This window comes from Melospiza melodia, chromosome 16 (genome assembly GCF_035770615.1).
Source record: "Melospiza melodia melodia isolate bMelMel2 chromosome 16, bMelMel2.pri, whole genome shotgun sequence".
NCBI classification, from domain to species: Eukaryota; Metazoa; Chordata; class Aves; order Passeriformes; family Passerellidae; genus Melospiza; species Melospiza melodia.
In genome coordinates, this window is record NC_086209.1 from 12,691,885 (window position 1) to 12,827,768 (window position 135,884).

General features: G+C 41.9%; 1 protein-coding gene across 8 annotated transcripts; it reads left to right on the plus strand.

The window, feature by feature from the left end:
• The first annotated feature begins 18,583 nt into the window (after positions 1-18,583).
• On the plus strand, positions 18,584-97,380 carry KLHL13 (kelch like family member 13). 8 transcript variants are annotated; one of them, XM_063170677.1, is made up of 9 exons: positions 18,584-18,621; positions 28,713-28,777; positions 36,051-36,109; positions 74,781-74,922; positions 75,788-75,920; positions 76,197-76,393; positions 81,470-82,265; positions 89,320-89,433; positions 91,021-97,380. In XM_063170677.1, the coding sequence occupies exons 3-9, from the start codon at positions 36,090-36,092 to the stop codon at positions 91,506-91,508; spliced, it is 1,890 nt and encodes a 629-aa protein (XP_063026747.1). In that variant the 5' UTR covers positions 18,584-18,621; positions 28,713-28,777; positions 36,051-36,089; the 3' UTR covers positions 91,509-97,380. The 8 variants fall into 8 exon arrangements, with proteins under 8 accessions (XP_063026747.1, XP_063026748.1, XP_063026744.1 ...); XM_063170678.1 differs by lacking the exon at positions 28,713-28,777 and having other exon boundaries at positions 18,603-18,621; XM_063170674.1 differs by lacking the exon at positions 18,584-18,621 and having other exon boundaries at positions 28,745-28,800.
• Positions 97,381-135,884: the final 38,504 nt, after the last annotated feature.

The following is a 135,884-nucleotide window of genomic DNA, read 5'->3' on the forward strand; positions in this document are numbered from 1 at the left end:
GACTGAAAAACTCCATGCATGCAGCACAAACAAATATGTTAAGGAACAGAAGAAAACATTTTAAGAGATATCTGTGTATAAAAAGCCCAATGATTAACTGCTAGTATAAACTTTGAAAAAAAGCAGCCAGATCCTTACAGGAGGAGCCACAGCTGGATGTGCAGGGGGCAGCTGCCCAGGACATCAGCCTCCAGAAAGACTCTCTGAGGCTCAGAAACACTGTCTGGACACTGAGTACCTGCAGTTTGCAGTGCTGTCCAGCAGGAAGTGTGATGCACCTTACTAGCTTGCAGGAAAGTAAATATTGTCATTTTTGAGAAACTTGTAAATATCATCTTGGGTAAAACTTTATTTAAGCAGACAGGACCTTTATGCTCACCTGCAATGTGAAATCCAGTAAAGACCAAATGTCAGACCATAGCCTTAAAAGAACAAGACAAATTACCACAATAAAGGACACATTACAGTAAGCAAATCTGAAATCAGCAGCAGCCCTCAGAGCACTTGGAGGAAATAGAAGCTCATCCCCTCCTCGCCATGGTGCAAGGTGCAGGACATGCAGCAGAAGCCACTTTAGATGTTTGTGCTACTATTGGCAGCCCTGAACCAAAGGTAGAAGATTCCTCCCCCTTCTCCAGCCCGTGGCAGTGCTGTCCCAGTGTTTTCTCACAGCTGCACCTGGGCATTTCCCACTGAGCTGCTCCTGGCAGAGAAGCAGGGTTCCCTCAGGAGCAGAACCATGGCAGCCCCCCATGTTGGACACAGCAATGCATCCCCTGGCACTGCCTGAGGAAGGCAGGCACTCACCCTCGCCTACCCAGGGGGGTCTGAGCTGGAAGGAGCCTCTCCTTGTGACACAGGAATTGCAGAGCACACTCTGAATCTAAGGGGGCAAGGTGGAGCATGGCATCAAGGCTCCTGGCATGCTTTGCGCCTGGGTGGTGCAGTCCTGGCTGGATGCACTGGCAGGGCAGGGAAGTGCACTCCATGCTTTGCCAGCCATTCACTTGTGCCTCCAGCTAGCACTAAAAATAGGTCACTTTCATCAGCCTCGAGTTCATCACCAAAAGAGAGCAAGCAGATTTAATTAGTTTGAACACAGCTTTGTCTAGTCTGCAAGGGGAAGATGTGAGGCTGGCTTTTGCATTTAGTATTTATCTCTAATGGAAACCTTTGGGGTGCAGGGGCAAGGCCAGGTGGGGACTTCTGATGGCAATTGTGACAATGTGTCCCTTTTTCCTGCTAATGAGGGTCAGGCCAGATCCAGCCCTGTCTGTGTCAGCAGTTCTGCTGAATCCAGGGGTTACACCCGTGTTCAAATTACTTCCCATTAGTTAAAACTGAATAAAGGAAGCTCAGTGAGGCTGAAAGCCCATGCAAAACCTTGCACAGCATGGAAAACTGTCCACATTACAGAAATGATTGCTCATCTCTGTATAGGTGATGGCCAAGTCAGAGATTTCCACAGGGGGTAGCTGTACCAGAGCTGTGGTCTCAACAGAAAGGGTAGGTCAGTCAGTGTTTTAAAGCATTTATTTCAGGTGCTGGGAAAAGGAGGAAACACAGAATTCATACTCTTGTTGGATGCATCTGGCCCTCAGCAGATTGAAATTCAGGCTCCACTGTTATCTCAGCCACTTGCATTTGATTTACTCCTCGGCCAGGAATGATTTATGTATTTCTGACTATTGCAGTTCATTAGATCTAAATAACAACCACCTTGCTTCAACCTGAGGGCTCATCCACTTCTTTATGCTGATGTGCTCTGACACAAAGTCAGTCAGGAATGTGAAATGATGGCAATGTTTGCTTTGAGCCCTAATGTGAGGTGCTCTGGATGGAGCTGTGAGCGGCTCAGCCCAGGTGAGCAGTGCTGGGCAGAACCATGGTACAGCACCATGGCCCTGACAAGGGGAGCACCAGGGCTCTGGCTCAGGGACTGTGGTATTATCTGCTGCCCCAATACAGATAACACCACAGTCCTGGCTCCAAGGAGGCTCTTGTGGGAAAATGCCAATGGAGCTTTTGGTGCTTGTTTGCTGTGGGACAATGCTAGCAACAAGAACCCACAAATTATACCTGGCTGTAGAAAGACAAAGGCAGCTCTGCAGGGTGACTACAGGAATCATGGAATATGACATTACATTTTCTGTAATGTGGCAAAGGCACCCGTGCCCTCTTCCAAATGTCCTTCCAAATATCCAGGTGTGCTGACACCCATCCATCCCCAATGCCACCATACTCTGGGCCTCACTGTCCACCAGCAAAGCTCAAACCTCAGTTTGTAGTTTCAGCCTAAACAGCCTCATGGGAGCGGTGAGCTCTCTCAGGGCATGAAGCTTGGGCAGCTCTTTGCTCAGCAGTGATGGGCACAGGTCATTGGGCATGTGTTGTGCCTTAGTTAAATGTCAAATTAAAGAGAAAGAAAGAGTAAACTGGGAAATGGCAAAGATTTTCAGCACTGCTCTGGGACAGAAATAGTGACTTCCCAGGGCATGCTGAAAACGAAGTTGCACCATCTTCTCACATACGTGTAGATTTGTTTTGTACTCTTGCAATTGCACCTTTTAAAAGCAAGTAAAAAACTCAACATGCTAAAACAAAATTAAACTTGTCCGGTAGCTTGGAAGCTGCTGCTCTGGAGGGAAATGATTCGTCTTTATTTGCTTCCCCTGGCTGTTGGCGTGGATCACGGGGTGATGCTCAGGTGGAATTGATCTGCCCTTCTGGGTGGGAGGTGGGGTGTGTGTGTGTGTGTGGGTGTGTGCGTGTGTGTGTGTGTGCCCCAAAGTGCACCTGCAGGAGCAGGTCAGCTCTGCTGGCTGGAGCTTTCCTCTCAGTTTGGTTCCTTGTACATCCCCGTGTCACTCTCTGCAAGGTACCACCAGCTCTGGCATCATTTTTTCCCCACCCACAGCGAGGAGCAGAGCTGGCCTTAGAGCACAGCCATGTCAGGGGACTTTGGTGTCCACCCATGGGGCTTGGGACATGGAAAAACCCCAAACACCAGCAGCATCCAGGAGCAGCAGACGGAATTGCTGCGGGAGCACACTGCTGCCTGACCCCTCCCATTCCCAGGGGTAGCACCAGAGCTGATAAAAGACAATTTCCCACACATTCTGCAGTTTACATAGTGATGAGCTTCTATACTAATTCCCAGGGGGAGGCAGCTGAATTATAATTGGATATATGACGTAGCAAGGGCGTAACAACTCTCAGATGCCTTTTCTGAAGCAGATGAGTATCTTGATTACTCTGTCTGCATTTCTCGCCAAATGTTTGTTGAACGAGGCGTATTCATTATCTAGAACCAGTGTGCTCCCTCCTGCTGTGGGTGCTGAGGCAGCAGCTCCGGGCCAGGGAGAAGCCAGGGGGGTTCAGGTGTGTCCAGGAGGGCCAGGGAGGTGCAGGTGTGTCCAGGAGAGCCAAGGAGGTGCAGGTGTGTCCAGGAGGGCCAGGGAGGGGCAGGTATGTCCAGGAGGGCCAGTGGGGTTCAGGTGTGTCCAGGAGGGCCAGGGAGGGGCAGGTGTGTGCAGGAGGGCCAGGGAGGGGCAGGTGTGTCCAGGAGGGCCAGGGGGGTTCAGGTGTGTCCAGGAGGGCCAGGGAGGTGCAGGTGTGTCCAGGAGGGCCAGGGGGGTTCAGGTGTGTCCAGGAGGGCTGGAGAGGTGCAGGTGTGTCCAGGAGCGGCTCGCCAGCCCCGGGGCACTGCTTGTGGCCACCAGGACACACAGACACAGCCCTGCTCCCTGATCCTGGTCGCAGGCACTGGGGATTGAAATATGGACAGCTGGTTTGGGTTCTTTTAAATGTGTTTTTCTAAAAATCCTACACAGTAATGTGGGAGTTTAAATTCACGTTTTTCTGATAAATTTATCAGGTAATGTAATTATTTTTTTAAACCATGTACAATTTCAATCAACCTTTGGGTATATTCTGAAGGGAGAAAGGTAGGAAAAAGAGGAAGGGGCAGATTTGAGGTTCACTCTCCCAGCATCTGCAGAGCTCTTTGGCCAGTAAGTGAAGTTGGGGCACAACTGGCAAGGGCAGGCTGGGAACATCCCCCTGTGTCTCCTGGCCTGAACTGTCTTTCTTCGGGCCCAGACAGACCCTGAAGACCACCCCAGACAGCACACTCCTATCCAGAGGAGACACGTCTCAAAACAAAGTGTCTGGAGCAGCATCTCCCTGCAATCAGGGAGAGATTACCGTGGGATGGAGCGCTGAGCTGCGGTGTGGAACAGCAGAAGCCCTTTCAAAGTGCTGGGTTACATCATAAAAACTTTAGTCACTGATGAAAACAGGGAGGGATAAAAATAGCACAGTACGTGTGTAACATACTGTGGCACATCTGGTTACGAGTCACTTTTAGGACAGACTTTGTTTTGAAGGAGTGGGACCTTTAATGTTGTTTGTGAATCCTTTGCAGACAGGCTGATAGCAAAGAAAACAATTAGAAAATCATCTGAATACAAGTGGGTACAAGAAGCTCTATATATGTTACAAATGCATGTATTTTGGCAGTGGAGATTTAAGGGAATTGCATCTACATCTGATTTCCAAAGAATTACTAAGTACTTATTTTTGTCAGCCAATTCTCCCTAGGGAATCGTTAAGGAAAAAACATGCAAGGGGCAGCAAAACAGTATCTCAACAAACTCCTGAAAAGACAAGCTGCGATTTCAGAGTTAGAGGGAACATTTCAAAAGGCACAGTGAGTACCTGCCAAGCACTCAGATGTGTCTGGATTTCCACCAGCCTCCTCTCCCTTTGCTCCCTTGGGGCTCCCTCCGCAGGGAAGGGGTTCACACCCACCAGGAGGCTGGGAAATGTCCAACCCACAGTGGCCACACACAGGGAGAGCTGCAAAAAAGGCAGAGCGGGGTGAGACCTGACCACTGCTGGCTCTGCTTCCCCCACGTTTAAAGGCTCTTAAAGGGTTTTGTTATCACTGGGCTCTCAGAGGTGTCAGCACGTCTAGTGCTGAAAGTGGGACGGGTGTCCCCAAAGACATGGACTCCTTTTGCTTTGAATTAAGCTCAAATAAACAGAATTAAAGACCATCTGGCTGAGGGATTGCAGGGGAGCAATCCAGCAGAGAAAACAAAGGTGAAGTGATAATGTTAGTGACAGCTTTTGAGCAGAAAGGCCCCAAACGTTGTGTCTTTGTCCTAATTTTACACTGTTGGTTTCTTGTATCCTGAGGAGTGTTATTACAGGATATAAATAGCTGTGGCTGAGAACAGAGCAACACCTTTGTCTCTTCAGTGGCAGAGACCATAGTTATGGAGCATTAAGTAAGCAAAAACCAAACCACTTGAAATAATAATCAAAACTGATGAGTTTCGTTCATGCCTGTAAACGCAATTACATTCTGTGATGGTTCCTGTACTTTCAAATGGATCTCAGTCTAAAGCTGATGAGGATGAGGATGAGAAGGGACCACTCTTCCCTGAAGTCCCTGTGAGCCCTGTGCAGATGCCCAAAGCAGCAGAGCCCATCCCCTGGAATGCTCCATTCTCATCAAAGTGAGGCAAATGCTGGGAACAGAGATGTGGAAATATGAGAGCAACTCGAAACATTTCAAATTATTACAACCCTCCAGTGTGGATGGAGGTCAGTGCTGGTGGATGGCTGCAGGGCAGGAGCATGTTGGCGCCTGTGGCCATTGACTTGGCCATGCCTGACATTAACAGGACAGAGAGAGCAGAGATCACAGCATATTCCATGTCAGAATCTCAAGGCTGACCCACAACATCCTGTTTCTGACATCCTGCATTTTCCTCCAAGCCCTCTCCCTACTTCTGCTGGTTACATCTGTCCTAAATGTTGGACTGTGCACTTTTAACTCCATTTTCTTTTAAAAACTGCAAGGAATTCCTATTTGAGAGCATAGCCCCAAAAGCTGAAGCTGTGGCATAGAAACTAAAAGTTTTGTAGAAACAATTTTTTAAATGTCATATTACAGGCCAAGGCTTTGAAGAAGCAGTAGCAAGAATTAGCAATGTCCCTGGTGAAGGCCTCAGCATAGTCTGTGAACTTTCTTGATGATTAGCCAGCACCTGGAAAAATGGTTCCTGTTCCAACAGTGAAGCAAGACATACTGATCAAGTTTTGCTCTTTATTATAAAGTTTATTTTTATACTGTTCTGATCTTCTTTAAACCAGGAAAATGGAAAACAGGAAAATCCAGGAAAAACAGAAAAATGGCTAGAAAATGTTTAGCAGTGGCACTGCTGGACCTGTGGTGTTTTGAGAATGAAAGTGGGACAAGTTTCAGGAAGACACAGCTTCTTCTGTGACATTGATAGAGCTGGAAGAACCAACACACTTTGCACAGATAACCCACACTTCAAGTCTAAAATAGCAGATATAGTTTTCAAATGCAAATGGAGGAGAACTGTGCTGGGCCAGCTGATGGTGCTGGGCAGTGGAACTGTCTGGAAAAAGAGAGGTCAGACCCCACAGAGCAGCACCCTGTGTGGCAGGGGATGTGACAGGGCAGCTGTGTTGCACCTACACTCACAATTTCACATGGACAAGGAATGCAAACAAAGCCTGGTCAGAGGGTCACATCCTTGCTCTGCAGATGGTCTCAAAGCTTTGGGAAAACCCTTTACTTTTTCCACAGGGAAATGTGACTGTTCCTCATGGCACAGCTACCAGAGCCCTTCCTCCTCCTCCTCCTCCTCACCTGCTGTCACACTTGGCTGGGGGTGCAGGAGAGGGACCCTCTCCTCCTGCTGCAGGTTGAGGGGACAGGGATGGAGCAGGGACAGATGTGGAGACTGAAATTACACTTTGTGGAAGCAGCTTCTGCAAAGCCCAAATATCCCCTGTTGCCCCTGGTGAGCAGCAGGTTCACATCAGCTGGTAGGTGTGACAGTGACCTCTCCTCTCAAATACCACAGGAATCTTCTGGCAGTGGGATACTCTCCTTTGTGAAAAACAAAAGCAAGAGACTATTTTTAACATTTTTATTTCAGGGGTCAGTATATTCAAATATTTATTGAATCTCCACTCTTGCAAGGATGTGCCCATTTATTTATAGCTGCTTCATGTTTCTGATTGTGTTTTCTTCCATTCTTATGTTGTTCCAGCTAAAACAGCAACTTTTACAACCCTCCTCTGCACATTTTCCATGTTTGTGTTACACAGAAGAACTGAGAACAACAGTGCTCATGGTGAGAGCTAAATCACTGCTGGAGCAGTGGATGCAGTTACTATAGAAGTTTGCACTAAATTGCTGTTTGGGGGGACCAGGTCCTCCACTGGCTCCCACAGTCACCAGAACCTCTCACTTATCAGCAAGATGTCAGGAGGCACCACAAGGCATCCTCGCTGCTCCTTTCTCTGGGGTGTGCATGCCCCAAAACCCCATGGCAAAAGGATGGATGAATCAATTACCCATTTGTTTCTGACATTTATGTTGTATTTAGCAGCACCAGCATGGAGTGGCATTGCCAAACTCAGACTTTGTTGTAGATTCGGGTTACACTGCCAGAATCCTTTGTTAGACTCAGGGCTTACCTGGAAAACCTGTCCTTAGGTTATCCTCATAAAAATGTAGGAAATGGACATGGCCAGCACTGCCAGCAGCAGGTAATGCTTTGAACACTGTCCTGGGACAAGGTCCACATCTGTGTGATGTGCCTGGGAAGCTGTAGCAGATCCTGGCAGGGTCTCCCAGAGCCATGGGTGAGGACAGAGACAGGGAGAGAGTTGATCAGTTATTGCAGAGATATGGTAGATCATCAACTTTAGAGTGAAACACTGAAATTTCATTTTCATGTCTTTCCACTTTGCTGTAGGCTACAATTCAATTAAAATTCAGATGCACTGTATTGAAGTGCAATTCCTCACTACCCCTCAGGACATGCACAGTGAAAAGCAGGCAGCATCCAGCATACCTGCTGCATTCCCAGGCATCAGCAGCACCACAAGCAGCTAGGAAAGATGTGGTGAGGCAGAAGCAGTAATTTTTTATTTCAGACATCCTGGGCAATAATGTGATAGTACAAATTGCTGCTGTCCGAAATGTGCATTTTTAATGCTAAGTCTGCTGATGAAAAAAATAGCCATGGGAAGTACCTCAATGTCTTTTTTCTCCTGAAGAGCCCATGGTATTTGGGAATTCCTTCTAGGATATCACACACAAAGAGTTCATGCAAGGAGATTAAAGAAAGGGTTAAGCAGCTCTGCTTTGAGACAGAGAGGCTCTGAGGGTGGATATGATTTTTCTCATTTAATGAGAATCCTCATTCCATTTTTTAATAAACTGGCTCTCTGCCAGGAGGAGTCACAGAGAAGGCACAAACCCCCACAGGGACACATGGACTGGCCAGGAAATGAAGTTGAATATTAAAAATATTACATGTATACTAAAAATAATTTTGAGATATGCACTAAATTCCTGCCTGAATTAAAAAAAAGAAACCAGCAAAACCAAACCAACCCCCAAATTTATTGGGCATCCCTGCATGCCCAGGACAGCTCTGAGCATCCCAGCAGGATGGAAGCTGCACTGCAGTGGCTGTTTCCCCCAGCTTCACATCTGCCCACATGAGGAAAATTGACTGTAGCTGGTGTGTCCAGGACATGTGAGTGGAAAGAAACAGCAAGAGCCCCTGTGCCAGACAGTGGCAAATGTGCCAAGGCAGGGAAGGGAGGCAGAGTGTGTTAAATGGGTGTGATTCCACACACCCAGACACAACAGTGTCCAGCATCCTCAGGAAGGACCTTCCTGAGGGATCAAGTGATCCTGCTTAGCTGTGGAAAAGACCATAAACTGCATCCTTAACCATGGACTAGACAGGCCAGCCTGCAAGGCACAGCCTGTGGATTTGTGCACTGCAACCTCTGCTCCTGAAGGGAAATGAAGAATGAAGAACCAGTTTTCTTTCCCCTTTCTGCCCGACCATCTGGATTAGAGCTTCCCTAAGGATTTCTCTCCCTGGCACTGAAGGGATTGCTAGAGAGCCAATATCTGGGGCACTTGAAAAAAATGGAGTACCAGCCTCATAAAGCTCCACAAATTCCTAGCTGTGCAAGCTCCAGTCATCACATAAAACCACTGTCACAGAGCCCAGACAACAAAACCCCGGAGAAAAACACTCAGGACTCGCTCCTGTGCCTCTGGTTTTACTGGCACAAAGAGGAGGACTGACTGTGCTTGCTTGTCAGACATTCACAACTATTTCCAGGAGCCTTTCAAGGATATTTTGAAAACACTTTCTATATAGTTTCATGGAAATAGTTTTCAATGATGTGTTGAGCCAATGAAGCACAACTTCACTGGCACAGACACCCCACTTTATTATATTGGTCTTGATATTGTGTTTCCATATGTTATTGTTTGATGTAAGGGTTTGCTACTACACCCTATAGACAGATGCTCTGTGGGATCTCCATCCCATTCTTCAAGAGCAATGTTTACAGCCTCCAGAGCCAGCAGCTGGGACCAGCAGTAAATAAGGAGTTCCAAAAGCAATTGGCTGGGCTCACCTCCACTGTTTATCCTGCTGCCAAACACCTATAATTTCCCTGCCAATACTGCTGACCTGTTATTTACAGCCCCCACTTTATGCTAATTCATTTGGTCTCCCTGAAGGGAGACACACGGCTGAGAACTTCTGCCATAGCACGGAGAGTCAAGTTTGATATTAAAATAGTATGTCCCTACTGCCCCCACAACAACCAGCAGAGTTTTATTAGTGTTGAGGCACAGCCAGGAGAGCTGATGGTGATCCAGGTTTCTGTCAGTACTGATACTCTTTGCTGTGCCCTCTCTCATACACAAAATTTAGAGTAACCTTTCGAGTGATACAGAACACACATATGCAGGCAGATTCATGAGCTTCTTCCTGGCATTATGCTGTAAAGAGTATGGACTAGAAGTACTGAAGCCATGATCCTACACTCAGATTGTTGTTGTTTCTGATTAAATATCCCTCTCTAAACAAAGTTCACCTTAGAAAGCTCCTGCAGAGAGTAAATCTCTGTGGTCAGTGCGGACATTCCTGGGCAGACCTTGCACAGCCTGTTCAGGAGCTAGGCTGTCAAGGAGCTCAGCCTGTTTCTTTTCCAATACATGTTGTGTTGCATTTTTGTTTCTGAATTTTACTTTCCTTATGCCATAAGGAAAGGCATAGGAATTCAGGACCAGTTTCCTTTAGGCATAGGAATTCAGGATCAGTTGTCTCTGCCCTCCCTGCTGTAACAGATCTTGGTGTTTCCTATTCAGGATGCAGTAGCTGAAATGCTCCCCTGTAGATAAAGTATTGGACTGAACATCTTTGTTTTCTCTCTGCAGTGATTATCCTTGTTCTGCACAGAAAAATAAAGACACAGACTTGCACTGCAGTCATGGCTCAAAACTTAGGATTTATATCTATGCAGCTACTGCATAAAATACCCTGTAATGAGCTAGCTGGTGTCACTGGGTTCTGCTGATGCTGTGCACGCTGCAGCATCTCAGTGGTGCAAGCACAATTTGTTTATCTCTGTAGAAATAAACCCTTCACTGCTGTTGCTGCAGTGCTGATCAGCCTTCCTAGAGGTGCCTGAATCTGCCTCAGGGCAGGTTCCCTTGCCTTTGGGAGTATCATGATGAGGCACTATGTTTTATCCTGTGGCAACGTGAAACTTTTTTTTAAGCATTGTTTTGGGAAATGGCCACTGGGTAGTCCTGTGTTGTTTGTTGTTCTCCTGTCCATATTTTGGGTTTACTGAGATGCTTTAGTATCAGCTGATGAATGGAGTCATTCCACACCACTGCCAGTCACTAAATTTGCTCCACTTAGAACCATTGAGCTGCTCTTGCTTGGAGATGGATTTGTTAATATATTTCCTGACAGCAATCAATAATTTAATTTATATTCATTATGATCTCTAATTGGGAGCAAACCCTAAAGACAGATTGCTTTGATATAAGAACTATTGACTGCTGCAGAAAGCCCATTTAGCAGCTCACTTTGTGGAGAATGAGAGCACACACTTGTTTTCATTGCTTTTGTGATGTTAAGGGGTGATCACAGGCAGCTCTTCTGCCAGCACATGGTCAGGTTGTGTCACACCCAACTTTGATCAGATCCTACAACTTTCAAATGAGCAAGGCTCTAGAGATCAGCACGAGTGTTTGCAAGAGGCAAGCAAAATACAGCCTTTATTACCTTTCTTTTTGTGACAGGAAAAATAACACACAACAGAAGTTCATATCTTGTTTTGATATTGCAGCGATAAATGATAACTTATACAGGGGTTTCTAGAATTCCACATTTTCTATCCTTACTGCTAATTATAAAGAAAATAAGGTGCATTGCTTTCTTCACATGGGAAGAAATTCCCAGGTATCAAACAATCAGTGCATGGATTACGGCATGTGCAGAGAGCAGAGGAGTGCAGTGCTGCACTGCAAGGCTCCACTGCTTCATCAGGAGCCACTGCTCTCCCTGTTGCTCCAGGGGAAATTATAAATATGATCCCTCCATCTGGCACAGGCCACTTCTCCTGCATCCTGGCTGAACTGTGTTGGCTGAAGCAGTTTCCTCTGCTGGCACTTGTTCCTGTTCATCCCCACCTGTGGGAAAGGAAAGGAAGATGAAAGTGATGTTATTTATCTGCATTCCTGGCAGTGTTGAACTCCCATTTCCTCTTGGTGATAAGAAAGACCTGTAACACCAGTTTTATGAGTTAAAAGTAAGCTGATTTTACTCAAATTGAGAATTATTATTAGTGTTTTAAAATTCCTGTCATGTTCTGAAAGCTGCCCTGCAGTCATATGAAAGGAGTTAGAAACATTTGCCAGCAGGGAACAAAAGCATAAGCGTGCAATGACAAATTGTTTAGCCTGGAGAATACACAGTCTGCAGGGCTGGAAGTAGCTGTCTGTGGTGATTTGTAATTCTATGCAAAAAGTGTTGTTCCAGTTGCTGCCTAAGCCAGAAGAGCAGTGAGAATTTGCAGAAGACATTGATTAACCCAGCACTTCTGTTGGCTGTTGGAACTTGTAGAAGCTGAATGCAAACATAATTATTTCATGAATCATAAAATATCCCCATGCTGGCACTTCAAAGCTCAATGCTGCTGCACAGACATTAAAAAAAAAAAAAGAGAGAGATTGATGGGAATGATAACAAACACCTTATTGTAGTGCATTTTGGAAATGTATAGGGTTGAAAGAAGGTATTGTATTTTGCTTTTTTTCCTCAGACATTTGTTGGAAGCACTTCCTGACTTGCACTACTTCACTTTTTGCCTTACAGTGAGAAAGAATTACATCTGGCTATTTTTTCCCCATGACTTTAAAAGCTATAAAACAAGCTAAACTTTAGAAAAGACACAACGAAGACACAAATCTGACATTACAAAAACCCAGACAATTGAGACTTTGGACTTTCTGATAATCTATAACTCAAACTTCAGATTTCTACCCCTCTCTGGGCTGCCTCAAAATGTGTACAGGAAATCAAGATAAAAGCAATATAGAGAAATAATACAACTAAAATATCAAGTTGCTTCACTCTTCTTTATAAATTTGAATCTCAAAGACAGCAAGCAAGGAAAGATTTTACAGGAAAATTCCTGTATTAAAAATGAAAGCTGTTGTGGAGGAATACCTGAATTACCAAAGAAATGTCTTGACTGAGTTCTGCACCAAGTTCAGGCACAACCTGCAGCCTGCCCTGGCTCCCAAATGGCTCTCTACCTCAGCTAAGGAAAAGCACTCCCTGATCTTTTGATAGTGATATTTTACTATAATACATTATAGCATGAAGAAATCTATTTCAAAAATAGCTATTCCTCTAAATCTGAAATTCTGCTTTGCTGATTTTTGCTGGAGGAAGAACATGATAAACTCCAAAATTACTCTGGAGAAAATGACATGACAACTTCCACTGCTCTTTATTTTTGGAGTGAAATCCTTGGAGGTAAGGGAAGACTTGGGGTTGGGACTGGCAGACTGCAGCTGGTAAAGGTTGTTATTTGTCAGTGCTTATGTTCCCAAGGAAGGCTTCCAAAACAATTTAGTCAACTGAAGATGAGGCAGTCCTTGCTACAAATGGAAATGTTGCAATCACACCCTGCACGACAAAGTGGGTAAAACATTTTGTGTGTCTGCCACAAGAAGCCATACCCTGGGCAATGGATCTCTGACTGTCTGATGCCCACTTCACCCTTTTATGCAAAGCTGGTGTGATATGGAATGTAAAATCTACTGGTATGTCTTGAAAAGAATAAGTCAATCAGCAATCTTAGCATGCTTTAAAAATAGCATTAAAATGTCAGTATTGCTTTTATATCAGTCCTTCATGGCCTCAAACTACAGAGGTTATTGCTGCAGTGGACAATGTAAGGATGTCAGTGGTGTATTTAGGTCAGATTCTCTCTTTGTAGTGGTTGGGTTAAATTTTAGAGCTGCTCTGAATCCTTGAGGCATTGAAATCCCTGCCTGCCCAGGATGGCCTCCTTTCTGCCTGAATGCCAGTCACAGACTGTTCTCCCTGCAGTCATCTTCTCTGATTTCCCCATCCTGCCTTCCACTCCCTCCACATTTCCTTTGCCTTCCCAAACTCCTCAGATTTGGATCAATTTTAACCTAAATGTTTTCTGTCTTCTTTTTCTTCCACATGATGAATTTTAATGCTCGGTGGCCAAAGTAACTCCCCCTTCCTACATATTTTAATATTTTAAATATGCCTCTCCAGTGAGATGCTCCATTTACATTGGAAATGTTTCTCTGAGAGTAGCAATACTGTTTATGCTGATTTCTTCCCTGTTGCCTGGCAGAGAAGGGCAGGCTGTCCAAGCTGCCTCTGATTCTCTGCTGCCCCAGTAATTGCCATTTCAGTGGTGGCTGACTGTGTGGAGGGCAAAGAGAGACAAAACAGTGAGGGCAAAGAGAGATGAGGCATTCAAAGTGATACCAAGAAAAATTAATCTTTAGGTTGTTGTTTAGCCCCCATTTTTAGATTTGTGAAAATTGCTGTGGATGGTAAAAAAAGCTTGAAAATCAGGCTTGAGTATGCAGGATTTATCGGTATTATAATTTAATTTAGAATGCTTTTGTGTGCCAGCACATACCAGGCAGCTATTTCCTCTTCCAAGCAGTGGGAACTACTCTAATATCTGGTACTTTTGTAATGTAAAGGCACTGACTGTGCAAGGAGAGACATTTCAAATATCTTTTTGATAAAGCTTTAATATATATTTTAATGTTATTAGCTTTTGAGGGCTGCCTGCAGCTGTCTGGGGAGGCATGGCTGTGTCTCTGTGCACCTCAGCTGGCTCTGATCTGACCAGTGCTTGGGTGGTGAGGAAGCTGATACCCATTTCTGTGCCCTAAAGCATGAGGCTGGAAGGTGAAATTTCCATTTCTCATGTTGGGCACCAAAAGTATCTCATGTTTGCATCTCAGGACAGGGAGAGAGGCTGCCAGGCTGTCTTTCTTACAGGAAATATCTGAGAAATAGTTAGAAAAGAAAGGAGGCTTTCCTTGCTGATGTTCCTGGAAAGTGGCTGGTGTCTCCTGGGTGCTGTTGGAAGTGGGGATGGAGTAGGACAAAGTTGTAGAGCACTGCTCTGCCCTCCAGGGTTTTCATTTTTATAACCTTCTGGGAGAAATTCCCAGCTCACACCGTGGGGGAACACCAAGGACAGGGTGTAGCTACACTCCAGTCTGAATGAAGACTTTTTATGAGGCTTCACCAGCCTCAGCAAAGGTGGGGGGATTGCTGCTGAGATCTCTCTCTCTGATGGAGGCTGTGCTCACAGAACCCTTTCCATTGGTCTGTGCATCCCTTTGGGATGGGATGGGATGGCAGCCTGCAGGAACAGCTGGAATCTCAGCACTGCCTGCACTCAGCAGATGTTCCTTTCTGCTCCAGCTCTGCAGGATTTCTTGTGCATTAGCAGGAGCCAGAGCTGTCAGTGAACTTTGGAAATGCAGCGTGCGTGGCTGGAATCAAGCTGTCTTGGGGGGAAAGCCAGCTTTAAAAACACTTAAAATGAATGATTTTTTACCACAAAACATTTCCAGTGTTTACTGCTTGACAAATATGCACCTCGCCTCTCGTTTTAGAATGATTTTAATTTTGTGAGGCTGTTATTGTGGCATGAATATGCAGATCTGTCCTACACAGAACATTTTCATTATAGGAAAGGTATAAATCCTGAAAGTAACTTTTCTAAATAGCAGAATAAAGAAAGTAAGAGGAACTAAAAAGCATTCCTGCAGCACAGGAGCTCACTTCACAGCTGGAAGCACATAGATGCATCTCCACTGCAGCCCTGCCCTTGGAGAAGGGGTCAGGGGTGCTACAATTCAATTTGGCAGGCAGTGCTGCCTGAAAGACCTGCAGAAATGCTGCCTTAAACACGTGTGGGTACTCACTACACGTGAGCTGCAGCTCCTCACATGCCCAGATCCAGTCTGACAGTAACTACCTGCAGAACTGCAAACAGTGAATCAATGTTGCCACAAGCAATTGAAACTTAATAGAGCATATTTCTCCTCTCCCCAAGTTCCGTGTTCTGCTTTGTAACAGACTCTGTTACAATTTATGGCAAAAGCTCAGAATGGTTTCGAGCTCAGGTGGTGCTGGGTACGTGTTTCTTTTGAGATAAAATCGAGTTGTATAATTTCTGAACAGGAAATGCTCTTGCTTAATGGATAGTGCTCTCTCTAATCTGTAATATCAATGCAAAGTGATTGTGAGGTAGATATAACCTGCTCTGCCTGAACTGGTAGCTGTTCATTTTTATACTGTTCTTAGATGCTGAAAGCATGTATTATCACACCAAATTAAGATCAGTATAATTATCAAATTGTATCAGATTTGTCAGCATAAATACTGAGAATGCTGTATTGAAAAGAACTATTCTGTAAAGCAGACTTAACACAGGAAATGTTTGTGAATACAGTTTTGCTGTAATATAATATGTAATATATATTATAATCACGTATAAAACTTATTATGTAAATTGCTTTGTATTAGTAATTTTGTGTATTTGTCTTGTGTTTATACTTTGAGATACCTGACAGAGAGTCTACAGCAAATTTCAGGTGGATGTCTTGCAGAGAAATACATTACAGGCATCAAAACTTTGTAGAAAAGGACACTTAGAACAAGATTTTTAATGACAATATAATATCTAAGCAACCCTAGTACATGTATTTTCAAGAAGAACTCCTTAGTGACAAAGCCTAGGTCTGCTGAACAGAGCTTTGCAGCCCTCCCCTGCACAGCTGGGCTCCTGGGGGCTTCCAGAGGCATGCTGGAATTTGGTGCTGAGAGGTCCCAGGTAAAGACCAGGAAAACTCACTTGGTTTTCAAGGTGGAACTGTTGGAAGAGCACTGGAGCAGTATGAACACTCGATTCATTTGCCAAGTCCTTAGTTAAAAAAAAAAAAAAAAAAAAAAAAAAAAAAAAAAAAAAAAAAAGAAAGGAAAAAAAGGAATATTCAATTGTGAAATGAATTGGAGAATTGGAACCTGGAACCTGGGGTGTAAAAAAACCACCTTTTGCCAGGTAAATGATCAAAGAGGATCAGAAAATCAGAAAGTTTCTGTGCTGTTGGAAGTGTGGGCTTGAACTTGGGCAAGAGCCTGTGTTTCATGTGCATTGGAGACATTACCTTACCTTGGGATAAAAAAGAGCAGTAGGGGAAAAAAGCAATATCTGGAGTGGGATGTGTTTTATAGCTAGTGCCCATCAGAATGGCAAATTTCCCTTTCTTCTCTAATGGACAGAACGAAGCAAAAAGGTGAAGAACTCACTGTTGCAACCTCCTTTTGTAAAATATCATGACTGAGCACATTCCTATACCAGAGTTATTCCATTTGGGAACATTTGTGTGATATCCAGTGTGTCACTCTGTCCATGCCTCTTCTCAGCAGAGGTGAATTCTTCCTAAAGGTTTGTAAAGATAAGTTGAGACTTATCTTTACAAAGAGAGTGCTGGCTCATGCAAGAGGTCATTTTCAAGGACAGGAGTTAGAAAAATATACACAAAATATATACACAAAAAATGCTTTTTTCTGCAACTGAGATACTGATTTTCTTGTCAGCTTCAGAGCAGAGGTGAATTGGTTCCTTGTGCCTGAATTTGCTTCAGTTGCTCTCACTGATGTGAGGAGAACAGAAGGGAACCCAAAACTGCCCACAGCAAAATCTGTTAAGAGAGTTACTCAACCAGGATAGCTTTTACTCTGAGATTGATGCTGCGCTGGCTTTGATTAGCCAATGCAAAAAATGTTTGGATAAAAAACAGCTTCAAAAGCAAGTGCTGTCAGACATACACAACTCTGAAATGGTGTGTTGTGGTCTCATGGGCTGTTCAGCTTTTCCTCCAGGGTTAAAAGAATGAGGAGTTGGTTGTAGTCTTGGCTGGAAGGTTACCTATGGCTTCATAATTAGTTTTGCTTCAAGTTCTGCCCTCAATTGCATTGCTAAAATTCCTATAACTTCATTAGGGTTGGCTGGGTTTAACGAAGGCATTATTTGCCCTAATATTACCTGCAGTCAAAAATTTGCTGAATGTTGGGGGTTCAGTAATTAAAGGTGTGTTTACAGGAAAAAATATAGGCAGAACAGCAGAAGAACAGCAGCTCCCAAATCAAAGATGTGGCCACATGAAAAAGAGAAGAGGACTGTGAGGAAAATTCAGGGTTAGCATCCTCCAGCGTTATGGGAGCAGGTGAAGCAATTCTGAGCTTTCCAGGAGCCAACACTCTGGTTGGGAGAGCAGCTTGTGGCTTGCCTTTCACCTGGTAATGTTGCTGACCCCCAATGGATCCCCTGGAGAACACAAGGAGATGTTTTTGTGTATCTGTCACTCGCATTCCCTGGGCCACCAAGGACTTGGTGAGTGCCTGAGAGGAGACTACAAGGAAAATGGAGAGGGGGCGACAAGGAAAATGGAGAGGGGCACTTCATAGGGAAGTGTAGTGACAGGACAGGGAGAAATGGCTTCAAATTGCAAGAGAGTAGGTTTACATTAGATATTCGAAAGAAATTATCTACTTTGAGGTTTGTTTGAGGCACTGCCACAGAGAAGCTGTGGATGCCCTATTCCCGGAAATTTCCAAGGCCAGGCTGGATGGGGCTTGGAGCAACCTGGTCTAGTGGAAGGTGTCCCTGCCCATGGCAAGGGGGTTAGAACAGGATGGTCTTTGAGGTCCCTTCCAACCCAAACCATTCTGTGACTTTACGAGTGCTGCTGCCTCTTGCTGTCCTCCCTGCTGTTCCCGCAGCTCTCCGGATGCACCAAGCTGTTGGAGACAAGCCGTGCTGGCAGACCTGCGACCGCTGTGCACCGTGGCCTCTACCCTCTTTTCCTCCCTTCTTCTCTCCATCCCTCCCTCTCTCTTTCTTTCAGTCCTTCCCTCTGTCTGTCTCGCTGTCCGTCCGTCCATCCCTCCCCTCACGGAGGCCCCGCCCCTTCCCTATGTCCCCGCCCCCTCCCCTGTTGCCCCGCCCCGCGCAGGCGCAGTGCGCGCGGCCCGGCGGTGACGCGAGGCCGGGCGGGGCGGGCCGGGCGCGCGCGGGGAGCGGGGCCGCGCTCGGCACTTCGGGGCCGCTCCGGAGCGGGACCGCGGCCGGGCCGGGCGGCCGCAGCCGCAGGTGAGGGCGAGGCGCGGGCACCCGGCTCGGTCCTGCCCCGCTCGGGGGCCCGGCGGGCCCGGGGGGCGCCGCGTCCTGCGGGGCCTCTGCGGCCGCGGGGGGAGCGGGGCCGCGCTCGGTGAGCGGCGCGGGGGGGCTGTCCCGCTCCGGAGGGGCTGCCCCGCACCGGAGGGGCTGCCCGGGGGTCTCCGCTCGCCGGGGCCGCTCGGAGGCCGCGGGGCAGCGCTGCCGGCGGCGGGGGCTCCCTGCGGGCGGGACGGCACCGGGCTGTCCCGGCTGCGCTCTGGGGGGCGGCGGGCGGTCAGCCCCGTGCCGGGGGCGGTGCGGGGCAGTGCGGTACCCCCGGGTCCCCCCCGTTCCAGCGGGACCCAGCGAGGGCTGCTCGGTGCGGGGCACAGCCGGGGCGCGCCGTGCCCGGCGGGGCAGGGACGGGGTCCGGCAGCACGGGGGTCACTGCTGGGGACACAGCGGCAGCGTCCCGGCCGGGGTCGCGGCTGGCGGCGTGTGCGGAGCGGGCTGCGGAGCGGGTGCCGCTCGCAGAAAGTGTCTTTAACTCTCCTTTTGCGGGCTTTGTTGTGCTGCCATTGTAATCGCTCTCTTCCTTCCCCCGGCCCGTTCTGCTCGTCAGTGTTTATTGTTCCCTGGTCCTTAAATGGGCTGGAGCAGGTCTGGGTGCAGGAAGGAGTTTTGGGGATTAGTTCTGGCCATTAAAAGGGGACGTAGCTGTAGGTTGTAATTAACTTGTCAGTTTCCTCTTTTCCCTGTTCTCATAAAATTTAGGCCAAGCTCTGTTTTTAGTAGGTTCTGTTCAGGACTTTTCGCCTCCGTATGAAAAGTGCGATGTTAACTTAAGAACTCTAGGAGTCTTGGCTCGGCTCCTTTGTGTGATTCAGGAGACGCAAGGTGCACATCTTTGTCAGTTTTGTATGGCAAAGGGCGCTTCGGCTTGGATGTTCTGAGTGTTAATGAAACTGATGCTGTCTTAGACCTGCTGTGAAATCTGCATCAGAAATACTTCCCTCGCTCATTTAAATATGCCTCATACATTTGAATAGAATGCCACAGAGGAGTTTTCCTTATTCTTTCCCCAGTGAGCTACACATAGAGATAATGCTAATGAATAACCTTCAGGGCACTCTTCCCACTTCTCTGATTTCATGGTAGAGCTTGTTCTGCAGTCCTGTTTAATACTAGAATGTGATGCAGAGTGTTGATAGTAAAAAAAAAATCGGTGTAGTAACTTGGATTAAATGCTATCCTGAATGCACTGCTTGTGATCTCTTTGATTCTGTGATTTTCAAAATTGTGCTTCTAAACATTTTCCTTCACTTCTAAAGTTCAAAAAATTGTAGTGAGGTGCCAGCACAAATTAGCATGCTGCTCTGCTTCAAAGAAGCAAGACTGCTTCTAGTGAGCCAGTGACTCTAGGTGTCAAAAATGAATTAAAGTGACTTTGCCCCAGCCAGCTTTTTTTATTATTATTCCTTTAAATAATTTCTTCTGCTCTTCTGTAAAAGATTCACAGAGCTGAATGCCATCTGAGGCTGTAGTTTAGCCATACCTGATCTGTAGCAGTAATTGTGGCTTGGAGATTTCTGCAATTCGTGCTATCATTGGCACAACTTCTGGTGATGTGTGAAGCAGATCAGCAAATGTACCCAGCCAGAAGAGAAGGGCCCAGATTGCCTGGTCTGGTTTGCAGTGGAGACCCCCAGATTCCAGCAGGGCATTTCCATGGAGCAGTGCTGAGCACTGGGATGTCTCAGGCAGCTGGGGGGACCAGCAGGGAAGGGAGCACTTTCACAAGTAAGGGAGGCTCAGAGGGGAAGTGAGATGTAGCTCTGCAGGAAGGGTTCTGCTGGCACATGACCTGTCTAGAGGCACAGTGGGGTTGGGCATACAAAGGAAGGCCTTGCCTTTTCCCCCTGAATTCCAGGCCGGGTTGGATGGGGCATTGAGAAACCTGGTGCAGTGGGAGATGTCCCTGCCCATGGCAGGGGTGTTTGAACTGCCAACCCCTCAAGGTGATCCTTGAGGTCTCTGCCAACCCAAATTGTTCTATGAATTCTAGTCACAAGTGTGATTTCCCCCTTTGTTTTGTTTTCCAGCAGGCTGAGAAAAATGCTGGAGTACTTGAATAAAAAAAATCAACAAGCTGTCTCATGTTGAATATATCTCAGTGTAATTCAGTACTTCTGTGGTTTCTTTGACAATGGTGATCGAGCCCAGGTTGTCTGGATCTAAAGGCATCATTGAAGTTACCTCCAGGACTCTGTTCTTGGTGGGTCTAGCTGTTAGAAAGGGATCATTAATCAACACTACAAAGAAAGTGTTGGTAGCAATTCCAAAGGAATCTGCAGTGTGTTCTGCTGGGAGTGTTTCTGCTAGCACTACTCCATCACCTCCACAAACACCACGAGCAAAGCTGTCAGAAATGCTCGTGTTTTTCATGGTTAGGTTGCTGAAATAGTTGTGATTCCTAGTAAAGGGCTTTTCTTTTTTTTTCCCTTTGCTATTTTAGATGATATATCTGTGCTGGCAAAACTTTCTGTAAAACAGCACTATGGCACAAATTGAACAATTATGGAGTGTTTTAAGCAAAGCAGTCTCAGAACATTTCAGTGTTTGGCTGTTTCACTGTACCAATAGTGGAAAACTTTTCTAATGACTCTTAATAGCTTATCAGAGTTGATTTTGACAGCCTGGGGCTGGGTTCTCAGGGATGGGTGCTTTTATCACAGATCTGGCATAGTGTTTATGGGTGTCAGTGTGAGTGGGAGGTAAAGGCTTAAATAGATGGGGCAACATATGTTCTGCTTTCCTTTCAAGGTTCTCTGCTTTCAGGTCTTTTTCATTCTCACAGCTGTATTGCATTGTCAGAGTACTGACTGGAAGCATTTTTATGGTTTTCTTTTTAACTATTTGTGATGCAACAGGTTTATTAAAATTCTGAGATTAGAGCTTTGTGGATAAATTAGAAACACTGCTGTGGAAGAAACTTTTGTCAGCGTATTGGCTCTCCTTAAGCTAAGTGTCTTTGAAAAGCTACAAAGTAATTAACCAATGTTAAATTGTAGCCTGTGATGCACAGGCACGCTGTCCGTGGGCCCTCAGCAGAAATGAAAAATTTTCCAGCTTTATCTGAATTATGATTATGAAATTATTCATGATTATGAAATATTATGAATTATTTTCATAAAGCTTTGTCTCCCAGGACTTGACAGAGTAGGAGGTGTTTTGGGGTGGAGGTGTGCCTGTGCCATGCAGTGCAGGCAGCCAATACCCCAATATCCTGTGCAGGAGGTTCTGACCAGGCCGTGAGTGCATTGGGGTGGAGATACAGGGAGCTGGAGTGTGTGACTTGGTACTGCTGACAGAAGTGGATTTCCTGAAGATATCTCTTGGATTTTGAGGTAGAAAGGGACCTGTTTGAACCCAGGACGAGCTTGCAACCTGCGACAAAATTAAATCTGACTCCTTTAATTGACTTGTGTATTTCAGAAGATTAAGAAAATTTGGGTGATTTTCCATGTTCAGTGTCCTGTAATGAATTTGAGGTCTTCGATGTCCTTTCTGAGAAGCTGGTTTCAAGTGAGTTGGCTGTACTACTTTTTGAAGAATGCCTCAGCTACTGATTTGTATTATTGAGGTTTTTGCTTTAAACTTGCTGTAGGAAATACGTAATTCAATTTCTTTTTATGGAAACAGTGCTTTGTTAATACTAATGACAATGGTCATATGATTCCTTGGGGCTTTTGTTTTACCTCTTTGTGACTGATGCAGCTGCTTGGTGGTGTGTTCTGTAGTTGTGAGATTTGTTTGGCAATGCCAGCTATTCTGCTTGGTTTCTTTAATGTGAAATATTTCAAATATGAACAAACTTACATACAGGAGAAAGTACAAATGAAAATGGTTTGTGAACAGAAGTTTTGCTTTTAAATAAGTTCTTAGAGCTTTTGCCCTGACTTATAGCTGCTTAAATTTTGGGGAAATCTTCAGACCTTTCTGTATTTCCCTGTTAAAGGGCATCTATCTTACCAGGTGCCCCATGCCTGCTTGAATTGTCACATTGCACATTTTGCTTTCCCTTTTCAAGACCTCCTCCTCTGGAGGGTGCCCAGACAGTGATGCCCATGGAAGGCAACCGAAGAGCAAAACTGCTGCTGCTCTCTGTGCTGGTGTGGATGGCACCAGAGCAGAGCTGCTTGTCAGTAGGCAAAGCAGCCGGGCTATTTACCTGTGATGTCAGACACTTGCTTTGGCTCCTGCCTCCTGGCACATGGACTAGTTTGTCCTGCCTCTCAGAAGTCTCTTTATTTGCCTGAAGTGGGAGGTGTAAGCTGCTTTAGGGCAGAGGTCCTGTCTAAGCTGTTCCACCTTGCAAGAAGAGAAACAGTTGGCACAAAGCTTATGGGAATGGGGTGCATGGATCTCATGGTTAAAACTAGGGATGGCGTGGTTTGAGTGCCTGTCCTTGTTCAGAGGACTTAAAATATGAGTTCTAACAAATACTGCAGTGCTCAGCTACTCATCATGTGAGTCCTGTTATGAATGTTAATTTCCATCTTTGCAGGACAGCGGGGGAAGAACTTTGTTCCTTTTTTCTTGGTGGTGAAAATAAGCTCATTTTATCAGTCTGTTATTCAGAAATCACAGACCAGGATTTAGCATCATGACAAGTGAAAACCATGGTGCATGGGAAATGAGCTTAATTCACACCATAACCATCTGGTCAAGTGCAAATTGTTATGAGGAAGGTGAGGTATCATGTGATGAAAAAATTCAGCAGAATGACTGTGAGTGATTGTGATTAAATATTAGAGAGAATCTTATAGGCTGAAAAAAGCAAGGATAAATGTGAATTTCAACCCAGTTCCTTTTTCCTGGAGGTTTCTTGGGATCTCCATGTGAGTGGTGTGTTCTAGTTGAAGTTGAAGAAGGTGTTCCACATGCATTTAATTCAATATTGTGAGAACTTTGATTCCTTTGAATAAGTGACTTTATCAGATAATGCTAATGGAGGTATCCAGCAGAATGTCAAGATGATGATCTGAAATACCCAGCACATTTTTACTGCATTGGATTTCTGAAGTTGAAGCTCTGCTTCTGTCTTAGATGATTACAGTATGTTTTTTACATTTTAAAACAATTCTGTAAGAAAACAATGCAAAATATTTCAGATTTCAAACTTCTTCATAGACTTGTTAGGATTGAAAATTAAGGAGAAGATTCATACTCAGACAGCAAAATCTGATGCTGGAGACAGTTTGGTGCTGCAGGTAATTCATCAAATGTGCCTCTGGGTGGTCCTGCCTTGTGCCCTGATCTCCTGGGGCAGCTCCATTGGCAGAGCTCATGCTTCAGTGGTTGCAGGATGATTTCTTTCATGCTGCTTAGCTCATGGGAAACTTCCCCACTCGGTAATGTTTTATCAGTTTGCAAACTCACCCTGTGGCTACCCCTTGCAGGTGGAGGCAGGAATCGTGTCAGGAGGTGAGTGGAGGGAAGGCAGCACAGCTTCTCCCAGCAGCTGCTGGGGATGGAGCATCAAACTCAGCTCAGCAGGACCAGGGCACTGCTCCCACTTCAAACTTGTCATGTTTCCAGATGCCATTAAAGAACCCTCCTGGGATTGCTGTTCTCCAATTAGCTTTCCATCTGTGAGGAAGCTGAATGATCCATGTAACACTTAAATTCATGGTTTCAGGTAAATATTTATATCAAAGCAGGAATTCTACACTACATTAAGGAAGGGGAAAAATTTTTCTTAGTTCTGGAGGATTCAAGCACTGGCCTGCATTCTGCTAACAGATACCTGGCTCGTGAAGGGAGCCAAGAGGAAGAAATGGGTTGCTCTTCTGCCTTGTCAACTTTTGGCTTCTCAGTGCCTGACACTCAACCAGTTTCAGTGTTACAAAACACGTGGTTCTGGGCAAGTTTATGGCTGCCCACAGTTTTTGAATAGAATTGAGGAAGTGAGTAGCACATCTGTTATTTAAAGAAAGCTGCAAGCAGCACTGGAATCCTACAGTCGTGGGCATGTGTTCTGTATATATATATTTTTTTTTTTTAGAAGCTGATTATCCACCATGGTGCCAGAATTGTAGAAGACTTATGTTAATATTTTATGCCTACCACCCCCCCAACATCTTTAATCTCACTGTTAGTAACTTTTTAAATAGTAGCAACTACAAGTTACAAAATACACGAGGTTGTATTGCTGACACTTATTAATTATTATATTTTATTGCTTTTTTATGTTGGAAGATTTTAGCAGGAATAGTGTTATGAGTTTTGCTCTCTTCAATGTTAAACTTATAATATAGCAATGATTTTATGGTCAGAAATTTATTCTGGGCTCTTGTGTTTGCTGTTCTAAGGAAAGCTTGTTTTTATACAGTGGAATTGAGATATTTCCACCAGGGTGTATGTCCTATGAGACATACAAACAAAAGATTGCAAGCTTACACATTGAAACTGGAAATTAGGAATTAAACACTTGAACTACAAAGGAATTGGAGGATAAATCTAGATAAGTCAGCCATGTTGAATTTACCAGGTTGCTTGAGCTGCCTTATGCTGCTCCCTTGGTGGCTCTGCAAATCTGACCAGTCTCTTGTGGTTGCTCACCTTTGTCATGGGGAAGTAAATGTGCCAACATTCACTGTCTCTGTTCCTTATTAGTACTAAACACTGACTTCTTTAATGATAAAAGGACTGTTTGGGGGAATTTTGTGATCCAAGTGAGGCTTGGTACCATATTTTACCTGAGTCTGAGAATTTTGTCCTTAATGTTCAAACAGAGTTCTGTTATTTAAAGGATAAGAGTAATGAGATGATCATGTTATCCCCTGTCTTGGGGTTGGTAGAAGTGTTGTTAACTCATCTTTTATCTCAGTGATGTTGGTGATATCACTTGCTACAAGATAGCCTGGCCTGTACTTTTGCAAATCTTTTTCAGGAATGGTTTAGTACCTTGTCTTAATGTAAAATTTGATATGTGGAGGAGTTTGCTGTGAGGCTCTAAATGAACCATGGTACAACTCCCCTAGCACTTCCCTTTACCAAGAAGGTAGGGACTCTGAGATTTTGTTCCTACTGCAATTCCTTATTTTTTTTTCATGGTGTTCTAGCTGGTGTCCCCACCTGATGATAGTTAAGAGCCTGATAATAAATAAGTGATGCACCAAGACCTTGTTATGATAGCACCTCCCATGTGCAGAACAAAAAGGCAGTTTCTGTTCCTTCCCAAATCTTGCTATGCTGATGTAGTCTTTCTTCCACTGATTATTCTTCTGGTCTTTGGTGGCACTGGGTGGGGTTGGGTATGACTGTATAAAGGAACTGTTACAACTGTTGGTAACATCTTAGTAAGCAAGTAGTCCAGCCTGTGGTGGTAACAGTTTTCTCTTTCTTGTAGCCTTAAGGTGATGTGTTGGACTTTTACCAGCACTTTTGCCTTCTTCTAAGGGCAGGGGTTTGTGTTAATTGTTACTGTAGGTGCCTGCTGGCTCTCCTGGCTCATGGAGCTCCAAGTTATGTCTTTTCTGAGAGAAAGGGCTGAGCAGATGTACACTGGACTTGTCCTTCTCTTAAAATTGATTTCTTCAGTAATGATGAGTGTGCCAAATGCCCTGGCTTCTTTTGGAATGACAGAGGGATTTCTTGTCTGCTGCTGGCTTTCTCTTGCTGTTGGACATCATTCCTGGTTTGTAGGAGCAGAAAATATTTCAGTGAGGGGGTTGTAAACCTTAACTCTGGCAGCTTAGAAATTTATGTGAGCTCTTCTGCAGAATGTCAACCAAAATAAGCTGGAGTGGTTTTAACAGCCTAAATAATCACTCTTTGTATTGGTTGATCCTGAGTAAATAGGTTAGAAAGTACTTAAGAGCAGCTCAGCTGGAGCCTTATGGCAGAGAGCAGGGACAGGCAGCCAAGGGTGCTGAGCTCTTCCTTGGCACAGCTGTTCCTAGAGGGGGAGATCCAAACCTAGGGCAGAGGTTCACAAGCTGAAGGGCTGCTTGGAGGCAGAAATGTGGTTTGTCCCTGCAAATAACCCTGTGATTACAGCTGAAATGACAAAATTCCACTTCATCATCCTCATGGGGAATGTCTGTGTTTTCTGGTTAGGCTGTAATGATCTGCTGGTGTGGAGTGAAAAAAGTGATTAAATTTAGGCATATTTCATGTGGGAGCAGGGCATGGCAGTGCTGGCACCCTTGTGGTGGTGCTGCCTGGTGCCAGGGCATGTGGTGTGGGGCTGCTGTGCAGCAGGGCCTTGCCTTCCACTCCTGTGTACAGAAGATCCGTGTTTTGGTTGTAAGCAGCTCCCACTACTAGTCCAGATTGTTTATTCATTAGTAAAATTAATGGTAGGAGGGACTTGGGCTGGATGTGCAAGGTAGGAGGTTGCATGACAACAGTTCATGGTCCTAAACAAGGAGTCAGGAATAAATAATGGCAGAAAAACAAATGGGAGGAGGAAAAAATGAATGGGTCAGAGGAGAAAATGCTGTCTTTGTATTGACTTTATTGTTTCAGTGCCATCCCAGATGTGTCTAACAAGTCTGACATTGTCAGAGATTTTCATTACTAAGAGCCTTTCACAAGGCCCTGCAGTGTACTGCCCGTGTGTGTCACTGGGGCAGCCTGACACGGCTCTGCTACCCTGCAGGTTGGGCAAAATGTGCTCATAGGGCATGGGAGGAGCTGCATCCTACTCCTGGTTTTAAAGGGAGTAAGAAACCACCAAAAACTACTTTGTAACTTTGTGTCTTTCTGGCCTTCTTCACCAAAACAAACTGTGTGAGAGGCTTCCTGGTGAATTGTGTGTGCCATTTCTGACACAATGGTATTTTAGTTCTGGAACTTGAGTCATTCTGATTGCTGCCATCCATAGCTGTGCATATATGAAAGCAATATAATTTGACACATTTTTAGGAGGAGTATCAAGAGCTTCATAAAATAAGACTGCCACAGCCCCTTATCTTCAGGTAAACCCTTTGTTTTGGTTAAGAGGTTTAAGTGTCCCATAGTGCTTCTGATCCATTATTATTGGTTAACTTGCACTTTCCTTGTGATGTTGTTGTTAGCATTGCTTTATTGTTTTAACTGGGTAAATAATTTGATTGGCAAGGGCTTGTAATTGAAAAAAATACTGTTCATTCATTGAGTTATAGAAGTGACCCTCACTTTCTGGTGATAAGGGTGTGAGGGTATGGGTTGCCAAGTGCAATGTTTTTGTTTTTTTCTTTTCTGAGAGGAAATGAAACCCAGCAGCATTATTGCCAACAATTCTTCACTCTCCTTTTCGTTAGAATTAATTAAAAACAAAAAAGTTAATGCCAGTGCAAGTAACAGCACTGCTGATTGCTCCTTGTGTTTTGGGGTAACTGCCTACTGTTTTCTTTTCAAGTTGGTTGGGCTGTATTTTCAGCATTAAAAGTGCAGTGTCTCCTCCTAAATCCCTGTATCCCATTGTTCATGTCTGTAAGATGACTTTTCACTGTAACTTTGTGCTATTTCAGCTCTGCTGTGACTGGTGCTCTCTGTGCAAGCCCAGCACAGCTTCCTGCTGTGGTAGCAGCTGCTGGGGGGAATTTGTGAGAAGGGGCTTGGCTTGGGATCATGGCACAAGGTATTACTTCTGTTAGGATTTCTGTACCTCCTGTGGCTTGTGTGCACTTTGTGATTGACATGAAGTGGTGGCTGTGATTCTGAAACAGTGTCTGTCTGAGGAGCTTCAAAGCAAAAATTAGATCTGACTTTTTTTTTCTTCTGTGCTACTGTTGAAATAGATTTTTATGTGGAGCTGTGATCTTGTGGGATTCTGTATGAAATATTCCATACACATGGAAAAGAGCAGGATGCCACAGATTTTTAGTGAGTTATGTGAACTTTCCCTTCAGGCAAGAAGCAGGGTTATCCAATTTTCCACTCACACTAGAGACAGAGCTCAAAGGGCTGCAGAAGCCAATAGTTAACTCTGTTGGAGATGCTCTACCCTGCAGTTCTTTAAAATAACATCTACAGTGGATAATAGTGTGCAAACGTGTGTGACAATTTTTTTCTCTTCCCAAACCTTGTTCTAGATGTCAAAATTAACCTGGACTGCTTGGGAATGGCGAAACATAGCCCTGGGATCCTGCCATGAACAGTAAGAAAGCTGAGATACTTTGTGTATGCAAATAATTTTCTTTTAGTGACTAAACCCCAGTGAAACCATTCCTGTTCAGTTAACACAACCAGGCACACGCTGTGCAGCTGGTGTGGAGTGCTCCCAGCTTTCCAGGCAGTAAAGAGGCAGCAGAGAGTGTCAGAGGGGTGGACCAGCAGGGGAGCATTCTTTGGGAAGCTGTGCATTTTTACTCTAAATACAGAGAATATATGCCTAAAAAAGTATCATCAAGTGGGGAAATCTCTGCAGTCAGTATGGCATTGGAGGTGGGAAGCTGCTAGGGGTGGTGCATTAAGAAATTATTGAGGAGTTAGATGAAGGATGCTTTCCACTAATGTGTAATTACATTGTGAGACTCCATTGTTACTCAGTGTATAATTATATCAAGACTCCATTGTAATGGGATACCTTGAGTGCAAATTAGATTGAAATGTGATTAGATAAATTAGTGGAAGGAAAAAAAGTGAGTTTTGAAGCGCTCAAGGCTGAATTCCAGATGCAGTTTGTGGGAGGAAGTCCCTAAAACCTGACAGAGAGAAGTGTCCTTTCACTGCCACTGCTCCTGAACTGACTGCTGGTGGACAGGTAGCCTGGCTGATTAGGTCTCCAGTCTGAGCTTTCCTGTCCCACTTTTGTGTGGTGCTTTTCTTATATAAAACTTAGTGTGTAACAGAGGTTGATTAAACAGTTCATGTAGCCAAGAAAGCAAGATAGCTTTGAAGATATTCTTGAGTGTTGATCAAAATATTCAGATATTTTTGTGTTGTTGGTATCCTGAGACTTCCTAGCTTGAAGGATGTGTAAATATTCATGTATGTACATGCTCTGTGTTCTTTACATAGCCTTTTCCAGATGTTGCAGTAGACATCCTTAAATTAACTAATTGAAAATTATTCTAATTAATTTTCTTGGTACAAAATAGATTACTTGAGAGACTGTGTGGGTGAGTAATATATTTGTAAAATATCAACAATGTCTGCAGAAAACCTACACTATTTGTCAGCCTTCACTGGGACAGAAATTAGAAGGCTATTGTATTGTTACATATAATAATTTGGATCTAGTCCATTAAAATGTACCTCTCTTGAAAACTCCTGTAATCTAAACTCTTCACAGCACTGTAAATACTTAGCATGCAAATGTTAAAATGAAAAAGTATTTTATTTTCTTTTGTAGGACTCTGACCATGTCATGTTTAATTCTTTCATGGGAGCAGTTTTTTCCAAGGGTTCTCAAAAGCTGGGTTATATCCTTGAGATGTTAGGCACTGTGAATGTCTTGAAAATATCAGGACTCATTTGATAAACAAACTATAATTGTTAAATTCTTGTAGATCAAATCACAGAGCCTTTATGTTCTTTATTAGTAGAGCTGATAAAGACACAGGAAGCTTAGTGCTTTATACAAAGTAGGGTATGTCACTCCAAGCAGATTCTGCTAAGACTGATTACTTTTGGCTTTCTGAGAAGTTTGTTCAGCTTACCTGAAAAGGATAAATGTATATATTTGTAGAATATTAAATAGCTTTGAAATTTTTCCAGAATGCAGCTAAAGCTTCAGTTTACTTTTTCTGATTGTAGATTGACTGAGCAAACAATTTAAGCTGTGCTGCACAGAGGTAAAGCATGGCTTCATTTTGAACTGTCATATTTAGCAAATTTACTGTTTGAGAGGTTGGGATATCTAGAATGATCCTGAGGTTTTTTGTTACCTGCTAATCAGTTATCTAAAGGTTGTGTGGCTTCTCTTCTGGTCTTTCCTTCAAGGTGGTTATTTGAGCCAAAAAAGCTGGACTGTTGTTGTACTGGTGTTTAAGATCCTTGTGTTTGGGAAGTTCTTAATGTCCATTTCTGGCACAAGTATCATCAGAAATCCAAATCTCATTTTGCTTTTAAAGCTATTGTGTTAGAAAACATCCATGTGCCACTAACTGAAGCTGAATGACCAACATGTGAAGTGCAGCCTACTCAGCTCTCACGTCATTTGTGAGGCTTGGGATAAGGCAGTGAGTGTGCAGGAGTGTGAGCAGGTGTGCAAGGGTGTGAGCGAGTGTGAGTAGTGTGCAAGAGTGTGAGCAGATGTGCATGAGTCAGTTCAGTGTTTGTGCCATTTCAAGCTCTGCTCAAAACAGTTCTACAAAGACAATAAAGGAGCACTGATGCCTCTCAGTTATCAGCTTCCACCTTTGCCCATAAGAGCACTGCACAATTAGGAAGCTTGCTGACAGTATTGCTGTTGGAAGTCATACTGACTAACTTCATCTAGGAGTGTTTTTCTGAGGCCTTTATTTACATATGTAGATTAGGAGAAGGCTCCAGGTAAAGGACATTGTTGATGGAAGTAACAGCAGGAGGGAAGGCTTGGAGTTCAGTGGGAAGTGATTCAAGGTGCCTTGCCATAAGGATACTGGAATGGTAGCAATAAAGAAATAGCAAGGATTCAATTTCTCAGTGATGCAGGTGGTTCTGACACTCTGGTATGTGATGTAGGAGAGGGTGCCAAAAAGTTTACAGCAGAAAATGGGAAAATGGGCTTTAATATTCTGAGCTTTTTTTGCTTTTATTGCCAGGTAATGTATACTGGCTATCTGGGAGTCAATTGTGAAGGCTGGAAGATTTCAGTCTGCTGAAGTGTGTGTGCATTGTTTTACCAGGAAGCTTCACAGGCTTTTACTTCCTGCTTTTATCTCTTGTTTCCAGTCTGATGTGAACTGGCCTTTTCATTAATGCTTCCAGAGTAGTTGGTGCCTCTAAATCTGTGACACAGACTGTCCAGAATGGAGCTCCTGGAGAATGGAAGCAATCCATGGAGGGTAAGACTCCTAACTTTGGACTGTCAGCACTTTTGGGAGATAATGGTTGAAAACCTACCTCCAGTCATAAGCATGGAGGCAGAAGCTCACATTACCTTTAGGAGAGGGCTGGCATGGAAGCTGCTTTGTTGTCTGGACAAACAGCAGGAGTTGTGGGCATTGCCACTGGTAGGGATCTGCTCTGTGTTGTGGCTGTAGGAGCAGCAGTGGGAGGACATCAGCATTTTGGGCAGCTGCCACTGACAGACCATCTGGGTGCTGTGCACAGCTCTGAACAATGCTTGGACCTGCAGCTGGGGATGACAAGAGGGTGCAGATGTTTGAGGGCAGAAGAGACAGAGCAGTGCTGCTGTCCAGGAGCAGAGCTGAGCCCGGGTGAGTCACTAACCTGTCAGGTCATTGTGGCTCTTGCAGGAGCTGGCTTGTCTCACTCTTGCTTTCTTGTGTTTTGGGGTCCCTGCTGCATCCTTGTCTTAGACTCACTGTCACTGCAGTGTGTCATCTGCAGCCTGTTCCTTGTCCCCCTCTCCCAGGCTGGGATTGCTGTGTGGGAAGATGATCTGCTTAGGGCTCAAGGGAATGGAGAGAAGTCCATTCATTCCCTGGGACTGGATTAGGCTGTGCTGTAATTGCTGAAGCTCCCAGTGTTGAGAGTATAATATAAGGGCATCCAACCTAGGTCTGTCAGGCTTAGCACAGCTATTCAATACAACACAGCGTTTTCTTCTTGCCTTTGGTGCCATTTTAAACTGCAGGTGTTTCACTTAGGTGTGATTTATATGTGGTGTATTAATGACTGGATCTGCTGCAGGGAACTGTTTTCTCTTTCTGTGTGAGTGAAATACTATACCAAGAAGCTTGGGGTTTTTAATACTTTAAGAACTACTGAAGACTTCTAAGCTTGTGTGAGCATGCTGAAACTTGTTTTATTTTGTGTTTCTAGAATATGTTGAATAAATTTTTTATCAAGCATATTTTTAAAGTACATTAATGAAGGCCATTCTGTAACTGCAGTTGACAAGCATGGTAGCAATGCTTTTGGTCGGTAAGACTTCTTCAAAATTGCAGAATTTCCGTTAGGATAAGATCTGTTCTGCTACCTACAGTTGTATTTTGACTGTTGGCTTCCTTTATGACACAGGGTTTTTCAAAATGCAGCATTTTGTCTGACTGAAGCTAATTGGTAGCTTCAGTTATATTTTCTATAGTCTATAGTATGGGGTTACTTTTGTGTCTGGACTGGATTTTTATAGAAAATGTTTAAGTACTTATATACTTCTGGTTTATGAGTGGAAGTCAGTAAATTATTCTACTTGGTAATGATTATCAGGTGATAGTTGATATAGGGTAATGCTGCTCTTGAGTAATGCTCCTCTGATGCCTGTTATAAAAACTGGGAGGCTGTGCTGTTCTCCAGAAACGTGTACGAAGTCCATGCTGGAAACTGCCTACATCAGGATAGTCTGCATCTGACTTCTAAGATGATAATGCTTTTTTAGGCATATATTCACTGTATTTAGAGAGAGATTCTCTTATTATTACTTATATAGAGATTAAAGCCATTATTTAAAGAGCACAGTTCAGTGTCAGATTTAGTCAGTTGCTGCTGGAAGGGACAGTGCTGCTTCCTTGTCTCTTTGCCCAGTGGGTGCTGGGGATTTGTGGCTGCCCTGGAGAGCAGCATCTCCCTGTCCCTCTGCTGGGACAGCACTGGCTGGGCTGGCTCTGATTGCCCCTCACAGCCGTTTGCTGGGGGCTTGTGCAGCTGGGTCACAAGGTGGGCAAGGGCTGGTTGGGTGAAACCAAGCAGCAAGGGGCTGTGGCCCTCAGTGGAGCTCCCAAGGGAGAATTCAACCTCTTGCTCCCATGCATTTCACCAGCACTTTGCTTTTCAGAGTGTTTTGTTAGCTTTGATTCTGTGTTTTGTTAGCTTTGATTCAGGTTGTCTGCTGTGTTACCACTGTGGGTCAGGCTCAGTCCCAGCATCTGCTGTGTGATTTCTGAGACTCATTTAAAGCCAACTTGTCTGCTGTAGGAGTGATGTTTGCTGAGGTCTGGCCTCTGACCTGACAGGTGTTTCTCACATTCCCTGGATGCTCACATTTGCCCCTGAGGATGTGTGGGCTTGTTCATTCAGTGGCTTCCTAGGCTGTGCCCTGCACACTTTGTCACTCCTTGGCATGCCTTATGTCACTCATCTGTTGTTTCTGGAGAGCTGGCTGTAACTGATACAAGTAACCTACATAAGCAGTGTGCACTATCAACCATTAATAATCTAGAGCTTCCTGACAGATGAATTACAGACAAAAAAAAAAGTTTCACAGGGTACCCACCACCTGAGTTGCATTCAGTGGCATATGACAATGCATGTAGTGTGTTTGTTTTATGGAGTTGGAAGTAGAAATAGTTTAACTTCTCAGGAATGCTCAACAATTTTACATGGGTCTCAACCACACCTCTTTTAAATTGTATTCTTGTATTCCTGTATTTAGGCTGAAAATGGTTAGAACAAATGTAATGGTTTATATAGGAAATTAATCCTTATTCAGTTCTTCTTTTGGCGTTTCTAAAAGAATGATGGCAAAATATAACAGCAGCTACAAGTGCAAACCCTAGGAATCAGAGACCTCAGGACCTTGCACACTAGTGAGAAATTCAGCTCCTGGCAGGGTCATGCAAGTTTGGGCTGGTGATCAGATTTGTCCTTTCTGTGACAGAGGTATAAGCAGAGGTGTGAATTTCTGATATTTATATGCTGGGAATGTAGAATCAACACTGAGGATGATAGAAGATCTATTGCTAAAGATGAAAGTTAACTGAAATTTTTCTGAGTATGAAAAATTCTATTTCAAAATGGAATTTTTTTGATCCCTTCAGACTGTTGTGTAATGTATTGGTCTCATTAGAGAAGCCTGTGTAGTGTCCACAGGTTGGTAAAACAAGGACTGAGACTTAAGCACCTATCCCAATTGCAGCAACCACACTACACATCACACAGGACTTCACAAATAATGGAGTCATGATGGTAGCAGAGCAGCTCAGGTGATGTGGCACTTTCTGAGTGCTAGTTTTGTGATGGAGGATGGATAAAATCCATCCCCTTCACTCAGCAGACTTCTTTTAAAGAGGAGAAGCTAAAGTTTGTTTGAAACAAGAGGATGTCCTGAGGTGTAACAACATCAAGAGTTAAGAACCACTTTATTCTGCCAGCTGCTGTAGTGTCAGTGGGAGGGAGTGGGCAAGTTAGCTGCTATTAAACAATTCTGTTTGATGCTGTCTCAGTTGTAGCATGTTTAAAGTATTGCAAAGCATACACTGAATTTATAATTCATGCTTACAAATGCTGTGTACTATTTGCTTCCACTAAATGTCTCAGTCTGCTTTAGCAAAATAAGATTTTAGACAGACTCTTAAATTAGGAGAGCTTGTGTCTGCTCTCTGAAGTCAAAATTTTATTTGTCATGGTGCAGAGCACTTGAAGGGGAGAGGATGATTTGCAGAAGCTTTTATTTTCTGTTATATATTAGCTGCCACTGTGACCTTATCTAAAAATCTGCTATTGTATTTTTAAAGTATTGACTACGAAAAAGAAATTTATTCTTTGGGCTATGAATTAATAGCAAATTGCTTTAAAGAAATACCCAGAGCATACAGCTACTAAGTTTTTATCATTCAGTTATGTTTATAAATGTAAAATACATAAAAGACTGAAAATCTGAAGTGTGGCTCTTTTCAGGGGGTTATTCCTAGTTTATATTTTGCAATGTTTGCTAATAAATAAATGTCAACAAATAGAAATGTCACAACTTTTTCACTGTCCCTTCAAGTGGAGGTATGATTTCACAAGCCACAATATATTCTGTAGTCTTTCATTTTGGTTAAAGGCTGTAAGATACCATACTCCTGAGACATTAAAAAAAAAGAACTAGGAGTTTGTTTATCAGCTGTATTAGATCTTAGAAATGGAAATCATTAAGATTTTGGCCTCTTCTGTACAAATTAATGTGATTACGTCTTTCTTATAAATAATTTGAGCTGTTTCTCCCTTAAAAGGTGGCTTTAATGAGTCACAGCTTCCATTTTAGTAAATTGTTCATGGGATAGGCAGGCTCAGGAACAACTGGGTTAAACCAAGAGATTATTTGAAAAATCTAGGGCATGTGCTCTCTGTTCACTTGATTAGTTTTCATAATTCATCCTTGTTTCCACAGCAAAGAGCAGCCTAATGCATGCAAACAGGAAGCACTTTTCTTGCTTTTGTGCTCCTTCATCTCTGTAATTTTACCAGAGAAAGTAAGTGAAATGGGGAAACAGATTGTGCATGAATGTTTGGAACAAATCTTGGTTAATTTTGTGAAAATCCATGGGATCAGAGAGCCAGGTGCTATTTGGGGATGTCTGTGTGTGACTCTGCTTCAGTTCTTTTCTGTTTGACTACAGGTGCATGAAGAGCAGAGGAGATATTTCCGCTTGTCAGAGATGATGTGGAGAGACTCTTTGTGAGTAACTGTTGTGTGTTTTCTAAAAAGCCCAAAATGCTAATGTGGGAATTACTTTTATTTTTTTTTTTTTAATTCTCTAACTTAGAATAACTGTGCCATTTGTCTAAAAGTTTCCTTTGGGTCTGGGAAGCTGTGAGTGTAGAGCCCTTCAAGGGAGCCACAGACAAAGCTCATTGTTGAAGGAAGGAGCTGGAGGACAGAGCCATGTATGGTTTCATAAGGGATTAACCACAATGCTTCACTTGTCTGCAGTGATCAGTCTACCAAAGGCTTTTACTGTTGGCTGCTGAAAGTGTTCTAGGCTGCAGTAAAACCCCTGACATGGTGGGCATGGGGAACCTATAGCAGGTTTACCTTGTTTCTTATTGAAGTTTATTCTGCATGTCAGGTTCTTGACATTTTATTGTTCTTGTCCAGTTTTGGGTTGTATGTCTGCTATATCTGCTGTAAAGATGATGGGAATAACAGCAGTCACTAGAAGCTTTCCTGAAAGTTTTCAGTTCTTTTCTGCTGGAATAAACAACAATATTCTGGGACCAAGCAGCTAAACCACACTGCTAAAGTATTACAGGAAAGAAAGAACCTCCGTGATGGAGTATAACTGTACCTAAATAAGTACTTAAAGGACTTGCTTTTGTGGAGACAAGGTCGTTTTTAGAGAGCACAATTAGGTGATGCAATGTCTTCTTTTTCAGATGGATTCCATAAAAATGCTGTGCTTTTAGTGCTATAGGCTCCTCAGCCAGCATTCCTTTGGAGTAATTAGTCCCAGTGTTTCCTTTTTTTTTGCCAGATTTCCAGTAACAGTTGTGAATTAAAGCAGCATGTTATTTTAGGATTTTCCGTGATAGTCTTTGTGCTTCTTTTTTTTGTGTGTAAGTATAATATGAGTAATGTGTTCTTGAGTGCTTTCTTTTAAACCATAAACTTTGATAGTCTGGAGCTGCTGCTTCGTTATAATGATAATTATCTAGGAGAACAGTGCCTTTGTGGACAACTTCAATGCTTTTCTAGGCAAGGAAGAGCTCAAGTTAGAAGAACTGCTCTTACCTCAGGCTCCTTGATTTCTAAGTTTTCCTGTGTTTATATCATTAAAGCTACACAGTGAATTTTTTTCTTTGTTCTTTTCTTGAAGAAAAATCCTTTTATTACAACAGACTTGTAATTGCTTGAACTCCTAGGTAGGAACCAGTTTGGGTTCCTACATATGACTTGCTTTTCTTGTTACCTGGATCTAAGAGAAAGGTTAAATGATTTTTAGAGTTCCCTCTTCCTGGAGACTTTTGGATATTTTCTTAGATATGGTTTTGTGATTTTTAAAGTAACTAATTAAAAAAAGTCACTATTGCTTAATGTCCTCATTCTGGTTTGGCATCTGCAAATAGTGCCTGCTTTCAAAACCTGTCTTGCTTTCACTCAAGAGAAAATCAGCTTAAAGATAAAGTTGGCTTGTACTCATCTTTCCCTTGGCTTCTTCCAGGCTCTGCTTGCTGGTTCAGTAAGGCTGTGTGAGGATTTTTTTGTAACAATCTCCTGGCCAGATGCTGGATTCTTTATGAAGCAGCAGGAGAAATCCTTGTCCTGATCCAGCTGACTTACCCAGGAGATAGTGTTGATTTGATTTACTCTGTTGAGATCTCTTGTGGACAAAGTCTGTGAAGTTTTAGCTGCAGTTGGCTGAGTAGCAATGATAATATGCAATATTCTTCATTACTTCATTATTTTTAAAAATAATGATCTCTTTAATATTATCTGTTTAATAAAATTGGAACTGTTCCAAGTATCAGTCTTTATACCTTGAAGTATTCTTATGGTGATGCTACAGTAATTTGATAATACATAATTTTTTCCTGGGGCTTATTTACAGATGTTGACTATATTTTCAGAAAAGAGTTTCTGTGAAATAGGCAGCAGTTATTTTGTGGGGCTAGCATTTATTTTGTACAGGTGGTTGCTTTTAAGGACCTTTCAGTTGCACAGCAGTCAGCTTTTCATGGTCTTCAGCACTGGGCTGGGTCAGGCTGTGCTCTGATGCTTGAGTGGATGAGGCTCACAGCCAGTGGCACCACCATGAAGAGTGTTTTGGGATTTCCCTGCATTAATATTCCTCTGTGTCAGCATTAGTAGCTGCAGTAACAGGTGATATCTTTGTGGACAGTTCCATTAGGTCTTATGGCATTATTGCAAGGGTGAATCTGTGTAAAATATAATGGGATAAGTTGAGAATTTAATTTAATTTTTGGTGCAGGAGGGAGCTGAAGGAACCGGTTCCTTTGCCAGTTCTGCATGATCATAACCTTAGCTTTAACCTTTATGCTGTAATATCTTGAGAAGTATTGTGGACTATATAGAGGAAATTGTTTTTTTCCTGTTGCCATTGTTCTTTTTGTGGTTATTACTGTGTACTTGATATAAGGAATTTCTGGTGAAAAATTGAAGAACATTTCACCTTGTGAATGCTCAAAGGTTTTAAAGGACTTGAAATATACACTGCAACTTAGTCCATTAAGTTAAAATGTAACTTAGCTAATGAAGAACAAATGTCCAATAAAAGCTTTTTCATTTTCTATGTAATATTGATTTGTAAATTAATAAACTTCAGAAATATCAATTTTTGAGTGGGGATTCTTAAGTGGATCATATTTAACATGGAGTTCAACCAAAATGCAGAGATGCACAGCATTCCCAATGCTGATTATTTCTGGACAGGCTGAATGAGGGTGCCTTGTTCTGCTCGACTCCTGCCCATGTCTGAGTGAGTCTCGTTTGGGCAATAGTAGAAGGTGCCTGAGCTGTGCCCTTGGTAGTGAGTAGAGCAGGGACTGTATGTGACAAGCTGGGCACTGAAGGGACATCCTGTATCCAAGCTATTCAGTTTCCTCATGAATGGGTTGACTAATGTGTTCTGTTGGCCTTTCCTCTCTGTAACCACATAAAGCTTTATGCTCTTAAAATAATTGACAGTCAGCAGCTGGTTTCATAGCAGGATTTTTTTCACTTGGTAGTGAGGAAAAGTGGGATCCAAATGTCATGATCCTGTTGTCTTTGTAGAGACAATTCACAACCAAATCCACTTTGCTGGATTTCTTCTGTACAGTTTTTTTCTTACATGCAATGCTTATCTAATCAACCTTTTGTCAGCAGAGTTTATTTCATCACTGTGGGTTTATTAAGTGTAGGTGATGATGAATGAGCTTTAATAAGTTGTAGCCACAGGTGACTTATATCAGGGAAATGCTTTATGAGGGTTGGAAAGTGCAGATGAAAGTCCTTTACAGAATACTGAAGAGATGGGAAATCTCCAAGTTCACATTTTAAGAGCACTTATAAATTAATTGGATGCTTTTGGGCCAACTAATAATAATTTGATTAATTACAACATAGATATGTGAGTTTAAATTTGGTTCATTTTGCAAATCCAGGCATGAAAAAGTTGATCATCAGACTTTAAATTCAGAAGAATTTTTCATTTAAAACACTATTTTAATACACATACCTCAGCATTGTAAAAATTCTGTTTTCTGCTGCTTTCTGTTCAGTGCAGTGGTTTAGGGCTGTCCTTGCAGGGAGCCCTGACTGAGCTCATGTGCTGCCTGTAGGAATGGGGGTTTCTGTGCCTGCCCTATTTGAGGGTAGGTGTTGGTGGGAAGAGTTTCTGACCCTGCTCTGTCTGAGGCTGCAGCAGGCTGAGCTGTTCCTTTAGATACAGGGCAGAGGGTGGAAGCAGTGTCATCATCTAGGCCATGGAAATGGACAGAAAAGCTCATTTGGAGCAGATAATCTTTAGAAGTGATGTACAAAGAGAGGAGGGGTCTCAGATGACTTGTGGCAGACATGAGATAGTGGATCAAAATTTCTGTAAAATGTGTTCCAGCTATGCTTTGTCCTAAATCTTTCTGTAAAATGCAACCTTGTTTGTGCTGAAATTTTACAATGACTCTGGTATTGTCAGATTTGTCCCTCTTGGAGCTCAATGTAGGAATTAGCCCCTATCTGCCAAGACAGGGATTGACTTGAGAGCCAAGATGCCAGTGTACTTAGGCAGTGAAATAATCCTGTGCAGCTTGGGAGCACAGAAGCACAGTTGTGTTCCTGCAAATGTTATGCAGGGATTGAAATTGCTCAATGGTTTTGAGATTATAGATTAGATTTCATTAAGGCTGTAGAAGGGTTTTCCTTTCTCAGAGTAGCAGCACAAGAGGTTTATTTTGCTGCTCTACAATGTCTTATTAAAGGTTGCGCTGGCTGTGCAGTAAAGCAGTTTGTATTCTGATTTGGTACAGGTGTCCTGAGCTGTTTTGGGAAGTGTTTTAGGATGGTGAAGGCAAAGCAATAGATCTTTTGGAGCTTTACTCTCTGCACATTGGTGATGTGTCCTTTGCTGAGTTGCCTCCTGCTTGCCAGGGTGTATTTTTCACAAGCCAGGTGTTTATGCTGCTTTAGCAGTGTTCTGTGTGCTGTACAAGCTAATTTTGCAGTAGAATGGTTTACATAAAACAAGAATTACTTGCAGTGATTTTAAATATGGTTTTGTATTATGGAGTTCATGGTAGTGAATCCTGTTCCATTAGTCTCACTTCCTTTTTAGTGTATGTGGCTTACCTGAAATTCACTGCTTGTAAATGGCATTTCAGGAAGTCTGAACTGATCCAACACATGCTGACTTTGCCTACAGCTGAATTTTGATGAACTCTTCAGTGCAATACGAAGTGTGTTGGGTTTTTTTATTAACAAAGCTTCCTTAAAATTTAGTCTTTGGACAGTTTTGCACAACTTACTAAAAATTGCTTTTGCTTCAAGGAGCCAATCTGAATAGTTGTTGATATTTTTTTTTCTTCTTCTAATAAAGAACAGTGTCATAGTATTTTCAGTTAAAGAGAAAAATCCATGGGGAATATCTTGAAATGTTGTCTGATGCCCTCTTTAACCCTTGCTCCTAAAGCAGCTCTGACTCAACAGATGTTGCATGTGGGTGTTTGCAGCTGCATCAGAATATCCTCTGATGGGAAGGCTGAATCTCTGCTGTTGCTGGGCTAGCAGAGTGCTCTGCAGTCAGCTTGCACCCCTCTTCATGGTTAGTTTTGGTGGCTTTTGATCAGAAATTACCAAGTTTTTGGGATTGCAAGATGCAAAATGTTACCTTAACAATTGCTGCTTAATTGCACTTGTAAAGCTGTGCCTGTGCTGTGCCAAACTGGAGCTCCCAATTCTTGCTGTAAGAGCTTGTGGATTGTCTGGGATCTGTGCAAAATCTACATCTAAGAAGTGATAGCTGCCGTATATCATCACTCTGACTGCTGAGTGCCATTGCCAGCTTGGTGTTTTGAAGGAGAAATTATTGTTGCTTCTTCTTTTCTGGTGCTTTTGTGTGTTAGGGCTCCCATGGAAGAGAGCACAGGTGTTTGTTGGCTGCATTGCCAAAGGTTGATCTAATTGAGAGGAAAAATTGCTGCAAAACCAGCAAAGCTGAGCCCTGTAGGGCATCAGAAAGCAGCTTTTCATGCTGGATGTAGTGAGAGAAGCAGAAGTTGTGGATGGATGTGCTGTAGGAAATTAATGTGGCTGAAGAGACAAGGCAGGAAGACACTTGAGTAGTTTCAAGGATTAGGAAATGTGGGGCTTGTCAGAAGCCAGAACAATTTAATTTTGTGAAAGATGGATTTTACCTGACTAGATAACAAGGCAGAAAAGGCTGCATCTTGAAGATATGGTAGAAGAAGTTTTGAAAAATGGTTGTCTATTTGCCAGTAACTCTTTATACCTGCAGCATACACTTCTAGAAGATGTCCTCTCCTAATTGATGACATAAATTGGTAAAAATAATTTTGCAATATAACTGCATTTATTTAAGGCCCTTGCTGTTCTGAATGAGAAACAGCACCCTTCATATTTCCTATGTCTTCACTTTCATGCCAAGGGACAGGATCCTGCAAACAAAACCCTCTTTCTTTAGTGCTCCCAGCACACAAATTACCAGTCAGGCAAAACTGCACGTCCCCAGTGATGTACTGCTGCAGGCAAGATAAAAGGCATAAATAAAGGTCTGCCCAAAACTCGAGGTAGCATGTGGGCAGAAGAGAAGAAATGAGAAGATTATTTTGATATAAACACTGTCACTTTCACCCAAGGCTTTATAATATTGAAATGTCTGAAAACCTGGTTCAGCTTTTGAATTTCAATTGTTGATGCTTTGTTGACAAAGAGAAAAATGAGTAAAGTTCAGTAGGTTTTTTCCCCTTTTTTGTAATACAGAATATTTTCAATGTCTGGAATGCTTTGTGGTGACAAAAATGAATTAATATTGATTTTAATTGGATAATAATTTGGTTCTTAACATGTTTTCAAGAGAGATTTTTGATGGAAAAATTAGACAAGTGTATCCTTGTGAAGGGAACAGTTCCCATCTTTACATTTTAGATATTGGAAAGTTGTGATTTGCTGTGATTCTATGTTTTAGAATGTCTCCTCTGTTTTGTGGCTTTCTTTGATGCTTTTTTGAAACCACAAGTCCTAATTTCTTATTGTAAACAGGAGCTGAACTCCACAGATCTTCAGCAGTCATTTAATGCAGAATTGATTGCCTTACCCCAACAGAAATTCCAGCAACCTTATTTCAGTGTTCTTTCTAGAAATGAAATCTTCACTTAAAACATAATTGTTCCTTTATAATATGAACATAGAAGCTATAGCATTGTTTCTATTATCTTGTGCTGTACTTTGCACACCCATAATGGTAGTTTGACTGATGTGGTTAATTTATGCTGGGATAACTGGGTTCAATCTTTCAAAGAAACAAGACAAATAAATATTTTTGTAGTGAAGTATGTTTTTGTATGCAATTTTTGAGCTGCATGCTCAAATATAAACAACTTTATTAGTTTTCATGCATTTTGCAATTGAATAGGAACATCATACTTACATGGAAAAGGTAAAATTAGGGGTCATAAGTTTATGATGAAATGTGCTGCTGGCACAACAGTTTCTGACACTACTTTGTAAAGGATCTGTACATCCTGACATCCTGTCAGGAATGATACTTTTGATTTAGTGTTTATCTGAGAAAGTGACAGGGATCCATCATGTGCCTTTCCTCACCACTGTATGAAATGTAACAGCCTGGCTTTGAGTGTTTCAGTATGTTGGTGGGATTTATTTTCCTTTAAAGGTGATTGAAACTATTGCTGCAGCAAGAGGCATCATTCATGACTGGGATTTTCTGTTAATGCCATTTAAGACTTCCACTTTTTTTCCTTTGGATTGCTAATGGCATTTTAAACCTTTCATTTAACTAGATTAATAAAACTGTTTTGAGCATTCATCTTAAGAATAAATGCTCAATTATTTCTGTTCCAAGGCATGTATTGACATTAGGCAACCTTCTTTTAGCAAGTTTGGAGTGAAGAAATCTTAATAGATTCTGTAGTTTCATTGACTGATTTAGTGTACTTTTGTCTCAGTCTAAATAGATAATTCATAGGACAAGAGTTGAAATTACTAAAGTTATGTTTTGGCAGCAGCTGAATCAGCCTTGAAGAATGACCTAACTCATTGGTATGCTGCTCGCTGCTTCCGGGGGGATTTTCCTTATAGGTTTGATCTTGGATTAGAACCAGTATATTTTCTGGCTTTTTTTTTCTCCCCCAAAAGAGGCACACAAGTGCCTTTTGTCTGCTGGATGCATTTATGGTGATTTGAGCATATTCAGTCTCAAGTTTCACTTTTCAGACTTGCACTCTGAGTGCACACAACCCCTTAGCAGTGTTTTGGTCAGTCACGTTTCTGCTTAGTGTGGAAAATGGCTCTTTAATGAATAATTCTGTGAAACTCTGAAGAAAAACAGTTATAAAAGCTTTCCTTAGACCAAAGTTCTTATGTATGTGTTCTCTCCATCTCTGCAAACTTCCAGTCTAGTAATCCCAACCAGTACCTACTTAGTCCTATTTCCTTCAAGTTACTCTTTTGTACTTCATTTTATTTAGCAGATGAACACACCTCTGTGTTCATAGCAGTAATGTTTTAAGTGCTTTCAGTCCTCCCTAGGTTCATGATTTTGTCCTTTGTTCCCAGGCATATGCACTTGAATACTTTAGAAGTCCATTGCCATTCAAAATGCAAATGTTGGCATTGTGATGTGAAGCCTTTTTTAATATATTTGTGTAAGAATTAAAATTAGAAGATAAAGAACTAGAAAAAAATTCAGCGGATATTTTTTAAGGCAATGACAAACTTTTTACCATATTTATTGGTAACACTGGATTTGTTACATCTGGTCTCACTATGGTGTGTGTGACAGTGTTTATGCTTGTTAAAGGGTAAAGGTTTCTTAATCTCAGTGGAAGAATCAACCCCTTCAGTAAAAAGTTTTTCTCCTGTAAATGCTTTTAGCTCTCCAAATAATCTTTATTTTCAACCAATCACTAAAATGACCTAGGAATTGGTAGGGTGAATACTTGCAGCTTTAGTGTTACTTGCATTAAAAGAAAGTATCTGTAATTGTTTTCAGGATTGGCTAGGTAAAAGTAATGTTTTCTTAGTGATGGAATATTTGATAAAAGTGCCCAAGTTCCTCTTCTGTGACTAGAAATTAACATCCAGGCTTAATGAATTTATTGAAACATGACACAAGTGTATTCCTGTTTTTTTCTTTTTTTCATGAAGAAAGAACAGTGGTTCAAAGCAGAAACCTTCTCTTTCATATTTAGAAGCTGGGTTTTGGTTTGGGTATGTTTCTGGGTTAAATGCAGTTCAGTTTCCTCCAGACATTCTGTGGGTCCTGCCATCTGTCCAAGGGCAGCTTTAGTGTGTGGTTTGCGAGCCAGTGCCTTTTGCACAGGAACTGTTTGCAACTTGAACTTCATGTGGGAGGCAGAGAGGTGTGGATCTAAAATAGTTCATATTTCATTCAAAGGAGGTCAGCTGCTGCTTTTCCTGGGACAGGTGAGCTTGCAAGCTGCCCTGACTGCTTGGAAGGTCTGGCTGGCTTGTAGGATGTTCAGCATACTGTAAGCAGGTTTTTTCTGGAAAGCTGACTTTGGAAAGTTCTCCATCTGATGGCATCTGTTAGCAGTGTGGTGTAATCTCATGCTGAATGTCACTTTCCCTTTTGTTTCCTCTCTATGTCTTCTGTCTCTTGGGTGGGTGGGTGTCTGCTGGTTTTAGTTGTTCTCCTGATGAGTGGTGGTTGTAAGTTATGAGTAATTGTTTCCCTGCTCTGTTTGCTGTTTATTTGAATGCATCAAGTTAAAAAGAAGGGCTTTAACCAAAGCAACTTTGTGCTTATGATAAGGTGATTTAAAGTCCTAAATCTAAAATAATCTACTCCCATAGTGTGTATGGCATTGTCCCTTTGAGAGAGACTATGGTATTTGTTTGTTTGCATGTAATTTATTGATTGTGACCTTATATTTAAACTGTGTGTATCACTTTTGGGTACAGACTGGCATAGTTCTGAAATTGATAATGTACAAAACATTCAAAAATTACTCCTGTTGTTTCAAAAATTAGTCTTTCCACTCTTTTTTTATGCTAGAGATTTTCTGCCTGTGTATATTCCTGTGTGCAGCTTGGTAATACATTTCCCATTATTCCATTGTCATTGGACATCTGGGATGTCTCTGATTCGGGTTGCAGTTCACTTGGATGCAAAATCAGTCATATCTTGGAAAATAATCACACAGTGGTGGAGACTCTGCTGGAAAAACAGTCTTGCTTGTGCTCGTTGTATGGGGAGATCAGTTTTGCATCTGAAACTGATCTGTTTTAATGAGCTGCACCTTAAGCTTGCTAATGTTGTTAAGGACATCTTGTAATAATGAGAAGTGTTGGGTTATATTTGCATTAATGTTCAGTCCTGGAGAATGAAAGTTGAAGCAACTACTAAGTTTTTTTATAATCTTCAGAGGTATTATACCGGTATCCTGCAGGACCAGTGAAGGCTGTTCAGGGAAACAGCTCAGTTTTTAAAACAGTGTGTTCTACAGCCTGGTGACTTCCATCCCATAAATAAACACTCTGAAATCCAGACATCAGTATGATTCCTGCAGATAATGGCAAATTTAACAATGGAACATAACAGTGCACTGTTTAAATGTCCATGTCTGTCTCAGAAAACCTCCAGCTATAACTACTGCTCTTCTGCCTTGTCACAATATTCTGTGTGTATTTATGCCTGACCTTCCTATGGCATTGCTGAAACTTGAGCATCTTGCTAATCTCCTTCCATTTTCCCAAGCTATGTTTTCACATCCAGCTCCATCATGCTGGATTCCAAACATTTCCAGCATGCAGCCACCCTGTTCCAAATTCCTGAATTCTGCTTTCATTCTTCTGCTCCAGCTCACCTGTTACAGGGCAGCTGAATCTAAGCTGACAGCCAGGTAGGTGGAGGTGGATCAACAAAGGATCCAGGAGGGAACTTAATTTAAGGAGAATGTGTTAAATCTCATTTTGCTTCTGTTGTCCCAAAGAGCACAGAGGTCATGTATCAACAAGTCAGCAAGTCCCTGGAAGCCCAGCTGGACAAGGAGCAAAGCCCTGTTTGCTGTTGCTGAAATTGTTGTGCCTGGAGTGAGTCAGAGCAATGTGGGAGTGCAGCAGAACACCAGAGCTGCAGCAGAGGAGTTTGCAGGCTTTGTCAAGCTGCTCTCTCCTGGCTGGAGCAGCATCTTTGCCTTTGTCTGGCTTCCTCTGTGCTCCCACAGCCAGGTTTTCTCCTCTCTTGTTCTGTCTCCCGGTAATTAGAGCACCAATGTGACTCTGCTCAGTTCTGTTTTCAGATAATTAGAGCTTGGCCCATCCAGCAAAGTACAAGTTGTCTGTGTTGGGCTTTGCTCAGGGCCCTGGCCAGGACATCCCTGGTCTGTCATTGGCAGCAGGAAATCCTTTTCCTTGCTGCTCTGCACTGGGGTGTGGCAGAGGCTTGGGCTATGAGGAGTAATTATGTGATGCTGCTGGCTGGCTGTGCAGTGGGAGCAGCCATCCCTCTGCTGCTCCTGCTGCAGGAGTAATGAGCAGCTCTGGAGAACAGCAATGGCCTTGTTCTCCAGCCAGTGAACTGGGTTACACACTGATGCAGAACTCAGGAGCAGGGTAAATGAACTGAATCACATTGCTGGAATTTGCTGTGAAAAAGAATTTGTACATTCAACAGCAGAAGGCTAAGGCTCAGTAATTTTAGTTAATTTTAGTTTTGCCCTTTGGATTTTGTAGACTTTCATCAGATTAGAGCCCTGAAGTAAAAGCTTAGTCACACTGGGCCTTGTGAGTTGTTCTAGGGTGTTGATAAAAGACAATTATAAATAGGCTGCTTATCTACAAATCCTGTATTTAGTTATTTACACACAGGTGCCTGATAGAATGACTGAAAATCTTCTTAACTATTTATTGAATGTAATTATTTAAAATACTTGGTAGTCTTCAAATAGGCCTTTTCCTTTAAATAAATTGGTCTTTGATTAGTGCCATCTGCACATCCCCTTTCCCACAGCAAAAAAAAAATGTCCTTGAATGGACATTTATTTCAAGATCCAGCAAAACTTTGTCATGTTTTAGAAACTTCTCCCCAGCAGCTGCTTTTTGGACAGCAAGGTGTCAGTAGTTTGCTTATGTTTCTACTTTAGTGAAAGACTCAAACAGAAGAAGGTATGTTTGTGCATGTTGTTGCTTGATTCAGGATATGAGCCAGAACACAAGTTCACAGAAATTTGATGAGAAGCACTAAAGAAAGAACAGTCTTCTGTAGCAGTGTTTATGTAAAACTCCTGGGTTCGTAGTTGCTGTAACTCTTGGTTTCCCTGCAGAGGTTTATTATTCACTGAACAGTTTTGATTTCAGTGTTTACAGAAACTCTTGTGGCAAATGTTCATCTTATCTTAAGCTACCAACTGCATTTTGCTTTGAATTCAGTACTGACCCTACTGAATAAATATCTGGTTTACTACCCTCCCTTCCTGCCTTCCTCCCTTCCTAATCTGACCACTGTATCCTGTGCTTTTGCAGTAATGTATGTTTGTCTCAGCAGAGATTTCCCACGTGTCCCCAGAATTAATCTTCCCTTCTTTTCATGTTTTCAGTATAGGCTGTTCAAAGGCCTTCAAAGCTTCAGCTCTCAAGGATTTTACTGTTATGAAAGTACTGAGCTCCTTTGAGATTGCCTTTGGATCTCTAGACACCAACGCTGCTTTCAATATTCAGTATATTCAGGGTTTGAAATTTAGAATCATTGTTCCAAGTGAGTGAAGGAGTGCTTTAGTAAATTGCAGGAATCTACTCAGTTCCAGTTCTAAATATCTGTAGATACACAGAGAGACAGGAGAAGCTCATACATGGCTGAGGTTAGTGCATGGTTTTTTTTAAAAAGTATTTTAACAGTTAGTTATGTGGGATTATGGCATTGCATTTTCCTGGCAACACTTTGTGCAATATGCAGCAAGACTTTGTTCAGGGGGTTGCAGTCACATCCTGCCTGGTCTGAATGTCTCTCATGATTCTCCTGAAGTATTATTGGGCAACTCTGCTCTTATATTAGTTATCTCAGAGGTTCTTGTAAAATCTTTCAGGCAAGTAAGATATTATTTGCAGCATGATTTATGGTGTTGCTTATGATGAAAATCATGTTTTGTATTTCTCATGGTGTTGTATACCCTCCTGTGTATTATCATTCTGTCTTGTGTGGGCAAAATTGTAATTTCAGCATCTCCAGAAAATGAAAATGCCAAACTTCAGAAGGAGTAAAATATCCTGCACTAGGAAGAACATGTCAAAGCAAAGCTTTGATTAATATAAGTTTTGCTTTGTTTAGAGATCCAGAAAATGGTTATACCATGGGACACATACTGCAGAGAGCTGAGTAAACATGGCTGAAAGAATATGCAGAGGTTTACAGAAGTTTGTCAGCATGCAAATAGATGTCCTTGTGTTTCAGCTGTCTTACCTTGTTTCTGCTGTTGGTACAGTGACTTAGCATGGTCTTGGGTTTGGTTCCTACACCAAACTTCCAAATTCTATTTTAAATTCATATAGTTAAATTTTGTAGTTCCCAGTTACAGCAGAAAATTGCAGTCAGAAATACCTACTTGCTGTGTCAGAGATTGTCTAAGATGGGAGAATCACTAAATGTTTGTCTTGGAGGGGTTGTGAGGTAGCAGTTGACACACTTTGGAGTCAGTTGTTCACTTAATTTGTTAATGTTATTTCATACCTAATTCTGTGCCTTCATTCTTCCTTCACTGAAGCCTTTTCTGCTCCAGAACCCGTTGGTGGGAATTTGACATCTAGAAACAGTTTTGCATTGAAGGCATAGATTTGAAATGATCAAAATATCTTGAAGTCATAGCTTAAACTCCTTTTCCCTTGTGTTTTTTACCACTACAGAGTTAATTGCATAGATCCAGGTGTAATATAGGAGGAAGGGGATTTACAGTTGTTTTTACATAACCATGTGTGTGTTCCCCTGCAGAATTAGGGATGCTTTGGTAGTGGGAGGTAAGGTGGAGAAGTTTGATTGCTGGCCTTGTATGTGAGTGCTGGAGTCACCTATGGGGCACTAGGTACAACCGCTTCTGTTTTGAACTGTTTTTCTCACTTTGCCTCAGTGAATCTGTGTTGTAATAAACAGTTATTGAAGAGCTGCTGCTGGTGGGATAGCTGCAGCATGTTTCTTGAAGACATTTCCTCTGTTTCATTTTTATTTCCCATACCAAACATCTGCTAGTTTCATGTAAAGCTTTTTCTTTATTGTGTTGGAGAGCAGGTGAATCAGGACCCCACATTTCCCATGCTTTTTGTGACACTATATACTCTGAATGTATTTCTTCTTTTCTCTCTGCTTTCCATGCTGTTAAGTCTTGTACAGAAGTCATTCCACAGGTTTTCTCATCCTTTTTACTCTCTGCCTTTCCCAGTTCTTTGCTGCAGCTGGTAAGATGGGACAAAGAGCAGAATAGCTCATGTCTCAGACCACGTGAAATGTGGGAAGGGTGCTGTGTTTGTCAGCAGGTGTCACAGAATGTCCTCATTTGGAAGTGACCCCTAAGGACCATCAAATCCATCTCCTGGGTAGTACAGCCTTAGGACTTCAAGGCTGGGTACAAACTAGTCCAATCTAGCTAGTCCTAGCTATGATGTTGCACAGCTCAACCAAAGCATAAAAAAGTAGTATTTTTCATTGTTTTCATAGATAAAGTGAGTTTTCTGTTTGTACTGGGTTTTTTTTTCCCATTTAAAATGGGAATGTATTAAAATATTTGGTGTGTAGTTCTTATGAATTCCAGAAGGTGGCACGACTGGTTTTCCTAAAAGCATTCTGATTGCAAGAAAAGCACACAGTGCTATTGCACTGATTTTAAAGTTGGTGAAATTTTGGTCTAAGGATAGCTGCATTAGCTTAGACCTTAGCATTTAAAAGATTTATTTAAAGGTATACCCATCTGCTTTTTTTTTTTTATTTTATTTTTCAAATTGGGAAACCCTTGTGCGCAGGTTTTTATTGGTCAAGTTTTTGAAGGTGGAAATAGTTTACCTGAAAACGCAGGGGGGAAGAAAGGTGCTATCCAGTATGCGTGTAGTGAAATTCTTCCCTGAACTGTTTTACAGAATCCCAGTTTCCATGAGCACATTGTTTGAATATCAATTTGTGAAATGAGACCAATTCCTGTTTATTTTAAGCTTTTAAGCAAGTGCTATGAAAAAAAGTTATTGGTATGGTAACATATAAATGATAGTTTTGTGTGGTAGCACCTCTAACCACAGGCAGATTTTTAGGTGTACCACCATTAGGTGTTAGAAGCAGTATATGAAGAGTGCAAAAAAACCTCAAAACAATGAGCCTTTTAATGATAATCTATTTTAAGATAATGTGTCTTGTTCTAACTGGAAGCTTGGTCTTTGTGCAGTGCTGCCCTGCATTTATTGACAAGTTGGTGTAAGATGGTGTTAGATTCCATCTCATTTGATGCTTTCCTTGTTTGTCTGTCTCTGGAGCAGTCATCTCCACTATAGTCTTAATTAAAAAGTAATTAAGTAAACTTTAAATGGAGATATTGTTTCCATTCAGAGTTGTAGAGAGACTCACTCCCAGAGTGAGGGCACTGGGCAGGGTTTCGGTAGTGGGGTCAGTGCAGGGGTGCCCTGTGCAGACACAGCTGGGGTGGATTTTGCAATAAGCCCCCTTTTTGTCAGAATCCTTAATTGTAGGACAACCCTTAATCTAGGACAACCCTGAAACTTTTGAAGGAATGAGATGCACGGGATTTTCACTTTCCTGCAGCTCCCTCTGGCAGACAAAGGCCCGAATTACAACTGCCTTACTTAAAACTATTTCAGTGAAGGGCTTGTCCCGGCTCAAAGTTATCGTGGTTGCTTGGTGTTCTCTATGTATGCTTCAAAAAGATATCTTCAGCTGTAGAAAAGTACACTACTGCAGCTGCAGAAGGTGCTGAAATACAGACATTTCTTGGTTTAGCTGACTCTTGCACTGTGTCTTCATGCATCACAGCTGTGCAATGCTATTTCACCCCAAGGACCTCTACACCATGCACTTCTATTATTGATTTTTTTTTTTTCTCCAATGTGATCTCTCCTGAGCCTGCTGTGATTCACTAGAGCAGCACAGATGAGAAGGATGTGACTGTTTTGCATAGGAGCCTGGAGTTATTTGCAGAATTTAGACCCTTTTTTTCCTGACCATATGATGTGGGTGGGATGAAGTGGTGCAGCTGTGCTGGTGGTGGCTTTCACTGGGCTGAGCCTCCCACCCACCCCTCTGCAGTCTTCTCCTCCTCTGAGCTTCACTGATTTATTTTCTGTTCTGTGTTTCTGAAGGAGGCTTTGCTAAGTACAGGGATGTGGCCACATTTCTCAATAAAGATGTAGGAAACTGTCAGGAATGTGTGAAGTGCTGGTAAAATGACCTGTGGAAACTGCTACATGGACATTGGTGAAAGCACTGCACTGCACTTTTGAATAGGAGTCAGATGTCTGAAGTTTTATGAAAAAAAAAGGTTTATAATCATAAGACTTTGAAGTATTTAATTTAAATAGTTCATAGCTTTTAAAAATACAAGTAAGATTGCCATTCTTCCATGGGCCTTTCTAAAATCAGCTTGTACTTTTCTTGCTATGTACAATTATTTTATGCAAAGCAGTGTGTCCTCATTTGATCCTAAATTATCCAGATTGCCACTAAATAGGGGTATTGCAATTGCAGAGTTCTTCCAGTCTGCTAAATGAATATTTTAAAACTTTAAATCTGTTTTTGGAAATGAATTAATAGCTTGTATGTTTGCCCACCATAATATATTTGAAACAAGTAACTGGCATTTTTCAAAACTTTGCCTAGGAAAGATGGAATTTTCCTGAAATGTATGTTCTCAGAGCTGCTAAAGATGAAAGCAGTTTGTAATTTTCTGTCTATAATTTAATTATTACACAGGAGTTTTGACATTTAGTGATTTAGAAGTAGAACATAGTGGTGCATTTCAGAGAAATGGAATAAGTTCATATGAAGAATTGTTTTTGTGATCATGTTTTTTTGTCTTCTGGAAAAATCTAAATGTAAGCAAGGTATGCATTTTGAAAGTTGCAAGTGTTTTTTAAATGTTGATGACCCCTAGGATGGGGCTAATGCTGTGTCATAAATACACTCATTGATTGTACAATGAAAATTTAGTACAAAACTCTCTTTTTCCCACACTGCCTGTGAGCTGTTCTGGTTTTGGTACTAATTTCACCTGTTCACATGGCATTTATTTGAAATTATCTGTGGTTCTGAAACTCCTTTTCTAGTGTAGAGAAGTTACACTATTTTTTCTCTCACTGAATGTGAGAAATTAACACTAGCCATAAACAATTAACATTGGTGACAAATTTGAGATTGAACTTTTTGCTGCTAAGACTTTCACATGTTCCTGTGTGAAGGCAAGCTGAACTTCAAGACCAAACTGCTATTCAGTAAAAATTTGTATCTAATGTTCTTCAGAGTATCTGAAGGCAGGTAGTTGAATTGATTGCACCTTTTGTGGCTCCTTGAAGGGATCCAGCCAGCTGCAGTGCAGTGGCCATGGCATCCTGCAAGATGCATGCTGCAGTTTTTATGGCTCCCAGGCTGTGCATGATGATTTCTGACAACCTGCCCTTGAAGCATCAGCATCTTTCTTGAAACCTCTTCAATTCTCTGTCAGTCTTCCTGAGCGATTCTGTCCTTGGGATAGAGGTGTCAGGAGTGTCCACAGTGGGGACATCAGAGGTGACAGTGCAGTGGGAATTCCTCTGTTCAGGAAAAGTTTGAATTTTTGGCTTTTAATGAAACTGAGTCCTTACAGAAGCACACAAAGAGCAGTGATCAAGGCTCTGTTCTTGCCTACCCACACCTGTTCTTCTCTTTTCCTCAGGGATACTTTCTGTGGGTGTGCAGGACCACAAAAACACACTCCAGTGGATAAAGATGGTAGGATTTAGAGAATGCAAGAAGACTAACAGATTCCACATAAATAATGCAAGAATGAAAGAAAAAACCCACAAACTTCCACTCTAAGAATATTTCCAAAAAACATTACCCAACACATGCCACCTGCAGTTTGCAGTTCACTGTCTGGTGCAGGAAATACTGAAGTTGTTCATGGCTGGTGCTCAGTCCTGGCTTCTGTTTGATTACTAAATTGTTTAATATATTTGCAGCATTTGAGTCTGATGTGTAAATGTGTTTAGGCATACTTTACTGAAATAAATTGAGCAGCCAGCAGACTATAACAGCTGTGGAGAAGTTGTTTAGAAATAAATTCTTTGTAGTTCACAGTTTGACCCAATAAAAATAACTGTTGCTTCAGACAATTATCTTCAGCAGGGTCAGTCTGGTGCTGTGACTGTGCATTCAGTTTTCTGTGTTGGTTTATCAAATATAATCACCTGGGGAAGATGAGCCAACTTCTCTGAATAAATTGGTGCTAATTCAAAAGCATTTCTTCTTAGTGGTGTGCTGTCAGTAGAGTACAAGGACTTAGATCAAAAATTGGAAACCTTCATTAGCTCACTTTGGTTTTGCCTCCTACTAAGTGTTTCAAGATCTTATTTTACCTAATAAATTTTACATAACAGTAATTTACCCAAGTAAAGATTTTTTTTTTTTTAATATTATAACCTGTGTCTTGTAATTAAGTTAACAGTGCATCTTGACAAATCTTACCTCAATTTTAGAAAAATCTCTCTTCAAGAATACACAGAAGAAAATGCAAGACATCGATAAGTGGCATAAAATAAAACCCATTTTCATTGTAAGAAACACACATTTCAGAATATTAGAAATATTTCTGAAACTTTGTATAGTTACCAAATATACCTGAGATAGGCTTTAATATTTTAATAACTGAATGCTTCCAAATATTTAAAATGTGAATACTACAGGGACTGAATTTCTGCATTTCTTGTCTTCCTTTTCCTGCAAGTTTTTGGGCACCTGACTTAAGATTTGAGCAAAATTATTTTACTTAAATAGTTTTAAAAATAGTGGATTGTGACCTTATAGGAAATGGCATGAGTTTTTTTGAATGTTTGCTGTTGCTGAATAATTTCAGGCATTTCGAACTTGGACTATAAGATTTTTTTTTTCATTTATGAATGATGCAAAGACCGGGGTTATGGGCATTTTAAGAATGTGTGAAATGGAGAAACTAATTTCTCCACATGATTCCTTCTCAGCATCTTGGGCTTGCTGAAGAACTTTGATAGTCTGAAAATAAAATGAGAATTTGAATCTCTCCTATCTGAGGAGTGTGGAAGGGAAGGGGAAGTGGCTGTGTCAGATGCAGGGTAATGTGTATTTGTCAAATATGTATATAAATAATACATGTCTATATATCGTGTCTGTGTCTGCATGTATATATATATATATATATGCACACACATGCTATATGAACAATCCCATATATATAGTATGCATATGTATGTTTATGTATAATTTTCACTGAATTGATGCATCCTAAAATATTACTGCAGCAATTTCTTCATTTATACAGGAAAAAATGCTGAGTGAGGGGATAGAAAACTGTAGGACTTCTTGTTAAAGACATAGGAGATGCCCTGACTGCTTAACTTAATATTTGAAGATTTGGGGATTTTTTTTTTTTTCTATTTGAGAAAGGGCCCCACATATTGCCATAGAGACAGGAACCTGCACTACTTACAGCATTTTGACAGCAGGAGGGGTTGGCTGCAAACCCAGTTTATCTCACTTCTTTATGATTGCTCCTTGTTCCATGAGCAGTCATCCCAGTTTAAAAGAATTAAATTTATTTGGTAGTAACTACTTTGTAAGCATCTCTGATCCATTTATGAGATGAGATTATGGATGGATCCATTTATTATCCATCACATGCACCTTGATGTCTACAGTACAACTGCTTCTAAAAGCTGCTGTAATTTATATCTGATGTCTGAGGGCCTTTTTATCCCAATTGTGGAAAAAAAAATTGAGACAGTATAGCAGGTAGCAAGTCAAAGTACAGGTGTTATTGTCAGAACTTTCTTTAGCAGTTTTAAAGCTAATTTTTAAATGAAATTAAAAAGAAATTCAAAGACTGTTTCTTTGTAAGGTTTAGTAAGATTTCTTTGTAAGACTTTTGATGTTTCTAGAAATGTTGCCATTTCAGTAAACGCATTGCCAGGTGCATATTGCCAATCTTCTTCTGTACTTCAGTATTTGGGGGATGTTTCAGTGCTGCTGTGAGAGGACTGCAGATGTGACTGCAGTGGTTTCCTTTGGATTCCTTCTTAGGCAAAGATTTGTTTTCCCTTCCTATCAATTTTGGTATGAATGTTTTGAGATATCTGGTGAAAGAAATTGTATTAATTAACTGACTCATGTATAGGGCAGTACTGTCAACACCATCTTTTAATTATTCTCTTCCAGTAATTGGAACAGCTGCAGTTTAATAGACTGAAAAGCCAGAGGTAGAGGCATGAGAAGCACCCATGTGAAGTGGAAAGAGCTGAGTAAGGAAGCCCATTAAATTATCACACAGATTTTTGGGAACCTGTAGAGAAATGTTACACATCCTTATTTGTTCCTCTTCAGTTTCTAGATCGTGCCTTTGCAGCCATATTTATATTGCTGAAATGATTTGGATATTGAAATGATTACTGCATTTGAGCTCCATGCCTTTGGGAATATTTTGCTGGATTTTGGGGGTTCTGCTTTGTTTTTTTCTGCATCAAAATACTCTTGTGTGGTGTAGGATGCATCAGCTCAGCAGGCTGGTGGTCTGAAGATATAGAAAAAATGAGAACAACTTTTCCCTATGTGAAACTGATTTTCTGCCTTCAGTTTGGAGTGAGCTCTGCTGCTGCTAATATTATAAACCAGGGATTTTATCACATAACAAATATGCATTTTAAAATGGAAACATGCTTTTGTATTGATGAATTTTTAGAACACAGGTGTGGGGGAAAAGAATCTCAGAAGTTGGAATATGTTTACTGGTCTAACCAGTACCATTTTAAAGTATTTTTCTTGTTGCTGAGTGTGGCATCTTCTCTTACATAAACACTCTATCAGTAGGAAATAGTTTATGACACAAATATTAAGACCTTTCTGTTGTCTACATTTCTAGCTGAAAATGGGAGATGTACATCACACTGTCACTGTAGCTTTGGCTGGTTTTCTTTCTGGAAAGCTTAAGAAGCCTGAGGTTCTGGAAGTGAGAAGACTTTTCAGGTCATGCTAGGAAGGGTTTGGAAGACTTGAGAAAGTTGTGATGTAGCATAACCCTACTTTTCACCTAGTGCTTTCAGCTCCTCTGACACCTAAGAGATGAATAAAAGGAGACAGGTAAATAGCCTGTTAAAGTGGAACAGCAATTTTTTAACCACAGCAAATCACTTGACTGAGCAAGTATTTTTTTCAGTTTTGTTTTTAACAGTTAGAGAAGTGAGGAAAAAAGGCTAAACTCATTATTTGTGTAAACTTATGAAAATCCAGCAACATCTCTAGAATTTGACTTTTATTCTGCTTGGTTTTCATACAAAAATTCAGGTGGCATTCAAAGGCTCGGAATAAATACTTTCAGACTAGGACAGTTTTCTATTGCCTGGGCTCTGCTACAGATTTCTGCCTGTGCTTTTTTTCTTCTTTTTGAACAACTGTGAAGGGAAGTCTTATGGGAAATGCAGAGATGGTTTAAAAGTTTTGTTGGATGCACAGATGCCCCAAAACTGTGAACACAGTGGGCTGTAAGAGGACAATGTGTTGACAGTTGCTGTGTGTGACACAACGAGGCAGCAGCTTAGCATTCAAAGGAAGGAAGAGGATATCCCCAGAAAAGGAGGAGAGTCACAAGGGATGTGGTTTTAGCTGTGTTCCTGCTCTGAAAACCAGGGAGAGCTTTCAGAAGAAAAGATGCTGTGATCAGTGCCCTGGCAGGGGAACTCTGTGTGTGATTTGGTCATGTGCTTGCTGAGTGATGCTCTGTGCCTGCTCTTCTCATTTGGGGCCCAAGTTTGCTTGTTGGTCAATAGTGAAGCAGGATGTAGGTGCAGGGATGGAGGGAGAGGGTGAGGAAATGTTTTCCTCTCTAATCACAAGCACTTTTCAGTCTTCTCCCTGTGGGATCAGAGCTGCACTGCTGTTCAGCCCCAGCCAGGAGCTTCTGGCCTCTCCTAATGTCTCAGCTCTGTGAAGTGGCACCTTGGGATCTTGCCTTTGGTGCCATTATTTACTTTTATTCTTCTTATGCCACCTGTTCCTTTCCTTTATGGCTGAGTTTTGTGCAGAAATTCGTGATACTCTCTCAGTTACTTGTCTGTGCTCAGTGCAGCTTTGGAAAAATGAAAATGGAAATAGTTGCTTAAACCCCAAACACTTTCTCATCTTTTGTACACAGAATTAAGGATGTGTGGCAGACTTGGATAATAAGTAGAATATAACTTCAAGCAAGTTATAAATAGTAGATGCTTTTAATTTTGAATGTGAACATGCTTGTGGAAAATTACAGAAAGGCCCTTCGAATGGTCCCAAAATTACATTTAATCTGTGCAGTTATCATGGGATTTTCAGCTCTTAGGAGTTTTAAATTTAAAGCACATCTTCAATTTGTGTGCCAAGTTGATATGTTTTCAGAGCACTTCACTGGGAAATATTTTCTCAGCAAGGAGTATTCTGCACAGAGGTGTAATGCTGCTTTTGGCCCTCAGAATCCTTCATTTGAGGATGAGTGGCAAATTTATGTAATATGAGAACAGAAAAATGTGTATTCAGTGGTATAACACACTCCAGGAGATCAGATTACTTTTCCCATATATTTAAATGTGCAGCTAAAATGTTATTTTGAAGTCTTAATTAAAATATCAGAATTATATACTGAGATGTTCTGTTGACTTAGGAATAGTTGATGCAAAGCATAAAATACATAATAATAGTATTTTCCTTGTGAATATGCAACCGATCTGTGACTGTCAGGAATAAAATGGGATTTGATTTATTTTTTTCTCCCTTATGTGTGGATAGGTGATTCATTTCTCACATGGTTGTTCTTAAGCAAGTGACAAGTATTTCCCTATTTTTAGAGTACCTGCAACTGCTGCTTTCTTAAATTCTGGGTTTTGTACATGGGATCTTAGATGGTGTAGTTTATGCTGGACTTTGGGAGGGGATTTGGTTGGTAGTGCTTGGATTTCCTGTACTTTAAAAAAATTGTTTATTTGTTTTTTCTGCTAAGATTTTATTTATGTTGTTTGTAGAGTAAGTGGAAAAGTAAGTGGGACACAAAGGAGAGCAGTTATTGGAGGACTCATGTTGCCCTCTAGGGTGAATGATCTTGTTGGGGTCAAAAGTGACAAGTAACTCTGATTTCTGTGCCTGTCTGGATTGACTTCAATGTCAGTCAATCTTGGGAATGACTTTATGGCTTGAGTTGGATTTTATTTTACTGATCAAAAGAGTATTTCAGGAGTTACTTCTGAAAAAGGGGTCCATTGATTGTCTTTAACCTCATTCTTTTTTTAAATTAGTCATGCTGCTCTTAATAAATAAAACATGTGAAGATCTCCTTGAGGGTGGTGGAGCAGTGGAGGCAGAGGCTTTACAAGCAGTTACCAGTTGGCTGCACTCAGTGGGAGGAAGGGAGTAACTGTGTTTGCTTTCTGTATTTTAAAACACTTTCTGTATAATGGTGAATGCAAAAGCAAAGCTGAGTGTGTGAATGCAAATTAACGATTTTTATTTTACTTTGTGATTATAAAAGCTGCTATCTAACATCTTTCAGCCTGATTTCTAGACTTTGAGTGCAGAGCTGGCACGATGTAGTTGTCTGGTGTTGTGTGTGTTTGTGAGACTGGACACAGTATTGACCAAGTGTGTAGCCAGGCCTGCCTGTTGGCATGTAAATACCTGAATTGTTTTGCTAAAAGTATGACTGTGATAAAACTGCATTGATGTTTTTGCAGGACTTTGTTTCTTAATAGTCACACCATATAAACACCATTGTCATACCCAGTGGTGTCTCTTCAGGATCCCAGTTCCTGTGAAATTTGTTGCCTGGGTTAATGCTGCTCATTTGTAATTTAGAACTTCAGAGAAGTGGGTAAGAGGCCCTCAATTGTTTGTCCAAAGGGTGCATCTGGTTTTAAGTGAGGTTGTCCTGTGTTGTTTTAATTCCTTGCCTTTGGATTTGGTAACAGCTTGCCTAAAACTATTTTCAATAATGATAATCAGGAGCAGCAATTATTCCCTAGTGATTTCATCCCCAAATTGAATTTACATTGTGAAAAACACTTTGTAACAGTGAAACTTAAAATGTTTCACCATTACAGAACCCTATCAAAGTGTTGTTAAATGTCACTAGAATGAATAAATTTATAGACATTTATAGAAATAGCTCCTGGTTCAATTCTTTATTGCTAAGTAGCGTGACAGGGTGTTGGCTTTTTAATGAGAGGATTAAGCTGTCCTGATGAATAGAAAAATTGTCATGCTGCACAGAGACTATTCTGAAATCTGCAGACTAAATATCTTAGTGTTGATTTGGTCTGCTCAGGCGATTACATTCGAGGTGATGTATTTTTTCCCTGTAAGGTAATCAGTATAGCAGAATCTCTGCCTTCTCTTCCCTAGGAACATGCTCTGCTTCTGCATAAGACGCTGTTAAATTCCCCAGTCCCTTTTTAATAGCTTTCCTTCCCTGCTGCCCGCTGTCGTCAGCCCCGGGAGGTCACCAGGCAGAGCCCTGGGCTGCGGAGCTGTCCCTGCTGGGGACCGGCGTGGCCCCATCTGCTTCGTCAGCTCTGGAGGCAATTTGGGAGCTGCTGGGGGGCGTTGAGAATTAGATTGTTGATAGCGTTCCTACAAAGACTGCTATTAACAGCCTGCTAGTCTCTGCTTCTCTACTGCAGAAGACAGAGCGATATTTGTGTTCCCATATCATGTTGTAAAATGCATGAGATTTTGCTCTTCCTCCTTGGAAATGAGAATAGGAAAATGAGAGCATCCTGAAGCAGAAGCTATTAGAAGAGCATGCAGAAACCTGCAGCGATTTCTGCTTTATTTTGTCTTCCTAGCTATGGATTAGAAGGACTGATTTTTGCAATGGGCTTTTTCCATAATGGCATTCTTGTATTGTTTGGTCAGAGATTGCACAGGAGGAAAACAGGCTGCTGAATTTAGTCACTGATCTCTATTAGCCGTGGCCTAAGGCTATGCTGAGATTTATATCCCATTTGTATTGTTGCAGCTCAAAAGAAGAATGTTCAGAGGATGACAAGTGTATTCTGAGTAGGTATGTTGTTTCATTTTCATATGAAACCCATTTTTTTTTTCTGCTTCCATTGGTCAGAAATGAGGTTAATAGGAAGAGAATATAGTACAGTGCTGCAGTGTCCCTGTTAAGGTAGAACAATAGCATCAGAAACAGTACTTTAAAAATTAGCTGCTTTTATTAAATAAAGCTGCATTATGCTGGTGTGCAGAGTGCAGTCTTTTCTTTTTTTTCTTAACATATACTGCAGTCAGTGCTTCCCTAACGAGGTGGCACTATTGTTGAGTTAGAAGGATAGAATCATCATATTGCTTTAGGGGACAGCAGGATTTAAAAGGAGATGCCTTACAGCCCTGTTTTACAGATTGGAAGCATCGGTTTAAGGGCATTGGCAGAATCATTTCCTTGTTCTTAGCAGCAGCTACTGCTGTGTCAGTAGTGTGTGGAATGGAAGTCCTAGTTGGTAGTCTGTTATGGAAACGCTGTTTACTGTTATTGTAGTACCGTGGTGACAACATGCCATTGAAATGGAAAACGAGCTCTCCTGCTATCTGGAAATTCCCAGTTCCTGTGCTTAAAACATCCAGGTCATCGCCACTTTCTCCAGCATACATGTAAGTGAGAGAAATGAGGATAATAAGGTGGGAATTCTTTTTGTGAGACTACCCTGTGGCAAAATACCCTGATACATATTAAATGACATTGGCACTCAGAATTTTATCTTGTTTGCTATGTAGACCCCCCCTCCCGATTTTATCCTGGATGTTTCATGATGGATGTCGTGTCAAGTCTTTCCCTTTTTGTTGAAACGTAGAGAAATTGTGCAGATTAAGCTCTATTCATAATGATACTGTGTATGTTCATTTGAAAAGTTTGTGGTGGTGTTAATTTGTAGAGCTGATCTTGAAATTACAAGCTTTGAGGCTGGCAGGCTTTCTATATAGTGTATATGTGAACATTTTCTTCTCCTGACTATTTCATTTGGAAATTGAGCTTGAAATCACCTGCTGTATTGTATTGCACTTTTGTTCGTGTGAGTTCTTGTAGAGGTGAAATCATCCGGCTTTGGTCTTGTTTTATTCTTTAAAGTCTTAGCCTTAATACAAATTGAATGTCTTCATAAAAAGTTACAATAAAAGCTTATAAAATAAATTTGAATCATTCATATCTGAATGCTTATGTAGTTATACAGGTTGTCAGTATAAAGTAGCTTCACAATGTGCCTTTGTCTTGCCAAATCCTGATGCAGCTTTTGTTCACCTTTTGTTGCTGTGAGTTCTGTGTTAGCATATACAGGTGGCTTTTTTTTCTTTCTCTGAAATGAAACTGAGCTCAGGGTACTGAATTCCTTCTGCCTTTATTTAAGGAAGCAGCTCTTCCAAAAGGAGGAAGAGTTGCTTTAAAATGCCCAGGTAGCACTGTAGGTGACTTTTCTGGAAATTGCTGTAAAGGCTACTACTTTCCAATAGAATTCCAGCCTAATACCTATGATATTAGTACTTTTAAGCTTGTATTGTCTGCTTACAGATAGGCTTTTGCTACAGCTACAGTAGGTACAAGCTGTAAGAGAGAGGTGCACAGGTCCTCTAAATGTATTTTTAATTGTTGCTGAGCGTGGCATTGTTATGGTGGGGCTGAAAGGATGCAGCGCCATGTGCAGGGTCACTATTGTTCTCAGGAACAGAAAGGTAGGGAACAAACCTGCCTGTACAAAACCTCTGCTTTTGAGATTAATTCAGCTATGGCAAGGTGTGGATGTGCTTCAGGGTTTTTATGGGAAGCATCAAATATCCTTAAGGCTACCAAAAGGGAAGCTGTTTCCTATAAATTGCTACCTATTCTGAGTTGTTAAAAAATATGATTTAAATATAAGGAAAGTATCAAGACGATAAGAGTTGTGAGACATTTGAGCCTATTTCAGGGATACAGTGTCATCAGTGTTTTATCTTATGCTGTTGTTTTTAAACTGTAGTGGTCTTAAATGCAAGAAAAATCAGAACTAGCCCAGTCTGATGTCTCTGCTGCTGAGAGGGAGCATTTCTTTTGTGCGTTGCCTTTAAAGTGCTAATCTTAGCCCTGAGAATGCTCCAGCCTTTGTGATGGGGATCGTGTGGCTGATTATCTCAGTGTGTTGAAAGTACGAGCAGGTTTAGTGATCATGTTTAAACTATATGATGCTGAGCTTATGTGGAGCATGAGAAATATGTGATCAGCAGCCTTAATCATCTCTTGATAATGAGTCAATGTATCTCAATGTTTATGGAGACATTTCTTTATTGGCACACAGACCTGGTATTAGGAGGATTTGTGTGTCTAACACTAAAATTATTCATATATTTTATTATAAAGAATGAGAAACATTACAAAATGGCACCGACTTTATTAGGCAATATAATCAACTAATTAAAAAATCTTGGGTTGGCCAGTAAAGTAGGTGATCAGATTAATTACTTTCATTGTAGTGATAACAGTAAATTTGATACTGTTTTATATAATCTGATGCTTTTCATATTCATATTTATAACTTCTGTTGTAAATAGTACTCTGCACACTGGCAAAGAGCTTATGTTTTGAGTAAAGGGTTGAGGAATAAGTGGTGTGTGAAATGGAACATGTATTGATGTAAAATAAATGGCCATAAAGCTCTATAATTCACAGATGAACACTTTGTTCATATTTTGGATCTAGGGTATACAAAGGTATGATTGAGCTTTTAATCCCTTTGATACTTGACATCTAAATCTTACAAAATAAGGGGTTTAGTGTAGTTTGGAATGCAAAGTAGGAAGGTCTTAAAAGTGTTTTGTTTGGCTTTTTTCCCCTTGTATTTAAAATGAAATTCCAGTTTTTCAGGTTCTTCTAATGAAGTTGACCTTAGCTTTAAAAACTTCATCCTGCTTATGATTTACAGGCAACATATCTAGAGATTAAACTGATGATCAGGATGTATAGATTTTATTAGAGTTTTCTTGGTCTGTGTGCCCGATAGCTGAAGTCTGCCTCAGTTTCCCTGTCTCAAAATGCTGAGACTGGTGGTTGTGAGCAGGTTTGGCTTCTTGGCTGAAGCACCAGTGTACAAAGTGCCACTGCAAAGTGTTGGCTGTCCTGCAGCTGTGCTAATCAGTGTCTGCTTGGGAAGTTGGTGGTAGCTGCTGATGGGGGAAGATGAGTGTGAAGAGATTGTCTCACAGAGTTCTGTGCTTTGGGAACTTGTGGCTGGGCAGAAGCTGACATGAAGGACCTGCAGAAGCTGAGGTGGGATCAGTTTGTAGATGAGGATGTGCTTCTGTCACTGGGAATTCTGCTTGGTTTGCAGGAGCTGGTGCCCCTTTCCTGGCAATGGGGAGGAGCAGCAGGGGTTTGCTGCCTCTTGGCTGGGGGATTTCTATACCACCAGTTATTTATTAGGGATATTTTCAGGACATCCTGACTGCAAAGAGGTAACTCTCCACATTATACAGAGGGTGAAGGGATAAGGAAGGCATACCTTCCCTTACTGCTGCTGAAACTGATTCAGAGTAGCTTGAACTTTCCCCAAGCTGGAGAGATCCAGTGACATTGCTTAGGGAAAATCAAGCACTATTAGACTTGGAAGACTGGCATGTGCCAACATCTGTAGGTGTAGTGCAGCTGGCTGAGTGCATGAGTTAGGAATGCAGCTGTGGGTACGTGCACACGCCTTTGTCAGGCTGCATTTTCTTTTGTGGCACTTATTTTGCTGGGGTTTAGAATATAGATGCTGTTTGTCAAACATTGCGAAAGCTGTTACAGCAAGTTTATGCACCACTAGTCAAATCATATTCATATTTGTGGTTGTGTTGACTGTGTGGAGAGAGACCTACGTGACTTCATATATTAGGTGGACAGTTTCAGCAAGGGAATAAGAAGAAAGGAGAAAGTGAATAGCACAGAGAGTGAATAACTCTTGAAAAAGTGATGTCCCATGGCATCATGGCTGTTATTTAACATGACTGCCAAATGTTTAAAAACAAAAAGCAACAGTGACTGACATAAGCAGAGGTTAAGAATTAAAGCACTACTACAGTGAGGTGAGGAGTAGTCCTGAATTATATTTAACAGCTTTGAGGCATGAAGGAACATGGGTCCCACTTCTTGTTCATGGTGCCCAGTATCTCATGCATTAAGAACTAAGAGAATTCTTTCTTATTCACACCGGTAATGTTTTTTTTTTTTTTTTTAAATTGTGCACATCTTCCATTAATACAAATGGAAGAGATGTTTTTGGAAACTCAGGAGATTAAAGTGCTATGATGAACATCTATAAAGAATTCAATAATGCAAAAATATTTTACAGAGGATTGTTCTGCTAAGGTTATGTCACGCAAGAATATTCTTAGCTGGTTTTTTGAAATTTAAATGTTCAATTAAGTGATTTTAGTCACCTGCATGCCAGTTTGAAAGATAAGTAAAATAAAAGCATTCTTATTTCAGAATAATCCACTTGTAATCTTAGTGCCTTCTATCCTTTCACATGGAATAGTATTAAATGGAGACTATCCTTTGCATGTGTTTTCATAAATTACTGACTAATATTAGAAATAAACAGATGTGGTATTCCAAATGTATTGTTATCAAAGGGTTTGCTACACGGTCAATCCTGAGTCGTGTGGTTATGAAATTTGTCTAATAGGAAATGCTTTGCTCTAATGGAAATCAGTTGCTTTGGAGAAAGGTAGAATAAATTCTTAATACTCTGGAGTACGCAGCATTAGTGTTAGCTGCTTATATTGGTTATACAGGTTAATGCTTTTGTGTCTTCTTGCACCAATCTGCTTTGCTCTACAATGAGCTCTTTGAATTTATCCTATACAGTGATATATACTTAAATGGGAAAAGGTGTGTGTGTGTAATTCATCTGACCACTTGTATTAGTTCTCTTTGGTGGGACCACCTTATATATGTCTTCTGCCTTCAGTGGTCATTTTTAGGAAATGAACCCTTTTGTTGGGCTCCTGAGCATTTGACAGGCTACACAATATTCACATGCTCCTGTCTTTGGCAACATTTCCATTTTATGACATTGCTTCCTAGACATTTCAAATTTCAACATGTTGGAAGTCAATATGCGGCTCACCTCAAATATGTTTTAAACTGATCTGACAATACATGCAAAAAGATGAATTGGATGAGTGGGGAGTAGAAGGGTCTTGCATCATGCTAGTAGGAGACTGCTTTTAATCCCACAAATTTTGTGTGTGGAGTTCTTTTTTGTGCCTGTGGGTATTTCTTCTGCTCTTTATATAATAGGTATTTCAATAGATTATTCTAAGTTTGAAATGTGAAATTTCATTGCTGTAATAAACTGAGAAAAATGAGAAAAAATCTCCAACTTGTTTATTGTGAAGTCTCCCGGGGCTACTGTTTTTTCTGGGGAGACTTTATAGGGGATGATGTGGCCTACAGGTCCCCAAAATTACACACTTCTCCTTATACAGCAGGATGTTGCAATATTGACATTGTGTTGTGACATGGTAAAGCATCTTTATTGAATTATCTGGAATATGTTACTTAGCCTGTTCTGCCAGCATGTCAGTTCTTCCAGTTTTGTTATTTTTGCCATTATTTCTTTGTCAAGGCAAAAAATCTTGTTGTCCAGTCACATTCTACTCATTGAGTTTTCTAGTGTTAAGTGGTATTTTCTGTTGACATTTGGATGGGGCTACCTGTGGATTTAAAAAAAATGATTGGTGAATATTTGGGTTTTAAAATAGTAGTTGCTTGTTCTAAATGGTAATAATGGGAATTGTAGTGTAATAATGTGTAGCTATCACACTAAAGTGGAAGTGTGCATCTATATTGCTGTTGTCCAATGGTGACAAAGATTGTATCAATGTCTAAATTGCAATTGTGGTTTTTCATGGGATGAACAAGTCACATGCCCCTCTTATCTGGCATGCATAGATCTAAATGCTTTATCACATATAGGGGAAAAATATTTTACAATTGAAAGTAATTAATGCCCCTCTACAGACAGACTGCAATAAAGGAATGCTGAAACATCTGTGAGAAGTGACAGAGCAAGAGGAATGGTAGATAAGGACCCAAACCCTAAATCAGAATCTTACTGACTTTTAAGGTTTCAGAATTATTCTGACCAGTATATAGGGAAAAAACCTCTAACACTCTTGAGAGGAGTAGTTCCTAATTTGGTTACAGGAATACAGTGGCATATGTGGTCTTTGACCAAATATTGAATGTGCAGGTGCCTCCTTAGCCTTAAATTTGTCTCTAAGGAGCCATTGTGTTAATTTACTGATTTCTGTGTGTGGAAAATAAGGACACACAAGGTACAACTGTAATCTGCTGGTGCATGCAGAACGGGTTTTGTGTTTTGTAATACACAGGATGTATTAAGCTGCCTGGTCAAACTTCTTATTTAACTGTTGTGTACTTAAGACCAAACATAAAGAGCAGATAATACATGCAGTGTTAGTCCAGCCTGAACTGGGAAACCTCTGACTCTTCTATTTTACCTTTTTTAACATTAAGGGAATAAAACAGTTCTCCCTATGTAGAAAAGCCACAAAATGTGTATTTCCTTGCTTTTTCTGTTTCTAATAGCAGGAATCAACAGACAAACTCCAACTTTGGCAAAAAGTCATTAGTGAACTGTTTCTAATTTAGCATCATTAAACAATGCAAGTCTGCAGATTTAAGCTACGAATGGCTCAATGAATGCAAACCCTTTGTCAAACAGATAAATGTGGATGTGATGCTAAGGCTCCCAGAGTGATTAAATGCTGTTAGGAACAAAAGCTTTATAGCAGTGACTGAGCCAAATATTGCTTTGTTTCTGTGGAAAACAAATTTGAATTAACCAGCGGGCTGTAATTATGCTGCAAACAGCTTGAGACCTGTGATTGTTTGGTTGTTTAAGAAGGAGTTTTGAAGAGAATATTTTCTGTGTGCAAATTCTTGGGAAATCATACCTAAACAGTTGATGTTGCTCAGTCCTCTTCTGCTGGCTTTGTGGCAGCTGATTTTCTGCTGGCCGTGGTCACAGTGTGGCCTTACTGGAAAATGATACAAAAAGGTTTAAGTGATGTTGGGAGTTTCTTTGTTTCTGTGTTCTCCTACTTGCCATTGAGATCCACTGGTGCTGGAAACAATGAGCCTGTCTTCAATCACCTGAGTGTTTGTGGTAGCTCTCATAATTTCTGTTGATGTGGGCTTGGACACAATACGGTGATTTTATGTTGAAGTCCTAAGAGACTTGACTGTACTAAAAAAAAAAAAGGAAGGAAAGGTTAAGGCTTGACATTTAAGTACTAATCTCCAAAACTTTGCTTCTAGAAATAGCTTCACCTGGAGCCTGACTGTGTTAAGCACATGTCATTGTCCCTGTCCCTCAGGTGAGGTTGTGGCTGTTGTTCCCTGTGCAGCCTTGCTGCCTCTGCTGATGGTGCTGGCACAGCTGCTCAGGCTCTGCTGCTCCTGTGCTGACTTTGCCTTCACCTTCTTCAGCTGGTCACTGCAGTGAGCATCCTGTGCTGTGAGAGTGTCAGAGCAGCAGGTGAGGCTGGAGCCCTGCCTGCCTCTGCCCATCACTGTGTGCCCACAAATGACCTTCTTCCTTTCTGCTGGATTTGGGGGGTTTGCAAGAGCTGTATCCTCATCTCCTGCTTCCTTGGCCAGAGCCTTGTCAAAGTAAAAACTCCACTTCTCACTGCTTTGGTCTATTGTATAGAGCCTGTTTTTATGTTCTCTTTTACAGAGCACCCTCACTTTAGAGGAAAGGTGGAAAATGGGACATCTATTTGCTTTTTAATTTAAGAAATAGTATGTTTTACTTTGTGGCTTTCTCCTGGAGTGGAGATTTAAAAGAGCTCAGTATGAAGTTACTAAGCAAATATTTTTAAATGTTCAGCTGTTACTGCTGCCCATGTAATGTATGAAAAAGATGAGGTGTAAAAAGTGAAATATTAAAATATAAACATCAGAGCATTGTCCAAAGTGAACAGTATTTGGCACTAGCTGCAATTAACTGTTTTAGGAGATTGCATTCGCAGCAGTTACAGTGCAATGATAATTCACTTGAGGCAAAAGATCTGTAAACTTCTGATTGTGGTGGCTCCTTTCAAGTGAACCTAATTAAATAGCATTTCAAAGAAAGTCAGTAGCCTGACAAATACAAGGTGTTTTTAGTTTCAGCAGCCGCCTCAAGTTCATCTAATAAAAATTTGGTCTTTTAACTGTCCAGTAAAAACAGTGACATCTGAATCCAGTAGTGTAGGACAACTGGTGAAAGTGATAAAGGAAAGAAAGGCATGATTCCCACTCCTAATGCAGTATGTGTGTCACAGAGGTGATCCATGCAGAGCAATTTAGGTCCTGCCCTCCAGTGTTGTTCTTGTGTTCATGCTCCATTTGCCTCTTGAGCAGCAGCAGTGGCAGCTCCTGTGTGCCCCAAAGCCAGAGCTGAAGTCTGAACCTGCTCCTTGGTCTGTGGACAGGAGTTAACTTGCTATGTCAACCCACTGGCACAAAAATGACCTTTTCTCTTCCTTTTCTCTCCTAGCTGGAGTCGTGTATCTGTTTTAAAATGTGAACTTGCATTTCCTATAGAAACTTTTTTGTAATAAGAAACCATTAGCAGTTGATAAAAGCTGGTTAGTTTTACTGGGTTCCTGATACCATAAAAGAATTAAATTAGAAATTCTTGATAAAAAGTAGTAATAAAAGGAAATGATGTTATTTTAGGTGAGGACAAGTATAAAAGTAACTTCTTTGCCTGAATAAAGGGTTTTTTGAAATTGTATGAGTAGAAGATATGGAATGGAAATGTGAAATACCATGATTGCATAATTTTTTCATCTACATTATGCTAATATTTGAATTTCTTAAAAAATATGAGATTTTCTTTAATACAATGCTTCCCTATCAGTTCTGCTTACTGAGCTCCAAAGTGGCCAGGTACTTTGTTAAGGAATTCCTAAATTCATTACTCAGTAAGTTGGAACACCTGTTCATAATGAGAAGACAGCAATATAGACAATAATTTTTGGGTTTTTTGGAGACTAAGCTTACTTAAATACTTTTTAGCAGATTATGCATACAAAGTAAAAAATTACTTGTATTTTTCTGGCCTTTTAATTAATAGGCTCATTAATGAATTACATGCATATGTGCATGTGTAGGATAGCCCTGGGATGTACCAGGGTTTTATTTTTTGGTTTTTTTTTTTGTTTTGATCGGTCATAAAATCATAAAGATTTGGCCTGCAATAAGAATAACCTAATATGAAATTGAAATCTCTGTCCTTGTTTCCTGATAAATACCAGAGTCCTGGCACATGCCAGGGGTGATTGCAGCAGAAGCCATTTTACCAGTGACCAGAACACTTGTGGTCATGGTTCATTGAACAGTAATTTGACAGAGAAAATAAGGTTATAGTCCTTTCAAAAATGAGCTATTGAGCTTCACCAAATTAAGAGCTCGCTCTCTGGCTGATCTGGCTTTGGCAAAGCTTTTACTGAGTTATGTAAAGACTGGGTTTTAAATAAATTGGAGAACATGCACTCTAAAATATCTGTAGCTGTAGGCTGATCTCCTTACTTTGTTTTCAAAGAGTTTCTACAGTAGTCTGAGAAATAGATGAATGGATTACTGATGGAAATGAAAAAATCCCAATAATATTCTTAGTTGCCTTGTTCCTGTTGCATCAGAATAAACTCAACTACTTCTGAAGAAAATGTCAGAATATTGGTTTATTTCATTTGTCCCACTAAGCTCTACAAAATGGAACTGCATGATTTGAATATTCTATTTGAGAATAAAATCTATCACAATTTTCAAGGATCTTTGCTTATCATCACCTGGATGCCTCTGAACTATTTTAACAGGTTAATACTTGCTAAGTGGTTTAGAAAGCAATTTGCCTCTGTGAATCATATTGTAACTCCAGCCAGTGAAATCTGTCAGTATTTGCTGGAAAGTTAAAGCATGTTAATATCCATATAATGAACACTCTGTATTTCATCACTCCAAAAATATCTGTTGGAAGTACTTGGAGGATTAACTTGGAGTCATGAGAAAAGCACATTTGGTTGTAGCCTCTAGGAAAAAACTGTGCTGTACTTGAAAGAATCAACATGTGGTTAGAAAGAAAATTCTGATTCAACCTAGCTTGTGATAGCAACTAATTAACCTCTGGCACCTCTCTCTGAGCTGCAAGCCACTGCTTCCCAGAGGTTGCAGAGAGTCAGGCAGCTCCTGTGCCTTCCTCTGGCAGTGTTAATATTCATTTCACATTCAACTCCAACATTCTCTTGGCTAACTATTGTAATGTTCAACCCTCTCCAGACCAAGTGTGTTGAAGGTGATTTTAACATCTACATTTAGAGCAGCTTGTGGTGAATTCTCACTACATGCGACTGTAGTTTTAACTTCTTTTAACTTTTGTTTCCTAACTCTTTAAAACTCTGGTTAAAAATAGTACTGCTGTACTTCTTGTTTAATGATTTCTATTGATCAAAACAATAGAATTAATTAGAAAGTGAATTAACTTTCTCCTTTGGTAGTATGCTTAATTGTGATATACTGTACTTAAAGTAAAAAAAAATCAATATGTTTATCTTCATTACTATTGAGTTAATGATAGTGCTTAGTAGACCTATGTTGATAAATGTAAGTAATGCCTTTGGTGAGTGTCCAAACAAGACAGATGTACTTACTGTGGTTTTGTTGGGAAGTCAGTTGGACATTCAGCTCACTTCCCATCTGTTCTGGGTGTGAATGGCAGAGTTATTTCTGAATCTTAATGTTACAGCCCCTGCAACAGAAGCTACATTCTGAATACTTCAAGATTTTGTTGCAGGGTATGTGATGCAATGCTTGGGTTTTGCTTTTTGTGTATTGCAGTTTACACAGAGCTAAAGCACTGTTGTAGTTTCACCTTGTCTAACAAAACCAGGTTCTTGGTGGTGCGTGGAGATAAATGCTGAGCTGCTACCGAGCCAGTGACAAAGGCAGAATTTGTGGTTGCTCTGGGAGTGATCTTTCCCTCTTGGTGAATGTCACAGGGCTGGAATTCAGGGGATCAGTGCCTTATTGCCAGGTGTTATTGCTGACTTGCTTTGGAACTTCTGCCAAACCCAGCTCCTGAATGTCACTTTCTGCAGAAAGGAGAGGGTGCTCAGCCCTCCAGAACTGTTAAGCTGTAGTGGTGTATTTAACAACAGCAAATCAAACAAAAATCCTCAAGGTCCCACAAAGAAGCAAAAACCCCACCTCACAATTTTTTTTTTGTCATAGTTGTTTAGATACAAGCCAAAGTCTATTAGGATTAATATCATCTACTTGTCTTTATTAATACGGAATCAGCCAAGTTAATTTTTAGGACTAGAATTATAAAAGTTATACTCTGGTGAATTTTCACAGGGTGGAATTTGCAGTTTTTAATGCTTCATTCACGTGTGCAAGTTTCTGTCCATACATAACAGCAAATGTAGAAGAGAAATAGTGAAAATCTTTTCTGCAGAAGAGCTTCAGGTGGTGAACTGCTGAGCTTGTGTGTGATAGAGAACTGCTCATTATATATTGAAAATCAGGTAGAGAACTGCTTATGGCCACACAAGGCATGTCCAATGTCTACTTTTAGGTATTGCAAGTATTTTAATATTTATTATATCCTCTGTGTTGACTGTGCAGTTTTAACAAGGCATTGTGTTCTATGGAGGATAACCTGTAGAGAACCGAGCTATGGGAAGTTGTGTGTCATGTTCAGAAAAATGCTTCCATTATTCCAGCTGTCCTTGGAATAAATGAATCATGCTCAAGGTCTTTGCCTTCATTTGTAAAACTTATGAATTATGCTGTCTGTCAGGAAGTCAAGCAGTGATGTGGCAAACATGGTAAAAAGCCCACTCCAAACAGCCAAGGAGGTTGGTTTACTTGTCTGTTTCTTTTTATAATGATTTTAAACGATGTGTTCACTTTCTATTTTCTTCTGAGTTCAGAGAAAGTATTTTAAATAATCCTTCATGTAACTTTTATCTGATCTGACATTTTGGGAAGATGCTTCAAGAGCAAAGAGTCAGATTCATGCTTGTTGAATCTGTTGTTCTTCACTCCCATGCTTGCAAGTCTCCCCACATTATTTTGTATTTCTTCTCAGGAAGACAAGTACAAATTTAGAGAGTGGATGTCCTTTGAAATTATGTGAGACTCTTGCCTCCATGCGATTGTATGAAAACTGAAATAAACAGAAATCACCAAACCCAAAACACCCTAGAACTGACTGAACAAAAATATTTTGGGTTGTGAGCCAGCAACTGCTTGCTGCTCTGTTGCATAGTTGTGTTTGTTGGATGCAGAAATAGTTTGGAGAGCTCTTTTGAAGGTATACCCTGTAAACTTTATTAAATGACTCTGGATTTGTTTTATAAAATAGAGATAATTGTGTTTCAAAAATAGCACAAATCTTGCATGCTGCAGTTCATCCACATTAGTTTATTCAGCTGAGTACATTAGAAGTCACAGCTGCTCAGATGTACCCTTGTTCCTACAATGTTATGTCTGTGTGCATAAAATCTCGCTGTTTCAAACCCATGTACTCTGTTGAATGGTGAATTTGTTTTGAATATGTTTTTGTAGCTGACCTTTTGTACTCATGGCTTTGAACAAGGCACTTCAATGCTATGAGGGTAATATGTGAGTTTCAGAAAGTGCTCTACGTGGTCTTTGTACCCAAAGAATATGGGGGTAAATGTTTTTTTAAAAAAAGGAAATTATGAAAATTATTTTTCTTCCACAAATTCCAGATTTTTCCTTTTGACTATGTGATCATAACCAAACTGGGGACAAGGAGGGGGATTTAAGCACATTCTTGTTACTTAAAGTAATTTCTGAAACTGGTTTGAAGGGCCAATGTTTTAACCTGCATGTTTAAATTTTGGAAAACTTTCTGTATCTGAAATTTGCAGTAATTATGTCAAAGAGCTATAAATATTTTTTGAGATATGGAAATACTTGATTAAAAATGGAGATGCCCTCTTCTGTAGATTTATAGCTTTTGTTTGCTAATTAAAATTGTGTACATATTCATTAGACCTCTATACAGGCTCATAGGTAGAACATTAAATCACAGAAATTACAGAAACTAGTTGTTAATATTTCTGTAGAAGAATTTTATTAACATTGTATAATAATTACAGGTTAGCCTAGTTAGGCTCTCAGATGTAACCTAATTTATATCTGAAGACTAAAATAGTAGGCTAATAACACTGCAGTAATTCTTTAACAATTCTACCTAAAATTAGCTTGTCCTGTCTAGATTTGGACAGTAATTGCTTGGAATCACATCTTAAATTAAAATTATGACATGTTTGCCTGGACAGTAGCAGAATACTGGATATCATATCCTGAAGGAGTTCTATTGTGTGTTTCTAAAAGCAGGTTAAAAACTCCAACTGCAGCTTGAAACTCCATGATGTATGTTTTCTATTATAAATAGTCATGCATGGATGAGGTAATGCAAGCTGCAAGAATGAAAATACTTTTTTTTAATATTATACTTAGAGTTTCAATGTTTCACCAGTTTGGCAAGGAAAAGCTAAGATGCTTAATTTTGGAAACCAGATGAAACCTCTATAAACATTCTACAACACTGGATTGTAGAAATAACAATGTTCAAGTGTCTAAATCAGGGAGCTGGGGATGGAAGGAAAAGGAAAAACTTACAATCAAAAAAGCAGTTATGCCTTTTTAGGGACTGTTAGAGACTGTTAACCCTTCACTTTCTTGAATTAGCTGAAGGGAACCACTAAGGACTGCTTCTGTTGCCTGCTGATTTTTTTTCCTGTAGCCCCCGTGCTGCTACATTTCATTCCAGAAGACTGTGGGTTTAAAACAAAAGATCACTGAATGAAACTGGCTTTGGTGTTGAGGTTTCTCTGTTCCAATTCCCCTAGATCCCTGGTGGAAGAGGAGGATCCTCATATGAAAGTGTCTCTTGGCAGCAGCGATATGGGCGTCTCTGCCCACCTGCAGTCTTCGAAGACAGGAACCACCAGGTTTTTCACCAGCAATACTCACAGTTCTGTGGTGTTACAGGTAATGAAATATTCTCATCCTGTATTGAGCTGTACTGAGATTTTTGGCTGCTCTAAACAATGTGTCCACTCAATAGATTTCATTAATCTAGTAATTCCTGTAGAGCCTCAAAAACTCTCATGTTTTTGGGCTGTCAATGCCCACAAGCAAACATGGCTTGGGACTTGCTTTCCTGTGAGATAGAGGCTCAACTTTCAGCAGCAGCTTGCAAAACAAACCTGGCCTTCTCCTGGGGTCATATCCCAGTCCACTCTCAAGTTCTTAGAGGTAACAGCATTTAAACTCTGATGTGACAGCTGTATGAAAGAAGCTCACTTAAATATCATTATTTAATTACATTAAGCATGTTGCTAAGAGGCAGAGCCCTGCCAGGTTTGGTGTAATGCCCTGTGCTGGGTCTGACTATGGCACTACTGTGTGGTAGAACATCCATAGAGACAATAAACCCCTTAAATTGCTGTGGAACAGAATTATATCTAGAATGCATATGTGACCAGAAGGGGTAGGTCCAAAACAGGTAGCAGTCCCTCCCTGAAACAACTGCTATGGTGAAAGCTTACAAAATAAACTCCTTCCTGAAAATAACTTAATTATTTGAATAAAACTACTTTCCAGGGCCTGGTGTACTTGGCATTCATCAGCTGTATCTGGAAAATAATGATGATTCTGCTTGTCTTCAATGAATACAAATCATTGAACATATTACAGATAATGGTTTTAAGATGACAAATTATTTCTTTGTCACTTTTTTGGACCTATTCCTCACATGTACATGAAATTAAATAAATATTTACATAAGGGAAATAAGAGATTCCTGCTGTCCTCCCAAATCCAAGGGATGCTTTGCATTGTGCTTTTCCTGCAGGGCTTTGACCAGCTGCGGGTGGAAGGTTTGCTCTGTGACGTGACGCTCGTTCCTGGAGATGGTGATGAGGTGTTCCCTGTGCACAGAGCAATGATGGCTTCTGCAAGTGATTACTTCAAGGCCATGTTCACAGGTGGTGTTTTTATTAAAGCCATGTCTGTCTCCAATTTGCTACTCCAAATTGCTCTAATTCAGACACTCAGACACAAGTTCAGTGTTGAGTTCACTGATTTTTTTGTGAATCAGTCCAGGACTGCAAACAACACTGTGGACTAAACATCTCTCTCTACTATTGCATATGGGGTTTTAAATTAAATTTTAAAATTATGTTTTAGTTATCTCTAAATTTATGAAATAGTTTCAACCCCATCAAAATGGTCATTAACATTTACCTGCATGTCTGTTTCAGGAGGAATGAAGGAACAAGATTTAATGTGCATTAAGCTTCATGGTGTGAACAAAATAGGCCTAAAGAAGATCATTGATTTCATCTATACTGCAAAACTTTCCCTTAATATGGACAACCTTCAGGACACACTGGAAGCTGCCAGTTTTTTGCAGATTTTACCTGTTTTGGACTTCTGTAAAGTATTTCTTATCTCTGGGGTAAGACTATTTGTTTCCCATTTACAGTGTTTAAGGCCTTGATATGTAGTTTTGTTTTTTCTTCTATAATGCCACTGACTTATGTAAAAATCAAAGTTATGTCTAAAACTTGCCATTATTCACAGAGAAGAAATTTGCTTTATAGTTTCCTTGAAAAACTTGGTTTTCTTCTGAGTATTGCATTCAGCATGAGTTTGATACAAATGTTTCACCACATTGAAATTCTTCCCTTACATGTCTGATTTGAGATGTTTCAGGGTCTCCCTGCATGAGTGCAGTCACTCTGGTATTATCTGCTTGCTGCATTCATTAGGTGTGCTTCAGTTACTGTCACTTTATTCCTGTATTTACAGCCCCTCCATCTCCATGGGGTGCAGTTAGCTGTTTTCTGACTCTAACAAGGATGAAAGCAATATCCAGAGAGGATCCCTCACTACCTCCCCTGCCCTGCCAGCAGTGAGGAGCTCCTGCTCTGTGGGGCTATAGAACAGCAGTGCTGCAAGAGCAGTTCTGCCTGGAGAGACATTCTGCTGTTATTTTTAATGCTCACTGGAGGTTTTCTAGTGTTGATGTTAAATGCTTATATATCTCACTAGAACTCTGACTTTAACAGGTGTGTTCCGCACAAATTACAGAATTATTTGGAAATCAGCTTTTCAATTCTGTAATGAGAAATAAAGAAGCAGGTATTCCTGTTGCTCTGCAGAGCACAGGCTCAGAAATGTGGCCTCCCTAACTGAAAATATGTACCAGGATTTATGCAAACCAGAGGATTCTAAGCTGGTAATAACAGCAATTTGTTTCCTATGATGTGTTGGAGATATTCAGGCTTGATAATGCCATCTTGCTTTTAATTTGGAGACATTTTATAAGTGACCTGTCTGATAATGTTGTGATAATATTCCATTAAGCTTAATACTCTTCAATCCTACCCCATCTATTATATCTTGCTCAGTGGTTTTTTTCCCTCCAAAATGATGCCTCTCCAGGTTTGACATTACTATAAATACCAGCTTGGGAAAAGGTCTTGGTGTTGTTTTGAATCAGGTATTTGAAAAGGGCTCCTTCTGATGGGAGCTGAGCCCTGGGGACACTGTGGTGGCCTTTCCCCTTTCTGGGTAGAGCAGCTCCTTGTTTATTTTGCTGTGTGAAGGAAAGAACTTTTTTCATATTGAATCGTGTTATTGTTTAAAATGCTCATTCTCTGAAAGTATGTTCACTTGTGATGTTGACTCAGTCACTGTTTTTGTTCAAATAAGAAATATCTTGTTTGATACTGCATTTCATTTCCAAAGAATGAGGAAGACTTTGTTAATTCTCTTAATTTTATTGGGATTTTTTTGGGGAATACTTTCATTTAGACTGATGTCTGAGGGAACATAATCTCATTCATGGTATAGCTGTAGAGGAAGTACAAAACTGAGGTTGTTCTGTTAGCCTAGTTATGTTCTTAGCATCTTTATGTAAAGAATTTTTGAATTATCTTACTTCTAAAATTGTTGAAACAAGAGTTGTTGAGCATATGAGCTTCTTTTTGAAGGAGCATTTCCATAATTTAAATGAATATTCTGAGCAAGCATTGAGCTTATTTCTACTGAAGTTAGCTGGCTTGAGAGCTGAGGTAACCATTCCCAGACAAATGCTTAATTGTCTTTCAATTATCAGGGGAGTCCATTATTAAAGAGATTATAGAAGTCAGTTTATGTAAGGCATAATGTAATTGTGTACTTTCTAAGAGGGTATTGGAAATATTTACAAAGAAAAACCAAAGCCTAAGGTAAGAGCTTAATTTATGTAACAAAAATAATGAGACCTTCAAAGAACAATATCTGTTGTAGATGACTTGAAAGTGGTTTTTTTTTTATTTGCTCTGCATTTACACCCCTCCTGTCAAGTATCCCATTGCGCTGATTGTCTTTGCTCTGCAACCAGACAAACTCTCAGAGAAAACAGTGCAATACTTCCCAGGATGTTTTCAGTTTTACTGTTACTATTGGTTTTCAATAATTATAGCTGTGCAATAGACAACTACTCTCACATTCACATCTAACTGAGCTGTAATGTAAATAAAATTCATTAAAATGCTGTGGAAATGTTTTCAGGATAGTGAGTTCTAGACACAACACTGATTTTGCAAAAGTAGCAGCAATGTACAAAATGGAGGAAGATGAGAAACTTGCCCAAGTGAATTACAGCACTTAGGAAAATTACAGGGTAATGGGGAAAGGGTTGTTACACTGTAATTAAAGAAAACATTCCCAAACATTGAAAATTAATGTCTTGGATGTACCTGCAAAAAAATTTTATTCTATCTATAATTTGGTGCTTTACACTTTTGTAACTACTAGGAAAAAAATCAAATATTGAAGGCTTAATACTTGGAAGTTGTGTCTTGTCAAAAAAAATGCGTTATCTGAGGATGGAGGATCTGTTTTGTGGGAGTGTGGGATTTAACCCTGGGACCAGCTCTGACAGCCACCAGAAATTTGACTTTGTACTGTAGGGGTAAAATGGATTCTGTTTTCTGAGCTGGTCAAATTTCTGTGCTGTTTTTTCTGGGCTTCTGTCAATGGGAGCTCATAGGAAAATTTGAGGGTTTCAGGGGTTTGTTTGCTCTTTTAAACTTTGACCCTTTGAAGCACTGCATTAAATGCTTCAGTGTCTGACAGCCACTGACACAAAACAAAGTCAGACACCTGATTGTTTTGTGCTGCTGGGTTTGAGGGCTGGATTTTTTTGTGCATGCTGCTTTTCCTGAGCTGTTCTCCAAGGCTCTCATACTTGCAATCATTTGGCTGTGCCCAGTTTTGTAGTATTTTATAGTCAGTTAAGTTTTTATGAGAGCTTGGGAAGTGGTTGCTACCAAAATTTCAAAGAATTAAGTGAACTGCTTTCTCAAGAAAGTACTTTGGCTTTTGTAACATGGTGCTGTGCTTGACCTTTCTTTTTTGAAAAGCTTTTTAGTATTTTCTACAACTTCTGTTTTGTAATGAGCAATTACAATGAGTAATGTGAGTGAGCAGCTCTGCTCAGTAGTCAAAATCCATATAAAATAGGATTTATTTAACTGAAATTCTCAACTCCTTGTGGAGCTCCTTAGCTGTTTGAATGTCTATGGCTTTTAACTCTTTCCTTGTGAGTATTTTTACTTGTTATTGGATAGACTGTACAGTGTATGTATTTTTACCTGATATTTCCATTCCTCCTGTTCACTTCAGTGGGATTTCCAGAGTAGGCATTCCTTCTCTTCATTGAAGAGTTCCTGGTTGACTGATTTCCACACAGAACCATAGCATAAGTCAAACTTCTAAAAAAACCAGAAACCCCCAATGTTTGTGTAACTGAAATATTTATTTAAATAACATTATTGTGCTGAACTCCATCCTGTTTTGAATATTCAAGTAGAAGTAGCTATAGCATTTCTTTCTGTTGAAGGATTATTTTTTGGCTCAGGATTTAAGAACCTAGAATATATATTTTTATGACTTTTAAGTCTTTGCAATATAATTTGCTAGTTGGTGTGATTATATTTTTATATAATCTATGTGGTCTGTCATGTAATACAAAAATTATTTCCATGTATATAAAGTACAAATATTTTCGTACTAGAACTCCTGACAGTCTCCTGCACATTCATTTTATAGATAGGACCTGATTAGAGGATTAGTAGATGTTTCAAGATGCGTGAATGAACACTTGGGATGACTGTAGATCTTAACTCTAGGGCAAGTTAGATCAGTTTCTAGTGAATTAAGAAAATCTCCTATTCCTGTACTCTTAGACATTTGAATTGTCTGGTATTAAAGGACAATGATCAGATTGAGTTATACAGCATTAAAATCTTCTAATCTCTGTCATGACCAGAAGTCATTTGAAGGTTTTTGAATTCTTAGGCTCCAGTCAGGTCCAGTCCTCAATCTTTATAATCTTTTTTTAAAATAACTGTGAGATTTGTAAGCTTAAATTCTTCTGGCATTAGGAATGTAATGAGAATCACAAACTTGTGGAAATGGTTGACACTGAGTAGGACTGACATGCACAGAGACTAGAACATGTGTAAATGAAGCTTGGTCTGGAATAAGGTTTGAATGCAAAAAAGCTGCAATTCTTAGCAAGAAGCATTTGATTGACTTGCTGGGCACATGTACCAGAGAGCTTCCTGAAAGGAACTGGCTGGGTTCACTGAAAACCCACCACAAGTTTGCCCCATTCCTGGCGTGTTTCTTCCTTCCTGTGCCTTGGATCCCAAGTGACCTTAGAAATTCAGGAGCCAAAGATATAAAAAGATAGATGCAGCTACAATGTAAAACAGATGATTACCAAGTTGCTCAAGTACTGAGTTAAATTAGGGTGTGATCCATACTGCTAAAGCATTTAATGAGCTGGGTATTTTTATGGGAAATCCTTCTAGGTTCATTCTTTTTAAAAATGTATGTTTGATCTAAAATCACCACCTTTGTCTTATTTTTAAGACACGTATATTTAGTTTTGAACAGAGTCTGTAAGAACACTGCCTTGATTTATTAAAGATCCATTTTTGTTTTGAAAGAATGTATTCATGAGATTGAACACTGTAAATATTAGTTGTCCAAAATATGTGGCATGCAGGGGTTAGCTGTGCCGTTCTCTGTGGTTTTATTATGCCAATACAATTTTAATAGTGTCAGAAAATGTCTAATGGTGAGACTTTTGTTTTGCTCTCTATAACCTTGGGCTGATCACCTGTCCCTTCACTTTATTTTCCACATGTCTTTCTTACAAAGATGTTTTCAGAGCTTTTCAAAGATGAAGTGCTATATAACTGCTATGCCTCATCATTGTATAAGGTGTTTGACATAATATGTGCCATCTGCTGTTACTTGTCTCAGTTCTTTCTTCAAAAGAAGGAATAAATTGGGTCTCCCTTTGCAGTCAGGAATATATACACTGCATTGAATATTTGCTCATGTGTAAATCACCTTGAGCACTGCAAAATGCTGAAATATTGCTGATTCTACATTATTCATAAATTTTATGTTATCATTTAGACACCAAATTAAGAAAGCATTTTGATCCCTTTTTCTGTTTACTTAATAGGTTTCATTGGAAAACTGTGTTGAGGTTGGGCGAATTGCCAACACATACAACCTCACAGAAGTGGATAAATATGTTAATAATTTCATCCTGAAGAACTTCCCTGCATTATTAAGTACTGGTGAATTTGTGAAACTCCCCTTTGAACGTCTTGCCTTTGTGCTTTCAAGTAATAGCCTTAAGCACTGCACTGAACTGGAGCTCTTCAAGGCGGCGTGTCGCTGGCTGCGCTACGAGGAGCCTCGCATGGAATACGCCGCCAAGCTCATGAAGAACATCAGGTTTCCCCTGATGACACCCCAGGATCTTATCAACTACGTTCAGACAGTGGACTTCATGAGGACTGACAACACCTGCGTCAACTTGCTGCTGGAGGCCAGCAACTACCAGATGATGCCGTACATGCAGCCGGTGATGCAGTCGGAGCGGACGGCGATCCGCTCGGACAGCACGCACCTGGTGACGCTGGGCGGGGTGCTGAGGCAGCAGCTGGTGGTCAGCAAGGAGCTGCGCATGTACGACGAGAAGGCCCACGAGTGGAAGTCCCTGGCGCCCATGGACGCGCCGCGCTACCAGCACGGCATCGCCGTCATCGGCAACTTCCTCTACGTGGTGGGCGGCCAGAGCAACTACGACACCAAGGGCAAGACGGCGGTGGACACGGTCTTCAGGTTTGATCCGCGCTACAACAAGTGGATGCAAGTGGCATCTCTAAACGAGAAACGGACCTTCTTCCACCTAAGTGCCCTCAAAGGACATTTGTATGCAGTCGGAGGTCGGAACGCAGCGGGCGAGCTAGGTGAGTCCTGCTGGGGCCTTGCCTTGTGCTGGGCATGGAAATGCCCTCTGCCCAGGGAGTGGGTGGAGAGAAACAAGCTGAGGTCTTTGGAGAGCTGCTGCTTTCTGGGAGTACTGCAAATGCAGAATTTTTTCTGGATACACTTAGAAGTTAATTTTAGAAGGAATCCCACAAAACAATACCAAACAATAGAAAACCATTCCAATGTCATGTGTACTGATGTGTATTATCCAGTGTCTTGGCCTTTACCAGGAAACATGAAGTGAGCATCTGTGTCTGCCTGTGTAAGTGTAGGGAATATAAATGCAGTTTTAAAAAGAAAAAATTCATCATTTCTTCAGCTGAGAAACAAAATCCATTCCTAAAGGATACATGGCTCTAGCTGAAACTCACTCTTAAATGAACATTATGTTTTAAAAGACAAAAACTTTTCTGGAATAGTATTTGAAATGCCAAGGGTTTTTTTGATTTTTTTTCTTTTTTTTGGTGGGTTTTTTTGTTTGTTTGGGGTTTTTTTGTTTTAGTCTTACGACTGATTTGGTTCACTCACAGATTAGTGAGATTCAGGTATTCTGATGTTCTGGACTTTTTAATTATTAAAAATGTTATATTTCGCCTATGATCTTATCTGTACAAATGACTGAATGACTTGATCCTGGTCTCTCTTCTTTTCCCCCCTTGCAAATGATATTTAATTTGGCTTGACCAAAAAAACCCACAAACAATCCCAACCCAAATGCACAAAACAAAAATAAAAACTCCAAAAAAGAAGGAAACAAACAAAAACAGAAGGAAAAAGCCCATATCAGTTTCCAGAGAACAAGATAGAAACAAATAATAAATACATGGTAAGTTTATAAAATATGCAGAGGATGACCCCTATTAATCCAGTGCATTGTGCAAAGCCATAGTGGTTAACATTTAGTCAAGTCTGGGATAGGAGACAACTGTAAATTTGTCTGTGCTTTAAAATTGAAATGTTAGAGAGATTCAGCTTGGAAGTTTAGCATAATATTATATCTAAACCAGATCTAACATCTCATTATTTAGTTTTCTGCTTTCAGCCCAATACTCAACTGTCCCATGTCCCTTTGTGGCTTCTACCTCTTGGTACCAAGATTTACTTTTCAGAAATGCACAGATATCTGTAAGTGCAGTGAGAAACATATTTAATTGGAACCATGCAAAACTTGATTTCTACTGCAGGATCTGTGGCTTCTTAAAATTATTGCATCTTGGTTATTCACATACACAGGTTTAACTCATTGTCACGTTGCAAATTTTCATAGGAAATATACAGTACACTGCTTCCACCAGAAAAAAAGTGGCCTGGCTTTGCTAGAAATTTTAATTCCATTCCAATGTTTGATGAAATGGGACGTGCAAAAATGCCTCCTGTTCCAAAAAGATGGGAAGCTGCTTAGCAATAACCTGTTTTCCCTAGACAGCCATTTTCTGATGCAGATCCTGAGGATTTCAGAATTTTTTACTATTGCCACTATTTACCTGAAAATGCATCCTAAACAATCTCAATATCCTCTGGAAGACTAAATGTACAAAAGAACAGGTATTGATCTTTAAGCATCAGAAAACTGATATATAGCTTCAGTGAGCTATTTTTAACAGTATGAATTAATAGCAGATAATCAGATTGCTGACCTTGTGCACTGTACAATCTGAACAGAGGAGGGTTATAAAAATGTCAGTGAAAAAGTTGCAAGTCTGACAAAATCAATGTGAAATAATATTGCCACTAAGCCAGTGCAACCTGTGTGTGAAGGAGTTACCTTAAATTAAACCAGCGGTATCATTCTGCTGACCTCAACTCTTCTGCTTTCTTTAATTAAAATACAAAATTTATCACCTATCTAAAATTCTTTTGTAAAGATATCATTAAAATGCTGTAGCAATTTCCACATAGACCTGAAAAATGCCACCAGATCATTCTGTGGGAAGAGCACTCTAAATGCTAAATACTGTAGCTCTCTGATGCTTTGATTTGGGGCTTCAGGTTCTTTCCTTGTTAATTGTGAGGTGAGTCACTTTTCATTTTCATATTTCTTTCATAAACCTTGACAACTGGAAGATGCAATCCAGCTTAAACTTCCCATTCTGTTCAGAAGAGAAAAGCTCTAAGGCTTTTCAAAGAGAGAAGGTCAAATCTGTGTTGGACAGATATTAAAGAAGTTGCCCTTGGGTTCAAACTAATTTCAGTCTGTTGTTACAGAGGAAAAATTCCCAAAACCTGAATTGAGCTTTCTGGAAAATGGGCTCTTATGGAAAAGGGCCAAAGGATTAAAGTTACTAATTTTTTTTTCCCCTGACATTCATGGGAATAAAAATTATACTTTTTTAGGCTTTCTATCAAACATTCTGAAAACTGTTTTCAGATGTTTCTTCTTCTGAGAACTTTGTAAATGCCACTTTCTACATTTGTAATACTTGCTTTAGTGGAATAATCAGCTGCTGTTTTACCAGTGCATGCTACTGAAAAGGTTATGTTCACTGGACAGAATGAGTGAATTTCCATGTATATGGTACACGTGTTGGAATGCGGTGAATGTATCCTTTAAATGTCCTGAATTATGACATTAAAATTGAGATTTTTTTTCAACCCTGTGACAGCTTAGGGCTGTGCAGAATTAAGCACCACACCTGGAAGGATTGTAGATAATTCTGGTTAGTTCCCTTTAAATGTCAAGGCAGGCACCTGCCAGAGGTATTCCCAGAAGGCAGGAGAGCAGCCCTTGGGCATGGAGGAGCCCAGCCTGGAGAGGGCAGGTGGGCAAAAAAAGAGTTTTCATAAAAAGAGACAAAGGGAAAAGCAGGTGTGGCTCACAAAGATACTTGTGAAGAACAGTACACTGGCAGATTCCAGCTGAACACTGGAGACTGTTTTCTCTTCTGACAAGAAGATTTTTGTAGCTCATTGTAAGAGTTCAGTTGTGCTGGATGATGGCAGAAGCTGTGTCTGTAAGTTCTAGAAAACTTGTGCATTAGGTATTGCCCAAATACTTCAGGCTCTGCTGTTGAAAGCCTTGAGTAGAGTTTTGAGTTTTTATATATGGGCTTTTCCTCACACTTTGTGGGAAGTTGGGTTGTGACTAAACCACAGATTCATTCATCATGCTGCAATAAAGACAGAAAGAGAAAACTGCCAGGCCAGTTCTTTTGACCCTCTGCCCATCAAGTTGGAAGATATTTATTTTCCAGATGCCCTCTATGATGTTGATCCCTCCTTGTTTATGTAAAAACTTCCCCCGTGTGTGTTTGTGTGTACATATATATGTATGTCAAGATACAGCTAATATATTTTAAATGTTATTGATTGATATGCACTAGTACCCAGCTGGGCTCTTCACTGTCAGAGTAGTATTGTGAGTATCAGACCAGAGTGTGAACTAGAGGACCTCTCATATAGAGGCTTATTTTGGAGTGGCTCCTTGCTATGCTAGGACAAAATTAGTCAGGACTATTTAACCAAGTCAGTTTAGAATTGTACATTAATAAGCTGTATTACAGAAATAGTATAACAAAATTAAGAGCCTGGGTTTTGGGACATCACAGAGTTGCTAAGTGCTGCTGTAACAGACCTCAAGACACTTTAGAAGCTACTGACAGAGAAGTGTTAAATATCTGTATCCTCCTCAAATAGCATCACAGATGGCACTATAAAATGATTGCAGGCTGAACATCCCTTGGGACTGCCAAAACTTTGTCTTTTTGAGATTGCTTAATTCTCTTAAAATGAGGCCTGTCTTCCCTGGATTATGGTAATGAGCACATCAGAAGTTCTACTGTTAAACATAAATAAAGCCTGGTCTGAATCATTCATGGTGTTGGAAGAATGAATCCATCACTCTCACTTAGGTGCATTAAAGTAGCAGTTTTAGAGTATTTTGTGAACTCTGCTCTGTCTGGAGATTTTCTAAAGAAGAATTTGTCTCTCTTAAATTATGGGCATCTTTGATAGCTGGAATTTTGAATATTTTTTTCTTTTCAGTGCAGAGGAATATCTTACTAAAAGAGAGAAGTTGAATGACCTTGCAAGGTAACAGGGGTACAATTACACAGATCAAACAGAAGAGTAGGGTTTTCAGCTGTAAAGTGATTAACTTTGTTTTAGAGCACAGTGGATGTGAGATTTGGGTAGGAATAGTTTGTCTGAAATAGTGGCAGACAGTATTTTGGCTGTGCTAGGAATGGTAGAGACAGTTTTGAAGCCACATCAGAAAGTGATGGGCCTTGGACTCAGCAGCATCCTTTCTCAGATAAATAATGTCTTTACAACATGGTGATAGTGATTGTGGTAATGGGTACCAATTCTGCATGTTTTGTCTTCTCTAGCTAAAGGGATATTTTGGCTATGGCTTCTCAAATGCGGTTTGTAGTGCAGAGTGAGATAGAACTGTCACATTCATCTGTGTGCTGCTCCTCTGCTCTTCCTTTGCACATCCTCTGCTCCTCCTTTGCACATCCTCTGCTCTTGCTTTGCACATCCTCTGCTCTCCCTGTCCTTGGAGTGTGTTAGAAACACGAGTTCCTCACCTTGATGCAGAGTGGGAGCACTTTGGGGAGGGATGCAGTTTGTGTGGAAGCAGCAGGGCGATGTTTCAGCACAGAGGAGCACAAACAAGGGTTGGAAGGGGCTGCCCTGGGGGTGGAACTGGGACAGCTGTAATTACTTGCACATCAAATCTGTTTCCCTCTGGTTTTGAAATTTCTGCACATCTTTGCTTCTGATTGCTAAATAGAGCAGAGTGGAAAGGAGCTTTCCTTTAAAAAAAAGAATAATTGAATGGATGAAGATGTTTACAAGAGCGTTGGGTTTATTTGGGGATTGGGCAAAACCTGCAGGTGATGTTAAGGTGGCACTGCAGAGAAACACAACTCAGATTTAATTTTAGGTGTCATTTGTGGAATCAGTTCTTTGTGCCTGTACCTTTCTTTGGGCAAGAGAGTGTCTCCAGCATTCCTTGGATTTGTGGCTAAGTCCGTGATGGGATACAGAAGGCCTGCAGCATATCAAGTGGAAAATAATACAATTTTTTTTAAAAAAGGAGGTCTCTGTCTTTATTAAGAAAACCCAAACAACCAAGGCAGATCTCTTAGGTGAAATTTGGGAACTTGCCCATATATTGGGCAGATTTTTTAAATCAAAAATTTGGTACATCAGCAGTACTGCAGGCACACCTGACTTCAGTTCCTTTGTATTGGTTTGTTATTTTTTTATCCATCTTACACATCCCTGAGCTGGCAGAACTGGGAGTCCTTGTGCAAGCCACTCACACAGAACCAGATGCATTTCAAGATTTCATTACTATTTTGAAACAGTTTCAAGAATATGAAATTAATAATTTTATATATGCAAATCAACATATATAATTTGTTTAGAAAAAAAGTAGAAATTTAGTGTGTTTGCCTTGTATCATGAACTTGATGTTCTGGACTGGCACTTTTCTGCATTTCATAAATTTAAAGTTCAGCTCCTGGGTGGGGAAAAGCTGAAGCAAATCCAGTGTGCTGTAACAATTTAACAATTCTTATGTGCAATATAGATTTTTTATTTTTCACTTCTAGCCTTAGATGATGCTGCACTGGCTGTCAAACAGTATTTCTGACATTGGAACTAGAGGCTTCTATTTTCAGTGCATGTACTTGAGACACTAATTGCATGGAATTATGTATGATCATCCCGTTTTGCAACAATAAAGAGGTTAGGCAGCAACTAAAAGAGAATTCAGAAGGTCACTCTAATGTGCTCTATACTAATTTTTTCATGACTAGGGGTTTTTTTTTTGTAGTCTGAGACCATAGCTAAACTCTTTTATAATGATCCCGAGGATTTTTTTAAAACAGCTTTGGAGTTGGGATGAGGTGCTTTATATTCACTATGTGTTACTGTCTGATGTTCTTTACTGGCCTGCTTTGTAATTCTGTAATTAGGCTTAAACTAAAACTGAATTCTGCCTTATAATAACAAGTTTCTCAGATTCTAAGGGTATTTTCTCTCTTGGTTGATGTGTAACCCTGCACTGTTAAGTCACCATCACTGATTCCATAGAGCTGACTCAGATTTTCTACTCTTGATTCAATAAAAAACTTGTTCTAGAGCAAGTAAAATGTCACTTTTAAAGACAGATTCAGTTTTTCTTTGTATAGTTCATAAACATCCAACAAAGATTAAGCAGCCTTGAATTACTCAAAATGAGATTTAATTTGTCTTTAAGATAACTTAATTATTGACAATTTCTCTGTGCATCATAAAGTCACTATATTATGGGGGTTTTGAGTCCTTGTGCCCCTCTGATCTCCTGTAGTATCAAGGTGCCAGACCTAGAGCTTGCTCCATTATTGAATTTGCCTTCTATTTGTATTCCCTGTGCTTGTTGCAGCCCTTTTCCTGCAGCCTGCCTCTCTCCCATCTTACACTGGAGAGAGGATCCAGGATCCTCTCAGGAATCCATTCTGCACTCCTGGGTGCTGCTGGGTGCTGCCCTCTGTGATTTCTGATTGATAAAACCCTTGATCATTCCAACATTCCAACTCAGAGAAACCTGCACAAATGGAGTTGTGCATCAACACAGGCACTGCTTATCTCCTTGTCAAATTCAGGGATGTTTAATCTTTTTTCTTTTAAGCTTGGCTTCTGTAAATTGATGTATCGACTTGCATATGCTGTGCTGTATGTTGCTGTGCAAATCCTTGATAAAACACTGCAATACAATAGAAAATTAGCACACAGAAAATAAGAACACAGAATGTTCTCTGAGCAAGTTTGCTGATGGTACAACCCACCTAGACACAATCCTATGCAACCTGTTCTTGGTGACCCTGCTTTAGCAGAAGAGTTGGATGAGGTGGAGTAGATGATTTCCAGAGGCCCTTTCCAACCCCATCTGCTCTGTGTTTCTGTGATAATAATTTCAATAATTCCCTTGAGACTCCCTCAGCTGAACAGTGTTACTTGTTGGCACTTCCTCTGTGGGTGTTTCAGCAGCACCAAACTGCCCTGCTGCTTTCACCACTTCTGTGCTCTCTTTGTCTCCCACAGCCACTGTGGAATGTTACAACCCCAGAATGAACGAGTGGAGCTACGTGGCAAAAATGAACGAGCCCCACTATGGTCACGCTGGAACCGTCTATGGGGGGTTAATGTACATTTCAGGTAAATAAATCATGCCTGTGACATCATCTCTGTGAAACAGTTCCTTCTCTAACTTTCTCTGTTTCAGCAGCAGACAGTACAGATTAGGCTGTGGTTGCAGTAGGATTGCCATGGTATCAGTAATGATGCAGTTTCCTTTGAAGCCAGTCAAACAGCACATGCACTTCTGGCTCTGACAAAATTATTGTAGATAATATTGTGCTCAGTAATTGAATAGCTCTGAATTCCAAAGCAGTCTAATCAGAATAAAGTTTTCTGTAGCCACATATAAAAATTATAATATATAATTTATATATTATATATAGCAATATAATTAAACAAAATATTGTTATAATATATAATTATAATTGTGTATAACAGTATTAAATAATTATAACATGTATTATGATATAATATAGCAATTAAACACAGCCTCCCTATAAACTTTGGACTGCATTGGAAATTTTATAACTGAAAAATGTTTGCCTTCATTGAGGTAATGAAAAGGGCTAAGTCCTCATGTTAATCAAAGCATATAAGTGATATCTGTACTTTCACTGTTTTTTATTTGAAATATGCTTGTTCTGTGTGTCACTGAGGTTGTAGTTTCATTACTTTTTTTTTCCAAATGGGTTGTCTGAAAATCTGCTATTAGCTTAATTTTTTAAGAAGATTCAATCTGTCTGTCAGTGGTCATTACAGGGATCACAGCCCTGTATCCTCATGCTGAAATTTTAAAAGATGTCCTCTTGAGAACTAAGCTGAAATTCAGGGCAGGAGGTGGGACAAAGTTGCTTATCTGACAAGAACTGGTGGGGGATGTACTGGAGCAGCTTCATTTAGGGGCTCTTGTGCCAGTAGGCTAGGAGGAATTTGCTTTAGAATTTACTGTGAGGTACAGGTGCTTATTTTGATGTGAGCAAGTCTATTGAGTTCCTAATTGCTGTGCTCCTGTCAGTTGTGTTTTGCCCGTTTTGGTTGTTTTGCTGCAGGTGGCACATACATATGCTGTCTGCTGTGGCTTTTTCATGTAGATCCCACAGATTTTTCTTTTCCTTTTGTCCTGGAGCCTCTCCAAATGCTTTTACAGGGAGCTATGGAGAAGGTAAATATAGAGGTAAATGTAGAGGAACCCTAGGTAACTATTAACTGAAGAGTGTTTGAAATGTGTGTCCTCTCTCTATTCACTTGAAGTTGATGAAAAAAGTGTTTTGATGAAAATTCTACTATGTGATACTTAAAACACAGTGGCATAGTATCAAAATTTGAAAGGGAAATGGATTCTTGATGGTGAGAAACATGACCAGCAAACTGAATGAACACAAGCAAAGAAATAAATTTGCAGAGTAGAAGCATAGGTAACAATTTTTTGTTCTTTTAATCTGCCAGTATCAATTGTGTAATGAGTCGCAGTGTGAGACATGGCTTCTGTCCATATTCCCATTTAAAGGAACAAATTTCATTTGAAATTGAATACTTCTATGATAGTAATCTAAGCTAGAGTGAAGAACTTTTAAGGAAGATGGAATTCTTTCAGTTAAATGTATTTTTTGTTATTCAATGCTTATTAGGGTGAGCACTCCTCTAACATGTGTCTTGTTTCTTTAGGGGGAATCACCCACGATACTTTCCAAAAGGAACTCATGTGCTTTGACCCTGACACAGACAAATGGACTCAGAAAGCTCCCATGACGACAGTCAGAGGTCTGCATTGCATGTGTACTGTAGGAGACAAGCTGTATGTTATTGGTGGCAATCACTTTAGAGGAACAAGTGATTATGATGATGTTCTAAGCTGTGAATATTACTCACCAACTCTAGACCAGTGGACTCCAATTGCCGCCATGTTACGTGGGCAAAGCGATGTCGGGGTTGCTGTCTTTGAAAATAAAATCTATGTTGTTGGAGGATATTCTTGGAATAACCGGTGCATGGTGGAAATAGTTCAGAAGTATGATCCAGAAAAAGATGAGTGGCATAAAGTGTTTGACCTTCCAGAATCCCTTGGTGGCATTCGAGCCTGCACTCTGACAGTTTTCCCTCCAGAGGACAACACAGGGTCACCGTCCAGGGAGTCTCCTCTGTCAGCACCTTAGACCCATCCCTTGGCTCGCCGTTGTAGTAACACCTCTGCACTGCATCATGGGTCTGTCATTTTTCTTCAGTAGTTTCTGTTAGGCTTAGCCTACAGCATTTCATACAATTACTGGAAAAAAAAAAAAAAAGGACTTTGACATTATTTGTGCTGTTTGTTTGGCCTAGAATGTCTCTGAAGTGGTTGACGAAAAAAGTTGTACTCGCCCGAGCCAAATGTTTAACAAATGAGAGGGTATTGTCTATAAAATGTATGAACTAGGTACGTTATTAATGTTGTATGTTGGGTGTGAGGTACCTTGTAGCTTACATTTGGGAGCCCAGTGAGTCAAATTTGTATTGAACATGTCACTGAATTTCATGTTGAAATCCTTTTTCCTTTCATTTTTGACTGCAGATCACAAGGGTAGGTAGACCACATCAATGTGAACTCTCTGAAGGTTGCCAAGGGGCCTGAGCTACCTCCCTCTTTACACAGAGTATTTTTGACATATCTGTTTACCCACCTGACTTTGTGGGTGCTTTCAGAGCATATGAAGTTTCTTAGGCAGAGGGAAGAAATAAAATAATTTTAAAATATTAGCACTGTACAGGAGCGGACCTTGTAGAGGCCGGGAGTTTTTTATAACATATATCGAGTGTTTTTCCTGAGTCAGTTGAATGATGCTTCAAACAAAATATCCTAAATATATTTGTGTTTTTTAATTTGTTTTTTTTCAGGAATTGGCTTCCTCTTGCATGGGAGCACACACTATTAACAAATGGGAATTCAGTGCAGTTGTGTATCCTTTGCTATGGCTGTACTGAAAATGGGTAGTTAAGGGCTAGAATCAGTAACTTAAGCCACTGAATTTGACCAAATGGTTCCATCAGATCAAATTTAATCTACCTTTTCTCCTTTGCTGTTGAGATAACTTGCATAATGTGTCCTCTGTATAGTCTCAGTTAATAAGGTTATTTAGCACAAAGTGCAGCTTCAGTGAGAGAGCTGCTTTTGCTCAGTGAACCTGGACTACCACATTTTACCTTCTTTTGTTCAATAAAACTTTTAACTGCAGTTACCCAGTCTAAGCTACCTCATTAATGTATTTGGTTTTTTCCTCTGCCTCACTGTCTCCAGGATACGTGTGACGTATATCCACGTGGGTAGGTGAACCTGCAGGAAACCAATGCACAAGTGATCATGAATGGGTATTTTTTGACCTACTTTTAAGAAACTATTTTGGTCTGATGTGTTCATTTTATTGTTAGGGACTGATGAAAAACCAGTCTTAATGTTTTTTCCTTTGAGAGCTGCTTATGTGTGTAGCCCTGCAAATTCACAGGAATCTTTACCTGCTCCAAAATGCAGTGCCCTGCTGACAAACTGCAGCTCTGATTATGCCATTGTGATTGTTCTGAACTTCCCATCATGTTACAAGTCATTTTGCTAATGAACACAGTCACAGGGGCATCCTCTGGGGAAAACTGTTTAAACCAACTTATTGTGTTACCTATTAATAATAACCAAGTAAAGCTTAATCGACTTTTGTTGGGATTTTGCTATTTGTGTTTTGTCCCTGCTTGATGCAATCAAGCAGCAGGATTACTGTGGTGTCAGATTTGGAAGTACTGATATTTATTCTTTGTGCAGTTTACTAGTAATGGTCACTACCAAAATCTACATGTAAGCTTTAGGTTTCATCATTGTTTTGGTCAAAATCAATTCTTCCTCTTTAAAAACACTGAAGTCTCAATTCCATGTGGCTGTGTAAGGTTGTTGCAGGTGGAATAGTGGCACCAGTGGATACTCCTGGAAACTGGCCAGTGAAGAAAAATTGATTCATCACCCTAAGAATACTCTTCTTATGCTGTGCAAAGCACTGGATAGAAAGATGTTGCTCTGTTGTTTAAGGATTTTTCAATAATTTAAGTGTCACATGCTACTAATTTTTTTTTCTAGCTCAAAGACCAGATTTTAGATCCTGCTTGAGTTTAAATCCCCTGAAATCCATATTCAGTGGCTCTTTTATTAATTAAACTGAAAAGTACTTGAAGGAGTTGCAATTCCTTTAGGATAATGTAAATATGTCCTGCTCTTTGTATGCTGGGGATGAGGGACACAGTGTTTAAAAGTGGGTATCTTCACTGGTGTTCTCTGTTGGAAGAGCTTAACATGGGTTCTGATCATTCTGAGGTGGTTTAAAGCCAGGATGTCAGTTTTGTGTCTGAGCCTTGTATAGCCAGGAGCTGGTATATGGCCACAATGTTGAGATTTTTTTGTTTGTGGGGTTTATTTTGTTTTGTGTTTGTTTTATTTTTTGTTTTGATTTTTTTTTGATTCATTATTTGTTATACGTAAAATGGAAGAATTATTTTTTGAACGTTTTGTCATCAGTGGATTAAATGTAGTGCTTCAATCAAATTAATCTTTGGGGTTTTTTGTTTGTTTGCTTTTTTAAAATCTCCCTCTGGATTAAAGTGTTTATAATTACATTAGTTAACATTTACTCACTAGGATTGAAAAGCAAACATCAAAGACTTGCCCAAAACTGCAAACTCTTTTCTTCTGTAATGTAGTATAGAATGATTTGATGCTCACTGAGTCTTTCTTAACCATAGCATAAGAGCCCCTTTCCATCTCTGAACCCACACCTGTAGGAACACACATGGATACACCAAATTTCCATTTCCAGTCAGGCTGCCTCTTCATCAATCTTGGCTTCTCTCATGTTGCAGTTGTAGTACCTGAATCAGAAAAGCATCTGGATAAAAAGCAATTACAGCTATTTGATTTGAATGAAATTAAGGTGGCATGGTGTGCCAGCTGGGAGAGCCACAGGAGCTGTCTGCCCTCTCCCAGTGCTGCAGACACACTGCAAAATTCATTCAGACTTTGCTTTGTGGTGCCCAATTAGCAGCAAATGCCAAAAGGGCTCACTTCCATACAGAGTCTGCCCAAAGGCCCATCTGATGTCCCTGCAGACCCCAGCACTCTGACTCCAGACATCTGAGATAACATTTCCCTTGTTCTGTGTTGAGATAGGACAAGAACAATGGGGAAGATGACCTGGGAAAATCCAGGTTATGTAAAATTTCTTTGCCTTGTTAACATCAGAGAGTTCATCATCTGCAGATACCCATTTTTCTGTGATTCCCCTCCCCTTAGAAAGTTGTAAAGTCCAAGAACCTCGTCCAGGGAAAGCAATTCCTGCAAGGATCCAGCCAGTCTTGTGGCTTCTTGGGATAAAGGAGTTGTGCTGAAGGGATGAGCGTGGCTGACAGCCTGGCTGTGGCTCTACAGGCCCCTTGGGTGGAAGAATCACTTTACCTGCTCTCAGGACAAAAGTGAGCTGCTTTCTTATAAACAATGCTATTTTTAAATTGCCCATTCTGTTTCTGTGGGATCTCTAAGGAGCAGCATTTTAGTGACAGAAGCTCAAACCAGTAGTCTGGTCCTTTAGTGGAATAATGGCAATCATGGATTTAGAGCAGTTTGCATGCAGATAAATAAAGTTCTACCTAAAGGCTTACACTCTTAATCTGATGGGCTGGTTGGACATCAAAAAATAATTTCATACCACAGCAGCAAGTGCAGTACAAATATCTGGAGAAGTTTCTAACCAAAGAGTTGAGGATGAAGTTGAGGATGATCTGATCAGAAAAGATCACAGCACTTTTCTTTGCAAAGTTCATTCTGCCTAACAGAATTGTTGTTCCTTGTTAATTTGCCCTCCAGCTGGTGATTGCCTCACCTTTACACTGCTGTCTGACTCTGCTGGTCACTGTTTTTATAATCCTTGGTTTTGTAGCTGACATCTCTGTTTACTTCCTCTGCTGCTGATCAGAACAGATCAAGCAGAAGCTTTTTTAGTGGCACTTACATCAAGAGAGAAAACAGCCCACTGTTGATAAATGAATTTGTAATTCAGCTTGTGCATCTTGGAAATATAAAAGCAGGTTTAAGCTAGTGAAAGGTATGTGCATGGTGCAGGAGTAACGTGTGCCCCTTTCCTCCTGGCTTGTGCCCTTTGTGGTGTGGAGTGGTGACCCAGAGATCTGGAGGGACTCAAGCTCTCATGTGGCACTTTATGCTCTCCATGCTCTGTGAAAGTGTTCTTTCCTTGCACACCATATGTAGCTTATCAGGTATTATTTCTTTTATATTTTAAATGTGAATAATGATTCTTTGTGTGCAAGTGTGGTCAGAAAAAAAAGTCTTAAAGGGCAGAGTTATACTTTGCTTAATAAGATTTTAGTCCCATGAGTATTGCTGGACCCGTTCAGCTGTGAGAGGGTGATTGCAGTTTGAGAGGCAGCTGGGAAATCCCGAGGGCTTTCCTGCCTTTCACCAGGTCACACCTGGTTCTCGTTGCCAGTCTTTCACAGGTCATTAAGTGAAGTTCTTTTCTCTGTCAGAAGGTTCCAAATTTGGTGTCCAGCTCTGTTGGACCTGGATGTGTTTGCTCTTTAATGACCTGGTAATTTGTGTAGAAATGCAGCCCAGGGAACCTGGGAGTGGTGCTACAGCAGGAGCCACAAGTGGCTGACATTCCTGAGGGGATGCTCTCCTACTCTAAGTATTACTTTGGCTCGAGTGCTGGTTTTTTCCCCATCTTTGGGAGTATTTATTGCTGCTGTTTGAGTTTTTAACTTTTTATTCATGAAATGAGTAATGCCTCTGTGAGTCTGCAGTGGGAGCAAAAGATTCCGGTGGCTCTTTCAGAGCTGCATGCTGTCAGGCTGTCCACATGGTTATTAAGCCTTTCCTATTTGGAGCTCTGCTTCCTAAGTGTTTAGGAAAACCATTTTGCAATGTGAAAAGATCTCAGATGAAAATATGTTTGGGACTGGAACATAAATGCATATTATTTTAGATTTTTTTTTGTCATGGTTTAGAGGTTAGTTTGGACTTTCAGCTCTCACAGACTGAATGGGGAGTGATATATATATATATATATATATATTTTTTTTTTTTTTTTAATAACTTATAGTTGGTTTAAGTGAGTCAAACTCAGTTATTTGTACCTGTTTGCACTCCTGGCTGCCCTGTTGCTGTATTCTCCCTCAGCATTCTGTGCTGTCTGGCATCTGTTTCCCTGTGTAAGAGCACCTCCTGTCCTCCCTGCTGCCTTTGATTGAGTTCCAAAATCAATCTGAGCTTGGGTTCTTACATCCAAAGCACCTGTGGAGCTAAAGACCATGTGGAGCTGTGGATTGAGGACCATGGCTTTGACATTGAATTCCCCACCAGCCCCTCACTGCTTTGCAAGGTCTCAAACCCAGCTAAAATCTGTGTGCACAAGGCAAATCTCTCAGGCTGAAAATTTCAGTAACCTGGGTGCCTAAAGAGCACCAGAGTGTCCTTGTCCCCTCTGCAAGGAGAGTTTGCACTTGAGCTGCTGAGGGCTCTGGGAGGGGCAGGCACAGGAGCTCCTTGTGTAACCAAACTTTTTATTGGCCTTGGATTCTGCTCTTTCTTGTGTGCTCAGGTGGAGATGATGGGATGGGAGGGCAGGTCAGGGTTGGTCACACTTCCAGCTCTCAGGAGAGAGCAAGTTTGTTTATTCTCCTCTGTCTGCACAACACTGCAGGAAAAAGAACTGTAGGAACATTTCAGATTTTAAACATTGTTTCACAGAACAGTATTCATTAATAAAGGAAAAATTAGTCTGTTTTAACCTGTGTTCCTCATAACCAGGATTTTTCCAAAATACTTGGCTTCTGTTGAATTAACAACTTTGCCTTTACCTCCCTTGTTCAACGTTACTGTAAAAAATTGCTTGGTTTCTTTTCCATTTGTTTTTCATTGCTTGTAACCTTTTCTTAGAAATGTGAAAATAATTTTCCTTACATGTTTTATGCACCAAAATAAACACACCACTGGTCACCTGAGTCCCCTCCCCATGTTTCTTACTCAGTGCCTGCCAGTTTATCTTTCCACATTTTTACCCAAATGTGTGACAGCTGTCAGTAAATACCATCACAGAGCCATAAAATTCCGGCTGATGGGTGCTGCATTGTTAATTGGGATAAAGAGGGGTCATCTCTTTTCTTAATCACTTCTGGGGAAAAATTGCTTTGAAGAACAGGCCTGCCCTGTTTAAATGCAGATTGTTTCAGCCTGTGCTTGTTAACTTTAGTTTTGAATATTTGTCTCTTTCAGATGAGTAATTGCATTGGGTGCTTACAGGGCACTGTCTATAGAATGTTTCCTAATTGCAGTTAAAGCACAGCCCAAGTTTCCACAAAGGGGAGAGAGAGCTGCTGTCCCTTAGGCATGTGTTGTCAGGAGTTGAGGATATTAGCAATGAAAGGATTGCTGCTGTAAATGAAGACAATAAAATAAATCCCTACATCTGTCCCCAAAACAGAGAGATTGCTTCTGTTGATATACCACACTATTAATATTTGACTTTGTGTGTATATGGGATGTCTCAAGTGCTCATATCACATAAGTGATGCCCTAGTTCCCATTAGTCAGTGTTTTCTATGTAGTCAATTCTGAATAATGTTTTAAAATTACATAGAATATTAGAGGATACACTTTTCTGGTTTTATTTCCTAAGCCTTTTAAAAAGAGATTTAATGTATCTCATTATTTCAGCATTACTGCATTTATTCAAACCCAGGAAACATGAAATGTCAGGTTTTGGTTAATTTAGGTCTTTTTGGAGATTCTGCTTCTCCTTTTCACTTTATAGTTTTAAGGAGGGAATGGCAAGAAGAAACAAAGAAAAGGAAACATAAGGTGCAACTGAATGAGAGTGTCTGCTGTCAGCAGCTCTGCCATTTGGGACAATTTTATGATTTACGGTTTTGTCAAATTTATCTTGTGTAACAACCCAGGAGGTTTCCATTTGGCCTGCAGTGCTGGGAAATGAAAAACCGAACATGTTTGCATTATTCCCTGCTCTGTGCCTTGCGTCCTACCCCATGGAGTAACAATGGGAACTCACCTGCACCGAGGCACTGCAGCCCCAGATCCCATCCCTGCTCCTGTCAGGGCTGGGATCACACAGTCCCTGCTGTGCCAGAGCCAGGGGACATCAGTGGCAGCCCCTGCCCCAGCTGGGCTCCATCCCATGGCCCTGGAGGCTGAAGGGATGGAGAGAGGCTTTGGGAAGGCAGGGGCTGCTATGGCCTCTGAGCAGGGACCAGCAGGGCTCCACTGTGGGCAGCAGAGCCAGGAAAATACCTTCATCCATGCATGGAGGAAGGATTTTATCTTTGATTGTTCATCAGAATGCTTTGAATCTTGGCTCTCCAAAGCACAGGACAAATCTGAGCTGCAGTCATTGCACATGGAGGTCACTAAGAGAATGTCTGAATGATCTCATCTGGTTTTTACACTCATCAGCCACTGATTTTGGAAATAGAGTGGGGATTTCTCCCATGCCCAGTTTTGTGCCAAAGCCCTAAATATTTCTCAGACATTTTGCAGGTCTAATTCCAGGCAGGCTGGGCCATGCAGAGGTTTAAGTATTAGGGACATGACTGAAACCTCTTCATGTCACCAAGCATGTGTCCTGTATTTAGGGATGCTAATAGGAAAAAAGCTGTGACCTTGTTTGCTCTCCCTGTCCTTACTTCCTCCCCAAAGAGAGCCCATCCCCATTGTAAACCAGCATTTTCATCAGACCAAACATCAGATTGGGGATTTTAAAAAATGCCTCACATTCTTCATCTCACTCTTCATTTTTGCTGTATTTTAGAAATTAAGATGAATTTTTTGGTCTTGACATCATGTGGCATGAGGGACCAATGCCATTCAATAAACAGCTGCAGCTTGGAACTCAGGGTTACAGCACAAACTATGCTTTCTACAGAATCACATTTAATTTTCCTCTTCCATATTTATACACTTATAAATGTGGACTTTCTGGAATTTAGATAACTTGATAGAGATGACATGTGCCATATGGTCTTTAGGACAAATTCCAGCTTCATTAACAGTTCACTGGCTGAAAGGAATAGCAATTAGTCTTTCATGCAGTCTAAAATCAGCTTGTCAATTAGCAAACAAACTAAAAATTACTGGAGTTTCTTTTTACAGAAGCCTCTGCTCTGAGCCCTCTCCCTACACCCCATATGGAGCTGACTGTGCAGCATCAAACCATTGCACCCTGTGGTCATTGCCACTGCTTGGCCACTGGAAATGGGGCAGGATTAAGCAGAAGAATCTCACTGTGTGTGATGCAAATGTGAAGGCTAAGAGGCAAGTGAAAGCTCTGTGTTGCCAAATCTCATGGGCTCAGTGCTGGAGTGGAGGGAGGGCCCTGCTGAGGAAGGCCTGGAGGTTGCAGGTGCTGGGCAAAAGCAGAGCCCTGGGAGAGGAGTGCCATGAACCTCCAGGGAGAGCTCATGTCCAGCAGGGTGGCTCCTCTGCTTCCCAGGAACTTCCAGTAACTTCCCAGCACTGCCATTTGTCCAGGCTCTGGATGGGGATGAGGGGAGAGCGGGGCCTGGATCTGAGAGGGAAACTCTTGGCCTGGCCTGCCCTGGGGCTGGGTCTTGGTCTGAGGGTGTGATCCACCCTTATTTTCCTAGTTCCATTTGATGGAGGAAGACCTTGCTCTTTCCTGGTTCTTTTCTAAGCCAACTGGGAAGCCAGTATTCCCTTACTCATAAAATAGGAACAAATAATTTATTACACTCTTCTGAAGCTGGTTATCAGCTAAGCTTTGAAAGACTTGTTTTCTCCAACTGTTTATTGGTGTTACTTTTTGTTTTTTCTCAAAAACTGTAACATTGTGTGATCTACCTGAAGGAGGATGGGGTGGGGGGTGGGGGGGGGGGTCAGGTGACATTTTTGATGTCAACAGCAAAGGCTGTGCTGTCACATATCTGTATTGGCCATCCACAGAAGGCGCAGGAGAACCTCATGACCACTGGTTACTTTATGAAAACAGCTCTTGAATTGCCACAAGTAACTGAGTAAGTGAGTGAAAGTCTGCTGATCAAGTATCTAATACAGAGAGAACTCTTGGTTAATGCCTCTGCAAAATGCTGTGCATGGCTGCTGGGAGGGGAACCATCAGCCCCTGAACCAATGTGTGAGGTTCTTGCTGAAGGTGGGATGCCATGCCCCTTGCTCAGCTTCTCATTTCTACTCTCTTACTGTGGACCTTATCCACGTGGTTTGACAGCCTGCAGTGAAAACTTCAGCAGAGCAGTAAGTAAAGCCATGTGCTGAGGCTTGTGACCCCATGGTCTGCAGATCCTGGGCAGCACATTCCCAGATGTGTGGTACTGAGGGGTGGTATTGGATGGCCTCAGGTGCCTTTCAAAACAAGGCAGTGATATTTTGGAAAGCTCCTATCAAAGCTTCTTCTCTGGATGTGTTACCTGTTGCTTGAGCTGGGGGGGAGTTTGAGAAGCCAAAGCATTGTAATGTAAAGACCCTGGCAAGAAAGACTCCAAGTATCTGAATCTGCCAACACCAGAAATGCTCATTTGGGTTTGTTAGACACTTCCTCAGTTTCTCTTTGCCCTGACCCTTTTGGAAAACACCCAGATGACTCCGTGTGTGACAGCACTGAATACTGAGGTGGGTTCCCCACAGGCAGCTCTGCTCCTGCAGCCCAGAGCAGCTGTGGGGCTCTGCTCCTGCTCCCTCAGCACTGCTGAGGTGGCTCCAAGGACAAGGTCACAGCACACAAGCTGATCTTCAGAAATAATTTTAGTAACTCTGCTAGTGACAGTGGAACTGAGCTGGAAATGTTCCTGTCTGAAAGGGCTGGGCTGCAGAAAGACACTTTTTTCTCCATAATTCAACAGAAACTGTGTTTGCTCCTAAGTGCAGCCTTGTGTGGACCTGCAGGGGTTAATGCCCATCCCAGTGTGAGATGGAAGCTCCCAGGGCTGGTGGGGATGATGGAGCTGCAGAGGAGCTGCAGGCCCCTCGCGTGTTGTCTGCTCTGCTGTCTGCTCTGTATTTAGGCTGTCTTGTCTCGCTAATCACATCACATCTGTCAGCTCTCTGTGCCTAGAAACAAATTGTAAACAAGATGTCAAGGTGGAGTGGGATGAATTGTTTACAAAAAGGGACAAAAAACTCAAACCATCTTGAATAGCAAAAGAATAATGGGTAAATAGCTGCTGAATGTTCCTTTTAAAATCATTTTTAGTGCATGTTTTGTCATAGCTAATGGATGATGGTTTATGCATGAACATTTGGTTGTAAAGATTTGCACCACAGTGGCAAATCTAAAGCAGTTTCATCCCTTCTCCCTCTCATGGCCTGTAGCAGGTGCTTTACCATTTTTCCACCATTAAGACACTGGAAATGGCTGCAGCAGTTTTGCAGCAACTTTTTCTTGCAAACAGTACAACCCCATCAACCACCACCATCAGCATTTGCCCTGCTCACACCTTGCAGAATGTCTGATACTTCTGTGCTTCATTCACCAGGTTTGCCCAGTAGCAGGACTCTGGTAATATGATCTCAGATAATTTAAGAGAGAATATGTCCTGTAGGCATAGAGGAAATATTTACAGTTTGTTTATTCAGTAAAAGTACTTTGGTTACTAATTAGAACTAATTTTATTTACTTCTTAGAATTTATATCACCAATCATTGTGTGTTCTCAGCTGAAAAAAGTGATGAACAGGAAGGATGTAACAGAGGAGCTGTTTTGAAGATGCAGTGGTAAATACTCTGATGCTATGGTTTATGTTCAGTTAAGGTCCAGTGAATGATGTGGAACTGAGTGAAACGTTTTGTGTATGGGTCACAGATCTGATTTATAGGTCTTGATGTAAAGTTATTTCAAATAATTTTAGGCTTAGAAAGCAAATCTGGAGCATGTTCCCAGTATTACTATAGGCATATGAACAAGTTTTGGTTGTGGCCATCACCAAGTAGGGAGTGAACAATTTTCACCAAAACAATTTGATAAAATTACAGGTAAAATGAGTTCTATGAAAGCCACAGTGATTTTTGAAGAAGTATTAGGAAAAATACTGTTTGGAAGTATCTTAGGGTTTTGCTGCTTAAGGATGGTGAAGGCCAGGGAAGCTCTCAGGTCTTTAAATGCCCTTTGGCAAAGCTCTGGTACCTGAGAGCTGCATCTCTCTCTGGGCACAGCTGCCTCCAGGCAGGGGAGCATCTTCACCTGCAGGCTCTGCTTCCAGCTGTGGAGGGCTGGATTCACCAGTTTGGTGTTGCCTCTGGTGTTACCTCACCGGGCTCTGCTTTTGGGTTGGGTGATGGACACAGAGGGAGAAAGGGAGATCCTGACCAGCCCTGAGACCAGCATGCTCACAGGAAATGCTTGTACAGTCTTAAGAATTTCCAGTTGTTTGCTTTAACACTTCTGCAAACATTTTTTTAGCAAATTTAACTTTTGTCTGCAAGGGCAATGCAGGGCTCGTGCTGCATCTCACAGGCAGGAGTGATGTGACAGCATGGAGAAATTCAACAAGGCACTGCCTGTAACTCAGGGCCAGCATCTTTTGGGAAGCTGTGACTTACACAAGAGCTGAGCTGACACAGGTGGCAGGTGTGCAGGTGGCACAGCCCTGACAGGCCAGGGCAGCTCCTGCCAAGGACTCCAGGATGTGCCACAAAGGGAATAAAAGAGTGGAGCTGTGGGTACAATGCATGGCCTGAGCACAGGGAGGGGTAGGGGCTGATTTATATCTGCACAAGGTTATTGCTGGGTTCTGCATGCAGTGGTCTGGTGGTTCTTTTGTATTCTCACAAGAAAATAACTGATTGTTCTGACTGGTTTTACCCCTCAGAAAGGCAGAAAGACATTGTTTAGTTTCTTTGATGTATTTTTCATGTATAGCAGTCTGTGCTGTTGTACTGAGTAAGAGAAACCATGATTTGCTAATGAGAATCACTGTATTCCCAGGGACAAACCAAGAGTATTTTTAGCAAGAGGACAGACTAATGAGGTCACAGAGAGGATACATGGTTGAATTAACTATTTCCATTTAATATACAGACATTTTGCAAAGGATTAGACATTGTAAATCCAGTGGCCTTCCCAAGTAGGATAACTATCACTTTGAAATTATATTTAATTGTCCACTCTTGACTCTTATGCCATTTAGTGTGTCTAGCCATGCTATTAGTGGCTGACGTCAGGAAAGGCCTGCTGTGACCTTACAATGCACAAACCTCTGGACAGCTCCTCTTGATCCTCCTCTGGGCAGTGTGTTGTTCAGGATAAAGGCTTGGCATAAAGGAAAATAAAATTTAGCTGTACCAGTGCAGGAGGGAGGGGCAGATTTAAAGGCTATTTTTGTGTGTAGAAGAGCCCTTGAGCTGATGGTTTTGGAATACCTGGATGTGTCTGATGGCCTGGAGCCCCCTGAGCCAGGATCCAGCCTGTCTCAGACAAGGTTCTGAAGCTGCCATTGTACAAATGAACCTGCTTTAAGGTATAGAGATCTCTGGGGAAAATCCCTAGGAATGGGGATTAAAATACTTTCTTAAAAATAATTAAACCCAGAGGTTTAGCAGTGACTGCAAAATGGGTTAATTCCCAATTGGAGTTGCTTTTCACTCAGTGTCTGATGGCGTGAGAGGAAACACACAGAGCTCCCAGCAAACTGCCCCCAATGAACTTCCCTTGGCTTTTCTCCTCCAGCAGGATTAAAGCTGCCTCCCCCAAATTAAAGCTGCCTTTTTTATGTAGGGAATGCAGCAGCAGAACTGGCTGGTGTGGTGAGCAAGCTGATCTGGTGATCAGTGGCCCTTGGTCATGGGAATGATCCTTGGGGGCTGGCTGCAAGTGCTCAGCAGTGGTGGGAGCATCAGCCTGCAGCAGCAGCACCACAGAGCCCTGGGGCTCCATGGCCTGGCGTTCCAGAGGGTGAGGCCTCAGGATCCCAGCAGTCCTGGGGGCAGAGGCTGCAATTAAAGCACCCATCCTGTCCATGGAGAGCAAGCCCCAGCCCTGGCAGACAGTGGAATGTGAGGATCACAGGCATGGCAGCCTCAAGGCAGCAATCCACCACTGCTGCCATCAAGAGGGACACAAACAAAGGGAGCAAACTCACTGGGAGCATGAGTTTCAAATAATGTCAACATGTTCTCAAGGTGAGAGTTTGCTTTATGTAATTGCTCTGGGGCTTGGTGGTCCTTTTGTTTAAGGTGGATGCACTTGTCATTGCTAATTAATTGGTAAATATCAGTACTATGATATTTTTTGTGTCTGCACAGGCATAGGCTGCTCCTCTGCAGATGATGGCTTGGATGGAGCCTGGGAGTTCAGCAGGAAAAATGATGAAAGGGCCTGCACTGCCCAAGCTGCTCTTCAGGTAGCTCATGGGTAAACATTAAATCACGAAAACCCCAGCAAGCTGCCAGCTCAAGCAATGCCTGTGGGAGCTCTGGGGGGAAAAAGCCATGATCAGTCATCCATCACTGTGCAGGGTTTTGCTATGATAATTCTAATTCTCCTTCTTCAGGTGAGAAGAGCAGAGCTTGTGAGAGGGATGGTGTGAGCAGGGTCACCCCCAGCCCTGCAGGGGGAGGCAAGACTGAGTCTGCCTTGGGGGGATGGAAAAAATATGTTAGAAATCTAAAAAAGTGAAGGGAAAAGGAGAGCAGTAACAGGATAAAGGGAGCATCCAACAAAAGGGAAATATGCGCAGGAGAAAAGGTTCTTTGATATCTTTCCAAGAATGTCTCAGGTGATGGACGCACCAGGCAGCATGCCCTCTGGCATGGACCAGCTCCCAAATCATGCTTTGCTGAGCCTCAGTGTCTGGGATTGCTGATCTGTGTTGTGTTCTCCTCTAGGGAGGATATTCACTGTGGGCACTCAGTGGGCAGACTGCACCTTCCCAGTGCTGGGACTGGGAGCAGAGCTGATCCCTCTGCTTCCCTCTGCTCCCCTCTGCTTCCCTCTGGTCTCTGCACTTGCCATGGGTGTGAACCTCAAACCCCAGGTCACAGGAATATTGACACAGGCAACAGAAAGTGGTAGTAAAGAAAATAAATCAATGTCAAAACCCATGGTTCTAATTACTCATATGCAGTATGACACCCCAGAATTGTAATTGCCAATTTCATCTGCTCTGGCTGACCACAGATGTGAATTCATTAAAGGAGCAAGGAAGGAATTAAGTGTTAATTTTATAAAAAGGAAAGGCTACTAGGGATTTAAATTAGATTTTTAAATTAAGTATAAATCGGTAAAAAGTCTTTCTGAGTGTTCCCAGCTTCTGTCATTGATAATTCCCTGCAGCAATTAAACAAAAGGGTATCAAGTGTCTGCCAAAGTGTCAAGGCACTGTCCCCATGCAGCAGGACAGGAGACAGCCCAAGCTGGGAGCACTGGGAGTGCTGGCAGGAGTGGGAGGGCTCAAGGAATGGTCTGGGGGTCTCTGCTGGTCACAGTGACCCCGAGATACATCAGAAAGTCTCTTTTCCCAGGGGTCAGAGAAAGAGTCAGAACTCTTCAATTCCCAATCTCAAGGTTGTTTATTGTATCTTATCTATAAAATTCTTTCTCCTGACCTGTTGAGGTCTGTTCAGCAGGTTGGACAGAAGCACTCTGCCCGCCTCAGAGGCAGTGTTATCTTTTTATACTAAAACCTACATGTACAATATTTACAATTACTTTCCAATACCTATCACCTATGTCAGACAGTGAGCTTCTACTCTAAACCAGTCTAAAAGTGCCAACATCACAGCAGAAGATGGAGGCCAAGAAGGAGAAAGGCTGGACATGCCCAGATTCCTTCATCTTGCCCCCTGAACCCCCATGCTAAAAACCCCCAAAACCTCTATTTTTCACCCTGTGATAAATTCCCTATCATTCTACTTAAACTTTTGTGGCTTGTAATTCTTCATACAAGGTTGGTAATTGTTTATTCCAAGGGCCAAATCAAAGGCCCAGGGGTCCTGGGCTCTGTGCCAAGGTCTCTGAGCCCCCTGGGCAGGGTCACCAGCCCTCCAGGGCAGCCAGAGGAATTTCCTGGGTTCTCACAATATGGCCTGGGCTGAGCATCATCCTCCACCCTCCTCCAGGGCTGTGAGGTGTTGAGGCTGGCTGTAAAGTTCCAAACGGGGCTTTTAAAGCCCTTTCTGTACAGGAGCCCCCGATGTGCTCTGTAATTACAGATCTCAGTCCCAATGGCTGTGCTGGGGAGGGGGAGGCAGAGCCCCGGTGCCTCTGCTCTGCCCTTTGTCTGCCTGGGAGCCCTCAGAGACCTGACACAGAGCAGATAAGGACAGCAGCAAATTAAGATTTAGGAATTTCTTCTGGGACCTTCCTGGGCAAAAAGAGGTTTTTAATTGGTTTTCAATTCTGCGGCAGCCAGAGGTCTTTAATTAGGTTTTACATCATTCTCCGTTATCGCTCTCCTTTGCTATGTTTAGCCCACTGTGGTTTGGGTTTCTTTAAACAGGTAAAAATTCACTATTTGTCTTTTTTTTTTCCAAAAATCAAGGTGCTGAGTGATTCATGTTGATGCTAATCAGCAAAGGAATTGTTGAAACTTAAGCCTGCAAAAGACTATGCTTTAGTCTAACGCTGCTATATTTAGCTTGTCTGGTAAATGTAGTATTAGAAGACTGATAACTTTATTTTTAATTTTTCTTTTTCTCCTTGTACTATTTAGCCGGCAAACTGGCTTTCAAATTTTCATCTGAAGCTCTCTTTTTAAACTCACTTTCCCAGTTTTTAAAATCTTTAAAACAGCCTTACAAATACCCTGATTTACAGAGCTTTGGTGTAGCATTGACAGTTTATAGAGTTAATTTTGGCAAAAATACAAAAAATAAAAAGATGCTTGTATAAGCCTTAATCAATTGAGTTTTTACGTGATACCAGAGTATCACTCTGTGCTTTAACACTGTTGGACATTAGTAAGATAATTAATCTGTGTTAATTAGTCAGCATCCATGGCTATATATTTTCTTCCACCCTCTCTCCAGGGTCTTGTTCTCCATGCTGTCTGATGGATTTTCTTTCAGGCTATCCCTGGTTCTGCACAGCTGCCTGCTATGCTGAGCACACCTGGGCAGAGGGAAAAGTTCCCTGAATTTGTCTCCACTCTTGTTCCAGGGAGGATTTCAGTCCCACCAGTGCCTCAGGGAGGTTCAGTCCTCCCCAACACCTTAAGAGTGGTTTTGTTGCTGCCTGCCTGGGTTTCAGCCACTCATTACTGCAGGGAGGATCAGCATTAAAATGGATAAAAATGTGTATTTGGCAAGGGAAAGGCTCTGGGTTGTGTGTGCAGTGTGTTGTACAAAGGGCTGATGGTGACCAAAGTGTCTGCAGTGCTGCTGCTCTTCCTTGGGACTGCTCTGTCTAATGAAGGGATCAGTTTGGAGGGTAGATTTCCTTGGACAAAATTAGCAAATTGAGTGTGCTGAGAAGTTCTGGGTGTTTTGGTTTCTATCCTGGGAAATGTTTCCAGAGGAGCGGATGCTCAGCAAAATCTGTCGCTCGATGCTGACTCCACAGCTGATCCAAAATAGCAGTAATCTTTCCATAGATACTTATAAAAAGGTTTTCATGCTTAAAAAATCCTGTGGAAATACTTACATTAATTTCTGTTTATGCCCTGTCTTGTAATTTTTTTGAGCTCAGGAGTCTCTGTGTCCCGGATTGCTGCAGTTTGGGATCCTGCTGAAGTCCCTCAGCTCACCTCGGAGTTGCAGAGGGATTGGGATGGTTTTGGAGGCAAAACCTCCCCTTAGCCAGGCACTATTCCTGCTCTGGGGCAGTCCTGCAGTGGCAGTGAGCAGGGTGTCTGCATGCCCCACATTGCATCTGGGAGCTCATGTCTGAGCTTTGGTCCCCAGCCCAGGCTCAGGGTACAGAGGTGCTGCTGCTTCAGGAATGAGCTGCTCCTTGTCCCAGTGGGCACTGCCAGGGGAAGGGGGTGTGGGAGCACAGTGACTCCAGCATAAATGGGACAGCATTAAAATTAACAGGGTTTGTTCCTGTAGCTCATTGGGGTGAGTGCTGAGCTTGTCTGACTGTGGTGCTCTGGTCCAGAAGCTGCCCTGGCTGAGCTCCCTCAGGAGCTGCCTCAGTCCCAGCTGCCTGTCCTGGCTGCGCTGCTGCTCCTGCTCACCCTGTCCCAGCTGAGCTGAGGAGATCCTGCAAATTTCCAAGGGTTTGGTGACCACAGGCAGGTCCCTGCAGGACATCCTGGCTTGTCAACCCTGTGTGGATCAAACCCTTTGTACCATCTGAGCCTTTTTGGTGCACCCTGTGAGAGACAGCCTTGAAGACACAAGCTGCAGCATCTGGCATTATAAAACCCCCTTTTCCTCCACTGCTTGATAATTTAGAGGTGAAGTGCTTCTGGGAGGCAAATGAGAGTATCTCATACTCCTTGTCCTGCACAGGGAAGCTCAAAAGTCACCTGGGCCCCAACAGCAGCAACACTGACCTGTACAGAGCTGGTTACAGACCCACATCAGACTGGGCAGGGATTGAATGCTGCCACATGCACTGAGACACTTCAGCAGCAATTCTGATGGCTCTTCAAGAGTGATGGTTCTGGTAGAGTGGCTTTTGATTTGTTCCTGGCCCATCCATCTCTCCTCTTCAGCGTGGTGGCAGAAATTGCTTCATTATGAACTATTTCGCTGCAGTAGACTTCAAATGTTTGGGAATTAGAAACAAATTGTGCTGTTGATTGCTTTTCTTTTTCCCCAGATCTTGAGCCTTCAGGAACTGAAGTACATTTTTTTATTCTTCCTTCCCATGGGCCTGTGTCAGTGATCACCTGCTCGGTGTAAAGCAGAGCTGAGTCAAGCTGTGCCTCTTTGCAAGGCATTCTCTGTTTCATCTGTACCAGTCCCTCTGATGTCACCTTTTCTCTGACTCTCAGCCTCTTACAGAGTGTGATGTTCTGTCTCCCTCTGTAAGGCAGCTCCTGCCTCGAACATGAGCCTGGCATGTTCCTTGAGCTGCTTCATGGTCCAGGATCCCTGATGGCAACCATGGGCTGGATTGTCAGCACTGATAATGCCCTTGCTCTGAGATGCCTCATTTCAGCACAGCCTGCTGGTAATCCCAATGGAGCTGGTTCCTGCTCTTAATTCCCAGCTGCTCCATCTTCAAGCAATAACTCACTTAAGGGGATTTCAGTGAGTGCCACTCTCTGGACAGGTGAGCACAAGTGTGTTTCCCCACTCCAACAATGAAGCTCTCTTATAAGGAATTATGTGCTATTGTTCAGGCATGATTTCCCATGGATGAAAACAAATAGCATTTTATTTTGTTTCCCACTTGTTTTTATCCTATTGTTTTACAGCTGATCATTACATTCTGACAGAACAGCAGAAATGCTGTTCTGCTAACCAGACTTATCACAAATGTCCAGCCTCCCCAGTATTGACAATTAGCAAGTGTTCCTCAAATGAAGGGGATTGTCCAATATGGGAACATCAATAAAGCAATAGGGTGATTAACAAAACACTGAAAATGTATGGATCTATCTGAAGCTGTCTGATCTGGCTCTTCACAAAGCAAGCAAGCAAATAATAAGGTTAGTCAGGGGACAGATTCATCACCGTCATGAAACCAAATTGGTTTTTATAGGATTGTGTGATTGAAAAGATTCTTGTGGGATGATCTGGCTGGAGACCAATGAGATGTGACTGAAGGTGTTTGGGAGATTGCAGCTTCATCACTGCAGCCTGCAGTAATTACTTGCAGCAAGAAAGGTAGTCAATACCCACAGACATCTGCTGTTCATGCTGGCTGTAAGTCATCTCATCTCATATGTGCATCTCTGCAAGGGTATTTTTTGGTTCTCTGCACCGTGGCAGAGGAACAACAGAAAAAGTTATGCCTTGATAGGAGTTTGCATTGATGCCTGCACCAGAGAACTGCTGGGGGGATGGCAGGCTGTGCTGTGCAGGCACTGCTGCCCATGAGGAGTGGTTTGGGCTGTTTGGGGAGGTGGTGTTGGTCAGCAACAGGAAAAGGATTACAAGGAAGTCTGGATTAAACTTCCCCCAGGATAAAGCTAACAGCTGTACCTGAGCATAGGGGAATTTCACAGTGCCATTTTGCCTTGTGACTGGCTGCTTTATGTGATCCTGTGTCAGGAATCTTTGGGCACCTTCCCTTAGTGCCTGTTACTTTTCTGCAGCTCCCTGTTTCAAGCATGTGTCTGGATCTAGCCACTCCTCTCTGACCAATTCATGCATTTCAGTCTGTAAGATTTCCTAGATAACTTCCTGGCACAAGTGAGAAATTTGATGATCCACAGACCACATGGCTTGTCTGATCCCAAGCTTTTCTCACTCCAGAAAGCAGGGAGGTGATTTCAGGTATCAGCCCTTCTTGCTGTTGCCTCTGTCTCAATTTGTTTCTTGCCAAGGGCTGGAATGTGGGCTGCCATTGTCTTAGGCTGCTGTTTGGAAGTATCAGTTCCACACCTAATTATGCATGAAATCAGTCTGGTTCTTTAGACACTTTGAAGTTTTTACAAGCATGACACAGAGTAAGAATAGTACAGAAATAGACCAATATTTCCTCTTACTTTGAAGTTACTAAATGTACATCTAATTACAAAGTGATTAAGACAGACTCACCACAATATGTCTTTTCTGAACGTGGTTTTGAAGCACTATAAATACTCTTAAATATAAAGCATTTCACAAATAGGAGAGCAAGAGCTGTGGGGTTGGGCTCTTTGTGCAGTCTGAATTTTATACTGAACTTCAAGTTGCCTTTCAGTGAGCAACAGCATTACATAAAACATCAAAGCCTTTCTGTGTGCTGCATGGAAAGAAAGATCTACCTGCTTAAAAAAGCAGAATCAGTGATGGAAGACATTTCTTAGTTGTCTGTTTCTACAACTTTTCCTAGTCTGTTTTTAATAATCATTTATTTATAAGTTGTAGGATTAATGCTTGAGCTGCTTTAAAATGAGGACCTGGGGATGCTCCAAGGTTAACAATCACATATTTTTCATTTTCTTAATGTTCTATTTCAGTTAATAAAAGCTATTGCACCCAGTGATAACAGTTACCCAGAACAACAGATAATTGAATAGGTTTAATGGAGCTTTGATTTCAAAATACTTGCCTTGAATGACAATATGCAAAGTTAAATAAATGATGGATGAGCAAGATTAAATGGAACAGAACTCTAATCTTCCTTACATAATATAGGAGACATTAATATAATTCTAAATACCTGTAGTTAAAGCTATGAATGTCAGTCAAGGAGAACACAGTGCCGCTGGCAAACCTTCATTTGTGGTCTGGGCACAGTTTTGCACAAGCAGGAGCCCCTGAGCAAGCTGGATTTGGAAGCTGAATGCCTGAACACATCCCCAGGAAAGCACATGTCTGTTCTGACTCAATGGTAGCAGCAGCTCATGGACATGTGGGTTAATTTTGGCTTAAAACCAGGTCTTGTTGGATTCCTCTAGACTTTTGCTCTGCCCTGCAGTCCCCTGGGCTCTCAGTGTTACAGGAGTTGTGTCCTTCATAGCGGCCACTTTTGGAAGATGGATGAGATGAGATTTCTGCAGAAATCCTTAAATTACCTTTTTTAAGCCCTTCAGGTGTGAAGGGACAAGGTGCTCTTACCCCACCGCCAGTTTAAGCAAAGGCTCTCAGCATCCTTTTGGAAATGCTGCAAGGTTAGTGAACCCGGCAGTGCTTCAAAACTATTTTAAAGAGATCCATGAAGGTCATTCAGGGATTTATAAATCTCAGAAATGTTAGGTAAGGCTTCCTGCTTGTGTACAGCCTGGTCACGGGGAGAGGCTGATCCCTGCTTTCCTCCAGCAGAGCTGTCTGCAGCACTGGCTGAAACCATGGGCTTGTCCCACCTTCCTCTCATCTCAGGGAGGTGTTTTCCTTCTATCTCTGCCAGGAGATACTATGGAAAAAGAGACAATCTCTTCATAACCCATCTGTTCTTTCCAGTGTTGGACAGTGCTCAGCAGGTACAACTGAAGCAGAGTAACAATTAGCAGTACAATTAGCAGAGTAACATGGGGCTAGAAAGGCATTCCTGTTGTCTAATGATCCAGAAGAAAATAGTATCATCATAATAATATGGTTAATTTAAAAAGTCACAAGTCTGCCCTGATCTGATTATTATGTTAAACAGTAAAAAGGGACTGAGAAATCGAGTGCAGTTGATTCCCAGCATTTTTCAACAGGAAATCCCAAGTGGGTATGAGTTAGGAGGGAAGCCAGAAGTGCTGGGGAATGGAGAGCTTTAAGCAGGGAATGGTATTGACAAGCAACATGTTCATTGTGATCTGAGACCCAGGGAGAGGCCGTGGCTTCATGCATTGGGAGCTGTGTTTGTTCAGGACGTGGAGATCCTGATGCTTGCAGGAAACCCAATTTTTTTGTCCTGATCCCCCAGACTCTCCGTGCATCTCCCTGCAGGAGCATCATGAACTTGTGTGATCAGGGAATTATGTGTCAATGCCTTCCAGTAACTGACTGACTTGAATCAGAAAATAAAGATATCCTACGTGTTCCTCCTATTGACCCAGCTTTCCTCCTAGGCAGAGCAGGGCTATCCCTGCTCACACACAGCTGGGACAGCTTCCTTCAGACTCAGATTCAGTTCAGAGGCACATTGCTTCTGCTCTGACTCTTCTGGATCTAGAAAAGGACTCTTTCAGCCACCAGACTGGGATGATGATCAAGTCTCATCAGACAATATCAGGGTCATGGATTAATAAGACTGTAAATCTCAGAGTAATTTCTCTGAAAGCTGCAGTGAAGTCATAGACTTTGGCAAAAAATGTCAGCTGAGTCGTTCCAACCTTATTTATCTGAGAAAAGCAGTTATAGGTAATTTGTGAATTGTGCAAAAACAGGAACTCATGCATAATAATCTTAATGGAGCTTGTTTACATCTTCTTCTTCTGCATAATTAGCAAAACATATGATCTGAGTTGTTCTCCTCGTTTAGAGCCCTGTTTTGGCTGGTTGACACAGCAGAGTTGGTGCTGCCAAGAGCTGTAGTGGGTAATGTTTTCTGATAGATTTAGTGTGGGATGTCTGTGCACAGCAGTAGGGTCTGTAAATATACAACAAAAAAGATCAAGGCCATCATAAACAGTAATATCTGCTGCAAAGCAGAGCTGAGGGTCCAGCACTGGCATTTCCTCCATGCCCTGCACAAGTGAGTGTCCTCAGCTGTGTCTCACATCAAAGCCTAATGCTGAGTGACTGATTGCATCACAGCCTTGAGACTGTGCCTCGTAATTAGATATGCAGAGTGAATAATTTGTGTTCAATTAGGAGTTGCTGGCTGGACAACCAGCGGTGTAATGCATATCTACACTGAATGTTGTAATTAACCTGTTTCATGTCCTTGGTTACTGACTCTTGGGCATTGGAAATAGGTACTTTGGATTGTTTGGGATTTTGTGGGTTGGTTTTTTTTCCTATTTTGGTGTTATTTTACAGCATCCAGCTAAATTAAAACCAGCATTCGGTGTTATTTAACAAATTCTACAAACTTTAATAAATTTCTACAAACTTTATAGGAAAGCAGCATTGTTTGCTGTCCTGGAGGTCAGGATTGCTCCTTTCCTCCTTTCTGTCAGGGAATTTTCTCGCATCTTTTGCTAAGAGACAATAATGACTGGGGCTTGAGAGAGACCCAAGAAGGTGCAGTGGTTCAGGGAAGGGTGCACCTGGCTGCTCTCACTGAGGGGTTTCTCTTGGTGGGGCAGAGATACCTCAATAATTGGCTGGGGAAGGGGCTGGGTTCAGTTCTTATCTCTCTCACTATTGAGGGGATGGGAGACAGGCTGTGAGGGAATTCACTGCCACCACCACTGTGTTCCAGTTTCTGTCTTCTTCACCACCATGGGGCTCTGTCTTCTACCATGAGTGAGATCTGCTCACTAGATAGGCTCTGTATCATCCTGCACACTGTGGGGCTTTGGTACCTTACTAGTTCCTCAAAAAAGCTAATTTTCCTTGGTATTTCATATATAGGGCCAACATTTTGGCAGTGAGGAGCAGCTCAGTTGGAGATACTCTGACATTTCTGCATTGTTGCTGTCCGTGGGGTGGAATTCTGCTGGTTGGACCCCTCGTGCTGCAGTGCAGTGGCACAGGCCCAGTCTTGGCTCATCTCCTCAGCACATCTCGGGGACCTGCAACATGAGGTGCTGCTGCAGGACTGTCCCTGTGTCTGCCACCACCCCTGCCTCCCCCAGGGACACCAGGATCCCTGGGGCCTGATGGAGCCAGCAGGAAAGTTTCCCAGAGCAGAACAAGTGATGGGGAGTGCAGTGAGGGTGTTTCATTCTGGCACCCCTCAGGAGGATGAGATTCCCCCAGCATGAGATCATCAATGCTCTTCCCCTGTGCCACCACCCTGCTCCCTCCTAAAACTGCCTGTGTTCAGTCCTGCAGTGTGTTCCAGGAGATGCCAGGCTGTTCCTTTGTGGCTGTTTATGGCTTCAAATGTTTTTCCTTTTACTGCATACTTCAGATGCAATAAAAGAGAAATGAAGGGGCCATTAAAGGAAAATGCTTTTCCCTGGCATTATCTGCTCTGTGGGATGTTTCCAGAGTTGCTCCTGGATGAATGCTGCCTGTACCCCTGCACTATTTGCCCTGTTACATACAGGATGCTCCCTTTGCTACTGGTGCCCCTTTTCTGGGCTGGTTTCTCACCCCTGCAGCACTCAGGGCACTGAGGTCCTGCCACAGCTGCAAAAACTGGAGATGCTGAGCCTGTGGCTGGGGGCAGCTGCTGCTCTGGTACTTCTGCACCCTTTGTGAGCCAGGCCAGCTACTCTCAGCCCTGGCTGAAAAGCTTGGCAAGGTGCTGCTCATTCCTGGGCTTTCTGTGTTGCTGCTAAAGATTGGGTACTCTAGGAAGCAGGCCTGGAGCATAAACCTGATGATTTAGGACTAGAGCTCCTTCTAAGTGTGTAAGTCATGAGCCAGCTCTGCAGCGTGTCCTGCATAAGTGTGGGAACCTGAGAGAAAAAAAATATCGTGTAATTAAAATTGGTGTGACTCATATGCACACAGCATTTGTTGGAGTGCAGGGTGCCTGCATACACTCCTCTTGGTGTTGGGGAAATTCTGGGCTGGTAACTCATCAGGGATCTGCAAAAGGCACAATCCCACTCTTAGTGCCCCTTCCCTGCCAATCTTCAGGAATTAGCTCCAAAGGCACTAAAGAAAAGCAACTGAGGAGTTCTTAGCAGGCAAAGTGACACATTTCCCCTTTCCTTGGTCCTGGAAACAACTGAGCACTTTGGAGACTTCCAAAACAACTCAAGTGGGATGTTAACATCCTCTGGAGGCCAGGGACAAGAGCATCAGACTGGAAAATGGAAAATGGGTACCCTCAGCACCAACAAACAGACCCCCCTCTTTTTCTCTCCAGCACTGATGTAGATGATGAGACCACCATTGATTCTCTAATTACAGCTCTTGTCTTGTGACTTCTGACATCTGCCAGGGGTGAAGGCACCTTGAGGGCATCATTATTTTAAATCCTACCTCATAACAGATAAAGTATTAAAGGAGGGCAAGATGACCTCGTCAGACAAATTTGATGCTGGTTTTCTGATTGTTTACTTCATAACAAGTTCATAACAGGTTTATAGCAAACGTGATTGATTAAGGTAAAAGGATTGAAGGAGAGTCTCTCCCAGCCTTGCAGGTCCTTCCTACTTTGAAAATAACATCATGAAGAATTTATAATCACCAGCAGTATACTTTGTAGTCAGCACTGGACTGGTGTAGAATAAGCTGATTTTAATGCAGCTAAATACAAGGCAAGGTACAAGGCAAAATAAATGTAGGCTGTGTGGGAAGATAGGGAATTTGTTGCTTTAATAGAATGCTTCAGAGGAAAATTTATGATTTACAGTTACCAGATGCTTTAGTGTTTGCAATGGCCCTGGGTGTCTGACTTGGGGTCTGGTAGCTGTTCAAGTGAGAGCCAAAAAACTGAACTGTTCTCTGTCATCTGTGCTGCAGAAGTGAGAGGTGGCTGAACAGCTCCTGGTGCTCCCCCAGCACCATCCTGCACCTCCTCTGGCCCTTACAGATGCAAGAACTTCATCCTTGGCTCTTCCTCAGCCCAAAGGTCACTGTCACCATGTGTTGTTTTTGTTTTCTATCTAGCAAAGTCCTAAAAAATCCTTCTGCTGGCAGGAACAGCTCTCTTCGTGGTGGTGCTCAGAACTGTCAGCGGGGACTTGATTTGTCTTTTACAATTTGCAGCTCTGTGTTCTCACTGCTCCACACATCACCCTGTGGCAGTCAATATTTCTAATGGGTGGAATTGGCAGAGCTCTTGCTTAGGCAAGGAAAAATCTGTCTCTGAGGCTGTCATTAGGAGACAGCTTAAACAGAGCTACAGGTGAGCTCACAGGAGAGAAACTCTCACAGGAGAGATTTTCACTGCATGAAAATCCCTGTGTGAATTTGGGGCTGCAAGCAGGAGACTGAGCAGCAGCTGTGGGGGCTCACTGCAGATCTCTCTGAGGGGCTGCACTTCACTGGGAAGGGACCAATGGCCAGAATTTCCCTTTGTCTTCATTAAATGGCCACTGCCCAGAATTTGCCTTTGTCTTCATCCATGATTTATCTGAGCCAGCCCTGGAACGTTGTGGTGACAGCAAAACCTGACATTTTCTGTGTGATAATGGCAGAGCAGTGGCCCTTGGCTGTAGAGATGTGTTTGGCTCTCCAACATTTTCTGTGATTTGTGGGGGGGAAAACCCCAAACCCACAAAAATTGTATTCATTTTTGGCAGGTGGCTCTGTTGTTTATAGGAAAAGTAACAAAGGAAGAAGCCTTCCTTCCTTCCTTGCTGCTTTCCTTCCCTCCCTCCCTCTTTGGGATGCATTGCAGATGCCAATAGATGCATTATGGAGAATTTGTGAAATGATTGAATAGCAGCACTGGCAGATAATGCACAAAGTCATTTTGCCCTGTGCTGGCTCCAAGGCAGGAACCGCTTAGGCGTAGATTTCTGTCTGCCCTCATCTCAGCAGCCCATCCCAGGAGCTCTGATGGACCAATTCCCAGAGGTCACAACTATTTAGCCCTGTGATGCTGCCAAACTCTCCTTTCCTCTATGAGGAACAGGTATCAGAAGTGTTAATCCTTATCAGGTTTCTCAAGGTCTGTCTCACTGACTTTTAATTTCCATTTTCGACTCTTTCCTTTTTTTGGTTGTTTGCTTGAAGTCAGATTTCATCCCAGAGCTTCTCTAGGGCTCCTGCCAAGCTCATCTGAGATGAACTCTTGAATTCACAAGCACAGAACCGCTGCTGCCTTGCCTTGCCATGTTCCCTCCTTGCCTTGCACCTCTGGTTCCTGCCCTGAAGTCTTTAATTTTCAAGCTGAGGCTTCTGTGGGATAACTGGAGAAAGAAACCAGCATCTTCCACAGCTGGTGCCCACCGCAGGAGTTTCTGCTTTCATTCCTTCCCCTCCAGCACCTTCAGCTCACCTTAAAAGCTGGCAGTGGAAGCTGTGCAGTGGCTGGGAGCAGTGTTTGTGGCTGCCCCTGTGTCACTTGTGGATGTGGAAGTCATGGAGTGATCCCAAATTGCCCCATTCTCACCGTCCTCAGCTTCAGAGGAACAAGGAAAGCGAGCACGAATCGCTTGGGGCTCAGACTCGTCTCAGCAGCTTCAGCACAGGCTGTTATATCACAGGATAAAATTAGACTCTGACCTTGAAACCTATATGTGGCAGAGCAGGAGCTGTAGCCTTGAAGCCACCTACATCCCATGTAATTCTCAGGATATTATGCGCTTTGAAAATGCTTGTCTTTCATTCTGACAAGCTTAAATCTTTTCTTACGGCACAAAGTGCTCCTGCCTTCTCTCCCAGACTTTGTCTCCCTCTCTTTCTCTCCACTGTGCACCATGCTTAGAACATTTTCTCCCAAAGCATCTTCACAGAAAAAAAAAAAAAATCCTTTTTATCATGCATACAGCAGCGTGAAAGAGAGCACTGTGCCAAGCCTCAGCTCTGCTCAAGAGTTCCTGCAGCTGATATATTTATCTGCCAGGCTCAGCTCCCCATGGCAGTCCATTCATGGGGAAAAAACCCAGCAACCCCCACCTCCCAAAAAAACCCAAGAGGAAAGCAAGACTGAGGCCTTGATTATAAATAGATTTTGTGGAGAGGCAATATTATCTGCTTAAGAAGCAAGCAAACAAACAGGAATGCACACAAAGAAAGCCTGTGTCTCCCTTTGTCCTCTGAGAGCCACCTTGCTGCTCTTGGTGTGACGGCAGAAATGAGCAAACCACAAAATAATCAAAATAATGAATGTTTTGGTGCTTGTATTTAGTGAGAATGTGACTGCCCCTCCATGAACAGTAGGTGTGGTTGCAGTTCAGTGAAAGTATGATAAATCCATAGCAAGACTGGGGAGATCCCACTGATTTCCCCTTCAGTGGATGCAGGTATCAAAGTCAGGGCTTTTATGACCTAATCAATGGCAAACCACACAAAAACATGTGTACAAAAAGGACCAGAGGCTCCAATAGCCCCCAGGAGCCTAGACCAGCCTGGCTGGGCTTCAGTCTAGCAGGAGTTACTATCAGGAGCGTACCATCATCACTTTATGCATTTCATTTTATGCCAATTTTTGTGTGCACAAAGCAACAGGTTAATACACTGTAAGTCAGGATGGGAAGTATCCTTTCTCATTTGTGTTTGCACTATTCCATGCTCAAATTTTTCATTAGCAGTTAAGTCAAGTTTTTTAAATCAAATGTTGATAAAACTTTTAAAAGCATATTTTTACAACAGTTTTTGTAATTTTTCTCAGAGGATTTTTTAATATGTATATAGCAACTACTAACACCTGTGGTTTGGTAGAAATATTATTTACATATAACACATTAAAACCACATTTGTTGTGAATCATGAAAGCTAGAAACCCTTTTCTGAAATATTTACATTTTAAAGCTCAAGGTAATAGTAATGAAGCCTGCATATTTAAAAAGAAAGAATTTTCTCTCAGCAAACACCTTTGATTGTTTTTCCTTGCAAAGAGGATGCTTTCAGTAAGAGTTGTGTCTCTCCAGTGGATGCAACCCTCACTGTAAAATGATGGAATGAATCCAGTGTTGGAGTATCAGCATGTGAATCCATTTCTCCCTTTCTTCCTCAGGGAATATCCTGTTGCTGACAAGCACTCTCAGTAATGTAGAGTATTCTTAGTAATGTGGAGTGTTTTTGCAGTGGCTGGAGGTGAGGACTCTGTCTCCCTCACAGACCCCAGGATAAGAATGAGAGAGAGACTTGAATGAGGCTGGGAAATGTTTGTTCTTGTGTTGAAATTATTAAAATAATCTCACCATACATAATACATAATGAAAGTATAGGTACCCTCCAGGGACAGCCAAGGAGCCCTTTAATAATGAAACATTGCACCTCTGACAATGATGGGCTTTTTTGCATTACTGGGTCTTGGGAGAACTGATTCCTGGTTTGATTGGAATGATCTGATTTACACCCAGATAAACCCTGGGCCAGACTGAAAATGTGTCTTTGCTTGATGGAAGATTTTGGACTGAAATGTGGGAGAGAAAAAGGCTCATGAGGCTGTGCTTAAAGGTGTTTTAGTGCCTCTTGTCATGCACAACACTTTAGGGAAGCTTCTGAAAGTTCATTAGAGGATATATTCCACTCCCTCTTTCTCTTGATCTCATGATCTCTTCTTGTCTATTCTCTTTTCTTTCATTAGCACTTTATATCATTTGACACTTCATCAGGATGATGGCCTGTTTACTGTATGCAAATAATCCCTGAATTATGCATGAATAATTATGAATTTGCGTATTGGTTTCCTGAACTGGCATATTGCCATGTAAAATTAGCTCCACTTTAACATGAGCACAGAAACACACCGACACATCCAATTAGACCTGAAGGGAGAGCTCACCTTGAAGGGAGCCCAAAGGGAAAGGACAGAGGAGCCAGGTGGGTGCAGCCATGGTTCCCGGGGCTGGGGCAGTGGTGTGCAATGGAATGGGGTCTGGTGGATCCAAGGTGCCTTCCAGGCATCTCCTTCACCCCTGAGCTGACCCAGCCATCAGTGCCAGGGCAGGGATTTTGTGCATTGCTTGAAGCCAGAGCTGACTGCAGGACCCAACCTGCAGGACCCAGCCCTGGTGAGCAGCCTGTGGTCAAAACTGAAATGGGAAGGAGCCACAATGAGGATTTGAAGCCTTCTGCATTTTGAGATTTGTGTTCCTCAGGACTGGGTCCCAGCTGAGTCTCTGGGGCTGACTGGGTTGGTGTGGGCACTCCTGAGGTCACACAAGTCTGTCCCTGGTTTGCCAAGGCACCCGCTGTGCCATCCTGTGCATGAAACACCCTGCATAATTGCAAATCAATTAATTAAACTTAAATGTGGTACTCACATTTTATTTCTCTGCCATTTTAATTGCCTGTAAAATCTGCTCCTGAGTAGCCAGCCTGCCTCTGATCAGATGAACCAACCTGCTTAAAAGGAGAATTCAAAAGCTGAAGGCACCTTGTTTTCTCTTGCTGCCAAGCAAAGGCCAGGGGTGAGCCCACTGCACTCATGCTCTGGCATCATCATCTAAAGAAGTTTTGCCATGCAAACCCTCTCAGCAGGGCCACTTTGTGTAGCAGATCTAAAAGGGAGGCTGGAGGTGGTAGCAGCCCTTTCACAAGAAAGAGAACAAGTACTGAAGATCTTTTTGCCTTTCTAGTATTTCTCCCAGGATGACATGGAATATATTTAGAGAAGGGCTGAAGACAGACATTCAGTAGGCACAGAGAAACCATAGAGGAGCTGTTTTCAGCTGGCAATAATTCTGGTATGACTCTGTGGTTCCCCTTTGAGTAAGCTCTTTGGTAGGTTTGTGTTTAATAGCTGCACGCTCACGTGTCTCTGCATAAATGTTCTAGTTATCCTCCCCTCTTTGAATTTCCTGCCAGGACAAAGCTGTTGATTGAACCTGTTTGAGCAAATCTTAAAACATCTGCACCAGTCTTGGTGTTACAGGGCTTTGTTTTGTGATGGGCTAATTAAAACAATTGTTATTAGCTATTCTATCTGAAATATTATCTGAATTACTCCATCTGAAGTGTTTTGTGTGTATTGCAGCACAGGAACTCCAGGACAGATTAATATTTCTGCCCTGTAATTGCAGGCATTCTTGGCTCTGCTGCATGTTTGGCGAGTGTTATTTTAGATCAAAGTTTGATTTTTGGTGGGGATCTGTCTAAACTCATGACAGCAGTGAGCAAAAGGATGAATTAACGTAAAACCCCGTGTCCTTTCTCTCAAAAACTAATCAGTGGACATACTATTCTCCCAAAAATCTGTTATATATCAAAACCAGCTTAAATAGTTCACTAAAGTAACTTCTTGTTTTTTCTATTAAAAAGAGAACCAGTAAACAAATCATAATATTTTTATTGCATTTTAGTGTGAATCTGATTTCTTAACAAATGAAGGTATAACACTTCCTTTGTGTGCCTTGCCTTCTTAGCACATGGGGCCATAAACTCAGTGACATCTATGGAAAGGTGAGTTGCTGCTCCTTGTTCTGTTAGCGCTCAGAAACACATAATCACGGGGGGTTATATGTGGTGCTTTTTATTAAGAGCTCTGGGAATCGGGGTATATTCAACCCAAATCTGACTCCGACCATACATCCGAAATGATCATGTTTTATACTCTATCGTTACATAACTTTCATGTTAATTATTAAACTTATATTGTTCTATTGTATACATAAATTTAGCCCCTCTCTGAATTTCCAACATAGTTTCTCACTATTCTTCTTATGGTTATATAATAATTACATTTAATTACTAAACAATCATCACATCTAACAATTATATAATTTATCATACTGCTTACGCAGGTGCAGTTGATCTGGGAAAGCACAAAGCCTAACATTTTAGATTTTATCTTTAACTTTTTCCAGGGTTCCACTATCAGTTCCATCCAGCAAGCAACAAAGATGATGAATCCAAGCAAATCCCTATAATGGACAAAGTCAAAGGAGAATTTAATGTCTGATTTTTCAGAATTAGCAGAGATATAGTCTCTTATATGAGTTTTTTTCATTGTGGAGCATCACATTTCCTTCAGATTGAAAGATTTGATAATTCCAGAATGCTTCCTCTTGTCTCCCTGCTTTTTTAACTAGACTCTTTTGCTGGGGTTTGGGACAGGGACCATTTTTGGTTGCCTGCCCATGGATGGTCCTGCATGACTGAGCTGTCAGTGCCATTGGGGGGCTCTGGCTCAGTGCTCCCAGTGCCTTGTGCTGTGCTGTTCTGGACCCTCTCCATCTCCCCTCTTTGAGCCCATTCCTTGCTCTCTGCCTGGTTCAGGCTGGGAGGATGCTGAGCAGTGATGGCCCTTCCTGAAATCCATCAGAAGGAGTACAATCAAAGGTGAAATAACATGTTAACTTCTGGATTATAACTAATCCCTCTGGAAATAATCATTTATTCAATCAACAAAATAAAATCGGTTATAGCTCAGGCCTGAATTTTGCTGGTTTCTGGGAAGGTGATTGATCCCTGTTGCTCCCCTGGCAGCTCCACAGGCATTGCACAGGGCTGGGGCTGTGCTGCAGGAGCAGGCACAGCTGCATCTGCAACTGGGGAGGAAAACAGGCTGGGGAGCAGGCGGGGCTCCCTAAATGGGGTCTGTGGGGTGGTACTGAGCTGGGACAGTGGGGAACGTGGATGCTGAGCCTGCAGCCCTGTTCCGCTGCATCATTTTCACCCACATGATTATTTACCTCCCCAGTGGTGAAAATCCTCTTGATTCCAGCTCAGAAAGTGATTACTGGGGCTGTGATCAAGCTGCTGTTTCTACTCACCTTTCTCCTCTGCAATTTGCCCTTTGACTCCTGATGATCCCTGTGGCTGAGGCTGGAGGGGCTGGAGCAGGGCTCCAGGAGTGCCTCAGACATTTTATGAAAAATCCTTTTGCCAGGATCTTTTCTCCTGAGAAGCTGAGAAGCTTCATCTTCTCCATGTTTTGCTGCTTTGGAATGTGATTTGGAGAATTGTTTACCCAGCATGTGAAATTGTTTTTACTTGACGACCAATGACAGCCACCTGTGTCGAGGCTGTGAGCAGCCACAAGATTTTATTATCATTCCTTTCCATTCCTTGCTAGCCTTGTGATGAAATCCTTTCTTCTATTCTTTTAGTTTTGGTATAGAATTTTCTTTTAATATATATAATAAAATAATAAAACAGCCTTCTGAAATGTGGAGTCAAGATTCTCATCTCTTCCCTCATCCTGGGACCCCTGTGAACACCAACACACAGGAGGGCTTTGGGCACCCACACAGAGCTGGCTCACCCACCCCATTCCCATCCCATTCCCTGTGTCACCCACCCCATTTTCTGTGTCACCCACCTCATTTCCTGGCTCACCCACCCCATTCCCTGTTTTCCTTGCTGCCAGTTCATGTCCCACCTCTCCAGGGCCAGCATCACAGCCTCTCCTCCTGATCTCTGTGATTTCATTACCAGAGGCTGGGGATGATCCTCTCAGTGCAGACGTGTCTAATCTTCTGCTTGGGGATTTGACCTGGGCACACACAGACATCTGGCACCAGACCCTCCCCACAGAGCTCACTGCATCCTGAGAGGGAGACAGCAGAAGGTAAGGGAGCTCTGTGCCCACCATCAGAGGAATCAGAAGCTGGGAGAGGTCTCCTCACCAGTGCCAATGGGCACAGCTGGCTGCAGGGCTGAGTTTTCACCTGCTGACTCTGTGCCTCTCTGCCAAAGCAAAAGGAAGTTTAATTGGTATGGAAATAAGCCAGCAACATCCTACATCTTCTTTTCTCTTCCTGGAAGCTCGCAGGGATGGTGATTGGGGATTTGAGCTTTGCAGAGATCTGAGATATTTTTTCCCCGAAACACACATTTCAGCTCACTCAGCTCATGCTGTGTTTTTATTATTTTTTCCCTGTTTTTCATCTGCTTTCCATGTTTTTCTTATCATGACAATGGCGGTGAAAAATAAACACTGCAGCCAACAATGCTGTTCTAATAAAGCTGCAGTTAAAATGGCAAAGAGAATACAAATTAAATACCATAACCATTTAGAAAATGTACTTTTTATTAAATATGAGTACTTTCCATCTCAGCTTTAAAACGTGGGTGGATTCTATTAAATTTAATAATTTTCCTGGGGGATTGCAGGGTAAAGGTGTTGCACAAATGCACAGATAACAAATGAGGGTGATTTTTAAAAACACTACAGAAAGGTGCAATTGTTAAATATATGGATCATAAAGACGCTCTGTTGTTGACTCAACCTCTCCCTTCTCTTTTCAAGTCTGCTTTCCTCTGATGTTGCTGCTCTCCATGGCTCCCAGAATGAATTTTTCACAAACATTAATTATATATTTATAAACATAAACACCAGTAAACTTGGCTTTTTTAGTGCATTGCAGATTTCCTTTTGGCTTCAGTCAGAGCAGGATTGAGCATCCAGGACTGAGCCTTTGGGCTTGGGATTCAGTGCTGACATCCAGCCCCTGCTCAGGCTGCTGCCTGTCTCCAGGGGCTGGAGATTCAACATTTTTCAATATTTACAGTTTCCACCTGGACGTGTGAATGCTGTGGCCAAGTCTTGGCTAACAGGAGATTTTCTTTCAGCTTTTCTTTCAGGTTCTTGCAGGCAGCCCCTGTGTGTAACCACCCAGCTGCTGTAGAAACCATCCTGTGGCCACCTGCTCTGCCCAGGTGTCAGCTTGTATTGCAGTCTGCACCCAAATCCTGCTGTGGCTCTGGGCTTTGGTGACCATTCCCCAGGTAATTCCAGAAAATTGCCATCCTGGGGCCTCTGAATGGCACAGCTTTAGAGCAATGCTGAGCAGTGTAAACCGAGCAGTGCTGCAGTTTGTGAGTGTGGCCCAAGGCTGACTGCAGCACACCCACCCTCGTGCCTCCTTTCAGCTCTTGATTCTTCCAGAACCATCCTTTCCTCAGCACTTTCTGTTTAGGCTGTTCCTCTGGAGGACTCCTGAAGCTCTAGCAGTGACAGACCTGACTTTGCAAGAAGCTGAGGTGTTCCTGTAGTTTGTTTGCCTGCCAGTGCATCTGAATCACCTTTTCTGTTTCATTTGTTCTGAATTTCCCTTCTGAGAAAAAAAAATCCAGAATCAGGAGATGCCTGGGGGATGCTCCTGCCTTTTCCTCTGCCCGGCTCCCAGAGCTGTGTGTGCAGCTCCTGTGAAGCTGGGCTGGATCCAAGGTCTCAGAGCTCATCCCTTCAGGCCCGTGGAGTGCTCCAGTGCAGGGGATGGCTGCACGCCAGGAATGGCCATGCTGAGCTGGGGATTGCTGTAAATCCTCTCATTCTGCAGGTGTTTGGTGCAGTGTGGAAGGCTCAGCATCACCTGCACTGAGCAGCAACACACCAGGAATCAGAGGACACCACGGAGGGACATTTGCCATGGGAAGTTTCTCCAGCCAGAGCTGGTTTTGAGACTAAAATACACCAGGCTGGATGGATGGTGCAATGAAATCATGCATGACAGGCTGGACTGGTTTGGCACAGCCTGGTTTTGGTAGTGGGGGGGAAGCCACAGAGGTGGTTTCTGTCAGGAGCTGCTGGAAGCTTCCATGATGTCCAACAGAGCCAATCTCTGATGGCTCTGGAGATGGAAATGCTGCTGGCCCAGTTAGAGAGGCTGGGGCATGTGAGAAGAAAAATACCTTCCATATAATTTCATTCTCTGTGAGTACAACAGTAAAAAGGCCTGAGGATATCTTTCACTGTTTTATGACAAAAATAGAGTAAAAAATCAGATAGTGGGGACTGTCAGTGCTAAACATCATAATCTGTGTATGTGAAGCTTGGAGAGTAGCTGTTAGTAGATCTTTCAAGGTTAATGGAACTGATTTTATTTTGTTGATTGGATAAATTATTATTTCCAGGGGGATTAGTTATAATCCACAAGTTAACATGTCATTTCATCTTTGATTGTGCTCCTACAAATCTTCCATATAACCTCTCAGGCAGACAGCTCTGCAAGCTCAGCACTTTTTATGGAGGGATTTGTTGCAAAGCAAATTATTGTGGTGTATCTTTGTATGAGTTCTGAAGAGAAATACTGCAATGATGCATTTCCCCCTTTGAAAAATAGCAATTCATTGAAAATGAAAGGTTTCACTGTGGCCAAGACATGTGACTTCCTTATTGCTATTCCAGTTGTCATGATGCTGAGAGCCCTGGGTTTCTACACCCACTTCCCTTGGAGCCCTTGCATGTATCCTTTTAGATATCTGTAGGAGGTGGTAAAGGGCAAATTCTGTAAACCTGGTGCTGAAAATTTCCCCCGTGGGCCTTTGTGCATAGACAAATATGACTTAGGCAGTGCAAGGAATGCAAAGTGGGGGCTGGAAGGGAGGGGAGATAAAGGATGGCTGGATGTGTGTGTTCTCCAGGAGCTCCTGTTGTGCTGTCGGCCATTCTCTGGAGTTCAGCTGGAATATGCTGCAAAGTGGAGTCACCTTTGGCTCTAGGCACAGGGACAAAGAAGATGTTTTCAAATCAAGGCATCTTTCCAAACTTAATCAGCCAAAACATTTTTAAGCCTCACCAACCCAGCCTACACAGCTTTTTAAATTTAATTGGCATTATTAAGTTTTTTAAGGAGGAGAAATATACACCATAAAACAAGAATATAGAGATAGCTTCATGATATTTAGAAGTGCATCAATTTGCCTCTGAACAGAAATATTAGTGAAAGAATGTGACTTGCATAATGCAAAATCTTTGCTTTCTCACCAGGTACTGCAAGAGGAATTACAAGCATTAGCAAAGTTCAGGAAGTCACAGCATCCTTTTATGCTTTTCAACTTTGCAGAAATCCATGTTTTATGATGTTTTAATGTATTTTAATATATATTATCTTTCTGTTTGTATTAACATAATTGTATCAACAGTAATATTTTCTATACTAATGCTTAATTTTTTAAATGAGACGGCACCTTGGAGAGACAGTGAGTGCACCTGGGTGTTTGAGTGTTGCAGCCTAGAAAGGGACCTGCTTCAGGTGATTTGTTTTCAAATGGATCTTGTCCCAAGAGCAGCAGTGCATAGCTCATGCACAAGCCCAAAGGGATCAGGGGGTGCTCAGCACCCAGGGATGGGCTGCAACAGGCACTGGGACTCTTGGCAAATAATCTGCCATGAATGGCATGTCCTGAGAGGCTGCTGAGGTGTGCTCTAGGATTTACAAGCTCCAGATCTTCCTGTTCATACAGAGGTAATCAACACTCTGTGGTAGCAGGTTTTGCCTCCTGGTAAATCAGCTTTTCTCTGAGAACTTCTCCCCCTGCGCCGTCTTGTTGTGCAGGCCCCCCAAGCTAGCATCATCTTCTCTGTCTGAAAAAGTTTTATCTGGCAGATGTATTCCTTCCCTCATTCCCTTGGGGATGCTGCATTTGCTGCCACCCCTCTTCACATCTCAGACACCTTCCTGCAGAGGGTGAGCTGGGAAATCTGCCTGTGCATGGCTGGAAATCTCTGCCTGTGCATGGCTGGAAATCTGCCTGTGCATGGCTGGGAAATCTGCCTGTGCATGGATGGAAATCTGCCTGTGCATGGCTGGGAAATCTCTGCCTGAGCATGGCTGGGAAATCTGCCTGTGCATGGCTGGAAATCTCTGCCTGTGCATGGCTGGAAATCTCTGCCTGTGCATGGCTGGGAATCTGCCTGTGCACGGCTGGGCAATCTCTGCCTGTGCATGGCTGGGAAATCTGCCTGAGCATGACTGGGGAATCTCTGCCTGTGCATGGCTGGGAAATCTCTGCCTGTGCATGGATGGGAAATCTCTGCCTGTGCATGGCTGGAAAATCTCTGCCTGTGCATGGCTGGGCAATCTCTGCCTGTGCATGGCTGGAAAATCTCTGCCTGTGCATGGCTGGGCAATCTCTGCCTGTGCATGGCTGGGCAATCTCTGCCTGTGCATGGCTGGGAAATCTCTGCCTGAGCATGGCTGGGGCTCCCCTGCTGCATTTGGATCAGGCAGGAATCCCTGCAGAGGCGCAGCAGAGTGAGGCTGAGGTGCAAAGGTTGCTGGTTCAGTGTTTATGCAGAAGTGAGACCCTCAGGTGGATTTGTTACTGCTGCAGGATGATCCACCCAAGGCTGGGTTGTGCCCCTGGTCTCCATCCCCTCATCCCTCCCATCCCTCCCATGCAAGGTGCCAGTGGCACCTTTGGCACAGCAGGATCTGCCTCTGCTGCAGCTCTCTGGGGCTGCTGGGGCTGCTTGAGATTGCAGTCCTGGATTTAATCACTGTTTTGACAGGCTGCAAAAACATATTGCTGCTGGCACCAGGAGCAGAAGGAACATGAGCAGCCCCAAACAGAATGAGCTGAAGAAAAAGAGCTTGTTTAGCTGGGGGCTCCTCTCCTCACTGTATTTCAGAGTCTGGCAGCAAGTGGCAGAGGGGTGAGACCTTCTCAAAAATAGGTGACAGGCATAATTTCTAATAGGAAGTATTAGACAAACCCCAGAAATGGGTTCCAGGGAAAGGTGAGTGCCCTGGGCTGGTTTGCTTTCAAACACAGAGCCCATAAATAACAGCTTCCAGGGCATGATGTGGGTAATGATTCCTGTGTTCCTGCTAGGGACTAAATGAGCTGACACCCTGCAAGCTCCACTCCCTAGACTTGCATATCTAATATTTTGTAAGATGTGAAGTTTTCTCCAGCCCTTTCTATTTACTTGTGCCCATAAATAAGGAATTATATTGAACCTGTAGTATCTGCCAAGACATGGTCCTTGTGGGGAGGATCCCCCTGTGTGTGTGTGAAAATGCACTGAAGGAAAGGGAGGAATTCCCAACCAATGTTAACTTGCTGCTTCTTATTCTCTCTACCAAAATTTATTATTTTTATGCTCAAATTTCTCTTTACTGTTCAGGGATATTTACCTAAACCAATCTGTACATCTGCAATGCAGAAGAGAGTGGAAGCTGTACTCACTTCTGTGTTCAGCAATATTTTGTACAGGATTTTCCATAATTAGCTTCTTTCAGCTGTAGTTTTTCCTTACAGTTTTCTGTCATCCAAATGGCATTGAAAGTACCTTAACATTATTTTAAGTTAACAGATTTTTCTTTTTAATACCAGTGGTATGAATTCAGATCTGTAATTGTGCCTGTAGATCCTCTTCTATGATGCATTCATTTCTAATATCTGTTAAGGAATTCAGATATGGGGAAATAGGTATTACAGATTACTTTTATTGCCACTGTGGTGTGTTCCACTCTTCTTAGCAAGCTTGTGGGCAGTTTTGTTTAGATATCTATTATTCATCACTTGCCTGAGAAGTGCAAATGTGGGTGATTTTTAAAAGCTCAGCCATGTAAAATCAACGGGTTTTAACATTTTGCTGTTGGTTTCCCAAGAGAAGCTGATTCAAGGAAAGTGCAAGGAACCAGCCAAATAGTTAAAAAATTCTTCCTGTGGGATGATCAATCTTTCTCAAATAGAATTGTGACTCTTGGCATGCCTAAATTACTATTGATTTAATGGTAAAAAATACATTTTTATTAGCTTTTATTATATTTGTCCTTTGCACTGAGATCCCTCAAAACCATAAGTATTTATACAAACAATTTGTGGTCATATAATAAATAGTCTTCACAATTTAATTAAAAAGCCAAGCAGCATAACTATTTTTCAAGCCCAATGAGTAAAGATCCTGCCATTTTTATGTCATAAATCAGGATACAGACTGTCAGTTTAATCTCCTCTGTTCTCAGCTGATGCACCCATGGCACAATACTGTGTTGATATGAGCACTTGAGCATTTTCCCAAATGCTCCAGAGTCAGCCCAGGAGGTGTTGTAAGCCCAGGCTGTGTTTGTGTTTCTTGCTGCCCTCAGGAGTGGATGCTCCTGCTCCTTGCTGGTGTTTTCTGGCTGAGCTGTGCGTGGTGTCAGGTAATGATGAGAGTGGCTGTGGTCCCTAAATAACCCCTGTGGCTCTTGCCACAGGACAGGGACATTTCCTGGATGTGGTGATGCTCTCTGGTGACACAGAAACACACCAGTGTCCGCTGGCATTTTGCCATTTCCCTGCTGTAAAACTCTTCATTTGATATTGTGGAAAGGCATTTGAAGAAAGACTTGTTTCATAGCACCCACCTGAAGGCAGGGTTTCTTCCCAGCTGCAACTGGAAATGCCTGGGTGTCCCTGCACTTACGTGTGCTGGTGTCCTGTTCTGCTTTATAATTCCAGAGATTTCAAACTGAAAATAGGAATGTGGTGTCTAAGGTCAGACACTGGGCTGGAAATGGCACATGGGGACACCTGCACAGGGGCTCTGTGGGACCTGCTGGTGCCCAGGTACCACTGACTACCTGGATCTAGCTCAGGTGTGTGGATTACAATGGGAGCTTTGAGAAGTGTTCCAGATTTCCCTCAGACTGCTGGAAATACCATTCTGACAGCCCCTTAGCACAGGATTTAATCTGGAGAAGAGAAGATTGATTGAGGATCTCATTAATGCACATAAATGTCTCAAAGGTGGGTACCAGAGGTTGGTGACAGACTCTTTACAGTGATGTCCAGTGACTGGACAAGGAGCAATGCCCATAAACTAAAACATAAGAAATTTTACCTCAACACAACAAAGAACTTTATATTGAAGGTGTCAGAGCCCTGGAACAGGAAGGTCATGCAGTCTCCCTCCATGGAAACCTTCCAAACCCACCTGGAAATATTTCTGTGTCACCCCTCCAGGTGACCCTGCCTTGGTAGGGGGGTTGGGCTATAAATGGTGGGTGAGCAGGTAAGAGATGCTGCCTAGAGCCTGCCAGCCTGATCATCAGTAAATGAAAACCAGCCTGAACCCTGAACCCTGCCAGCCCGATCATCAGTAAATGAAAAATCAGCAGCTGAAGCACTCAACGTGCAGGGAATTGAAATGAAGCTCAAGAGAGGCTGAGTAGGTGTTTGTTCAGCAGCTTGTTTAGACTTTAATCATGGTTAAATCTTTTAGTTAGATAATTGTTCTATCAGCTGATAGTTTGAATTGTATTGGAGAACAATATGCTAAAACACCTTCAGTGGGAAGCAGCAAAGGAGATGAGCTTGGATTCCTTCTTGTTCATTTCTTGCCTATCATGGTGTCAGTTCCTGTATTTTCTGATTACTTGGGTTGCATGATGTGAATTTTCCTCTACAAACACTGACTCCAAACACACATTTACCACCACTGCCTGACACGATAGCTTGGGGAGCCAGGACTCATTATCAGAGGTCAAGGCCTCTGTGTAATTTGCCTTGGATCAGGAGTTGTTGTTTCACTTCCAGTTGTGCTATGGGAATTGGGACTAATTTCCTAGTGATAATATGCCTGAGTTTTCTATTTATATAGTTTTAGGATTTGGGATCTGTGTTTCTCACAGGCTTTGCTCTAGTAACTTACAAGTTGCTATGTGGTTTCAAAATCCTTGAAGTAAAGCTACATACAATTTTTTAAAGAAGAAATGAATTTAAGCAATGCTTCAAGCTAGGTTTTCTTCATTTTATGGCATTGCTGTGTGCTGGGATGAAGGGCATTACAAGTCCAATGGGTTTTGTGTGGCCATTTTCTGGGACACAACCCATCAGAGGAGGCTGTGTCCCCCAAAAGCTGCTCAGTGCACAGCAATGAGCCTTGGCCTGGGCTGGGATGGAGGAGGTTGGGTGTTTGGGCAGCTGGAGCCTTTCCTGCTTCCAGCCCTGCACTCCCTGGGCTGGGATGGAGGATTTGGATGTTTGGGCAGCTGGAGGCTCTCCTGCTTCCAGCCCTGAACTCCCTGGGCTGGGATGGAGGATTTTTGGATGTTTGGGCAGCTGGAGGCTCTCCTGCTTCCAGCCCTGCACTCCCTGGGCTGCAGCTCTGGTGAGGAAGGCTGTGCACGCTGCAAATCATGAGATGTACCAAGTTCTCCATGTTGCCAGGGAAACCTCCAGTTCCAGACACAGCCCTTGAGCTTTTTGCTCAGTTTGCTCAGCCCCACGGACTGAGCAGCCCCTCGTGGACTGCTGCCTGAACCCTCAGAGCCAGCACAGGGACCCTGAGCCAACCTGGGCCCCATGGAACCCCCCAGAGCCAGCACAGGCATCTCCCAAGTACAATGCAAAGTCTGATGTGGGTCTTTGGGATGAAAGGGAACCCTCTCCTGAGATAAACAGCTAATTTTCCGTGTTCCCACTGGTGAACAGCCAGTAAATCAGAGCCTTGAACTGGGGAATACTGGTGCCAGCTATATTATTGTAATATTGTTGGGTGTCACTGGAGTTAGTGGGGCAGCAGGGCAGTAGCTGGGCTGAAATGGCTTCACCATACACATAACCTCTGAAAGCAGCCCAAAGCTGGGAATATTTTCTGTCTTTTTATGTTTACCATCTGAGATAATATCTCTCCCCCTCTTACCTCTGCTTTCCCTCATTCATTTATTGCTGAGCTAGTTTTATAGATTTAATATTAAAGATTTACCATTAAGAATCAATCCTGAAAGATGATGAAAATGATGTGTCCTGTAGTTTGCATTTGGACTGACTGTTTTCAGGTGCTCTGCTGTCAGATTAATTAATGGGTGGCAGGTTCCTGCTTGGCAATGGATGGGGAATAGAAAGGCAGATGAGAACCAAAAATCTCAAGTTAGATTAACAGAAAGATTAAAGCTTTTAAAGGGGAGCTGACACTGTGTGCACATGGTAATTATTAGAAAATACATGCACAGATTATAGAAAGCTGAATAAGAGTTGTAAAAAACAGAGAAACAGCTCCAGTGTTTTTATTTATAGGGGAAAATACCTGGTGTGGCAAGGAGCAGCATTCCCTGAGTTGCTGTGAGTTAAGGACTACGGAAGAGGTTGGTATTTGACCCTGTAGGCAGGGGAATACTGGAGATATAAAAAGTCCACAGGGTGAAAGGTGCTCAAAAAGACAGTAAAAACTGTCCAGAAGGAAATAGGCAATTTGAGGGAAAACATGCTTAAACTTGTTCTGGTTACTCTAGGCTGATTTGTTCTGAATGCTCCCTTTTTCCTCCCCTCTTTTTGGCTTTTACTGGCTTCTGTCTATTTCAAGGTTTAAAAAATGTATATCAATTTCTTTCCTAAGCACAGAAAGTCAAAGAGCTGAATTTTAGCTGTTAAGCTAAAGCAGCCTAAATAAATGATCACTGCTCCATCAGGCAGCAAGTGTGCACCCATCCATGCAGCCCTGAGAGGGGAAAATTACTTCTTTTCCATAGGAGGACTGAGCAGGTTAAAATATTTAGTAGTTCTTTCAGATCAGGCTTTATCATGAATATTCTCCTCTCAGCAGGAGGACAGCACAGATTCCCTTTGTGGCAGAAATTTTAAAAATTGTCCCTTTCACCTTTGATAGGCATCGTGTGCTGTGCTGGTGGTTCATGCAGATTTTCATGCAGATGTTCATCTCTGTTCAGTGTTTCATTCTGCCTCTGTCCTGCAGCTGCTGTTTTGGTCAGGGCATCCCTCTGTGGGGTTTAGCAAGGTTCACCCCACAGCTTCAGGAAGCCCCAGGATCCTCAGTTTGACAGGAAAGTGTGTTCAGCCACCCTCAGAGTGCATGGCTCTGCTAGGCCTGGGTGCCTCTGGACAAAAACTGCTTTCCTGTCTTGCTCCCACTGAAAAATGAGATTTAATTGAGATGTTTTAACAAGTCCCTCAAAGGACACACTGCAGGGGAGGTGCAGGAGAGCCACTTCTGGCTTCAATTGTGATTCAATTTGCCCAGTCAAAATTCCTTGGAAATACTCCTACCTTTTTGTCCTGGCAGACATGTAGCTCAAGGTCCCTAACAGATTCCAAACACCTGGATGATCACAGTGTTAACACAATAAAAAGAATTCTATCACTCAGTGCCACCTCATTGTGGCTGGAGAAGTGTAATGCCAAATGTAGGGCCTGTGACAAATGCAGAATAAAGAATGACTCCTGTTGCTGATGGTACAAATTGGATTCAGCTGCAGCTTCACACACACTCAAGAAGCTGGAGAGAATCAAAAGTCTGTTTAACAAACTTGAGTGTTTGGGAGTAGTTATAAGGTAGATTGTTTTTCATGCTCATTAATCAAGGGCTAGGGGAGAAACTCAGCTGTTCAACTCTGATTAAACCTGTCCTTGCTGCTCTAACTAAAATACACCTTCGCTTGGCAGCCATCCTTAAAAAGATAATGCATCCAGGTTGTCCTAAACAGAGAGTCATGTTTGGGTTTTGCTGGGTAATATTTTAAATTGCAAAATTGCAAGAAAGGCAGCACTTAGCTGATACAAAGTGCAAGATGAAGTCTTTGGTGTGAAAAGTCCTCTCTTGAATTGACCCATCTGAGGTCAGTTCTCCCCTCTGGAAAGCCAGGGAACAAAGGAATCGTGCCAGAGACAGGACAGGGAGAGGGAGAGGCTCCCAGGCTGCTCCAGGGGCAGAGCCCATTCCTGGCAGTGCTGGGAATTCAGCTTTGTCTGTGCTGAGAAATTTGGCCACTGCAGCACAACACAAACACAGTTCCAAAGCTGTTTCAGTGAGCAGAATAGGCTCAGTTAGCAAATGGAATTCATGCTGGCACTGTGTATCTCTGCTATTGTATTTTGCCAGTAGAGAAATGTGGCAGATAGAAGCAAGTGTATTTTTTTTTTTTTAATTCCACCACTAGTAGAGCTTGGCAGAGCCTGGTGCGAATTGCCAACCCCGTGGCTCCAGGCATGGAGGGAGGGATTGGAGCAAACACCAGATCTTTCCTGGGCTCCCTGATAAGCTGAATGTGGGCACTAAGCAGAGGCAAAACCTCTCCCAAAGGACTCCTTGTCCCCAGAGGCATCTGGGAGAGGAAATATAATGCAAACTCCAATTCTCCAGTGTGGTTTTAGGAGTATATCTGCTAAATTCAGGGGCCTGGGGATGGGGGGAAGATCTCCACAAGCAAAACATGCCAAAAGAGAGTCCAGAGCCCATCACTGCCTGTGTCTCTGTTGGGTTCACATTGCTGCTGTTGCTGGATGGGCCCAGGTGCCATCAGATTCCCAGAGCCATATATTTCAAGGGGAAAGAAAGGCTCTTAAATTTTTTTCCCTATCTTTCTGCAGAGTGTGATGTCCAAATCCCTTTGGAAAAGGGAAATTGCATACTGGTTTTCCTTGTTGGGCTTCATGAGTGGGGAATTCCTTTCAGCTCTGTGGTGCAGCATGCTCTGTTCCTCACAGCTATTGACCTTGTAAATGTGGGTGTTTGAGATTCAGCCACTTAGGCAGTTTTAGTTCTTTCCTGGGGCTTGATAGATTTTTCCTGAAAATGCACCATTACAAAAGTCTATTAAGTGCATTGGGCAGAGGTTTCTTCCACCACAGCCCAGATCAGGTATGTGATGTGTTGAGGTTTATTCATCTCATTGCACATGTTTTTAAAAGTCAGGCT

What these genes read in the sequence shown, in the direction of transcription:
- KLHL13 (XM_063170672.1), top strand. Translation starts at nt 61,366, where the DNA reads ATGCCATTGAAATGGAAAACGAGCTCTCCTGCTATCTGGAAATTCCCA. An exon ending in ACAGTTCTGTGGTGTTACAG is followed by an intron (nt 74,923 to 75,787) that starts GTAATGAAATAT and finishes CTTTTCCTGCAG; the next exon opens with GGCTTTGACCAGCTGCGGGT. An exon ending in GGGGTTAATGTACATTTCAG is followed by an intron (nt 89,434 to 91,020) that starts GTAAATAAATCA and finishes TTGTTTCTTTAG; the next exon opens with GGGGAATCACCCACGATACT.